At 39.3% G+C, this 144179-nt stretch overlaps 1 protein-coding gene across 1 annotated transcript; it reads right to left on the bottom strand.

Moving 5' to 3' along the window:
• Positions 1 to 33949: 33949 nt before the first annotated feature.
• On the bottom strand, positions 33950 to 141281 carry HNF4G (hepatocyte nuclear factor 4 gamma). The gene is made up of 10 exons (XM_075211387.1): positions 141012 to 141281; positions 69550 to 69721; positions 66707 to 66801; positions 63638 to 63744; positions 49040 to 49195; positions 42203 to 42290; positions 41883 to 42035; positions 40768 to 41004; positions 36014 to 36136; positions 33950 to 34474 (listed from the first exon to the last, which is right to left on the bottom strand). Exons 2-10 carry the CDS (start codon positions 69693 to 69695, stop codon positions 34356 to 34358), a joined length of 1224 nt encoding a protein of 407 aa, XP_075067488.1. The 5' UTR covers positions 69696 to 69721; positions 141012 to 141281; the 3' UTR covers positions 33950 to 34355.
• Positions 141282 to 144179: the final 2898 nt, after the last annotated feature.

Raw genomic sequence — 144179 nt, 5'->3', positions numbered from 1 at the left:
TCTGAAGGGTGCAGCGTGCAGAAAAAGGGACAGACTGTGTATTTTGAAGGGGGATAGAGTGTATGTGTGCAGAAAGGGGTACAGAGTGTGTTCTGATGGGGCAGAGTGTGTTCTGATGGGGCAGAGTGTGTTCTGGGGGGGCAGTGTGCAGGGGAGTTATGAATTGGCCGCTGCAGTGTGATGAAATGGCTGGGGGGTCATGAATTGGCCGCTTGTGGGGGGTTTGATCTCTGTATTGTGTGGTGTTCATGAGGATGCTCTCTAAAGAGTCTAATAATTGAGGGGTTGTAATGTTTGCACATTTTCAAAACAGGACCACAACTTTCCAGAAGATAGCTAAACGACATAAAAACTGCAAGAACAAGCAAGAAAGAACACGCAAGTACAGGTAAGAGAATCTGTCTAAATTTGTTAGCTGGAAAATACTCCTGAATTTTCCTTTAATGATTTGGAGGGGGTGGGGAGGCGCTACCAGTGTATTAGCCTAGGGCGGCCAGAACACTTAATCAGGCCCTAAATGCACAACATCTGAAAGTCCTTCTTTTCCCATAGTATCTCCATAATTTGGCAACTTAAATGTATGTCACCTATTTTCCCACAATTCATTTCCACACATTAGCTGGGACTTGGCCATTAACTCTTTACAAACACACAAAGTCACTATGTCACTGCTCAGCATCATACTCAGTAGTATTAATTACACAAATCTTACTAGCACGTTTATGGCCACTAAAATGCTTGTTACCAGGTATGCCATGATAAACCATTGTTTATCACCATACCCACCACTACTGTTACTAGCAGGTGTATTAGCATTGTGTTTATGTTCTGGCTTTTGCATCTTATTTTATCCACATGCTTTAACCACAGATAAACGCATTGTGGAAGCCTACAGTGCAGGCCCGTTGCTCCCATTAGGCAAGGTTAGTTTATAGTTTAAAACTGTGCGGCGGCCGCTGAGTTTACCTTAAACGGCCGCCGCACAGCTTGAGAACGATCCACGGGAAGGGGGAGGGGCTATGGATCACCACTGCCGCCCTCCCCTCCAACAGCTAATGGGGCGCCATGTCTCCTCCCCTCCACTCACTGACTGTCGGGCGTGACATCATCATCACGGCCCAACAGTGTCAGTGAGGGACGGGACCCGGCAGAGAGGAGCAGCGCCAAGGTAAGGAAAGACAGGGGGCGGCAATTTTTTTTACATTGTTCCGGGAGGGGCAGATTTTGTAACATTGTGCCGGGGGGGGGGGGGGGGGCAGATTGTAACATTGTGCCGGGGGGGGGGGGGGAGAGGCGGATTTTTACTTTGTGCCTAAGGTACCGAGGACCCTAGCACCGGCCCTGCTACAGTGAGTTCCAAGTGATAGCCCAATACTAGTAATAACTCTAGCTTAAGAAAACGCTATCGCAATGCCAGCGGGTACCTGGCCCTACCTGGTAAGAAAGCATCCTAATGCATTTTTATGGGGTCAATGGTTCTAGTCCAAAAGCAGCCTTTATCTGTTTAATTAGAAAAACCATAGTGTGTACTGCTACTATTACTACTACACACAAGTGCATATGTGTGTCTAGTAATATACATATATATACCTAAATAACACATATGTAATATATATATATATATATATATATATATACATCTACATATATATATATATATATATATATATATATATATATATATATATATACATCTATATATATATAGATAGATAGATAGATAGATAGATACATACATACATATATATATATATATATATATATATATGCACACACACACATATATATATATATATATATATATATATATATATATATATACATTTTAGCAGTTAGCAATGCTTTTTCCTGCAATCTCTGTGGAGACATGACCAGACTATGTTTTCTAATTCATTTATAGTGAAATAAGGAATGATAGAGTTTATTCCTTCTTCCAGTCTAAAAAAAGAATAAAGTATTCATACCTGCACAATCACATGTACAGATCACTTCTACTTTATTTCAAGTGAATTATTGTAAACAAAAAGGAGCAATGTTGCACTTGACCAGGTTCCTCCAATTATGTACTTAATTTCGATGCAGGTTATACCTATCGAGTTTAGGATTTTCTATACCAAGGAAATTTATTTTAAAGAAAATGGTTTATACAGTTCACTTCCTGCTATAATCAAGGTCTTTCTAACCTGATATCTGAAGGTTATGCTTCAGTGAATAATTCAGTAGGTTAGTGAAACTGTAGCAGCAAAGAAAGTGCTAATCTTAGTGGAAGCTGTGAGGGATATTAAGAAACAATTGCAAAAAGTGACATATTTAATAGAGAAAGATTACTCTGTGCTACATCTATTTAATTTGAACTGAATAAATTTTGCTCATATTTTATGAGATGCCGTCTGCAAATTATGTGAAAATTCACAGTGTCACTGCATACTATGGCCGAGAAGAAAGGGGTTTATTAACCATTTTACTGTGATTTTTAATGGCTTTCACTCTTTCAAGAGATATTTTAAAGAAACTGAAAATTCATTCTCTGCTGGGCTCTTTTAATTTGAATCAGGGAAGACGACAGGTATTTTACAGGCTGACAAATAACAAAAAGCAATAGGAGAATCTCACGTAATGAGACTTCCTGATATAACTGAATTCCTCCTGGATTGTGACTGAGTTAAGACTGATATGTTCTCAATCTTCCTGGGGGAAATGTAGTTGATCCAGCTGAGACAAGTCCAAAATTATGGGTAAATGTAAGTGTGAAAAAAAAAAGAAAATGAAGTTTTGGGACTGAAGCAAATAAGTGTATATAAAATTGAAGTGTTCAAACCGAGATGGCAATTTTTTTTCCCTCCACATCTTGTGTTTGGCTATAATGTGAATTTTGTACATGGGTATTAGAGAAAATACCAAAGTGTGCTTCATGTGTAGAATGACTTATGTTTGGAACTGAGCAGTAATTTTGTTTACCCAAAAGGTTTACTTGCTTAGGTGTGTTTAGATGAAGACATACGCCAAGGTCATTGTCTGAATACAGTAGGCTGGTGTACTTGCACTACGCAAGTGTCAAGGGCCACATTTGTCATTTGCCTGTAGGTTCTTTATGACTGGCTTGCTTAGTGCTTACCTATACTGAAGCTTGTTGAATCTTTTTACCGGTTGACCTTAAATGGAATTACCATCCCAATCCTGGCATAGTTTATATAGCTGAGTTGCCAAAATGTATAGATATGCCAAGTACATGTGCTTATGTTGATCCACCCCTCATTAATTATCTTGACATTTTCACTAATGCTTAATCTGTATTTAATATTGACCAGTCCCTTACTTATAATGTGCTTTAGGGCGCAACAAGAATCCAGGCAATAGTATGATTCAGGGGTGGGGAGTGGAGAGTACTATAAAGACTGGCCAATGGCGGAGCTACTACTGGTGTAGCAGGTGCGATGCATGGAGATAATGGGGCCCACTGCACAGGGAAGGGATTCAAGACATGCAACAAGCTTTGGAGACACAATTGGGACCCGTACCAGATCTCCATAGTGATTGGCATCACAGGGCCATTGACGGACGACACACAGTTTCAAATTAGAAGAATTTTGCACAAATCAAATTGCAGGGAGGATCATTTGCTGTATCCATCTGCCCTGTAATTATAGCTTCCACATTCCACAGTTTACATAATTTATAGTCTATAAATAAAGAAGAGATTACAACTGTGTCAATTTATTCTGCTCTGTGCTGTAGTTGGGGTATAAATGTCTGGGTATAACAAATATAATAGGGGAATCGTGGGTGGAACAAAAATTATAGCCAGGAATTCTGGGAGAAACCCCTAAGCAGAACCAGAATGAGACCCCAGGAGACCGTGGGCAAAATACTGGTTTGTGCTTCCCTTCTCCCTCCATTTGTAAAAAACCCCAAAAAACACATGTACTAATGTGTTAGAGTGATCCGGCCCCTACAGTGATCATTGGGCCCTAGGTAGGAGCCTACGTTGCCTAATGTATAACCCATCTCTGCCCCATAAGCTTAATTCTGCTGGAGAGACATGCAAAATTCCATACCAAAATATGGATGACATTCCATCTCTACTTGAGCATTAAATTGTGGATTCAATAGATTTTCTTGCCGTCTTGCTCAGTTCAGCCTTCAAATGTTGGATGCTTTATAGAAGCACCTTAGCAAGACCTTGGTTGTCGCCATTATGATATAACTTAGTTCTGCTGTTTATGTTAATTTGCGCTTCAAACATCCTGGAATAGAACATGAGGAAAAAGCTATTCAGTAAGCTCCTATATAGTTAGCACAAGGCTCCATAAAATCTTCACTGACTCCTTTCCCCTTTGCTAGAGAGTTTGCCAGGACCCTGGCTCGTTTTTCCATATTTGTCGAAACACTCTAATAAACTCGCCAGACACGTCTTTGGTGCAGCGACTTGCTTGATAGCTAGCTTCTAGAAAGACCATCACCCTCCTACTATGCAAGCCCTTAAGGCAAATATTTGGTTTCCCTACCGAAGTGAAACGTATGACTAACATCCTGAGGAAATCGTCTGCTTCCTTCCTCAAAACTTGGTCTCTTTGGACAAACTTTATTAATATGTCCTCCCTCTATCCCTAGTGTTTTTCTATTTATTGGTTGTTCTACTGCATGTCTTTTTCTCTTTGCTACTCCCCTCTCGCCTCAGGGATACCCCCCATCTTCTTTCTTCTTTCCTTCTTTTTCTTCTTTCACCTTCCCCTTTTACTCTGGTATGAATAAAAATGACTTCATGCTCATCTGTTTTTCTTTTTCCTTTCTTGCTTTTGTTCTTTTTTTTTTACCTCTTACTAGGGTTGTTTTCTTTTTCTGTTAATTCTCATGCTCTTGCCCTATATTGTTATTTATTGTTTTTAGTAACGCTGCTAATTCTGTTGCTCCCTAATTTAACATCATTTTGTAATTATGCTTGAAGCTCTTAATAAAGTGTTTAAATAAATAAAAAAGCAAAAGCTCTTCAAGTTACATAACGTCATACCAAAAATATAATATTTTACAATATTAAAAAAAAAGTCATATCTGACGCTATTATCTAGCTGTTGTATGGCTACTGAACTTTTATTTACACCAATAAAGCTTTTTATTATTTTTGCTTTACAATTAGTTGTTTGACACAATCATAATAAAGGTTAAAATACACAAGATGATGTTTTAATCCACCTTGCTGCTTCCCTGTAATTACAAAATGCTTTGCAGTAGATGACAGCTATGTATATGTGGTTGATTAAGTTGCTTCAATTCTTTTATCATTCACAGTAGAAAAATAAAATAAATAAAAATGAGCATAGCCAGGATTTTAAAAGTTCAGAAAGCTAAAATGAAAGCTATTTTCTTGTAAAATGAGTATGCATGTGGATATATCTATGACAGTGGGGGTCATATACGACATTAATAAATAGTGTGGTGCAGCCCATTTTTTATGCCCAATTACACATTACCATGCATAAATAGATTCACAACCTAAAGAGCAATCTCATGGTTCATCTGCTCAGACACTTTGCACCATCATTATACATATTTTACTACGACTGAAACATTAATGGTTGCAGAGGTAAAAAAAATCAACGCAACGCACTACATGCTACAATATTTGGATCTCACAAATTAATTTGATAATTAGATTGTTTCTTTTTTTTTTTCTTAGTAAACTGATTGTTTTAATGTGTTAAATACATTTGTTTACATGGGCAAAAATGCTTTATATTATACACATAGAGAAAAAGAAAATAGTTGACATAGTGAATTACACAATCTGGAGTTGTTTAGAGATAATTGGTTCAACAGCTGAACCACCTGACCTAATTGAGAATACCTTTCGATATGTAATAATATGTTGGTATGTTGGTCCACCCATTGTACTTTTTCTTAATATCTCTTTCTTAGAACAACATAATGGTAATTCTGACAGTTAAACTGGGGCATAATTGCATATATATCACAAAGGAAAGACACAAACTGTCCAGAAGAACCTCGTCGTAAGTAAAAAATGATTTATTCCACAAAACAGGACATCTTGCCGTGAAATCTATTCAAAGCAACAGAAGCGGGCACAACATGAGTAATTGTAGTTATGTAATATTGCAATGACTTTAGCAGGGATTTTGCCCTTTGTCGTCTGCTCTTAAAGTGATCCCAGTGTAATAAAGCTTTTACAAAAACAAATAATTGCATCCTGTTCGATTCCAGGTTCATTAGATTTCGACAAATGTTTATTGTGCACCGTATGTACAGTATTAAATTGTACCATAAACTTTCATAAAAGGTTCAAAAGAAGACATATATTATGGAAAGGGGAAATATGGGCTTTAAAATATTTGCTTTGCAAGACTAAATTAAAAGGTATCAAAATTCCAATAACTATTTAAATAAATGTTCGGTTTTATATCTATGCAGTTAGCGTACCAAACCTATTATATAATTCTGCAGTCACTAAACTTATGAGATATAAATTACTAAACTGATTTTTACATACTGATGCCCTGCAGGTAGATTTGGAGTGTACAGATAAGTTCGAAAACTATTTAACTCCAGTAATATTCTTTTGAAAGCCCCGTAGATTAATCTACTATAAAACAGGCCTTGATACCCAAGAGACATATTGCTTTTAGTCACATCCTACTTGCTTGCTAGACAACTTTAAGGTTTTTAAGAACTGCCCCCCTACTCCCACGTGCACCTTGTCCCAGTTTTAACCATTGTAGAAAATGCATATAGTTAGTGTATTTTATATGACTTAGATCGGTGAACATACACCACTTTAAATTGGCTTCAATTGTGGAACTTTAATTATTATTTTTGTTATTTCCAAATCCAAGAACAAATGTATTCAACCTAATGAAGTCTCATCAAAACTATTTTACAATATATAAGATTAAGGGGTAAATGTATCAAATACCAATATCTGCAAGTCGCCGTAAATCACCGACTTTGGGAGAAAATTTAAAGCGGTGATAGCTTGTAAAGGCAAGTTTGCCTTTACAAGCCAACACCTCTTTAACTCCAACAGTATGTCTCTGTCCACACACCAAAAATGCCAGTATTTGATGTTTTGGTGACTAGATGTGGCGATCTATGACTATCCTTTGAGGCATATTGGTTTTGAATATGGCCATCGCACATAAATGACCCATCCTACATCCATGAAGGTGCACAGCAACCCTTTGTTCTCAGGAGACGACTCTGCAAACGAGAAGGGAGACTGAGTGCGCAGAGTAGCAGAAAAATCTGTAGTGGTGCCATTGTGCAAAGTGTTATAATTACAACAAAAGACCAACCTCCTACCACTTTATAACCACCTCTTTCACTATGTTAATTTTTTTCAGTTTTCCTTATAAAATGTTACTCAGTTTAGCCTCATTTATGGCCTTTACTACATATGATACTTTGCGTGTTTGAGCTTTGTTTTGCATTGGGCAAAATGGACCAAGAAAAGTAGTTTTCCGCAAAAGTGCAACTGAAAGGCACAAGATGTGTTCCATTAAAAGTATAGGACAAGACCCTATCTCTGCCAGCTCGAGACCTTTTGCGCAGTGGAAATGACCCCTCCACAGCACCAGGAACACCCTAAAAATGCATCAGTTCCTCTTCTTTGCCCAACTCCTTCCCTTGGCCAAAGAAAACATCTGCTCCTCTCTAAATGTCACCATCTTGCTCTATAAATCTTTGTGATTTAGTGGAAAGCTAATCTCATTTAGACAAATCGAGACATTATGCACCTTCTAAGTGCATTATGTGCTTTGTAAATGAGGTATTCTATGGCTACAACAACAGGGCATTTTGACTGATCTGAATTTGTCAGCAAACCTAACTTCTACAAATGCTGTTTTAAACAATGATTTAGAGTTACAAGCATAATGTACATACTGACAGTGCAAACATTCAATTTATGGTTTAATAAAGATACATGAAAAAAACACATCTCCTTTTAATTCCTGTTAGACTGTGCAATTATTGTTGCTGTAGGATAAATTTTGTCTTTATGACCACAATTTATAATGTATTTGTGTTATACTATAGTATGATTTTTGACACATTTTTTCAGGGAGGTCTTACGTGGATAGAATTATTATTTTTTTCTTTTATTATCAAAATTGAGAATTATTAAAGGGCATTTCAAATTTATATAACCGAAAAGCAATACCTATTAACTTTACATCTCTCACTATTGACAGTTGAAAAACTATACAGTAAGAACTAGATGATAATATTAAAATTATTATAATGCTATTAGATTGAGTATCAAAATTGTGTGATTAGTTTTTATATTGTGTAAGGATATCTGTCTTTAATTTTTTTTATTATTACAAATCTATTGAATGTTAATTATGACTTGTTTATTTGTTTGACTATGTATATGCTAATTATTTATTGTGATCTATCAGTAAGCAACTGTTAGCTGTGAGTGTAATGAGTTCAGCATTGCTGGCAGATCAGTTGCTTAGTCCAATGACCCCCTAGTCTTTACCGGAGACACCCATAAGGAAGTTTGGATTTAGCTGCGCAGATCTTGGCTCTCCAGAACAGCCACTAGCTAAGCAGATGAAGAATGGTCAGTCAATCCGGATCAGAACTGAGCAAGCAGAAACAGTACTGAATCAGAATCCAAGGAGAGCTTCAAGGCAAGCCAAAGGTCAAGTTCCACGAGAGTAATTCAAAGAATAGTCAGAAGAATAGTCGAAGTCAGGAACCAAAGACAGTGAGAGTTAGCACACTGGAACCCTGGAGCACTGGTGGGGACCAAATATTCTGGCACCCAAAAGGTGCCAGAGAGCTCCTTAAATAGAGGGGGCAGTGGCTAGTTACCGGCGGGGATGACGAAATCAGCCGTCACTGGGTTCTGAATTGAGTCCTGTTGCCTAGCAATGGTACACGCATGTGCTCTGAAGCTGTCTGGAAGAATCATGCCTGGTTGCTCAGCAACCAGACACAATGGGACACGCAGCAGACAACCTTTACAAAGCGTTTGTTTGAGTGGTATATAGCACCCATTATCTGTGTATTATAAATCTGGGGGTATAGGAGCTAGTCCCTGTCACTCACCGGACCTCTGGACCTAGAACCAGGCCACTCGCCTCTCTGCCGGCGCCCGTGTTGCGCCGCGGCCGTCCACCATCTTGAGTGTGCTTCTGCGAACGTGCAGACCAGAAGGAACTTTATAACCTTTCTTCACTTGGTATTGGCTATTCATTAGCCTTTCCCTATTTAAAGCACCTTTGACCTCTCCCTAATTGTCTGTTCTTGATCCTCACTTCTCTGTTGTAGCCATGATCTACTCTCCTGTGGTTCCTGTTGCTCCCAGCGTTTCAGCATCTCCAGACTGCCTGCTGATCATCACAGCACCTGCTACACTCACCTGCTGACCGGATACTTCACAGCCACATCCGTGGTAAACCTGCCTCTCGCTGAGTATCGTAGTACCTGCTATCTCTCACCTGCTGGACAGATACTTCTCAGCCACATCCGTGGTAAACCCGCCTCTCGCTGAGCATAGTAGTACCTGCTATTTCTCCTCTGTTGGTCGGATTCTTCATCGCCACCTCAGTGGTAAATCCCAACCATCCGCTGAATATAACTACACCTGTTATTATCTCATCTACTGGCCGGATAATCATCGCCACTTCTGTGGTGAATCCCAGCCATCTGCAGAATATAATTACTTCTTTTGTTATCTCTGCTACTGGTCAAATCATCATTGCCACCAATGTGGTAAATACCAGTTCTCTTTCCACATCTCCTATTAGCCAGATCCAATCTCTACATTTGTGGTGTCTACCACCTGCCTGCCATCCGCATCACTCCTCTGCCCTTAGGTTTTATACCTGGAGCACCACATCACCTTCTATTGCTCGGATTGCCAAGCTTCCTACACCTCAGCTGTATTCCGTTGCTCTGCCGCAGTCTCTTGAGGACCGCGACCTGCGCAGTGGTGCCGCTAAAACCCTGGAGACCAGCTGCTGCGTTAGACTCCGCTCCTCGAGTGTAGTGATAACTACTGGCAGAACTCTGGGTTGAGAACCTTAGTGACCGTGAAAGTCCCACAGCGTTACATATTTTTTTACTTTTGTTTAAAAAAAAAAAGAAAAAAAAAAAGGTGTGCTCCATGGCTGTAAGGCATCGGGGCCTCCCCTGGTCCAAAGGGGGTGGGCACGACTGTCACTATGCAGGTAGGCAGCCTAACAGCAAATACCATGCTGATAGCTGCCTGTCACTGCAGCCATGGAGCTCCTAGTCAAGTCTTGCAAGATTTCCACATCTCACCAGACTTCACTAAGCATTCAATGCCCCCAGACATCCTGCAGGCTGCCTGTCATAGAAGAGGACAGAAGACTGCTGTGATGAGGTAAGTGAGTGAGTGGGTGGGGGGGATGGGTGAGGAAAATTGCTGCAGGAGGGAGGAGAGAAAAATAGCTGCAGGGTGGCAGGTAAGGAAAACTACTACGGTGCTGGGGGGCAATGGCTGCAAGGAAAATGGCTGAATGGGGAGGGAGGTGAATAAAATAAATTTTTGGACATTATTTTAGATCTATAGGTTGATCTAACTATATTTCTAGTAGAGACTCCATTTTGTTTAATTGTAATACATTTATATTATATATTTTTAATAAATTCATTTTTATATCTATTAATACTTGGTGATATATTTTACTGAGGGAAAGATTAGTTGTGTTTCCATTTATTAGCTTATATATATTGTACTACTTAAATAGGTAAGAAATATAGCTGCAAGAGGGGAGGTAAGGAACGTGGCTGCAGGGGAGGCAATTGGATGCAGAGTGGGAGGTAAGGAAAATGGCTGCAGGGGGACAATGGCTGTGGCGGAGTCAGGAAAATGGCTGCAGGGGGACAATGGCTGTGGCGGAGTCAGGAAAATGGCTGCAGAGGGGCAATCGCTGCAGGGGTAAGGAAAATGGCTGCAGGTGGGTAAGGAAAATGTCTGTAGAGGGGGAATGGCTGTAGTGTGGGAGGTAATTAAAATGAAGCAGGAGTGGTTATAGTAATGAAAGTGGCTGCATGGCGGGTTGGGGCTATGAAAATGGCCGAAGGGGTAATGAAATTGCTGAGGGTACTTAAAAAGTAGAGCAGCTTTGGCGGGACATGATATCTTTATTGTGTGGTGGTTACATGGATGCTATCTGTGGTCTCAGCGATCACTAGAATACTAAATACTAGTAGGATAAGGCTGGTAGAGGCTTGTATTTGAGTAACAACAAATGTTCAGATGTTGCTTATATATGCCAGTACAATGGGGTAGTTTTATCTGGCCATAATGGAGTGTTTTATTTTAACTTAGCCGCATAATCATTCAGGGTTTGTTAACATTTTGCATTATAATACAATTTTTGCATTTTCAAAATAGGATCCCAACTTTCCAGAAGCCAGCTAGAAGACAACAAAGCTGCAAGAACAGGCAAGAAACAACAGTATAATCTGTCTAAATATGAATGCTAGAGAGTACTCAGGAATATCCATATTCAGGAGTATTCCTATGCACACTGAGGGAGTGGGGCAGGGAAGGGGTGTAGGGGGGCGCTATGGGTCTATTAGCCTAGGGCGGCCAGAGCCCTTAATAAGGCCCTACTAATGGCAAGCAATAAACATTTCCCCCCTCTAGTTATTTTCTGATTTTTTGTAAAAAAAATAATAACATTGCCCACTCTGGAGTGAAGGGAACAAAATTTTGCTAACTCCTCTTCTGTATATCTTTTCAACAAGAGACAAAAGGGTGTGACTATTGGGCAACCCCAGAAACAGCGAACTTTCCTTTTTGCCTAATTTACCCACTGGTCAAGAAAAGCTTTGTTTAAAAAAAAAACTACAATATAATTATTATAATACCCAGTAGTTCCCCTACAAATTATAAATTCAGCCCTTACATTTTGTTATCTCTCCGCCATGTCCTCCTGGATGTCCTTACGCTTTCTCAAACTTAACATGGCCAAAACTGGACTCATCGTCTTTCCTCCATCAAGCGTTTCCTCCCCTCCCGACCTCTCTATCACTGTTGACAAAACCACTATTTCCTCTGTTCCCCAACTCTGCTGACTGGGTGCCATTCTTGTATCCTCCCTATCCTTCGCCCTTCACATTCAATCTCTTGACTAATCCTGTCGATTTCAGCTCTGTAAAATCGCACGTATCAGACCCTTCCAACATATCTCTTATCCACGCACTGATCAATTCTCATCTCCACTACTGCAACCTTCTCCTTACTGGCATCCCCTGCTTTCATCTCACTCATCTTTGAGCTATAGTTAATGCTGCAGTTAGACTTATCTTTAACTTTCACTGCCCCACATCTGCCTCTTCTCTCTGCCAAACCTTACACTGGCTCCCCTTTCCATACAGAATCCTCTTCAAACTCCTCACCCTCACATACATGGCCCTCTCCAACTCCACTGCTTCCTACATCTCAAACCTCATCTTCATATATTCTCCCTCCCGCCCACTCTGGACGGCCAATTGCCATCACCTTTCCTCCGCTCTGGTAACCACATCTCCTTTAGCCAAGATTTCTCCCGTGCTGACCCCCACCACTGGAACAATCTCCATAGCTTTATCAAACTCCTTGTATAGCTTCGAACGATCATTGAAAACCCACTTGTTAAGAAAAACCTTCCAGTTCTCCACCTAACCATTTCTCCATGTGGTATAGCTCATCCTCATTCATCCTCCATCTCTGCCACTCTTGCTTCTTACCCTTAGATCCCCTTACTTTGGCTCATCCCATGTCTCAACCATTTGTCTGCCCCTTACCCTTTAGATTGTAAGCTCTAGACAGCAGGGCCCTCTTCCCACCTGTTTTCATTACCTATAACTTTTTCTTACCAGCTACACAGAGGACCTCCTCCTTAGGCTTTTTGCCCATTGACTCCACTTCTCCATTGTCCTTGAACCTCAGTGACTCCAAACCTGTTAGTTGTGCCAAATCTAATAGGCACAGCTTTCAGTCTGCACTGTATATACCCCTTGTTCCCCAGCAGCTGCGCTGTAGTGTTATTTGTTTATTGTATTGCACTGTTATACCATTTACAGTCTTGTTTGCCTTCTGTATGGTGCTGCGAACCTCATATGGTGTCCTATAAATACACATTAATAATAATAATTGCACTAGCCAGTCTGAGCTGATTATCACTACAGCAAGGAAAGTAGCTGCAATGTACTAATGATATCAAGGTTCCAGACTGGTCAGCACAGGAGCTTTGTGCCACTTTAGAGGAAGGGGGAAAATAACATGCAATTCCATGTGGATGTTACCGGGTTCACACTGGCCCACAACACATACATATATTATTATTGGACAGAACACACACAGAAGTAAAAGGCTGATCACAGGGGAAAAAATGCTGACCACTGGCATCTCACAACCAATTAAATTCTGCAAATTGTGGCACTGAACACTCCCCACTCTTAAAAACTCTCCCAGCCAATCAGTAGCAAGCTAGCATCCAGTATGTCTAGCATCTTTAATCAAAAAATGTCTTAACAGCTTAGAATTCATTGGAAGTTTGTCATTTTAGGGAGCAAAATAAGACAAAAAATATACTGCAGAAAGTTTGTTCAGAGGAATTATTCAAAATATGTATTGCTAAAATTAATTTAAAATATCATTTTTGCATTACAATTTCTTAATAACATACAAAAGTAACAAAGGAAACATATTTATATTAGATTTTTTAACATTTTTTTTGTCACATTTCATTGAAGAAATGAACTGATATCACAAATATTTGTAGAAACCACAAGAAAATTTCTCATCATTATACAGTTGTGAGCTACAACTGCATTTCAAGCTAAATGTAAGTATTAACCTTGTGTATAACAACATAGCTAAATAGAATCCATAGTTTATATGCTTTATGGTTTACTATCTTATTATCCCACTTACATTATGATATATGTTTAATGAAGCTATCAGATAAAACTGTTTGCCAGCTTTTGAGTTAATTTCTTTTCTGAAATTACTAAATGTAAGAAAATAAAATCTTAAAATGTAATCACATTTTAAATATGTTTAAAATGAAACAGGCACCATAAAAAAACATTTCCTCACTCTCTTTATGTCACTAATAGCAGGAAGAAGTGTATTATGATGTTGCCACCTAGTGGACAAAATACAAAATTGTAACTACTAGATACTCTGCAAACTGTTTTTTTGTTGCTTTCAATGTGACATTTTGATAAAATCAGTAGACAGTAGTTTATGCTTCCTAAGAATAATGTAAAATTAAATACAATGATTTATCTCCCAAATTTATGATTAAGAAGAAATAGATATGTAAAAATCTACTATTACACAATTTGGGATTTCATATCATAAAAACAGAACCAATGACCATTAATGACCAACCTAAATATTGTATATGACTTGGTGTGCAGAATAATGGACTATATAATAATTTATGCTGTATGATGCCATTTTAAATGTAGCTTGTGTAATCATATTACCTTATTTCAAGTTAACAATAACTACTTCTTTTTACATGTTGTAACCTAGCTTTTTGTATTTTAAATCAATATTTTTTGTTTTCATTTTTTAATTTTTACAGGTAGAAAAAAATAGACACAAAATTTATTTACGAAGATTTACATCATGAGGAAATGTCTATTTCCGCATGGTTTAGGCAAAATTAAGGTATGAAGCTATCTAACAATAGCCTAATGTAGGAGATATTAGAGCTATGTCCTGCATTAGGTATGTTACCGCACAATACTGCAGTCCCCATTATTATCAATGGGGACTGCAGTCTGGACCAATTTTTCAAGCTCCGAAAAGCTTAGCTTTTGGAACTCATACCTGATGGATTACATCATCTGAAGATGTATGCTAAACAATCGGAAGCTGCTAATCTATTGTGACACTTAGGATTTTACACTACAGCCCCATGTTTTGAGATTAAATAGCTTAATTAGAGATAAGAGAAATATGCACATCAACTTTATACTGGCCCCTTTGTTGTCTAAGATCTTTTCATAGGCTGAAAATTCTATACTGCATTCTACAAATTTACACAGCAAAACTATAACTTGGTAGTGAAAGATTGTATCACTAGAGCTGCACACCTCTGCTAAACAGTCAGTTCTGACGCAAAACTAAATCTGCATGAAAATTGGCTGCAAGTTTGCTCATACAATCAGGGGAGGGCTGTCAAATTTTACCCCGGGGAGCAAGACTCGACTCTGCAGGCTATTAGGAACATTTTAAAGAAGAAGAAAAATGTAGGTGGCCCAGTGACCCAAGTTAGCCCATTATGGGATCGGCCCCACAGCCTTGTTCCTGTCCACAATTAATGTAATGAATTAGTTCAAAGAAATTCACAAGCCAGTAGAGCAAGAACTAAAGATGTAGTGCTCTGCACAAAATAAAATTAATCTGTAAAAGTAGTGCAAAGTGTGGGACTTGTGCCAACATTTTAAATTAGTATACTATTGCATCTAAAAATAAATATAAAATGCATGTCGTAGATAATTCGAAAAACATACACCTGATCAGAGGCAGATCAAGACTCTATGGATCCTAGTATGAGTTTACACATTTAATATGCACAGTGTAGCAATTGAAACACTGGGTACACCAGGCCCAACTGACTCAATATAGGCTTGGGTCATGTGACACTATATTTTTTTTTATTATTATTATTATTATTATTATTATTATTATGCTATAATATATAGTCTAGACATCCTTGATGCAGGGCGGTTTCAGGGGGGGAGGGGTCCCTATGGTCCGCTACAACAGTGTAACGCTCTTCTATTTTTTGCTGTCCTCTATTCCCATCATCATCATATATTTATTTATATAGCGCCACTAATTCCGCAGCGCTGTACAGCGAACTCACTCACATCAGTCCCTGCCACATTGGAGCTTACAGTCTAAATTCCCTAACATGCACACACAGACAGACTAGGGTCAATTTTTATAGCAGTCAATTTACCTACTAGTATGTTGTTGAAGTTGTGAGGAAACCAGAGCACCCGGAGGAAACCCACGCAAACACGGGGAGAACATACAAACTCCTCGCAGATAAGGCCATGGTCGGGAATCAAACTCATGACCCCAGTGTTGTGAGGCAGAAGTGCTAACCATTAAGCCACTGTGTCAAACGACACTGGATAAAATAACTCTCACCTTTGACTATTATAATGCAGAGGTCATGGGAAACATAGAGAGGCAGCAGGCAGGATGGCTGCATAGTAGGAGGTTCAGCTTAGCAACAGGCCTATCAGACTTATTGTATGATTATAATGTGTCCATGTGACTTGACAGGTATGGTATGTACATGTTGCATGGTTTCATAGCAATTATTTCACTTGCATTCTGCATGCCTGCAGAGTAAAAACTGCAAGCACTCCAGCATTCATGTTACCATGTTATAATAATGGCATGTAGCATGTATATTTCATATGTATGAGGATTTACATGTTTGAGCTGGTCCTATTGGAGCCAATGAAAGGATGAATTGGAAGATCCATTAGGGCTGATAAATGTACATACAATAATAAATGCAAAAACATAACAATGAGTAATCCTAATAGCATCCAACTTAAACTGGTATAAATGCAACCGTAATGGTAAATAACTAGTATGTGCACAATTATTGTATTATATAATATTAATACATTATCAGAAAATTGATGATATGTCAATCGTACCATTCATTCTCTCTGGTGACTATAAATATACATACTTATTATCTACAATTCTGTTTTATTTGTATTAACAAATAAAATAATGGTAAGAGTTGATGTTCGTTATAAATTGTCAATGAAATTGAATGCTGCATTCACTTATAATGAGGACTGCTGTCTGTGCAGTCTATAAATCATAGCATGTCCAGATTACTCTGCCTGAACTAGCAAAATTGTGTCCTAGTTAATCAGTATCACCTGGGAGTTGATTATCTCATCAAGATATTTGGAACACTGTAGTTTCTGCTTTCCCTTCTCCACAATGGAAAACATAGAGAACCGTGTGACTGTCTAATATACTTTTATTTAATTTGTTGATTTCTTATTTTGCAGTATGCTTCAAGTGTCATACCCAAACTTTACATTAATCACGGTTCATTAACTTCTATATCAAGCAGAGATTATCAGGACAATTGTAGAGTGTTTCTTTAGGGAGAAAGGGTATTAAAATTTGACCAGGTTTTTACTTGACATTTGATTTGTATGTCAAATAATGGTGTGAAAGAAACAGGGTTTGTTCAGTTGGTACCTGTTAATTTTATGGGCGCAATGTATACTCCACCAACCTGTCGTTTGGATAGCAAGTGCCGAAACCTATTGACCTAACTGACCGTCACTATCCGCAAGCCTCTCCAGCAGCATGCTGTGACTTGTAATTCTCCACAAGAGCTCGGTAAGGTTATATTAAGCAACATTCTGTAAAAGTCTAAGGGGTATATTTACTAAACTGTGGGTTTGAAAAAGTGGAGATGTTGCCTATAGCCACCAATTAGATTCTAGCTGTCATCTTGTAGAATGTACTAAATAAATGATAGCTAGAATCTGATTGGTTGCTCTAGGCAACATCTCCACTTTTTCAAACCTGCAGTTTAGTAAATCTAACCCTAAGTTTTCAGAGCAAAGCTGGTTACAGTGGGCTGGGCAGGAATGTATCGTTAATGGAAGCCCTCCCATGTAATATAGTCAGTTACACAGGGCCAGTGCATGTCTCCTGGGCACCTTAGGTGTTCCCTCTTCCCACTGGGTTGTGTCCCTTCATAATAAAATGCCCCAACCCCACTTCTTACCATCTGTGGAGTAAGGATAGGGGTAGGGGAGGTGGCATCAGGTTGTGCCATCATAGCCCAGTCTGTGACATCATAGCCCAGTGCCGCACTCTCAATCATTACCAACATGGAGTTCAGAAGCTGCTGGCTGCTGCCCCTCCTTGTCTGCAGCAGGATCATAGTGAGGGAGCGCTGTGTTGAAAATAAAAACACTGAATGATTAAGTCACTCAGTGTTTAAGTGCCCCACAGACCTTGGGCCCTAAGCAACCACCTATGTTTGCCTAATGGTAGGACCAATCCTGTTGTTGTTGTTCCACTCTCCTGTCATTACTGTTATCTTGAGCTCCCACTCACGCTGAAGAACACATAATCCTCTCTGTCAAGTTGTACCTGTATAATTAAAATGCACAAATCATTTTTAACACAAAGTGGTTGCAGGTCATTTCAGATATAACTTTTTGGATTATTAAATTTGACAATTTATTCAGAATACACAGTACATTTAGGCATATTCAATAAAATAAGAACATCGGATGTTTATTCCTGTAAAATCTGTTTTATGGTTTCCAAATTTGCATTATAATGTCAAAGAAATAATATGCTTTTTTTCACCCACCTATAAATAATTAATATATACAAATAATCTCAAAAATCCAAGCACTCCTAAACCATACCAATTGTAAAGCGCTATGGAATTTGTTGGTGCTATATAAATAAATTATGATGATGATGATAAATGCACCTTCTATATATTTGCAAGAGAGAGAGAAAAAAAAAAGATCTTATGTCAACTAAAGAGTTCTACGATGCTGTTCTTGGTTTATTATAGTGCTACTACTTAACCTTATAGAGCAGAGATACAGAGCACTCTTTGACTGAGATTTACCAAGCCTTCTAAAATGGAAAAGTGGAGGCGTTGCCCATAGCAACCAATCAAGTTCTAGCTATCATTTAGTACAGTCTAGAAAATGATTTCTAGAATCTGGTTGCTGGTTTCACAGGTTGGATAAATCTACCCCTTTATATCCCAAAAAGTTATAAACATTCTTCAATATACAATTTCATCAAAAAAGGTTATTTTATTAGAAATCAATATACCAAAATTTCTGAGAATTTTAATTCCAGGGAAAGGTATCAAAACTCCACTGTAATTAAGAAATATGTTGATAGTCACTATCTAGATGCCAATCATTTTATCTGCAATTGGGTATTGCACAACATACTGCATTACACATGTCTAGCCATTAATTATCAACCACCGGTGGTATATTTTCAGTGAACACTGGAATTTTGCTTTCTGCTTAGTGCGGCTTTCAAACCTTCAAAAACAATGCACATTACTCTTAAACTCAGTAATAAGTTGAAACATACTTTTATGAATAATAATTTTAATGAAATAAAGATACACCTATCTGTAATAACATATCAGCAGGCGTCTTAAACAAGTGTTTCCAGCTATAACATACAAAGCGACAATAAAGCATTTATTTTGCCTCTGATGAAACAGCTTCTTGACAGCTGAGAAACGCGTCAGGGATTGGCGGCAGATTTGGTGAAGTTTGGAGTTTGGTGCGTTCTAAACCTCGGTGTTATCTTTTTCATTCGCTACCAGGAGAATTTTGTTACACACCACTGGATCTATTTTGGGACTGATTTCTACATTTTCTCCCTGCATTGCTGGCTGAAGAAACAGATGAGTATTATCTCTATTACTTGCAATATATATTCTATGCACACTGTGCTTCAGGATTTGGGATATGCAACATTTTGGACTGTGGTATATATAGTATCTGAGATATTTATAATTTATATTGCTGAAACCTAAAGTTTACATTGATCTAACTTCAGGAGGAATGCCATATATGTTTTATGTATTTTATCAATTATATATTGTACTCATTTTTTATATGTTGTCTAAGCTTAGTGCTCTCCTGCTTTTTTCACTATTGTTTGGTTGCTACAGGTTGCAGAGTCTGTTTAGGAGAGCTGCTGCTGAGACAGGCACTGTTTATTATTGTATAGGTTGTGTAACACCCAGGATATTGTCTTTCTGATTTATTTTGTCTGCCTTGTATGCCCTTGTTTTATGTATGTCCTTTTTTTCCCTACTGTACAGCGTAGTAGAACACTGTGGTGCCTTACATATCTACATTAATAATAATAATAAAGCAGAAAGGAACTGGGTACCATAGGTGAAGGTTCAGCACGTCCATTGTTGCCCTAGGGCAGCCTGTGGCCCATAACCGATGTAGATCGTTGCAGCACAGAGTAAAATAATTAGGCATTTATTTACTAAACATCGAGTTGAGTATACTCATTTCTCAAATTGACCTCATACTACAGTAGAATAGTATATGTAAAGAAAAAAACATTCCTTTTACAGTATATTAAAATGAACCTACTTCATGAACCTACATTGTGGTTGAAACCCTTAAACTTTGATCTGCCATATGCTAGGAATAAAAAAAGTTAAAATGTAAAGAAAATTCCTAATATTCCACTTGAATCAGGTACACTAAGTGGTAGATTTATCAAACCTTTCTAGTAAAAAATGATAGCTAGAATCTGACTGGGTGATATGGATATATGTATATGTAAATAAAGCAAAATTGTTGCTTGACAGTTTTATATTATGTTCTATGTGTGATGGTATAAGGGGAAATTCTTAACTAAACTAATAGTTTGGTGTGATTATGGTCTCTGCCATGTGTACACATGCCTAAACCTATGCGTGTATATGTGAAAACGCTGGCCTTTCCTTTTAGTAATGTTCTTTCAGGTAACACCAGTGGTGGAACAATAGTTGTTGCAGTAGGAGCAGTGGCTATGCGGTGAGTGGGCAATGCAATGCCAGTTAATTTGCTACAGAGGCCCCTACTCTGTTATTTTGAACATGGGCATTGCTATAGAAAGCTCACATGGGGGACATAGGTAGTGGTGGCCATATTGTAACCAGGACCCGGGAAGAAGGGGTGAGGGTTCCCGGCAGAAGAAGGATGTGTGGTTGATGCACTGAGGTGCAATTTGGTGACCTGATTAAGGGTGCAGAGGTCAAAAGTATATAGAAGCCCCTGAGAGGGGGTAGTAACAGGAGGGGGATCCACAAGAAGAGGCACCAATGAGAATAATTGTCTGAAGACTGCCATGTAGGTATAGTGTGAACAAAAGGGGGAGAGTTTCCACAAGCTAAGGCCCCATTAGAGAGGTGAGTCTTTGGAGGCTGGAAAATTGTCTGCAAGAGATTGCCTGGATAGAAGGCATGGACTTGCTGTCAGAGACATTAGGAGGGATGAGTGTATGTGGGATTGGAGGCCACAGGGAATGAGGGAGAACCCTATATAGAGCCTCCTTGGAAAGTGCCCCCATACCATGTGGGAGGTTTTCTGCAAAGGCAGCATGACTAACAGCAGGAGCTGACTAAGGAGAGGAGCCCCCTTGGAAAGTGTCCTAATACCATCCGGGGGGTAACTGCAACTAGGAAGTATGGCTATTCAAGAGGGAAGCAGTCCCCACAGTGAGAAAGAGCCCTGGGGTAGCAAGACCTTGTCAACAGGAGAGGCAGAGTCCATGGTTAATTGGACTTCCCTTAATATGGGGATGACTTGGGGGCATGGTTAGTATGCCATTTGTGCTGGTCCCATTGTTAGTGTGCTCCACACCTGTCTCCCCCAATCTGCACTAAACGCAGGAATCCTACTCTCCTTTTGCCATCCGCCTGTAGCTGAGTCCAGGACCCACCAGACCCTAAGCAGACCAAGTCCGCCTGTCATCTTTGAGAGGCCTGCCTTCCCTCCACCCACCCATGGTTCTCGCAGCCTCCCAGACCCACAATGAACTCTACCCTGGCCGCAGCCTGCACCTGGCGAATCTCTCTGCAGCCGGACAACAACAGCAACTCTAGCCCACTGACACCTGAGTGTCCACAGTCACTCCCCAGCTGGTACCTTATTTTGCAACTGTCTCAAGACAGCAACAACTTCCCAGCTTCTCCTCCACACTAGGCAATGGATCATGCCTACCCTGCTGGGTGGTACGGCAAGCCCTCATCCCACTTTGCCGCTGAAGACTCTACCTGTTGCTTCCCTGTGTGTGCTCTTGCTGTCATCCCAGGTGCACTGGGAACTTGCTGAAGTGCCATGGAGAGCCGAAGCTGGGTACACCGACAACTGGACTCCTTGGGTGTAGGTATGACGTCCGCTGTCCAGTTGGAGCTACAGACGCTCTCCCTATGACACTGGGCAGAACTCCAGAAAATGTGAATAATACTGGGATGTCTTATGTGGAAAGTAACAGGGTGGCCAGCAGCACTGAGACTGTGAGTGAAAGGGCCCCTGCAATGGGATGGTGTGCACAGAGACAAGGAGAATGCCTGGATAGTAGGATGTTGAAGAGGAGTAGTAGTAATCCAGGCTATGGGGGTATGGGGGTGAGTGAAAGAACCTCTGAATTGTATCCATTGTTTGCTTGTACATCCATTGTTATGATCCGTCTCTTAGTTCATTCTACCTATTTGGGATACTTCTTCCCTAAATTGAACTGCCGATTCGATTCTTGAGGAAAGGATGTTTTCATGCTACACCTTGTGGAGCTTCTCACATGTTGATTGATATATTAGGTGCTATATTAGGTGATATATTAGTATAATACTATAGCACCGACTATTCACTCTGATATACATTCACACAATTTTTGTTTCTTATTAAAAATTTTATTTCTTATTTATATATTTGTTTCTGTCTTTTTATGTATCTATTATATGAGAACTAGTATCCTAATGTGACACTAACAATTTCACAGCGCCTTTATGCTTTTGTTCTGTTTTTTATATACATATTTGGGTGGATGGATCCACAAAGAGCTGCAGTGTAATTGTTATTATGATATTTTACTCCCATATACATATATATATATATATATATATATATATATACATATATAAACTATTTTTTATGTATTTCTCTTATTAATTTAATTAAATTTTTCTGACTACTAGCGCCGAAGGTTTTATTCCCGGAAGGGAATTATTTGTGGTTACCAATAGGGTTTCACACTAATGTTAAGACCCCACCAATGTAGAATTATTGAGAATGGAAGAAATTTAGCAAAATCAATAACGACAGTTAAAAACCTTTTTTATGGTTTTAAAGTTGCAAAGAGACTTTGAAAATAGTACACACATTGCTTTTATTTTCGCTCCACAGGAAACATGAATAAAGGCTTCTTTAAAGACATCATTACAGCTCCTACAGTTGTGTCCTAAATTTGAAAGTAATTCTCAACTGGCCATCCTCACTTTCAAGATAATGATGCCTAACATAGTCTATCTGCAACGTCCATAAAAAGCCCATAGAATTAATTGCATGAGAACACCTACTGAGTAAATGTGGAACTTTACATCTACATGCTTGTTGGTGTCTTAGTTTGACAATGTTAAATGCAATAGTTATACTATTCTGATAATGAAGATGGCACAAATTATGGTTATTAGGTTAGATAGTCCACGATGGAAACACAACAAAAATATTTTCCGCCTGTGATTCAAGCCTTCTTTGCTATTACTAACAGCCTTTCAAGCACTTCCTACAGTGTAAAAGTTTAACACTAATAACTTGAAACAAAAGTTTAAACTGGAATTTATTAGAGAGTATTACACTATAACTAATGTAAGGTTCTCAGCATGGTCTTCATGGAACCCCCACGAAGCCTAAACCTTCAAAATATCTATGGGCTAATTCAAAGACTAACAAACTAAACTGCAAGTTGCTAAAGATCATTTCTGAAATAAAAAAAAAGTGTAACAGCACATGCATAACCAGAGAAAAATAAGCCCGCGCTCGGTATATCCCACATTATATATGGTACCAGCTGCTTGGCAATAAGCCCGCGCTCGGTATATCCCATATTGTATGTGGTACCAGCTGCGTGGCAATATAAATGCCCATATATGTATACAAAACAAAAAGAAAGTTGTCAGCGCTTATCCTTTAAACTGCATATCTGTGTATGTCTAGCAAAATGAAAACATGAGGTATTAGTTCATATTTTGATCAAAAGATTTAAGCCTGCATCCCAACGTCAAGGGTACCTCATTATATGCAGGTCCTACACTGACCTATATGCTTTAAACAGATGCACTCACCTCCCAGGTATAGGGGGTTTACATCTAGCAAAGGCTGGCTTGTGAGCCACACCCAAATGTGCCTTAAATAGGCTTGATGGACAGCTGCTATGACAAAAAGGCAATTTTTTAAAACAAAACCAGGGAAAAATAAGCCCACGCTCTGTATATCCCACATTATATATGGTATCAGCTGCTTGGCAATAAGCCCGCGCTCGGTATATCCCATATTGTATGTGGTACCAGCTGCGTGGCAATATAAATGCCCATATATGTATACAAAATAAAAAGACAGTTGTCAGCGCTTATCCTTTAAACTGCATATCTGTGTGTGTCTAGCAAAATGAAAATATGAGGTATTAGTTCATATTTTGATCAAATATTTTGGTGTTTAAAGCATATAGGTCAGTTTAGGACCTGCATATAATGAGGTACCTTTGACGTTGGAATGCAGGCTTAAGTCTTTTGATCAACACATGCATACCTTTTTTTGTGCAAATTCACTTGTTTTATGGTGAAGCACACAGATTTTTTGGTCCAAGATGTGGGCTACATTTATTGGGTGCAAAACTTTGCTTCTTCTCAAGAAATGAGCTGGCCAGATGGGGACGCTGGTTGCTGAGTGCAGGCTAGGCACAGGAGTTTGCCTACTTTGTACACACATGAATAGAGCAATAGCAATATGTATTTAAAGGAGATCAAATTAGGAGTAGAGAATGCACATTTAAGGGTTATTCCCTGTGTTGCAAGAGGCTGTTTAGCATTTTACATCCACACTAAGGTGCTTGAATTTAACTGGTTCTCAGGGGGTCTTAGTAGTTAGGAGTCGCTCTATGCTTTTGAAAAGGATGTACTTTGTATCTTACAGTTTCACTTTTACAGGAAAGCCCATTGCTAGGTGCATTTTGATCAATGTAATAAACGTGAAACAAACAAAATTGAAACTTGTAATAAAGACAGTCCCGATAGCCCTTTAAAACATAAATGAAACATAAATAACGCTAAATGGAACAGTATTTTAGGAGAAAAAAAGGGAAAGAGTAAATTATTTAAGGAAGTGGTTCTAAAGTGTTAGTAGGACAGGATTTGAAGGTACCTATTTCTGTTTTATTTCCAAAATGTTCAATTCTAGTGGGACTCGCAATCTTGCAAAGTGACCGTAGATTAACTTTTTAGGAGCCAAACACATGTGGGTTCTGTGCTTTTGTACTTTTCTAAATGACCTTTGTGTTTATGAAATAGTTACTAGTGAGATTTACAATATGTATAAGTATATACCAATCTTTTAGCGTAATAAACATTTTTTTTTCACTATGCATATCAGACGTGTCTTGCTTGCCTTAAATTGCATTGGTGGAGGCAATAAATTTGTGGGATGTACCAATGTTCATGAAATTCATTTGTAACTGGTGCCTCATTAATATATGGTTAATGAAGCATTGATATCACTGGTTTCTAATTGATAGGCTGCAATTTTATGGATATGTGATCAACCCACAAAATTGTGGCATCCACTGTGTGTAAGTGACAAGGTCATATAGAGTCAACCAGCAGGAAACCATTTAATACCGTAAATGGGTGTTACCATATTTTGTCTGATACATGCTTTTTTGGCAAGGTTCTTCATTGCATGTTTCCCCTATTTTTATGAAGTACATAATACTATTAGCAGTACGGATGAGTTTCAATGAAAAATCAGTCTTAAATGTTAATTTCCGGATACTGGAAGAATATTGATGGAGTGGAGTCCAGAAACAGTGAAGGAAAAACAGAACTCAGATATGATATAACCAGAACTTTGCACCTCCGTGGAACAGGTTGTTCCAACGTGAAACTTAACTTGCATAATATTTGCCACAATTTTATTCATGTCTGCTCTATATAGAACAAGTGGAAGTATTTTAGGGTAGTAAACAAACATGCATATAGTATATTAATATCAGGAAATGAATCCAGCAATATGTTTGAACAATTTGTGGGTGTATTAAACACAAACACAATTAACTTGAAATTTGTATTAACCTATAAATTTTATTTTCTGGATACTATAATATTGGTTCTAGTATATGGAAAATGCTAAATTCTGTGTATGTTTTCCAGAAACCAGAAGCCTGAAATAATGTATTAAGTGCATATAGCCACCACCAAAGGACATTTACCTCTGGAGCAGTGTTTAACAATAAGGCAGTTTAAGAAAATCGACAGAGAAGCAAAATATTTTGAAAATATTGGTAAGAGGATCTAAAAAATATCTGTACTAAAGGCTCACAAAAGAGCTCCAGAGAGCCAACTTAATGATTTTTGTTTTCCCAAACAACATAAGAAGGAAGTTAATGAAAAAGTACAATGAGGTTTATCACTGTCTACAATACTTAACACCAGGTGGTATATCACATTTGGATCTAACTGTCTGAGATCACAATATAAGAAAATAAATTTTTCTTATTTCATTAATTACTTTTGCAAGTGTAAAATCTATTAGATCTTGTCCGCCTCTCATCAATGAAGTGAGCATTGCAGCAGTGAGATTGTGTTACACATGCTAAACAGGAATGCCGGATGCTGTGTTTCCGCTAAAGTCATATTTGAAGAGGTCAAGTACCAAGAGCAGGGAAAGAAGTGATACACTAAATTGCATCATTTTTGGACCTGCAGTGATGCAAACGTGGCATTTTGGATGGTGTACTCAATGACGCTATTTACCTCGTGTTGTGTTATTGAGTTCATCATCCCACCAACTTTACTAGGAAGTGGGTTGAATCCGGGACAAAGACCTGCTACCCAAAATCCAGGAGAGTAGGCAAGTATGGGCAATGTGGATATTACCATATGCTAACATTTGAAAAGGGAAGATATTCTGTCATCAAGAACAATGATTCTCATTATCATATTCCTTTTTAGTGTACTGTGTATACAGTCAGCACAGTCAGACTTCTCTGCACGCACACAGCACTTAAAACAATATATGTATAAAAAATATAAAAAAAAGTCTAAAGGATCTAATTGATAATTGAATATTGACACTAAGCGCATAACTAGAAATTTGGGGGCACCTAGTAATTTTGTAGGGCCCCCAAGGTATCTAGGGACAGACATGCATCCCTCCCTTTCTCTTCTCTCCTCTCAACTAATGATGCCCTGTGGACCACGATGCACTTCCTGCTAAGAGAGAAATGGGAACATCAGAGTTCTCTTCCCTTCTGAGCAGAATTTAATTTCAGAGCACTAGAATATTGGCTTGTGCCTGGAGCTTGAAATGTCCTGCGTTATCAGCGGTTAAACATCAAGGAGCACATTAAACTCTCTGCTGACTGTGTACCATGTACAATTCTCCCCTGCTGCTCTGTGCTGTAGCTTCTAGTTTCTAAAATTGAATAAGGCATTGTTTAAGGGAACCCCTACAAGACTCTGTGTCCCCACTGTACCAAAGAGAAAAATATATAAGAAGAGGGGTTACCACTGAAGTGAGAAAAGTAACAGCAGTCGCAGGATTAGTGGAAGCTGCCATAAGTGCTCAAGATGTTTTACACAGAATCTACAACAGCTGAGAGGTGGAGAAGATGGATAAACTGAACCTGTTCACCTTATTTTTATCAACTTTTTTTAAAGTGATCTTGTAGAGACAGAGGGCCTGATTCATTAAGGCAAAAAAGGAGTAAATGTTCTCTGGGACAAAGGGGTGCAAATTACTTTATTATTTTGCACATAAGTTAATCGCTATTTTTTTATCTAGCGCACTAATACTTGCTAGCTTTATTATTACACTGAAATTTAAAGTTGATCTAGGACATGCCCTGCCCCAACTATAAATCTGTTCCCACATTTTAAATTTACTTCCCCCTCCAACGCAACATGGTTTGGCCCAGGTGCAAATTTTACTCCTTTTTTTATGCTTTGCTCTCCTTAATGACTCAGGCCCAGAGTTGATAGACGTGACAGCGGGAACTATGGCATGTGCCAATTGTGACGACCATGTTAGAAGAGTAGATTGTTTGGTTCAGGCTTTTCTGAAGCTTGGAGTCTAACATGAGCGAGGGTGCAAAATACAGAAAATCAGGAAACCAGCTGAGCAGGAGATAGTCACAAATGAAGAACAACCTGAGCAGGCGATAACCACAAAAGAAGTCAGAATGAGAAGCAAAAGTGATGGTTCAAAAAACAGAAAATGTTTTTGCATTTTTCCATAGCAAAGAAACCTGTTACACATGAAGAAGTAAATGGAAATGTAAAGGTTATTTAGGAAACCAATGACCCGGATTGCTCACAATAGGGATACCATGCTCAAACTTCAACAAGAAAGTTGCATGAGACTACTAATGACATGTTTTTGCATCATACTATAACTCGTCCAACAAGTGGAGATACATAGCACATCTTCTGGGTGGACTACTTACCAGTTTACCATGCCAGACAAAGTATACTAGCTCTAGATGACTTAGGGCACAATATATTTTTTGTTTTAGCACATCACTCAACATCACTCAACATCATGTTATTTCATTTAAGTTGGACCAAAAAAAAGGCAAATGGACGATACATCTGCATGATGAACAATGAGAACACATTTAAATCACTAAGAAATATATAGAAACAAGGGGCCTGATTCTTTAGTGATCTTATCTTGTGCAAAAGTTATTTTTAAGAAGAAACGGGCAGATAAGAGGGAAGTTAAGATGGATTTTCATCTTAACTTAAGAAATTCTTAAGTTAAGATGAAACGGCAAAAAACGGCAGATAAGATCACTAATGAATCAGGCCCAAGGATACCAAACACATGGTAAAAACATTATTTTCTTTCTTTATATTTAATACTGTACATTTTGTGGACCACTGATAACAATGAGGAAGAATGGAAGTTCATTCAGTAGCCTTATAGACAGTTCCTCTATACAAGGTTGCAGAGCTTTTTCTATGCAGATTAAGGGGTCTATATATAAAAACTCAATATATTTAAGTTTCAATGTTTTTACATTATTGTCACTTTTGCTTATTTATAGACCTACCCTGGAGTTTTTTGGACAGCACCAGATATCTTCACTGCCCGTCATTATCATGTAAAATAGACAGCAAAATCAATTAGACTCACAGATTTCTGTCGCCGCAGTAAAAATTGCATTTTTTTTTAAAGAATGCGAACTATACTAGACTGTTATTAAGTGTCTTGTACAGTCTTCCTGAAACAATAGTTGTGTCAGATCCTTCAGTTCTGCATAAGGACATGCATAACTTTAGCTTTAACATTGTATGACAGACGCTTTATTTTTATACATGAATTGTAACAGTGGTGACAATGGCTGAACCAGCACATTATGTAACGAACATAAAGTGACAATCTAAATGTAATGCTTTGATCATTTACTGTGCACATTATAATTATGTCATTTTGTAATTAAGGTTATTTAAAAAGAAAATACTGCACATAAGTTCAGTGATACATTATAGAAAGATTGCCAAAGCAATTACGCGGTAGATCTAACATTTTTATGAAGTGCGTCAGACTAGTAGTAGGAAAAACATTAGTTGAGCTTTCATTCAAACTTTTTCCTAGCTGCTAATGCCTGTGTAATAACTGTACAAAGGGTAGATATGATAAATCCAGACCTTACATAGAATGCACACCATTGTTACCCTTACCTAGCACTAGACTATATAACTACACAATATTCAGAAACTGTCAGCTAAAAGCATATACAATCTTTAGTATAACACTTTTTGTTTGTGTGTTTATTTTTAATTTAATTTATTGTTGTTTCCTTTCTACTTCCTAAACGGATTTCAGGATTTATTATTCTGTGAGTATTAGTTGGTATTGCAGAAAAAATGTTTCTAAAAAAATTGCTTGAAACAATCATATTATCATTGGTACATATAAAAAAAATACAAAATGATTTGGTTTGACGAAAAAAGATTTCGGGGGACTTCTTTTTTTTAGGATTCCAAGAAACAAGTATGAATACAAACACTTTCAATACAGAGTCAGTCTTTTTTACATTCCAGGTAATGTGAATCTCCTAGCTATACGTTTCATTAGCTGGGGAAGTGAAGGACAATTGATTTTACCAAGCAGTATCCCTCTGGTATACTTATCTTTGTTGTTGTTTTACAGTTATCTCAGTGTGTCTGATTCTTACCCTTTGTATTATATGACATCATAGCTGGTGCATTATTCCAGTTTATTACATTACATTCATGATACTTTATATATTGCTAGTAAATTGATGTTGGCTTATCTGATATTCTAATTGTAAGAAAACTAAAACTCTATGAAAAAATTACACAGTTTGTTACATAAATTGTCGACATAAATCACTAGATTTAAAACGGCAATACATACAAGAACAAAAAGGCAAATGTTAAAAAATTAGCATTTTGCTAGTACCAGCCTAGGCTGACAGCACTAGGGTTGTTTAAGCTGTTTGGGTGGGGGGGGCACTGTTTTTTTTATTACATTTCTTGACACTTTTTTTCCCTGTATTGGCATTTTAAATCTTACTGTCAACCTTTTAGCTACATCCCATCTAAAATGTCTTGTGGGTTTTCCCGGTAGGTAGCACCTACCAGAAGTGATTCAAGGAAGTGCAACTGGTGAACTGGCGACAGCATCATGGGCGACCTAGGTTCATTGATGCACGTAAGGATGGTTGGCTGGCCCGTCTGATCTAATTGCACACAAGAGCTACTGTAGTACAAATTGCTGTAAAAGTTAATGCTGGCTACGATAGAAAGGTGTCAGAACACACAGTGTATCACAGGTTGTATGGGGCTGCATAGCTGCAGACCGGTCAGAGTGCCCATGCTGACTCCTGTCCACTGCCAAAAGTACCTACAATGGGCACATGAGGACCAGAATTGAACCAATGGAAAATGGTGGCTTGGACTAATGAATCACATTTTCTTTTACATCATGTGTGTAATTTGCGTGGGGAAGAGATGGCACCAGGATGTACTGTGAAAAAGAAAAGCCAGTAGATGTAGTGTTATGCTCTGGATAATGTTATGCTGGGAAATCTTTGGCCCTGGCGTTCATGTGGATGTCACTTTGACTAATACCACCTACCTAAACATTGTTGCAGACCAAGTACACCCCTTCATGGAAATGGTATTCCCCGATGGTAGTGGCCTCTTTCAGCAGGATAAGGCAATGCTGCCACACTGCAAAAATTGTTCAAAAATAGTTTGAGGAACATGACAAATAAATGTTGACTTGGCCTCCAAATTCCAAGCTCCTGTGGGATATGCTGGAAAAATAAGTCCGAGCAATGGAGGCCCCACCTCTCAACTGACAGGATTTAAAGGATCTACTGCTACTGTCTTGTTGCCGGATACCACCTTCTTGTGGAGTCCATGCCTCAATGGGTCAGGGGACCTACACAATATTAGGCACGTGGTTTTAATTTTATGGCTGTGTTGGTGTATAAGCGGCAATGACAGGACCCGATGGTTGACCCTAATGTTAGCCCTAACCCTAACCCTGTAACCCTTAGATTAGATTATTCTGCAGCGGGACCTGGCATTGCGGCTTTAAAAACGGAAATGTCAGTGTCGCCTTTTGAAGTGATATAAATTTCAACTGGCGGCCTTTTCTGTAGTCACAATTTATTCCAGCCATGTCGAAAATGTTTTGTGTTTGTGTGTGATGGTAAGTCTGTATTTCTGAGTTGTTGACCTGTTAGTCTTCGGAATATTCACGTCGCACTAATTAGTGTCAGCAATATCAGACTAGTGACTACCACCGCTATAAACGTATACCATCCAGAATGGTAGCACATTGGTTAGCATTGCTACCTCACAGCATTGTTGTCATGAGTTAGATTCCAGTCAGAGCCCTGTCTTTGTGGAGTTTGCATGTTCTCCCTGTGTTTGTGTGGGTTTTCTCACACAGTCCAAAAACATGCAGTTGGTTAATTGGCTTCTTCCAAAATGGACCTAGTCCATTGTCTGGTAGGTAATTTTAGAATTTAGAATGGGGCAGGGATTGTGAATAAATACATAGGCACTGTGCTGTATAATACAAATATCACTATATAAATACTTGATAGCAATAATAATCACACAATTCTTGTTTCGTAGAAAGCCCTTTACTTTTTATTTTGAAATATTGCAGATTAAGTTATTATCAATCTCTTTTTGCAGAGCATTGCCCTGTTACAATTACTATTATGATTTATTACTGGTACATCTGCAGTTATTAAGTGAGCTCCGTTCCCACAAATAACTTTTTACATTTTAGATTATCCATATATGATAACAATTAACATTTTTGTATTATCTATAAAATATGTACATGATACAAACAGCTTCACAGTAAAGATAAAATGCAATAAAACATTTTAAAAGTTGAATTTATTAAATACAAAAATAATTATTTGAGCATTTTCATCACCACTTACAGTGTATCATTTAAGGATATGTCCAGAGAAAAGAAACCATCTGGCTTTTTCTAAATTTCTTTGTCCTGTGTATGCATTTTAACATTAAAATTCCCAGGATCTTTGAAACAGAATTAAATTTGTGGGATAGTATACCCCACTGTAGATTACAAGGATATGATGATGGGCCTGATTTATGCTTGGACGTCCGTCTGTTTGTGTACCGCATCTTGCTTGAAATAGTTCCTCACATGCTCACAAGCAGACCTTACTTTAATGAATGCAATTGCATTACGACAGCGTATAACTTGAGGAGCGGAACGAGGGAAGGAGAGGGCGAACCTACGTCGGCCATGTACAGTAAGGGCGTGCCAATTGAAGTCCTTGGTTTCTTGTAAATTTGTTGGGTTTCAATTGCATCATATGCACTAGTCACAGAGCAGATGTAAGTGCCCACTGATAGTGATGACTGTCACTGCATAGTTTTTCTTTTACAAACTACATGTATGTGTGCCACTATATAGCACACAACATGTGTATGCAACTAAGATAGACTATAAAAAGGCATTGTATGTACAGCATGAATTAAAATCATCTATATTTTTATATTTAATGTTACAAAATTAAATTGAATCCTCATTTATATAAATTATTATACTGTTAATAGTTGTTCATTTATATGAATATTTTTTGTATGCGTTCCGGTGTGACCTTAAATTTCACATATGCTGGTGCGCATACTGCAGTCTGTTCGGTCTGCCTGCGTAAGACAATTACTATTTAGACAGAGCATACTTACACCCAGATTCAAATCCAAATCCTTCTTGAGATCCGCTTCAATTTGAATACAGTTAGAACTACGCTAAAGTTCCGAGGTCGTTTATAAATTTCAACTGTGTGCAAGTAGCTTCCGAACATAAATCAGGCCCTATATGTAATTGCAGAGTTGCATAACTATATAAAAATACACACAGCTGAGTTTTATGCAAGCATGAATCTTTGATGAGACTATGAATATTCATAGTAAAGTACAACAGGGGTTATATTATTCTATATTAAACACAGGTTTTCCTAATAAGCACTGAAGTGATGACATCAGAACTCACCGATTATAAGTGACGCCATCAGATCTCACCATTTATACAAATACTATTTACAGGAGTTTTTACATATATTACCATTACTTGTGTCTTATACACTTACGAAGGTGTGAATAAATGAAAAATTAAATAATATCACAGCGGCTTATGTACTCATGTACTGTAAACATTATTTATCTTGTACAGCAAAATTTGCAGATCTAACTGTATTCTAAAATAATAACAAACATAATAATAAAATGTTTTATATTAGCATAAAGGTGTTGCCAGAGCAAATTTTTGTCCATAAACAAAAAACATAATTTGTAAAGCACATTTAGCAAACTGAGGTCAACATTTATGCTGGTAAAAGCTACCCTCTATCATTAATTGGAATTTTTTTCAGAAAGTTATTATTATTTTGTTTTACTGTGACATGATTGACTAGTATATCGCATGTAAAGTTAAGCCATACTTGCCAACTCTCCCGGAAGGAGGGCGGGAGGGTGCGGGGCAACGCCAATTGCGTCATTTTGGCCCGTCCCCGCGATGTACGTTACGTGTTTCTCGGGGGCGGGGCCAAAATGACGCGATTGGCCTAGCCCCACCGCCTCCCGCCCTCCAGTCACGCCCCCTCTCCCGGAAACAAGTTTCTGGGAGTAGGCAAGTATGGGTTAAGCTAGATATCGTTTTTGTAGCAAAACACAGTAACACACATGTTCCAATAAAAGTACATACATTAATATATATCTTACACAGAGTACCTTTAAATGAAAGACTAGCATAAGAGCAATATTGAAATATGTTGCCAAATCTGGTCATTTCAGAATTGCAACATAATTTAAGCGCAATTATATATTTAGAAATGTTACAAAATTACAAACAGAACTTGTATAAAGTATCTAATTTAGGACGTTACAAGTAATGAGTTTATTGAACTTTATTTCATGTGCCACTTCAGGTCAAAGATGACGATAACATTAAAAATTGGCAGTGTCCATTATTTTCTGTGCATCCACAGTATATCAAGGCTTTTGTTTCAAGATAGACTGATGTGTAATAACTGTTGCATGGTTTGTGGATATTTTATATTGCTCCTGTCCTGATCCTTGTTGAGGAGAAGGCAATGGTGTTTCTGGAGTTGCTAAAATACACATAAAATACGAAGTAGTTATTAATAAGTTCATAGTAAACAGAATTACATCAACATTGTTAAATGTAATTCCCACTTTATTTGTTGTAATCATCTCTGTGCAGTGATATGTTAATAAGCCTGCAATTAGTGAAGCCCTGTTATTAACCACTGTTTCACTCCATTAATGATCCATTAATTCATAATTCATAATTCATAAATCTGTGCAATTTATGGATAATAAAGTAAGTTATCTGATGGAAGATAAAGGCTCTTACTAAGTCTCATTTTTATAAAAAAATACACGTCTATAATTAAACAAATAATTAAAAAAACAATTAAATTAACTTTAAACTACTATCTGATGAAAACCTAAATGTAAACTAACAAATGAATCGATACAAAACAATGAATACACGTCTCTAAATTAAAAAAAATGTATCAGTAAGTTAAATAAACACTAATAAAGAAAGAATAAAACACTAAATAAAAACTTTGGAACACCCTCCCTAGCTATAACACACCAGCGTATACGAGTGATTCTCCGATTCACTGGTTGAAATAAAAAAAACACAAATTTTGGCGGGAGTCATGGATTATATGGCCAGGTTTAGGTGACATAGATAAGAGCAAATTCTTGGGGATTCGTAAGTCTTTAATAATAACATCGTAAGGGTTTGAGCTTAGTGATGCGACTGGTGAGACATTTACAGTATATAAAGGTGAGGTTCACTTGCATCACAAAAAGTAGCACTACTTAGTTACTCCACAATGACAGGTCAAACATTCACTTTCAGTGCAGAGTACAATACAATTTTCAAAACTGCCACAATAGTATTTTTATTGCTACATTTTGACACTTTTATCACTGCAACAGTTTTATAAATATCTTCCATGCAGCATATAACAATGAAATTAGCTAAATGAATAAATACTGAATCAACTTACTAAATATAAGATACATGTAGATATAGCTAAAAGAGACATCAGTAAACATAGCAATATCTATAGTTTACAACAAAAAATTGATGATTCTAGAAAAACAAACATTTGCCATAGAGTTTGCAGCAGGTTTGAGTAAGATCATTTACAGAATGATTTTTTGGAGGCAGCTTCAAGGACCATGAAGTGTTTGTTCACCTTGAAATGGACTAGACAGCCAAGTAGACCCACTGGAGCAAATAAAGAAGTAGCAGGTCCACATTTTTGAATTTTAAAAATGAGCTTTATTATGTAGGCTTCAATGCATCTTTGTTCTACTTTTTATTTTAGGTATCCTCTTGTGTTGTTCAATCAGTAATATTTCAGGTGGGTGCTGTATTTCTGAGAGCATGCAGCATGCATCTATAGAAAATGCAGTGAAGCTCTGTAGCATCTGGATTTAATATGTGCGGAAAATAACATATAGGTTATACACTGTGTAGGACAATAGGTATGAATTGCACAGGCAGATTTTAAATCAGTTCAGCTGAATTTAATATTTATTTAATAGTTTAGTGGCTGTTACATTTTATCAAATTGGACATATTTTAATACACTTAAGATACTCACCAATCTGTTCTGAGTGTAGCGAAGCAGACATGGAACTAACAAGTAGGGTCTGTCCCACTAGTGGTTCTTGAGATATATGGGCATGTGCAGGATGTTGTATATGATTAGACTCATTTGAAGATCCTGTTAAAAACATGAATAATTATTGGAAACATTCAGAATTGTAAATTGGTATATATGGCATAACATTACAGGGGCACCTACTTTGGTGTACCTACTTTGGATAACCCCTTCAGAGGCAAACCGAGGGGGGGTTCCTAGTGCCTGGAAACTCCCCTCCCAGCCTGGGGTACTGTAAGCTTGAGGTGGCTGCACCCTGCCATGGGACCAACCACTTTGCAGATTGTGTGCAGATTGTTTCTGTCTGCATTGTTAACAGCCATCTCTCCCCAACAAGTGTTGAAAGCAGCTAGAACAGGCAGGGCTGGATTAAGCCAAGGTCTAACTGGGCTATAGCCCAGGGGCCTCGGGCATCCAGGGGGGCCTTCAAAGTCCACAGCAGCATTATCGATCGGTCCGGGGGCGGGGGCGCCCCCAGCACGATCAATGCTGCTGAGCACTGTCAGTCCAGTCCTCCGTCCCCAGCGCTCAGTACTCTGCTTACTGAGGAGATCTCGCGAGTGAACTCTCGCGAGATCTCCTCAGTAAGGAGCATACAGCGCGCCGGGGACGGAGGACTGGACTGACAGGTAAGCGCTTTGGGGGAGGCCCTCACGGGGATGGGGACGGCGGGCGGCTCACAATGGGGGCCTCACGGGGGAATGGAGGTGCCCTTAGCCCAGTGGCCTCCATTCCCTTAATCCAGCCCTGAGAACAGGCAGGAGAGAGCAGGACATTCTGTCAACTGTTCTGACACACTCAGTCAGGACTGATTGTAGGGACAGTTGGGAGGTATGTCTCACTTCACACGGCTCTGCTTGAAAAGGGAGAGCTGTGTGCCCCTAACAGTAGTGTATGCAGCATTGCCTGTGTATATGATGGGGATAGGAAGAATTGGAGACCAGCCAGGCACTATCTAAAATTATAGCCACGCCCCAGAAGCATGCTGGCCATGCCCACTGGCGGTGCGGCATGAAAACCCCTCTCTACAAATCCTGCGTTTGCCCCTGGCCTTCTTAATCAAACTCCCACACAGGCAGCAAATAGGGTGATTGCCTTCCTTCAACCCACAGGTTACCTGATTCATGGAGCCGACATTTGACAATGGAGAGCTTAATTAATAAACTTCAGTAGAACTACTGTATTTTGCAGAGCTATAGAGAGCTTACAGTAAAATAGGCACAAAAAGTAAAGAGCCAACAATACATGGGGGCAGGATTGACCAATAAGGGTTTAACAAAAACTTATTTTTACATTTGACAACACAGAAGATAAAACATAATTTAATAGAAAATATCTCACGGAAAGTTCAGGATAAATATGACAGCTAAAGTACAAATCTGTCTCTAAACTATCAAATTCACCAATATTATTTGAATAGTTGGGTGATTTACCAGTGATTCAATATTAACTGTTAATAATAGAATATCACTGGTAATATTAGCTGGATGCAGCCTCGGACTGGCCTGCCGGCCAGCCGGGCTATACACCGGTAGGCCAGGGCGCGATTAAGCCCCGCCCCCTCCGCTGTTGGGGCGGAGCTTACCGGAGGTCAGCTATCATCGTGGGGGGCATAGGGGGCATGTGCTTTGGGCCCCCCTCTCTCCGAGGCTCCCCCCGCTGCCCGCATCAGATGATCTCCTCAGTAGTACAGCAGCTGCGGTGCTGCTGTACTACTGTCAAAAATGTCTGAATTGGAGCTTCTGCGCATGTGCAGCAGAAGCAGATTCAGGAAGCAACAACAAGTGAGCAGGTGAGTGTCAGTTTCACTGGACACATATTTATACAGTTAAAAACAAATCAATCACATATAAATAAATATCAAGAAGGCCCTTCACAGCATAGCATGTTTATTGCTTGATTAAATATGTTACCTATAGCAGTGAGAATATATATATTTTCTTGCTGCTATAGGTGGCTACATTTGACATATTTAATCAAGCAGTCAAGTAATAATCATGATATGAAGGGTCTTCTTAAATATGTATATACATGTTTATTTTTGTTATCAGCTATATCTCAATAAATATACACTGAACATTGATATTAATGTTTCATTAGTAAAGTAATGACATAAGCCAGCCACTTATATTAAAGCTTGAATGAGAATTTAGTGTATGTATATATATATATATATATATATATATATATATATATAAAGTGTGTGTGTAATCTAATTAAAAGATTTAATATAAGTGGCAGGCTTCAACAATTGCTTTACTATTGATTAATAAAATAGAGGATCCTCTAACATAGTCGCTGCATTATATAAGGGTATACAAACATAGCTACACACATACAGACATATATAGTCAAAATTGGTGTTATGTTATCAATGTTTATTTTTTTTATGTTAGTTTTAATGTGCGGTATCATTGCTAGTTTTAGTGTGCAGTATCATTGCTAGTTTTAGTGTGCGGTATCAGTTGTATTTTTAATGTGCGGTATCATTGCTGGTTTTAATGTGTGGTGTCAATGCCCATTTTAATGTGGGGTTTTGATGATTGTTTTAATGTAAAGTATTTTAGTTTGTGGAAGTAATGACTTTTCTTGTGCAGACAAGCTAGGTGAGCCCTCTGGGAGAGCTGTAAATGTCGTACTAGCGGGCTACAGGTGTCGTAATGCAGGATGTGTCAATGTTTACAGCATTATACCCAATGAAGACGCTCTTAATTTTAGATTATCAGGGGCCCCCTCCCAAAGCCTTAATCCAGCTCTGGGCGGCGGGGCCATTTCCGTCACAAACTCACTACCGCGCAGGTGTAGAGAGCCATGTCTGAGCTCTCTGCATCTGTGCAGTAGTGTGTTTTTCACTTCAGCAGGGGAGGAGTGTGCCATCTTCCTGGTATCACGGCCGCCCAGAGGAGCAGGATGCTGGAGTTTTCCACACAGGTAGGTGAGTGCCATCCCAAGCCAGCCAGCCTGTCATTTTTTTTTTCACCAGAAAGGAGCAGAGAAGCCCTGAGGGAAATGGGGGAATGGAATCAATACACATACTGCAGACCCCATCTAAATGGCACCTTATTATGAATATATATATATATATTTACCAGGTGTCCTTGTTCTTTACGTTGTGAGTTGCCCTCCATGGGCTGACCACACCCCCTTGACTGGCCACACCCACTCTTACAGTTGACCACACCCCAATGTAGTGGGCCCCTATCACTACATTCCCCGGTGGGCCCTTCATGCCCCAGTCCGACACTGGCTGGATGCGACCCAAGTCAGGTGCAGATTACGTCAGATTAAGAAAAAAAAAACAGGTCGAACCTATCGCAGGCAGTAATATAATATCATGCCTGATCTTAAATAGGCACACTGATTCCAGCACATAGTTCTCTATTTGACTGAGAATGGGGACTCTCGGCAAGACTTGGAACACTTATGTACAAATAAGCAACTGAATATACCATTACCTTTAGTACCACTACTCAAATTCGGTGTGTGTGTGTGTGTATATATATATATATATATATATATATATATATATATATATATACATATATATATATATATATATATAAATAATCAAACATCTAGAGCATTCACTTTGCTTTAGCACATACTAGTAACCTGTAGTATGTAGATATGTTGGAGGAGTTTTTGGTAACTAGGGAAAATGTCATTGGGAGTTTTATAATTACAAAATCAGGGTTCTGTTAACTGATTTAACATGAGCCACTAAACCAATGGTCCTACTTTCTTTAAATCGTTTACTTTGGTTCCAACGATCAAAACAATGAATTTTAGTTTTGAACTTTAAATTTGCTATACTTCCTCTTTCACAATAAGTACAGGTGTCTCTGGAAGAGATGAGTACACTTCCCCAATGTCCACCAAAAGAGGAGCTGCAGTAATAGCAATTCTGAAAGTTACAAACTCTAGAATGTATTAGGGTGAACATATTCAGTTTACTAAAGTTAATTATAAGAGGCTTTTTTGCATCCTGTTCCCCTACTTATTCCATAATTCTTGAAATCACACAAAATTAGAAGAATTAAAAAAAATTAAATATAATTTTACTAATTTCAAATTATTATATTTTATTATTGTCTGTTTTAACTGCAACTACAACAGCCATACAGAAACATATTTTCTGAATACATAGTAAATTCTGAGTTTCAAGTATTATTTACTTTATATACTGACTCTTCTGATTAGGTTGGAAACACTAGGAGAGAACTTATATATCCTGCATCCTTTATATATTTATGTAATGCTTTGTAGAGACCTCTGTATGTACAGCTCCCCTCAAGTATTTTAATCTCATATGAAAGGGCAATCCATTGTTTTTATTTAATTTTCATTATCTTTCTTTCAAATGCATCATAAAAATAATCAGTCTGGATTCAGTGTACAATATTATTATATATCCATACTGTGCATGACTTAGAATTTTGCCATTTTCATGTCTAGAACTTTTTACAATAATTTGTGTTTTGTGTGTTGTTAATTTTCAACAAGATAGATTTTGAGTTTTATGTGTATCTATTCATATACATTAATGATAAACAAATGTCCAGTTTTTGCTATTTGTCACTTCATGATTAATTAGTACATTTTGGAGATATTTATTGTGACAGTTCAAATTGTCTTGAACTTATTAAGTTTCTTTGCAAAAACTACACACAAATGCCATCAGTAAGATAACTCACCTCCTAATAACATCTCCTGGAGCAGATTGTCAATCTTAACTATTCCAAACAACTTTACAAATTGAATTTGTTCAATCATTTGCCAGGTAATACTCTGAAGAGTGGGCAGTAGTAAGAGAAGTTCTCCAAACCGTCCTCTAGAATCATATTGTCTGTCGTTAATGTAGTCCTCCAAACTAATCTGTACTTGATAGCGCATGTTTTTAATCTTCATTGGGTTACTGAGGCCTTTTGCGTCTGTGGAGAACACACACATATCCAGTATATAATACAGTGATTTGATTTAAAAACGTTTCTCATTTTGTATAAAGTAAGATAGATTATATTTAACGGTTCTACTATGATTTCCTTAGGTAATGATATAAACATTGTAGATTTCAAAACTGTTAATTAAAATGGGTTACTGAGCCAAGTCCTAAGGATCAAACAAAACCAGTGGTTGTCATTAAAACGATGACCATCTCACCGATACCAGATACGCCGACAGGAATACACCGAAGGTGTATTCCCCAGCGCACTGGTAATATTGACAGCTTTAAACAGTGACCGGATACCATGGCTACATATATAGAAGACAGCAGGTAAGGATGATGTCACTTTCATGCCGCAATTATGTTTGCTGTTCTTAAGCTGGTAATTTAAGGAGCCGCTGCCTGTATAATGTCATTTAGAAAGCCTAATACATTGTACAGGTGGTGCCTCCTTAAAATACCACCTTAAGAACAGCAAACATAATGTGCGGCATGAAAGTGATGCCATCCTTACCTGCCGTCTTCTTCATACGTCGCCATGGTTTCCGGTCACTGTTTAAAGCTGTCAGTATTACCACTGCGCCGGGGAATACACCTTCAGAGTATTCCTGTCGGCGCATCTGGTATCGGCGAGATGGTCATCGTAAAAAAGTACCCCACCCAACAAAACAGGTTGGAAGATGTTAGTGTTATATAACTTCAAATGTGAGAGTGGCTAACATTCTACTGTGGAGGCATCTGGACTTTCTTTTGCAGTTAGTAGAAGTACATCTTTTGGTCATCCAAACAGCCAGGGTACACCCACTTTATTCTCTGCAACACAGATTTCTATTTGCATACATTTATTTAGGAGCAATAATTTACCTGGATCAAAAAATACAATTGCTTTTAAGCATGCATATTCATTGTCATCGATCTGGATCTCCTGAAATGGCTGAACAAGTTCCTCAAAAATTCTGTTAGCTACACGACTTATCTCTATCTCATTGCAATTTCGATGGACCACATAGCTGTTCCCTAGAAAACAAAACACCAATATTAACATGTATGTAGTTTACAGCCACAAATCAACATCCAGTAAACAATAAGGTATAATTGTTGCAGATATTTGTAAAGAACATTGTATTGTGTAGAATATGTTATTACTAAAATATATTACACAGTAAATAGTTACAGTACATTACCTAAGAGTAAAATATCATTGAAAACCATGGAACGTTTTGTTACTCCAAGCAGAAGATGTTCTCCAGCATGTGCCCTCAGTAAAGCAACCTTGAAAATAAGAATAATGAAACATATGATATGTGAAATAAACTCAAACACTACTGTAGTACTGTGTTAGTCGGTAAAAGGGGAACTGAGTTACAAAATGATCTGCTAGTGAAGAGATTTGTTTAGTTAGCACCAGATTCTATGTATCATCATCATCATCATCATTTATTTATATAGCGCCAACATATTCCGTAGCGCTTTACAATTGGGGACAAACGTAATAAACTAATAAACAAACTGGGTAAAACAGACAAAGAGGTGAGAAGGCCCTGCTCGCAAGCTTACAATCTATGGGACAATGGGAGATTGACACATGAGGTTAAGTATACATTTTGCATCTTGGCCAGCCAGACTGCAAAGGTAGGGTGACTCATAAGCTAAATGATCCTGTCACACAACAATGTTATTCCGGGGGTAGTTGTCTTGTGTGAAATTGTGTAACAGGCTAAAGGTAGTGAGGTTAAGATGGTGGTTGAGGAATATTATAAGCTTGTCTGAATAGGTAGGTTTTCAGAGAACGCTTGAAAGTTTGTAGAACAGAGGAGAGTCTTATTGTGCGAGGGAGAGAGTTCCATAGAGTGGGTGCAGCCCGAAAAAAGTCCTGTAACCGGGAATGGGAGGATGTAATGAGGGTGGATGAGAGACGCAGATCTTTTGCAGAACGGAGTTGCCGAGTTGGGAGATATTTTGAGACAAGAGAGGAGATGTATGTTGGTGCAGCTTTGTTGATGGCCTTGTAGGTTAGTAAAAGTATTTTATATTGGATTCGGTAGAAGACAGGCAGCCAGTGTAGAGACATACAGAGTGATTCAACAGAGGAATAGCTATTTGCAAGGAAAATCAGTCTTGCCGAAGCATGCAAAATAGATTTTAGGGGTTTGAGTCTGTTTTTGGGAAGACCAGTAAGGAGGGAATTGCAATAGTCAATGCGGGAGATGATTAGTGCATGAATTAAGGTTTTAGCAGTGTCTTGTGTGAGATATGTGCGGATTCTGGAAATGTTCTTTAGATGTATGTAACATGATTTAGATATAGAGTCAATGTGGGGAACAAAGGATAGGCGTGAATCAAAGATTACACCTAGGCAGCGAGCTTGTGGGGTGGGATTTATGGTCATGTTATCAACAGAGATAGAAATGTCAGGTATGCTCTTGTTGGCGGGTGGGAATATTATTAACTCTGTTTTAGAAAGATTAAGTTTGAGTTGACGAGAGGCCATCCAAGATGAAATGGCAGAAAGACAGTCAGTTACACGGGACAACACAGATGTCGAGATATCAGGAGAGGATAGATAGATTTGGGTATCATCCGCATAGAGATGATACTGAAAGCCAAAGGAACTTATTAGATTTCCAAGAGAAGCGGTATAGATAGAGAACAGCAGAGGACCTAGCACCGAGCCTTGTGGTACTCCAACTGATAGGGGAAGCGGAGCAGAGGTGGCTCCAGAGAAATTAACAGTGAAAGAGCGATTAGAGAGGTAAGATGAGAACCAGGATAGAACTGTGTCTTGAAGACCTAGGGATTGCAGCGTTTGTATGAGAAGAGAGTGGTCAACGGTGTCAAATGCAGCCGAGAGATCAAGGAGAATTAGGAGAGAGTAATGGCGTTCAGTCTTAGCAGTGATCAGATCATTAACAACCTTGGTCAGCGCAGTCTCTGTGGAGTGTTGAGAACGAAAGCCAGACTGAAGAGGATCCAACAGGTTGTTTGCGGAAAGAAAGCGTGTGAGGCGAGTGTAGGCAAGTCTCTCTAGAAGCTTGGAGGGGCAAGGGAGCTGAGAGATGGGACGGTAATTTGAGAGAGAGTTTGGGTCGGAGTTTTGTTTTTTTAGAATAGGAGTAATCACTGCATGCTTGTATAGTGATGGAAAGATGCCAGTAGAGAGTGAGAGATTACAGATTTGAGTTAGAGGTGAAATGAGCACAGAAGACATGGATCTACCAATTTGCGAGGGAATAGGATCAAGAGGACAGGAGGTAGAGTAGGAAGATAAGAAGAGCGTAGAAATTTCCTCTTCATTTGTGGGGTCAAATGAAGAAAGGGTGTCAGAGGGTATTGGGAAGGAAATGAGCTGATGGCTTGTTGAGGAAGAGGATACCATTTCTAGTCTGATCTTGTCAATCTTGTCCTTGAAGTAGGAAGCAAGATCCTGAGCACTGATAGTAGATGGAGGGTTCGGGGTGGGAGGATTGAGAAGATGATTAAATGTATTGAAAAGGCGTTTGGGGTTAGAAGCCTGAGCATAGATAAGAGATTGAAAGTATGTTTGTTTTGCAGTGTCCAGAGCATTTCGATAGGAGTGGTAGACAGAAGTATATGTGAAGAAGTCATTAGAGCTTCGAGATTTACGCCAGTGACGTTCTGCTTTACGGGACAGTTTTTGAAGATTTCGTGTTGCTTTGGTGTGCCACGGTTGACATCGAAGTCGACGTGTAGTATGAAGTGTCGCTGGAGCCACTTGATCAAGGGCCGTTGCTAAGGTTAGGTGAAAATGAGGTACTGCCATCTCAGGGGATGAGAATGTAGAGATAGGGGAGAGAAGGTGTTGGAGAGAGGTGGAAAATTGTTGAAGATTAATAGAATTAAGATTTCTACGAGTATGAGGAGGCTTGGTTGAGTCAGACAGTAGAGAGGTTAGAGCAGTGGGGGTGAGAGTGTAGCTGATAAGGTGATGATCCGAGAGGGGGAAGGGTGTATTAATAAAATTAGAAACTGAGCATAGTCTAGAGAAAACAAGATCAAGGCAGTGGCCATCCTTATGAGTAGATGATTCAATCCACTGGGAGAGGTCAAGTGAGGATGTTAGAGAGAGTAGTTTGGAAGCAGCTTTGGAAGGTGGGTTATCAATGGGGATGTTGAAGTCACCCATGATGATGGTGGGGATGTCTGAAGATAAGAAGTGAGGAAGCCATGCAGAGAAATCCTCAATAAATTGTTGGTGTGCTCCAGGGGGACGATAGATCACCGCAACACGTAGGGAGAATGGATTAAAAATGCGAATAGCATGTACTTCAAAAGATGTGAACGTGAGTGATGGGACATTTGGTAGAACTGTGTATGTGCACTGTGGGGAGAGAAGTAGTCCAACCCCACCTCCTTGTCTGCCTTCAGGTCTGGAGGTGTGGGTGAGATGGAGGCCACCATGTGAAAGTGCTGCAGGTGAGGCAGTGTCTGATTGCATGAGCCATGTTTCTGTTATTGCCAGAAGGTTGAGGTTTTTTGAGAGGAAGAGATCATGAACGGAGGTAAGTTTGTTACAAACAGAGCGTGCATTCCAAAGGGCACATTTAAAGGACTTGGGAAGAGAGGGGAGACAGGTGATGTGTTTGAGGTTTGCTATAGAACGGTAGTGTTCTGATGTATGTGTGTGTGAGGAGTGTGGGGGACCTGGATTAGGTGATATATCACCAGCTATATATATATATATATATATATATATATATCTACATACACATGCAGGGGTGGAGGTGGAAATTTAGGAATGGCGGTTTTATTTTTATCTCTATTTTTTTTTTTTTTCTGCTTTTTTTTCTTTTTTAAAAAATTATATTAAGGTGTTATAATATTATAATATTTGTCAGTTCTCTCATTTCTTCATTTACTCGTATTGTACAATATTCTGAATCCTACATGTTCATTGTCTGCTTCTAGAACTTCACTCCCCCACTAATCTGCATACACTTATCCTTCCTGTTTAGCACATTTCAATCCCAGCCTATCTATCTACCCTAACTTATCCACAAGCCACTTATTATCTACCACATACACCATCTTACTCTAACAATCTCCTTTCACTCCCATTAGTACCTCTGTTCCATTTTACCATCTGCTCACACTATATATATCCTACCCACATCCACATCCTGACCCACAGCCATCCATTATACTTTTATTACTACTTCTCTCACAATTATTACTCTTTACCCTTATTTCTTATAATGAATCAGGTCACCACACACAGCATTCCACAGTGAAAAACAGATAAGTATCCATCATTTTCTAGTTTAAGTAAATGGAGGGCACTGTGTTTCTGATGCAGAGACAAACTAACTTTAACTGTATCTAAGTGCATTAGTAATTATCAAACCATGACAGCTCTTGGCAGCTGGGGAGTTCAGCATAAATCTCCAATGATAGGCTTAGGTAGCCTACCAGGGGATTAACAGCATAGCTTAGTTTAGGTAGGAAGCCTATCAAGGGAGTAACAGTATAGTTTAGTTTAGTTAGCCTATCAGAGGAGTAACAGCATAGTTTAAGTTAGGAAGCCTATCTGTGGATTAACAGCATAGCTTAGTTTAGGTAGCCTATCAAGGTAGTAACATCATAGTTTATCTTTGGCAGCCCTTTTAGGAGAGTAACAGCATAGCTTAAGTTAGGTAGCCTATCTGTGGATTAACAGCATACTTAGTTTAGGTAGTCTATCAAGGGAGTAACAACATAGCTTAGCTTAGGCAGCCTATCGGGAGAGTAACAGCATAGCTTAGCTTAGGCAGCCTATCTGTGGATTAACAGCATACTTAGTTTAGGTAGTCTATCAAGGGAGTAACAACATAGCTTAGCTTAGGCAGCCTATCGGGAGAGTAACAGCATAGCTTAGCTTAGGCAGCCTATCTGTGGATTAACAGCATACTTAGTTTAGGTAGCCTATCAAGGGAGTAACAGCATAGCTTAGCTTAGGCAGCCTATCGGGAGAGTAACAGCATAGCTTAGTTTAGGTAGCCTATCAGATGAGTAACAGCATAGCTTAGCTTAGGCAGCCTATCAGGAGAGTAACAGCATAGCTTAGCTTAGGTAGCCTATCAGGAGTAACAGCATAGCTTAGTTTAGGCAGCCTATCAGGAGAGTAACAGCATAGCTTAGTTTAGGTAGCCTATCAGATGAGTAACAGCATAGCTTAGTTTAGGTAGCCTATCAGGAGTAACAGCATAGCTTAGCTTAGGTAGCCTATCAGGAGTAACAGCATAGCTTAGCTTAGGTAGCCTATCAGGAGTAACAGCATAGCTTAGCTTAGGCAGCCTATCAGGAGAGTAACAGCATAGCTTAGCTTAGGCAGCCTATCAGGAGAGTAACAGCATAGCTTAGCTTAGGCAGCCTATCAGGAGAGTAACAGCATAGCTTAGTTTAGGTAGCCTATCAGGAGTAACAGCATAGCTTAGCTTAGGCAGCCTATCAGGAGAGTAACAGCATAGCTTAGCTTAGGCAGCCTATCAGGAGAGTAACAGCATAGCTTAGTTTAGGCAGCCTATCAGGAGAGTAACAGCATAGCTTAGTTTAGGTAGCCTATCAGGAGTAACAGCATAGCTTAGCTTAGGCAGCCTATCAGGAGAGTAACAGCATAGCTTAGCTTAGGCAGCCTATCAGGAGAGTAACAGCATAGCTTAGTTTAGGTAGCCTATCAGGAGAGTAACAGCATAGCTAAGCTTAGGTAGCGTATCAGGAGAGTAACAGCATAGCTTAGTTTAGGTAGACTATCAGGAGAGTAACAGCATAACTTAGCTTAGGTAGCCTTTTTCCATCTCTGTCACAAATACCATATTCCCCAGTAAGCCTGTGTTGAATGGGCTTACTTCATAATGTACTATATGTTTAATAATAAATAAGTGACTATACTTTAAACATAATTTCTTATTTGGGCATTCTGGTTTAATGTATCTACCATGGATCATGACCCACAGAATCCCCTTCTGCTGCCAAAATTGTAATACGGGCAACTGGAGAATGCAACATTTCATACATGGACTTATTCTATAAACTGTGCTTGTAAGGAACCTACTTGATTTCAATATACTTTGTGGGTCTCACATACTGAACGCAACATGCGTTTGATTTAAAAGACATGGAATTCGAACCATCGCACGTCTGAATTCAACAAGGATCTGAAGAAACATGTGCTGAGTAATTTTAGGTGTATGTATGCTCAGCTCTACTACATAAAACACTGCAAGATACGTCCAATACAGGAAAAACAAATCTGAAAAAACCCCTGTGACCTGTTGATAATAGGCATTAATGATAAAACAGTTTTTCCCCATGAAATACATTTATTAGAATGTTCTTAATGTCTACTGTAGATAAAATAAATTTTTACAGTTGCTCCTGATTGCAAACACATGTTATAGCATGCATTTGTGACTGTCATCACTAGCAATCAGGACTTAGACTAGCCCTGTATTTGGAGTAAGAGATATGGTTACAAAACAAGTACCTGGGAGATACCCAAGACTTGAACCAGACTTGGCTGCGTGCGCTTGAGTTTGGCGCACCTTTATTATACATTCACTGCAGGCAAATGCCCCTTTCCTGCTCTGTTCACTCCCAGAAATCATAAGCTGTATTAAGTGTCCTTTGTGTACAAAGATGATTTGAACATTGTTGTGTTTGTTGCATATGGTCCGATTCTGAGCATGCGCATAGTAAATTGGCTGATTATACACACAAAATGGTCATATATGGTCCTTGATGAATCAGGCCCTGTGACCTTGAGTTGCCCATGAAGGAGAAAGTCTACCAAAAGCAATAATATATGTCTGTTTTTTATAAAATAACTCAAGGTAATTCCAATCATTGCTCAATGAATCATTACTCCATGACCTATTTTTTTTTATTTCACATGCTGTCCATAACAAAATGGTAAGGCATTACACTATATAATATGAGAATTATTTTTACTGAAATTGGATTGTTAATGTTGTGTGTCTTGTTGATTCAAAGTGCCACCTAATTTAATCTATTTTCTTGTTTCTTACCTGATCGTCCAGAGGAAGCTCACAGAAAGCTGGGATGTATTTTGCCCACTCCACCAAGACCAGCAGTTGCTGCTTCATGGATTCACATATATCACTAATACTAGCAATTTTCTTTGTATTTATGTCAGTACTTGTACCAGAACTTGAGGTTGTGATCTAGCCATGTTGAAAAAAAAGGAAAGAAAATGAATAGACTATATTAAAATACAATTCACATGAAAAATTACCTTCGGCTTACACTGTTTTTAAACAAAAACCACAGAAGCAATCATCCAAATAATTGAAAAACTCTGCTGGCATCATGGATTCCTTCTCAACATGCATGAGACTGGACAAATCCTGTTCCTTTTTCATAGTATTGCTACTGAGCATATTAAACATAACTGTGTTGCTTCCTCACACTGTGTTACTATTCCAATGCAAAAGCTACACGAAAAAGCATTTTACTTAAAAGTATATATCACACTAAGTAACTTATTTTGAAAATAATAATGATGATATTATTATTATTATTATTATTATTATTATTATTATTATTTTGTTTTTATTATTATTAATAATAATAATAATAATAATAAAAATTACAATAACAATAACTAGTAAAAAAAATACCAAAAATAAAAGAGGAATGATTTGATTATAGTAGTAATTATTTGTATAATTTTGAAGCATCATTATTTATGCAATTTTCTAAATTTAAAAGGTATGCAAAATAATAATAATACTAGAAAAAGCTATGAATGCTTTCAATCTTTTGTATTTATTATGGCTTATGCTCAAAATAAAATTTCCCCCTTACCGAAGGCACATTATAAGAGCAAAAGTTGTTTCATTCTTTACTGATGTGATGAACAATAGAATAAGAATATAGGAATATAGAGTTTACTGTATGTTGTTGTCAGTTCCATTACTGACATTTCATGAAGCAGTGATTTTTTTTCATATAAAGAAAATAACTGCATCACTTTAATTTGAACTTGGTTTGAAATGATAAATTGAATTTTTATATACACAATGTAGAGCAATATAGATGAAATTTGGAGCAAGTAAAGACATAATGTGAAATTATTTATACCAAGCTATAGACCATTGTACCATAAATATAAAATATTGGAACGTATACCTCTATATTGTTTGTTAGTATGCATATGTGTTTTTACTAGATTGGACTCATGGAGAGAATAAATTATAAAACTTGTTATGAAAAAATTCACAAAAGAGTATGCTATAAAGTAAAAAAAAAGAAAGATATAAAGCAATATAAAAAAAAGTATGCATCGTTTTGATACAACACTACAATAAACAATTGTAGAACATTAGGTCTAATCAGGATGTTATTAAAATACGTTAAAAAAACACTAGTCACGAAGGTAAATGACTGAAAAATTAATTGTAAACGTATATTTTAAAATTAATCATAATTAAGCCAGCCAGTCAAAATCTTATGATAATAGAGCAACAATACATTCACAAGCAAAGTCAACATCTTTGCGCAAATGCCATTCATATATATGTCAGTTGGATATTTCTATATTTGTAATTAAAATTTTAGCTGAAACAATGTAATCATTATTCATCATTTAAATGTATGGATCTTTTGATCATTTCTAGTTAATATTAAATATATCTTCTTTATAAATAAATGCATTCTATATTTTATTGCAATATTGTACAAGTTGGGTGTAGACTGCAATTTACCTTCAAGATGGCTTAAACCATGTTATATCTCAAAATTGAAACAAAACACATAGTAGCATATTCAATTGTTGGCGTTACTGCCTAAAGTAACGCGGCGCGTGCACTATTACCGTCATTGTGCGTAAATACCGTTATTACGGTACTTTTCACACTGGAATTCAGCTCGCGGCTTAGGGAGCTGCGAACTGAACTGCGGCTTAGTATTACCGTAATAACAGTAATACTTTTAACGCCGCGGGGAAACTAAACAATTGAATGTGCCCCATAATAATTCTTCACTATATCTTGCAGAGGCTTGAACAGAGGCTCCTCGGGATGTTCAGTACCCCAAATATTGCTGATTTTTCCTTGTGTCGACAGAACCTCGCACTGAATTGAATTAACCCCTGGGGGTAAATATATCAAGCTGCGGGTTTGAAAAAGTGTAGATGTTGCCTATAGCAACCAATCAGATTCTAATTATCATTTATTTAGTACATTCTACAAAATGAAAGCTAGAACCTGATTGGTTGCTACTTGCTATAGGCAACATCTCCACTTTTTCACATCCGCAGATTAATAAATTTACCCCCCTGGTGTACAAAGATAAAAAAAAATAATGCCTCCCTCATTAAGAAATCATAATCCTAATTATTTTGAATTTTAATAAATACCTGAAATGTATACATATTGTTATGTCAATTGTAGTTCTATTATATAAAATAATTGTATTTAAATCTTAATGGTGATGGTGCTCTTTGCAATCACACAGGTTTATTCATAGCAAAAATCAGCTGTTATTACTTTGTAACTTTTATGCCCTTTTGATGCCAATGTAGTCAAATACATTAAGCACATCTACTGTATGCTCTAAAATGCTTTTAGAAAATGCATCAAATGTCATGCTGAGACAAACAGTAAAAACTCAAAATGTAACCTTTTTATATCTTGGTGTTTCCAAGTAAAGCAGGACTAAAACGCCTTAGACACTTTAGCAAATAAGTCCTATAAATCTGTATGAACACAAACATCATGTGATGTGAGTTTACAATATATGCATAACTAGATGCTTAATGAGGAGTGGAAATGAATGTCACATTATTTATAGTATGCCATGACAGGAAAGTCAATACCTTTTAATAAGGTTGCCACCATCCCTTAGACTTTATCATATATCTTATTAGTAATGAATTTTTGTTGAGTTCTTTATTTTATTTTCCCAACCACAATATGTTACTTGATTTACTTATTGCAGTGTTTTATCTGTTTGTTCTATTTTACAAATTATCCTGCAACATATTCACTGTAAATTGTCCTTCATTTGTACAACCCATTCCAAAGTGACTTTGAACAAGGGCAAAGGAATAGCAAACGGACCTGTCACACCCACAACAAATTGCACTGGTATTTTTAAAATGTCAAAGGAAGATGAACTTTCTTGACTATGGATGTGATTTATGAAGCAAAAAATAAGTGCAGTACAAAAGAGCTTGTTCTAGATATTAGTGTTGCATGACTGCTCTTGTACGTTGCGTACTGCTTTGCACAGCAAGAAGCCGTCTTTTGTGATATAGGATATATTTCCGTTGTATCATGAGTGGTTCAAGGATGATCTGAGTGTTCCTGTAGTCTTTATGTAACGGACCTGTTGACATGCTCCAGTACTGCTTGCCCAGCTTCTGCCCACTTCTAGTCACATGCACTTTTATCCATTCTCTCATCATCTCCCATACTGACTACTGAAACCTCCTGCTATCTGGCATTCCCCTCACTCATCTATCTCCACTTCAACTCCATCTTTAATGCTACAGCAAGCAGGGCTGTCTTTTCCATTGGGCATGCTGGGCAACTGCCCGGGGGCCCCTTGGGCACTGGGGCCCCATAGGCAGGGCTCTGAAGTAATAAAGAGAAAAAAAGAAAAAATCTTACTTTTTTCCAGTCATGTGGTGGCAACCCGGCTCCCCCCCTGTCCCCCTCCTCCGCGCTGCGCTCGCACTGAATTACAGGCGTGCCGTCATCACTCCAGACATTTTCAGTGAGGAGCGCAGCATGGAGGAGCCACAACGCGACAAAGAAGCAAGCGAGGAAGAGAGAAAAATGAAAAGAAGAAAAAAGAAAAGAAGGCGATAGAAAGGTAAGTAAAGGGGGACAAATAGGAGAATAATAAAGGGCACAGTATCTGATACAGGGGCATGGGAAGACCAGAAGAATGACAAAGGGGGCAAATAGGAGAATAATGGAGGGCACAGTGTGTGAAATAGGGTAGACATGAAGGGATACAAATCAGCAGATGTGGATGTAAGGGGCATATGGAGAGATCTAATGGACATATGGAGTGGTGTTATGGGTATGTTGGCCATTTATGACTTTTTGCAGGTAACAATAAAAAGAAACTTAATTTTATCGATAATTTACATTTTTATTCCTGTGAGTGGTTGTGTAGGTAGGGGCCCGAGTGCACTGCTTTGCCCGGAGGCCCATAATGTTGTTAAGATAGCCCTGACAGCAAGACTGATCTTCCTCTCTCACCACTCCACATCTGCTGCACCACTTTGCAAATCCCTTCACTGGCTCAATGTGTTTTCAATAATCCAAGTCAAATTACTCCCCCTTACCAACAAATCCCTCAAGAACACCACCCCTTAATACATCTAAAATCTCATATCAAAATACTCACTCTCCCACCTCTTATATCTACCTGCGCCTTATCTAGTCTAACTCCCGCCTACAAGACTTCTCCCGCGCTGCTCCCCTCTTATGGAATTCCCTACCATGCCCAATCAGGCTTTCCGACAGCCTTCAAATCTTTAGATGCTCTTTGAAAACTCATCTCTTTTTTAGAGCTTACCATATCCCCAATGATACTACTCACAATGCAACCTCACAACTGTCCCAATCTCCACTCTGAGCTCCACTCGCTCCTCTTGTTTCAGCTGTACCATCTTCCACTTAGAATATAAGCTCTCTCATGAGCAGGGTCCTTCATACCCTTTGTTTTCATGTCTGAATTTATTTTGTCTATCTGGTATGTCCCGGTTTTCCCTATTGTATGTAGTTGCAGAGCACCATGGTGCCTTACAAATCTATAACAATAATAATAATAATAATAATAATAATAATAATAATAATAATAATAATAATAGTAATAAAACACAGTGCATTTTTTATTGCCGCAACCAAATAGATGCAGTGCATGTCACAGATGTGCATGTTCCAGCTCATGCCCAGGTTGTTTTTGGACCACTGTTTAAGTGATTCTGTTCTTTTTATCAGTGATAAAGCAATAGATTCTAGGGGGTATGTTTACTAAACTGCGGGTTTCAAAAAGTGGAGATGTTGCCTATAGCAACCAATCAGATTCTAGCTATCATTTATTTACTACATTCTACAGAATCACAGCTAGAAACTGATTGGTTGCTATAGGCAACATCTCCATATTTTCAAACCCGCAGTTTAGTAAATATACCCCTAAACCTTAGTTGTCTGCTTTTTGTATTACTCTTAGCAGACCTGGCTTGTTTGTCTATGTTTATTTGCTTGGGACCTTGACCCTCTGTCTTATTATTACATTTTATACCTGACCCTGACCTTGGAATTAATTCTGATTGTTGCATCTGAGCTGCCTCCCTGACATAATCCTTTATTCACCAAGGATTCCCAGCAGCACAGTCCATCACTCTGCTGTGGGGATTCCTGCCCCAGGTTTAGCCAGTACCAACTGCTTAGTAGCATAGTAGGTCCACATCTGAGCTTGTCGTAATAAAATGACCTAGTTTTATAGACACCTCAGATATGGTAGAATTCAGTCCATTCAATTAGGTGCCGTTTGCTCATTCTTAAAACATGAGATACAAGAAGCTGGTTATGCATAGAAATGTATAGAAAAAATGTTACCTGCAGTAAATTTCTCCTTACTGTTTAGCTCTTAATCTGGGTCGAACAAGAACTTGATTAGTGGAAAGTTTGAATTAATTAGACAGGAGGTCCAAATATTTAGGTAAGCAGTGTTATGATGTGGTGTTTTTATCTTTGTAAGTTTGCTAACAATTAGTGCATAACCAAGAAAATTAAACAAATCTGGACACTGTGTCATTTTTATTATTTACTTCATAACAGACCCTTTATATGTTAACAGAAAATAATCTTTGTAATTAACTTGAAATTCTTTCCCCTAATTCTGCAGTGGTAGGAACTTGATTTATTTTCATAATAGTACAATGGTTAATGACTGTATTGTATCTCTAACATCTCTAAATGAACGTCACTGGTATTAGAAACAGTAGCAAGAAAAGCAGTAAGTAGGATAAATAAATATAAAACGTTACTGGCATACGTCACATTAAATGTGAGTAGTTTATGGTATAAAATAAAAACATTTTCATTCATAGGGAGTATGGGTCCAGGCAATGCATATGAAATATATTTAAGGAGCCACCGAAATTTTACACTAAATGAAAATAAATGAGAATAAAAACGCTATCCTGACAATATCACAAAAACGTTTGATAGCGATTGTTTTTAATATTTGTATATGTTTTATTCAAGGACAGTGGATGACCTAGATGTTTAATAGAAATGCATAACATAATAGCAACTTGACTCACTTATTTTTCTACTTTACAAATAATCTAACACATGTAATATAGTGAAGAGGTTTAATTTTGGCTTCACAGTTCACTCCTGTGAAACAACCTAGTTCATGAGCTTTGACAATAATGAAATCATTAAATGAAGTTGGATCCCTTCAATATACTACTGTCACACTGCATTACAGAAGCTGCCAGCAGAGGTCTCCAATAACAGTACTAACGCCCACTTGTACTGAGTAAATTATAAGAGCCACAGGCGACGGATCCCCATCAATTTACTAGTATAAGTTAAATGGACAATGTGTAGTCCTCTCCATAAGAAAAAAAGGTGACCAAGGGCTAGATTTATTAAACTGCGGGTTTAAAAAAGTGGAGATGTTGCCTATAGCAACCAATCAGATTCTAGCTGTCATTTATTTAGTACATTCTACTAAATGACAGCTAGAATCTGATTGGTTGCTATAGGCAACATTTCCACTTTTTTAAACCTGGAGTTTAATAAATATACCCCTTAGTCTTTTAACTCAATGTCTCAAAGAAGTTAATTTTAGTCATTGTGAGTTGTGTAGCTTCCACCAATAGTGTATCTAAAATTTCTTGTACATGTTTTATTGATATTGATATACATAGATTTTGCCATAATTTATGTAGATAACCATATGGAGACTATAGGTGTAAGTTGGTCTTATCGGATGCTAGTTTGAAAACTATTTCTTATTTATCTCTAGCTCATTGCCAACAATAAAAAAACATGAATTTCAGAAAGTCACATAAAGCATTTATGGAGGTTCCAAAGTGCTTTTACTTTCGCTGACCTTGAATGTCTACAAAGGAAAGCATATTAAACTTTAACAAACTAGTCTTTAAGCAAGCAAACAGATATAAAGAGTACAGGGGAAGGTGATATTTTTTTGTGGCCAAAAATATGCACCATTCGTTTTTTTTCAAATAAAGAATTACAAATATTCTAACAATTCAAATATAACTGACATGTAGTTCAAATAAATTACTTTGCATGTAAATTTTATCCCTATTAGTAAGAAACATTTGCTCATGCTTAGTTCCATACTAGGGATGTCTTCTTTGAATACAAGTTTTACTGCTGCATGCTTAATTATAGTACAATAAACATGCACTTAGTTCTAAATAAAAAATACCTACCATTCTAAAATTATTATAATGAATCTGCTCCACCGCTCCTGTTATTTACATGCATTGCTCCAGAATTCAGGTAGACTAATTTTCTGCGTACTAAAACCAGAGTACTCTGGGGAATTTATTTTCTATAGTGAATGCTGCCAAGAGATTCTGCACCCACCAGAGACAGATTTTAAAGAGCACCTGTCACTTTAACATAGTGTACGAGAGTCTCTAGATAAGTATTCTACCTACGCCAGTTGTTATTGTTTGTGTGAGATGACATGTTGTGAAAATGTTGTCATGTGTCAGAAACCAGCACTCTTCTGTTCAATCACAGCTTTGAGGCGAGCCATTTAAAAATAGCCAGAAATCAACAGTAAGATTGGTTGGAAGTTGCTTTCTGCATATGTTTTGTCTGAACATGTACGTTTAGTTAAGTAATACTTATATTAATATAATACAAAATGGATTTATGCTATTGAAATTGACCTCCCACAATGTTTATGCATTTGTCTTGGTCAAAGTGACAGCAAAAATTGTCATTACGTACTTAGGCATATACGCAGTTATCAATCATTTGTATTGTTAAACACACATACAATACATGCAAAGTTATGCCTACTAACTATTGTTTTAAAACTTCTCATTACATATTTTATTTGCATAGAAAAACAAGCATGAAATTAATAGGGCAACTAAGAATCCCTTTGATTATGTCTATCTGCATTGTAACTCAACAATGAAAAACAATTAAACTGCACAATCCATCTGTAGACAAGAGTCTTCAACAGCATTGCAAACATTCATTCAACAATAGGATACCATGGGCCTCATGTAGAGTTGGATGCAAATGCATTTTTTTGTGTAAAATGTGCATTGCGTACTGCAGATGCACATGAAAAATGCGTATGTGTGAGCTCCTATGCAGACTCAGGTGCATCTTGCACTATTCTGTATGCGTACAGATGCCGAAACGAAAAAGGGAAGGGATGTTTCAGCATAGGCAAGGTACAGCAAAGGCGTGTTAATGAGCTTGCTACCTATATAGAGGTTTAGACAGCTGCAGATACATTTGTGTGGAGGCGTATTTTATGCAGGTGTTCAACCCCTGGTGCAAATCATCATCATCATGGACATTGCAAATGTTTAAAAACATACTTTTTTTTTTCTTAAGCGCCCACATCCCCAAAAATGATACCAGTACTATTGAAGTTGCAAAAATTTTGGGATGGGGCAAACAGCATGGGGTCCTCCCGAAAAATCAGATACCAGTACTAGGCTAGCTCTAGTGCTGAACAGGCTAGGGCTGGTTCACATTATGGCACGGGGGTCCACGCTCCTGATTTCCCAGTTATAGTGTCAACAGCCCGGCCTGTCATAGTCTAGTATTGGCAGTGGCTTTTTCAGGGGGACCCCATGCTGTTCCTTGCCTGGATCTGCCGTTACCAGCCTACGCTATGAGTGCTAGTAGGATTTTTTTGGGGTGCACGTTTAAAAAAAAATATATTTCTTTTATCAACATTAAATCACCAGTCGTTTAATTATTGATGATGATGACTGGCATCTCTACTGCTTGATGATGCGCATATCATACAAGATTATGACCTGCTGTAGCAGTATTGCGTGTTACATGGTACAGTAGATGTGCCTTACACAGAGCCATCAGCTGCTTAATAAACTATCTCAGTTATGATGTATGACATAGGATACAATGCTTACAGATGTGAGACAGTGGTGTTAACCTCTTATTAGTAGAAAACAAAACAAAAAAACACCTCTATGTTTATTGGCTAGTTTTACTTATTAGAACAGAATATAAATCATACATGTCTGGAATGATCAGGAAGTTTCTGTAATAGTGGGTGATTATCAGGACTCCTAAAATAATATGACAATCTCCTGGAAAGAGAAGCCATAGGTGGAACTCAGAGTGATAACCCGATTTGCATCATTGTGATGTGGTGGTCGAGTCAGACCTGCCCCCCCGCATCTCCTGGATGAGAGGTCTGGAAAGTTGGCAACTGTCATATAAAGCTGTGTCATTCCAGTTGTTCTCAGTACAACTGCAGCTGTCAATGTAAGTTTTATAACTACTTGTTGTTTTGGTCTTGTTCTCTGATTGAGCTATAACTTCAAGCATACACTTAATGTGGTAAATTGTGGCTGATGCATAATCCACTCCCTACTGTGAAATATAAGGATATTAGTAGTCACCTCAGAGTCCTGTTACCATAGACGTTTGTACTTTCATACAGGTCATGGAACTCCAAGTTGGGGGGGGGGGCATTTTTCTTTATAACACAATGAGTAGTAGTTTTTAAACAAAGAAAGAAAAACATATTAATATTTTAATGAGTGTTAAGTTAAGTTATTTTTTGGTTTACATAAGGGTAAACTTACTATAGTGCAGTTTTATATGCAGTTTGCAAACATCACATGTGGTTTACAGATCCCTACAGCTTGAAGGCTGAACACTAGAATTGCATCCAATGTGTGGCAGCTTGCAAAAAACTAAATTGCATATGGTTCAGCCCAAACCGTATGGTAAAACTGGATTTAATTTTGTGGTTTGTCTATGTTGAGTCCCTGCAGGGCCGGAATAAGGGGGGGGGGGCACAGGGGGCACGTGCCCCGGGTCCCCATCTCTCAGGGGGCCCCCCGGACCAGCTGTGGCTCTTTTTGCTGCCCCCAAATGTCAGTCTACAGGGGGCAGCACAGGATTCAGTTTTTAAGTGCTCTGTCGGCACTATAAGCACAAGCATGCTTTTGCTTTTTTTTTTTGAGTCTTCTGGGCTTCTTTAGCTGGCGTGTAGATGACAGTGTGAGGAGGAGCAGAGAAGAGCTGCCCTGCCTGTCAGGCATAAGGTAAGTTAATATCTGCTGTGTGTGTGACTTTCTGTCTGTGTGTGTGACTGTGTGACTGTGTGTGTCACTGTGTGTGTGTGTGACTTTCTGTCTGTGTGTGACTGTGTGTGTGTGTGTGTGTCACTGTGTCTGTGTGTGTGTGTGTGTGTGTGTGTGTGTGTGTCTGTGTCTGTCTGTGTTTCAGCCAGAGGAGGAGGTGATTATGAAAATGAAGTGGATAATTGTGGACAAGAAGGGGGTGATTTATGGACAAGGAGGGGGTGATTTATGGACAAGGAGGGGGTGATTTATGAACATGGAGGGGGTGATTTATGAACAAGGAGGGGGTGATTTATGAACAAGGAAGGGGTGATTTATGGACAAGGAGGGGGTGATTTATGAACAAGGAGGGGGTGATTATGAACAAGGAAGGGGTGATTATGGACAAGGAGGGGGTGATTATACACATAGAGGGGGTTGCAGAGTGACACCCAGGAAGGGAAACCAATGCTGATGAGAAGGGGGTTGAAGATGCTAAGTAGGTGGGGAATGAGGAGTGAGAGGGAAGATAGAGGATTAAGATGAAGAAGAGGATTGAGGAGTGGGATGTTGGGATATAAATGGAGAACAGAGAAGTAAAATGTGTTCAGACCTAGATTTTCTACTTATTGTGGACCCTCTCTCCATGCCCCAGGGAAGTAGCATTTCTAAAAGTGGGCATTATTGGAAAAATGACAAAATTAAGGCCACTCATTCTGTTAGCTCTCCTCAGCTGGACATACACTTACTTTATATGGAAACGTATAATGTACAAAATGTAATATGCCTCCATGCTAGCTCTGTTGCCTTACCACAAATTCAGGCCTGCTAGTGCTTAGCTGGACTAGGCTGTTAGGGATAGCCAATATATACTTACATATAGTAAGGTTATTTTGTTAATTATTTGTGGAGTGATTGTGAGGAATTTAATGTGTGCTTGAGTTTGGGGAGAAGGAGTGCTATTGTTCCCAGCTTGACATGCTGTGCATTAGCCTTACTGCCAGGCTCCCTTGTGTTACATTTAAATAAATAAATCAGTAAAACTTGTCCATTCCTTACGTTTCTGAGCCCAGCCTACTTAGCATTGTGCCCAGCACTCTAGAGGGAGCCAGAAATAATGATTGGGCCCCTGCACCTAGTGAGTACTGTGGCCCTCCTGATAGCCCTGGCCTTTGGCAACCAGGATAATTAATACATAATTTCTGAATGGCCACAATATGAAAGTAATACATCATGAATGTTCCCAATATGAAATAAATATATAATGGGAGGAGAGGGAAAATGTTCTGAAAGAGCATGCAATATGAGCAATCTTGCCTATCAGAACATGTCTTTTTTGCCTACTATTAAGCTGGCAAACCACAGGATAGTACATTGCACAGTTTCTATGCTTTCATGTGTAAAAATCATGATTGCTATTTCAGATCTGGAGCTTTTTATCAATGTGGTTTGGACTTCAATAAAGCTCACGCTTTACAAACCGTACATTAAACCTCTTAGGCGTAGATTTATGAAACCTTCTAAACAAGAATAGTGGTGACACTGTCCATAGTAATCAATGAATTCTAGCTATGATTTATCTAATTCATTCTAGACAAAGATAGAATCTGATTGGTTGCTATGTGCAACACCCCCACTTTACCTTTTTAGAAGGTTTGATACATCCAGCCCGTAATCTTTTGTTAAATTATGTATTTGTTTTATGAGAGCAAAACAAATCTTGTAATTTGATTCTGTCAAGTGTTTGTTGTTATCAGTGTGCTTTTTTGTTTCATAAATTGAAATGTCTAAAATTAGTTACCCCAATAAAGTGTATGTGATTAACATACAGTATGTTTTTAAAGTAAGTTACATGCATGTGAATAGATGTGAATATAAAAAGTATTCCAACAAATAAGACCGTATATATATGCATTACACTGCGGTACGTTTTTTAAAAAAATGCATTTGATACATGAGTAGTCTAAATACATACATTCAAGTCTAAACACATATTTAAACACATGTTAAAATGTAAGTAAAAATGCATAACAAACACATATACAGTCTATGTGCCTTTTTAATTGTGTTTTAACAGGTGTTGAAAAATGCATTTAAAATGCCAATGGGTAGGTAGAGTTATTGAGGTAAATTTGAAGGAGAAAGGCAGGACTGAAAGAGAGAAGATGTAAGCATTATTCAAAGTCAATACATGTACAAATCGGAAGTATACTGTGTTTGTCATCCTCAAAAGCAATGTCCTAACACAACTACTGTACTGAAAAAAATATATATTGTCTTCATGACTAGTGATGTCAGAGGTTGTCAAAAATAAAGAAACCTTCTTAACATCTGTTTATACAGGTATTCACACCCTCATGTGTTATAATTAATCATGATTTTAAGATTTTTTTTTTTTATGCAACAACTTTTTATTGAGAAAAAATACTCTCTCTCTCTTTCTCTCTCTCTCTCTCTCTCTCTCTCTCTCTGGAACAATCCACCAGATCATCACGAACTATGAATGTAAGGAGAGTTTAGCAAAATCAATTCTCAAGAAAATCCAGTAGAGAGCAAGTTTTAGATTCCAAACTTAGGTCAGCTGATCTTACTAAGTATGACAATCGTGGGATCAAATGCCCTGGTTAGCTAAACATTGAGGACCTAATTTAGAGTCGGATCGCAATGTGCGTCTAAGACGTGGAGGAGTGGGAGTGTGCCTCAGCTTGGTAGGGTATTACGAGTGGCATGCAACCCCAGTTGCAACCCACTCGTAATACCCTACCGAGCTGCGAGCAGTTCGTGGAGGTAGCTAACTACTTGCGCCACCTAATTGCTGCCGCACAGTTTTATCCCTTTTTTGACGTGTGTTGCGTCTGCGTCCAGGATTTACCTACGGGGTCATACCCCCTGTGTCTATATTATACAAGTCCACGCCTTTACAATTCCACGTTTCGCCCTTTCCCTCGTAGTAAGCCGCAAGCTGCCGCAAGTGTAAATTGTGTCCAAGATGCAGGCGGATATGGTGCTTGCTGCACATGCGTGATTGTGGTTTTGTGGTTGATGTGCCTAAAACTGACTTTGCGTCCGTCTCTAAATGAGGCCCTGGGTATTTAAAAGGAATAAACCAAATAAAATTAAACATACACAGGAAGGCAAGGGTAGGAAAAGAGGCGAAGGAAGGGGGGATAAGGGTGCATATGAACAAAGTCCAATCCCGGTCTTCAATTATTACTAGATAAGGGGTAAATGAAGAAGACAGAAAAGAAAGCTAATTCCCGCCAAGAAGCTCCACAGAAGGAGACTATTTGGATAAGGCAGAACATTTTTCGGTGCTTTGGAATTCCAGCCAGTAGAACCATGTGGCACAATAGTCAATAAACCTATCAGAATCAGATCATCCATAAATCTACAGAACTCAATGCAGGTGAGACATTCTTTTAGATTTAGAGAAGAGGAGGATTACCAATGTACAGGAATCACTGCCTTTGCAGCACTATTTAGATGTTTTAACAGGGATCTGTTTTATACAAAGAAATTGGAAGCTTTGATTCAATAACCAAAAATCTGGGATCTCTGGCACCTACATCTTCATAATTTCTTTCGAAGTAGCAATGACTCCATCCCAAAATGGCCTTAAAGATAGACACTCCCAGCAAATGTAAAATGGTGTCCCAATCGCCAGATTACATCTCCAACAAGTGCCAGAGGTCCCAGGGTACATTTTAGCAAGGACATTAGGGCAACGATACCATCTGGATTTTAAGTTTGGTCAAAAGATAGTGAAGCAAAGTTTGCACTTACAAAACTAATTTAGCATGCTTAGTAATGACATTTATATTTATCTTGTATACAATATGAATGAGTTTACAGGTTAATGAAAATAGGTTGTGATTTACTCTGCAAAACTAAAATACTTTCAGGTAGTTTAACAATCTTCCAGAAGTTTTATTTTATTTTATTTTTACACCATGAGTTAATAATTCTCTGAACATTATTGTAGGCATAACTGTAGAAATTAAAAATTAAACTTAAATGTTAATGATTCAAATATGGGACTAAATAGTGCTTCAATGACCTCATAACAACATTTGCAGGAGGGCTAGGCGATGCGGAACCAGTCTCAGAAGAGCAGTGTGGGGGTATCTTGTGAGCATGTGCTGGCATAGAGCCAGAAAATCCCCAAATGAAGCTGCAGGGCGCTTGTGCCAAAGTGGTGCATGCTCAGAAGAGGCCCCCAAAATTATATTAGCGAAAAATATGCATTAAAGGAAACAATATTAACCAGATTATAGGGTCACACTTCATTTAGCATGAATATTTTCTGTACCTGACGAGACAGAGCCTCAGCTTGTGACAATGTGTTAATCGAAGGGATACTGCTCCCTTCAAACACACTTTTTCTTGTGCTTATCCGGTCTCTTTCATTTTGAACAGCTAAGAAAAGAAATGGAATATATATATTAGTTATTTGTTAAGTGATACTTTTATTTGTTTCATTTCTGCATGTCATGCCTGAATTACATTATATTGTAGAATGCTCATGTTATGACAAATGTACAAAATGTATTTGTATAAGAATTTGTATTTTACCCTGGCCACAAGATTGAGCAATGCTACAGTAGAGCAGACTCAATTTTACTCTTGTTTGCAGAAAATAATTGCTTGGGTGTAAGGATTTTGCTTCATTTAATGGTGTGAATTGCAAACTATGTTAAGCCAAGACAATTATAGACTATAGGTAATGTGATGTTAGTATCTATATGTATGTAGTGCATTTATTAGGACTGTGATGATGGTGGTGTTCTATTAAGAAATTATAGAAGCAGAATTTTCCCCAGACAACCTCCTAAGAAAATCCTGTACTTTCAAAACAGGTGGATGGATGCGGTGACGGTCATAATTGTGGCACTGTCAATGGTGGCACTTAACCTGCTAAATGCACAATGTTGCCAATGCCGGCCATACCACGGACCCGACAGCACTTTTCTTTTAAAGCCGGCATTGTGATTTGCAAGACTGTGCATGTCGCCAATCACAATGTACACATTGTCAACCTGTCAGCATAATGTAAGTATCAGCATTTAGCCTGCTGACATAGTTATTTCGGCAGGTCAAAGAGCCGACATTTACAGTGTCGCAAATACATACCCTTCCCAATGGGTGGATATGGATTTATCAGAATTACAGCTCTGCCTGTCTGTCGGTTATTGACGTACTCAGTATATTACAGGGACATGCCATGTGTTTTTGTGACACATTATCTGTTAAAGAAATGACACACTGTTACCTGGGTACAAGGCAAAATACTACACCCCTATTACTCACCTGCACCAACAAAAGCACTCTCTGCCCATTAATATCCTTCCCATACAATCTAAAATCCCATTACTGACCTACACATAGAATGTAAGCACTTCCCTCAACTCTTCTCAACCCAAATAGTGACTAACTCCCAATAACCTCCAATAACAAATAGCTATCTGCTAAATGTAAGATCTGTACTTGGCAGGGATTTCAGGACTTACAATATGATGTATGGTGGGGGGATAGGAGAACATAAGTGAGTAAATTGTGCAGGTAATGCCACCTGTGTGTTTTTAGAGAACATACAGGTTATGGAAAGCCTGCACTAGATGGAAATGATGGGTGAAGTCGTACTAGCTCCCTTGTACTGTTGTTCTAAGTTCCACTTGCTCTATACATCCCATATTCTTAGTCACTTAGTCCATGCCCATGAGCTTCAGCTACCGTCACTCCACAGCATCCTTCTAACAATGTGTGTGATCTGTTAGATGTATTCGGGAGTCCTGTACATTCTGCAGGCTTTTACCACTTCTAGCTGTGCTGGTCACATCACTATCTGTGCTGCCAGCAGGTGAATGGTGGGAAATTCCTATTTGTACTTGAACTCTGGAAGGCAGGCCGCAGGGCATGTGGTTAAAGTATCTGTGCTTGGTTGGACCCCAGTCCCAGCTCCTCTCTATACTTACAGGTGGACCACTCTGACAGACAGAGGATAAAGAAGAACATGGGGTTGTCTACAACTGTCTTGTTGGCAAATTCATTGCAGAGAAGAGAGAAATTCCAAGCACAGAATTCTGATTACATTGAGTCACTGAGTTGTTGAGCAGAGATAATTATGTTAGATTGTTGGGTTAGGCAGTGCCCTCTAGTAACCGTGTGCTCTTGTAACATATTAGTAAGTATTTATGAAAGTGTAATAAAGATAAACTGGTGTAAAAATGGGAGTTTTAAAAATAGACCATATTATTATGTCATTTTCAGATAACAGTTTTTTCAAATTTAACTTCAATCTTACACTATTTTTATTTACACTATTACAATGTTTAATTGTCATGGTCATTGTATCTTTGTTTCTTTTTAAAATGACTAGTTAACAGGGAGATACTGCTTCTAAAACACATATTGGTCATAGTTTGCATCATGTTTAACAAAACAATTAGACATGCATCGTACTCAGTAGGGACTTTTCATCATGTCAAAGCTTTTTGGTAAGTTTGTTATAAATGCCAAACCTAATTTACCATATGAGATCTTTTGCAATTAAAACCTTAGTGCCTGTGCAGAAACCTGTTAATAAATAACTCATCATCCTAAAGTTACTAACATGGAAAAATAGGGTATTATTTATATTTGTTGTGTTCAAGTAAAACATTACAGTTGATTTAACTAATTCACTCTTTAAATTTTTTTTCTGTAAATCTTTAGACTTTGAATCCAGTTAGGGGGGGTGGCAAATACATCTTCTTAGAAAGAAAAGAAATGAGGATGTTATATTTTTTATAAATATTTATGTATGTAATTATTATTATTATTATTATTATTATTATTATTATTATTATTATTAGCTATGTTCTGTTCATTATTACCTGTTAATGTCTCCACTTGATGGAGCTAAAGAGGACAAGTTAATGTTGAATGCACATTTGTGGAAGCGTATTAAGTAATTTCATATCTCATTTTTTTTCCACAGAAATTGAGATAGTGATAATATTATATTTGTGGCACCCACTCATAGCAGGTTGACATTTATAGGTTGAATAAAACCACCATATATAATTTAATTTGAAGGGATTTTTCAACTTTAGAAGTCTTTAATCTATTTGTAGTACAAGCTCTCCTGCAAATTTTACTTTAAATTGCTTTTATCTTTCTGACTTCCTTCTGTGCTTTACACTACATCTTTTATATCATTTGGAAAGAATTGTTTATTTTTAATACCTCTGGCTACAACACAGAACTTCTCTGTGGATACATTTGTTCCTAATGTGCATAGCTCTTAAGCACTGTACACGGAAATAACTGACAAACAATGTCAGTTTTTATTGATAAGTTGAAAATAAATAGATTAAAAAGAGAGAACAGCTAAAATTACCTTCTTTCTTCATGCCAGCTCTGAAGCACTTTTTTAGACGACAATATCTGCATTGGTTCCGTTTATCTTTGTCGACAACACACTGTCTGCTAAACCTACAGAATGGAAGGAATAACGCAGCATTATTATAATGGGAGTAGGCTAGGTCCCTGTCCTATCTCTCAAACCCTGGATTAGCTATCCTTCCCTTGCTTAAGTATTGGTTTAGTATGTGTTATGTAAGCTGTAAATAAAGTTACAAATATAAGCCACTTCAGCAATGGGAGCTTCAGAGTGTGGATCTTGAAGATAAATCTAAAAGACTGAAAAGAATTTATGTAAAAAGAAAAAGGAGTGAGGCTCAAGTTTAAAGAAGGGAGGGTCTGATTCATTGAGGATATTAACTTGAAAAACTTCTTATTTCAGCCTCCTGGACAAAACCATGTTACAATGCAAGGGGCGAAAATTAGTATTCTGTTTTGCACATAAGTTACATACTGGCTGTTTTTTCATGTAGCACACAAATATCAATTTTAAATGTCAGTGTACAAATAAGCTATCAAGTATTTGTCTGCTACATGAAAAAACAGTCAGTATTTAACTTATATGCAAAACAGAATAATAATTTGCTTCTAACTTTCGTTCCAAAGGCTCTATGTTGTCAATATGCAACATTCAATTACATTCTAAAACAACTAAAACTGCATAAGATCTGCTGCAAAAATTTTGGTGAATAACCGTAAAAAAAAAAAAACCTGGAAGAAATGTTTGTAGGCTAGGAATATTGACTAAACACAATGGGCCTGATTCATTAAGGAAAGTTAAGCAAAAGTAAGTAAGTAAAGCAAAACCAAGTTGCATTGGGGGGGGAGGTAAATTTAAAATGTGATGGCAGATTTATATTTGGGTTAGGGCATTTTCTAGATCAACTTTAAATTTCAGTGTACAAATAAGCTATCACGTATTTGTGTGCTACATGAAAAAACACACAGTATTTATGTTATGTGTAAAATAATAAAATAATTTACACCCCTTGCATTGCAACATGGTTTTTGTCCAGAAATCTTGAGCAAGAAAACTTACTCAATTTTTTGCTTAACTTTCCTTAATGAATTAAGCCCAAGGTGACTGATTGCATGCAATTAGTCTTGCATTTATCAGTTATGTTTCTGTGATGTACCTTAGTTCAATTTATTGTGCCTGAATGTGACTTAATGTGAGTTCCATGTAAGTGAATGGATTTGATTAATCACATGTGACTGGTTGGGTTTAGATTAAAATGCCATACAGTACAACTGTGTTAGGCAATCACAAAAGAATACAGTGACTTAGACTTAGGGGAAGATTTACCAAAACCTTCAAAAATGGAAAAGTGGAGATGTTGCCCATAGTATCCAATCAGATTCTAGCTATCATTTTTAGAATGTACTAGATAAATAATAGCTGGAATATAATATGATGCTGTGAGCAACACCTCTATTTTTCCTTTTTAGAAACTTTAGTAAATATACCCCTTAAACTCCTATTTATGAAACATAATTTTGTCTTCAATCCGGCTGTTTATGCAGGGTTAAGGAAAATTTTAGTATAGGGTTATTTAAAAACAATGTAATGCTAGACATATCATAGATATAGCCTTTACTAAATTACGAATCAGTAGTCCTCATATCCTCTATGGGAACTGCGGTCGTGTCCAATATATCAAGCTCTGACCAGCTAGCTTTCAGAGTTTGTTTCTGCTAGATTACACCATCTTCAGATGATGTTAGTAGCTCTCCCCAGTATAAAGATGGTAGCTAACAGGTAAAATTTGCAAAGGGTCTTAAATATACACTATAGGCTGAAATAAAAAATAAGTAGTTCCATTTGTTGTTATCTATATAATGTGATTCATCTCAGACAATTGTACAGCTAAAAAAAATAATTTACCCTGGAAAGAGGCACATTAGCATTGACCTAATTCCAATTTATAAATATATCCATGGTCAATACAAAGATATACAATACACCATTTCAAAACATTTTGTTGTCTTTCCTACAATAAACAATTTCTTACAATAAATGGTATCTGTATTTATAATTGGTGGAAGACACCAACATCTTGGGGGTGACTGAGCCATGGAATTTATATGATTGTCATATTTGTAGTGATGCTAAATTGTCAATTGCTGATTCAGAGATGTGTTTTAACTTTTTCTGTTCAACACAGTTAGAATATATAAAAGGTTGAGTCTAATGGAACTGTATTTTTTTTTCAAACTTACTACCAACGTAACTAATTATAACTGGTTGTACTCATTTCAACCTATGTTAGTCAGCTTATAAATCTTACATTATTTAAAATGTATCTTTAGAATGTATCTTTTTACATACAATGCACCTGATTCATTAAGGAAAGTAAAGCAAAAAAAAAAGTAAATTTGAATCTTGGCAAAACCATGTTGCATTGGAGGGGGAGGTCAATTTAAAATGTGATGGTAGATTTATAGTTGGGGTAGGGCATGTCCTAGATCAACTTTTAATGTCAGTGTAAGCATAAAACTATCAAGTATTTGTGTGCTACATGAAAAAACAGTCAGTATTTAACTTATGTGCAAAATAATAAACTAATTTGCACCTTTTGCATTGTAAAATGGTTCTACCAAGGTTCAGATCTACTAAGTTTTTTGCTTAACTTTCCTTAATGATTCAGGCCCAATATATCTAGGTGGTGGAGTATGTGGGTGGGTCCAACCCCCATTTATTTCTGGGTAGTTTCTATTAAGGGGCTTAGGTTTCAAATATGGAATCCTAAAGATTTTATCCTAGATTGTTGTAAATTAGGTATTTCCTTGAAATATGTTTACATTGAATGCGCAAAATACCTGCAAGAATAAACGTGGCTTTTCCTGATGCTGCGTCTGAAGAATCCTTTGCACCCATCACAGCTGGAGGCCCCGTAATGTTTCCCTGTAGCTCTGTCTCCACAAATCGCACATATGCTGATGATCCCATTCTCAATACCGCTCATGTTGACTGATTCTCCAGGAGAACTATCTAAAAGAGCAGATAGATTAACGAAAACATAATGTCTGCAACTATATATATTTGATTATTTACTAGTTACATACATACACTTATATAAATGGAGATGTTTTTGATGGAGTCCACTTAGTTATCTAAGAATACTTATACCTTAATACCAAAACTAATTTCCTTTTTATGATGCTTTTGTAAATCTTTGAATATCAGGTTTCTTAGTGTACCCAATCAGTTAGAGAAGACCTTGCTTTACTAGCATATTAAAACAAATCTGATTTTGTTTAGTTGAGTTACATACTGTAGAATAAAGGGGAAACATATATAAAAATTACACATTACCATGTTTCTGTCCAGGGTTTGATTTCTGTGATTATTGTGGGCATATATGTGTACTTAAAGGTAAGATTCATCAACAAAGCAATACATTTCAATTTTCAAAGGGGGTTACTTGTGTCAAGGTAAGTAGTGCAAATTTAAAGCACTGTGTACCTCTCTGCCTGCTCCCTATTGGAAGTAGAGTCATCCCGAGCAGAAGGTTAAAACCAAGGCCTTTTACATGGCTCTAAAACCTTCTGCCACAGTTGTACAAAATAGGAGACATGGCTTCAAGTTTTCTTAAATATCTTGCTCCTCATTGTGAGTTACCAATAAATCTATGTGGAAGGTGCGGTTTTGCACCTTGGCAAAACCACGTTGTCCTCCATGGAGGTCATATTTAAAATGTAGTGACAGATTTAACATTTGGAGGTGGCTGCATCCTAACAGTGTGAAAACAAAGCTTCACAGTATTTGTATGCTATATGCAACAGCGGGCAGTTTTTGCCATGCATGCAAGAAAAAAATAATTGATTTTGTACCCTTGTATCACAACATGGATTGTCCTGGAGCAAATTCTCCCCCTGATTTGTTTGTAAGTCAAATATGATCCCTGAATCTCAAACTAAATATTTTTTTCTTTGATTCCTTTGAACACTATAATCTTTTAAATTAGAGTTATGCAAGTCAAATTTTCGTAGAGGCTAAAAAGAATAGCAGCCATTTCTCAAGTATGTTTTTTAAACCTAAGGTGAAAGGTTGGTGGATACTATTTTTCCTCATATGCCCGATTGGTAGATTCTATAAGACTTTGATGAAAGAGCAACTGACATTTAATTCTCATGAATATGACATGTGAGTTTGAGATTATTTGGATTAGGTATATCATGCATCTCCCTGGTCGTAGGGTATAGAATTGAAATGCCCTATTATTATCATCAATTGAATAGCATCAGTGTTGAATAATCATTTCATACAATTCATTAGATAGGACCCCATTTACAATATCTGATTATACCTATAGACATCACTAGGACTAAAAGCTCTGAATGAAAGGCCAGTGCAAGCAATATCTGTTATCTTCATTGATTCAGCCTATTAAGCTGGGTACAGACCTATGCAATTATCGTGCAGTTCACACGATAAATGACCAATCTTGCAAGAGTGTGTATGCTCCCACGATCATGGTTTATCGTGACAAAACACATCACATTGTTTGATTTGTTTTTATAAACTTCGTAAAATTCACGCTCAATGATGGAACAATGTCTGGCAATTTTGTAAGTGTGTACACAATCATGACCGGCTGTCCAACACTTCTGCCGATAGATCCTTCAACAGCGCCACCTTTGTGGACGTGCATATTTAAATCTATATTGCTATCTCCTACGTGCTTTGTTTTCTAAGGGGCGTATTCAATTGTTAGCGTTAACGCTAACAAACGAGCGCTCGAGCGTTAATACGGTAATTACTCGCGGAATTTCAGCTCGCTGCTCCCTGAGCTGCGAGCTGAAATTCCACGAGTAAACTACCGTATTAACGCTTTTCGCGCGCAATATTACCGTATAAACGGTAATATTTTTCGAGCGCTCGTTTTTCAGCGTTAACGCTTACAATTGAATACGCCCATAAATGTACAACATAAGTACATGGAAATACAGCGAATCAATAGTAAACGTTCTTCACATGCTCTATATGTCATCTATTTGTTCCTGTATAGGAACATTAAACATAAACACATGTACAAATATATATTAAACATTAAACGTAAACACATGTACAAATATATATTCTCAATAAAGTCTAATTTATTTACTAATGTGCTATGTGTAAATTTCTTACATTTTGTTTTATCTATCCGTATATATTATTATTTGCCTGTGCTGTATACACCGATCAGCCACAACATACAACTACACACAACTAACAAGTGAAGTGAATAACATTGATTATTTCATTACAATTGCACCTTTCAAGAGGTGGGATATACTAGGCAGCAAGTGAATCGTCAGTTCTTGAAGTTGATGAGTTAGAAGCAGGAAGAATGGACAAACATAAGGATCTGAGCAGGACCTGACCTATCAATAGGCTGATCATACTGCAGCCTGGGGCGCGGAGTCCTGGGGGGGGGTCGCAGCGTCTGCACACTTAAACAATTTTTTTTATATTTTTTTTAATGCGTTATACGTATATATACTTTTTTAAAAAATGCCAGCGATCAGCTTTTTCAGTTATTGGGGTTGCCCCTGGTCTCAAGGGGGCGGCCAGGAGTCAGACACTCTCTGTATCCATTCAGGCAGCTAACATCAAATCCAATGCAGTAAGCTGCTTAGTGTGGTCTCGTGAGATTATAACATTTCAAAAGACCACACTAAGCTCACAGACCACGCCTGCACTGACAGGCCAGGAAAAAGAAGCACAGGAGCGTGGTACAGGAGAGAAGAGGACCAGTCCAGGAGATAGCAAGGTAAGTGCTGTTTTTAAATATCAGGGGAAAGGAGGAGGTGATAAATTGGTGCTGTGGAGTAGAGGAGATCATGACTAGGGGGGGAGATTTGCTGCAGAGGGATGAAGATCATTAATTGGCTGGGGGGTTAATTAACTAGCTGCAGGGGTAAGATGAATTGGCTAGGCGAGGTTAATTAACTGGCTGCAGGGGTGTGAAGATTATGAATTGGCTATGGGGGGTTAATTAACTGGCTGCAGGGGTAAGATGAATTGGCAAGGGAGGAATAGTTAACTGGCTGCAGAGGGGAGATGAATTGGCTAGGGGGGTTAAATTACTGGCTGCAGGGGGGATATGGATTTGCTAGGGAGGTTAATTAATGGAATGCATTGTGAAGATGAATTGGCTAGGGGGCTTAATTAACTGGCTGCAGGGGTAAGATGAAGTGACTGGGGGGGTAATTTAGTCTCTGCATATGGAATAGCTGCAGGGGAAAGATGGATTGGCAGGGGCGTTAATTAATTGGTTTGGGGTGGCTGATGAATTGGCTGCAAGGGGAAAATGGATTGGCGGAGGGGGTACTTAATTGGCTGCAGGGTGATGATGAATAGGCTGGGGGTGATGAATTTAATAGTGAGAGTGATGAAATGGCTAAGGGGAGGTTATTTGTCTGGTAGGTGAATGGTAGCAAATGAGATGCTGGCTTGGTGATGAAATGGATAGGAGGGTCATAAATTGTCTAGTGATGGTTGAAAAAAATGGTTGAGGGGACGATTTGGCTGGCAGGAGAGGTGATGAAATAGCTTGTGGCGCGTATTATCTCTGTATTGTGTGGCGGTGACATGGATGCTCTCTGTGGTCTCTGCGGTCACTCGAAAGCTAAATACTAGATAGATATGGCTGGTAGATGTTAGTATATGATTATAAATAATTTTCATATATTTTATTGTCTATACATATCCTGTACTAGGGGGTTATTTTATTTGGTCATAATGGAGTGTTGTGTTTGTGTTTGAATCATTAAGGTGTTGTTAACATTTTGAACTACAATACAATTTCTGCACATTTTCAATACAGGACTCCAAGTTTCCAGAAACCAGCCAACTGACAACAACACAAGCAAGAGAGAATATCAGGTAGTCTACGCTTCAAGATCAGGTAACAGAGATCGGCACAATATGTCTAACTTTGAATGTAGAATTTTACTGTAATGACATTTTAACATGTTTGCAGAATGAAGAGTGTAAATATTAATGCTCATAACTGTGGTCTCATGAACAGTATTTGTGAATTTTGCCGCACTAAGCATTTTGCAGCTGAGCAGACATCTGACAAACTATTCAATCAATCCTGCCACAAGGGTAAAGTCAAATTGGGTGCAATAAGGTCTGCCCCTGTTATTGAGCACTTGATGGAAGGACAGCATGGGCGTTTAAAAAAAACACACTTTTTTTTATTTTGACAGGCATTTAACTAGTTGTAATAGAAAGTAGGCAGCTCTTTCCGGTGATGTTTGGTCCCCATCAGGTCATGCACCAGTTTATATGCCTGGTAGGGACATCACAATCAATTACAGGAGCTCCTTTGCAAAATGTAGGCGGGGAGCCTAGTAATATACTCTAGAAGACTGTGCTTTGCTCTTGTGAGCATGAGTGGGGACGAGCAGTGCTGACACATGTGCAGTGATGTCCTATTTGGACCTCCAGCTCCGGAGTAGCAGGGTCCTGTATAAGCCACGTGAGGTGATCCTATGGTGGCTGTCACCAGTAAGGGCTTTTGTACACCATATAGTGTGCTGTGCCTCATAATTTTTCCTTGTTTGTTTTTTTCTGTTGCTATAATCTATGAAATTCCGTACTCTAAGACACCAACACAATTCACATTTTTTACAAGACATGATTTAAAATAAGTGATTATTTAACCACACAAGTCATTATCTAACCAAGTTGAAATAAGTGAATGAATATTATGTCTCTGAGTACAGCATACGTAATATTATGCATTTGTCTGTGTTATTATCGTTATGTGGTTAAATATTTTAAAGCTAAACACAGGAAAAAGATATCTGGCTTCCAAGAATACCACATAATACAAATGAATTGGAACAAATATAAACATAGACTTTAAAGTCAATAACAGAACAATGCAAAACAGCAAAACACCTAAACATGGAGCTGGTAATAAAATTCTGATGAAAGTAATGAAATTAAAATAAATAATGTAGCAAAATAAGGAGCTAATATAAGACACAAGGACAGGTGTAAAAGATAAAAAGTTGTGATCCACCAATTAAAATAGTACTGCTACACCTGTCTGTATAACAGTGTATTGTTTCCCTAAATGCATGATAAAGGGGATTTCCACCACTGGGGAATTTTGATGTAAATCCCTCTGTTCAATGATCAGTAGAACAGCCAGGGTCGCTCCCCTGCGACTATCATTATAATATAGGCCAGGGTTTCCCAAACCCAGTCCTCAGGGCTCCCTAACAGTGCAGGTTTTCCATATCTCCTTGCTGGAGCACAGGTGTATTCATTACTGACTGACACATTGTAACAGATCCACAGGTGGTCCTAATTATGTCACATGTGATCCAGAAAACCTGCACTGTTGGGGAGCCCTGAGGACTGGGTTTAGGAAACCCTGATATAGGCTACTAAATATTATTTTTCAACATTGATATCTGAATATTTGCCAAAGGCATTGTTAAAGGCATCAGAATTGTATCCATGGGGTGCCAACACCTTCAACATTCTTGAACTTCTCTGTGGTCATCTCACGCTTGGTACAGTTTGATCTAAATTTTGCAAATTCATTTAAAAAGGCAACCAGAAATTGAATGCATCTTTTAAATGTCCTAGACATACGCTTTTATGGTAATCATTAGAACCAGATGAAAGGGCCACACCATTGAAAAGTTTTATTTGTAACCCAGTCACTTTGGAATATTCCTCTCATTAGGGAGATTTGCTCACCGGACTCTGCGTCTTTTGGGATTTTTCTATTTGCATTAAATTTGAGACATGTAGAGGTGATCCATACCCTAATCCTGTATCAGCTGAAAATATGAGTAAGATAGGGGTAAGTGCATATGAATATAAGTGCATCTTAAATATATATCATATAACTACTTACTGAACAGCTACAAGCATATACATACTACTGCTGGTCTACAACTACTATTACTGGTGTATTCCTAAAATATTGTTGCTGAATACAGAGATGCTTTTCCCCCAAACTAATTGCTTGATTATTTTCTTAGTGCTACATGTCTACCCATTAGATTTCTTCTGTTATACCATATTCTAACAACTTTATACTATACATTGGTAATGAACTAAGGTTACCATTATCTACATATACATTTACTAAAAACATATATGTAAGACAAATATATACAACAACCTACACATTACAACACCCTGACACATACATATAGATTTTTTTGCAATTTATACATTGCACATGCACGCATGCATAGAGTTTGCAAGGATGCACTTTGACATAGTAAAAAGGCTTATTATTACCATTCCAGATAGTAAAGATAATTTATCTATTAGCTTTGCATTTTGAATTCTTCATGTACAAATTCACACCACTCAATGAACTTGGCACTTTTGCTAGCCTAAATAAAATTAATAAATTATGTCTGGATCACAGCGTGCCTTGCTAAGATTTTATATTGCCATGGTAAAGTTGCTTTCTAGATCTGTGATACGTTTATAGAGACATTTTAGCGCTCCAGTTTCCTTTTTTGGAGAAGCAAGTCCTCATTTGCATACAAATCGCAAATCACCAAGTTTCTCACAAATTGTCCCTATTAGATCTACTTCTTATGTATAGGCCAAAAAAATATGCATAGAGGTTACCCCTACTGTCTTGGGGGACGCCTCCATAATCTACAAGTTCACCAAGGTGTATAAAGAGGTGGAAAAATCTGAGAAGGTGCATTATGCAAAAGTATCATCAAAAGTCCATTTGCATCATTCAAAAGTATCATCAACCTCTTCCAACCCCTTTCATTAAAAAAAAAAACATTTACATTTTTTTGCAAAATTCAGAGCTAGGGAAGAATTAAAGCTTTTCGCACGTCAAGGGATTATGCTAAAAATGTACTGTTTCTCCTTTATCTTAATTTAATAAACTCCCTTTGCAAATTAAAATCTCACTACTCAACAAGACCTTGTACACTGCTCCACAACACTAGGAGCCCCATTGTGCCTCCTCACTACTTTTTAAGGAACACCCTCCCCATTGCCTTCCATCAGTAAGTGTGTTGCTTCTTTAAACACCTCCATTTTGCTCCAGAGTCGTACATACTTACCAATTTCTAGTTATGTGCCTGGTGCTGCACCTTGGCTGTTTTGAGCTTTGCAAATAAGGCCTTTTTTCCACCTTGTACTAGATAGATGGGAGCTAATTACGGATTGGTTGATATTGTTTTAGTGCAGATTTACACCTTTATGCAATTCTATTTGATAACTGCCTATCTATTCATATGATTTTCAGTGTTTTGTGGTGTTTAACTAACAGTTGTTTATAATACTGTTAGATACCCTTATTGGGTATTTCACATATTGGTAGGAATTATCCTTTCCCATCTACTAGCTACATATTTTTTGCTGAAGAGCCATAAGAAAGCAACAGAAAACAAAGCAGTGCAGGAATAGGTTAACATTTCTATTGTACAGCCATTATCTAGATGTCTGAGCACAATGCTCAGGTCCATTGTGAGATCAGAATATCAAGGAAGGGGGGGTAGATGGGGTTTAAAGGAAGAAAAGCATGTGGCAATTTTGTTCTAATGTAATGACTTAAATCCTAAATTACCTTAGTGCACCTGAAGGCATTTAAATTAATTCAGCTCATCTGATCTTCTTTGAAGTGGCAATGATAGCTTGCAGGAACTGAGTTAAATGGAATTTTTCACTCAAATAGAATATCAGGCAGCAGAGACACCAGTTAAATATAGATAGATATATATTAAAATATGATATATGGCATCAGCATTATATACAAAACCAGTGGTAGTTTCAAAATCAACTCTATTCACTGGTATCTCTCACATAAGCATGGAAGATGTAGGGTATACAATATTCACTAACGATTGTATATAATGCATGCATCTATCTAGAGAATAGGCTTGGCAATATATTATATTGATTGTATTGTTATAAATACTTATTGTGTTACACTTTATTCGTATAGCGTATGATATTAAGACTCAGGTCAAGCTGCTCAGTGGTGTTTTCATTATTGTGACTATGCTTATATACCTTTATTCTCAGGTGTAAAATAAAGTTGTGTAATTACCAAGTCCTGTTTTGTTTAAAATTTATATGATTAGATGTTCTGAACTGTATGGCCACTGCCATCATCATCAACAGCAGCTATTTTATATAGAGCCACTAATTCCACAGCGCTGTACAGAGAATTCACTTACATCAAAACAGCAAACACGGGGAGAACATACAAACTCCACACAGATAAGGCCATGGTGGGGAATAAAACTCAGGACCCCAGTGCTGTGAGACAGAAGTGCTAACCACAGTGCTGTGAGACAGAAGGGCTAACCACAGTCACCGTTTTGACCACTGTATGAGCTTTATTATCCTAATAACAAGTTTCATCCCCATTTGCCTCAAAAACATCATTAATCTAATGGGTCATGGAGTCAAAAAAGTGTTGAATCAGCAGCACAAGGATGCTAGTCTATAGCTTCTCCAATGTGTCCCATAGTTGTAACAAGCTAGCTAGTGACGAATCTCTGCACCAGGAAAGCACACCCTACTGATTGATACAGTAGTCAACTGCATAAGCAGAGCAGGTGTATATTCCCACTTAGGGACTGATGCTGTATTGGGTGCACAGCAAAAAGTAACAAATTTGCACCTTAACAAAACCATGTTACACTACAGGGGCCATCAATGTTACCAGGGTACATTCTATTAAGCCATTAGTATGAATTGGTAGCTTTTAAAAATGTTTAATCTAAGCTATTCCCCAAACACTTTGTAATTGAATATTAGTATGTATATTGATTATATAAGTGAAGTCTGTTCAACCCATGGGTCCAGCAAGGCTCGCCGGGCATCCGTCTGCAGCCTGTGGCAGTATGCAGGCAGCAGTCTACAGCTTCAATATTGGAACCAAAATCGTTGGCTAGAAGCCGAGCACTCTCAGCTAACACTCAAGTTTCATAGTTTAACAGATACAGTAATAAGCGGTTTCAAAATTAAAACCAATATTGCTATGTACCCCAGTAACAGATAAATCATTGTGCAGCTTACCTTTGTGGAATCACAGTGATCTCATTGGCTAAAACCAAGGTTATTACATTGGAGGAAGTCTTGTGATTTCATTGGATGAAATAATCAAGAACTCATTTCATTGGATTTTCATAACTGCAGGGTGTATTTAAAAAACATGCAGACAATGTGGTCTACATGTTAAGACTGAAATAATTTTCTATATTCCAACTACCATAGAGAGGATATCTGATCACCAGGGAACTGAACAAAATAGCAGCAACTCAATAACAAGGGTGCAAAATGCGGGGTTATAGGTAAATAGCATAGTAACAAATGGAGGAAGGGAATATCTTGGGTATTAAGGATGTGTGGGCACAGGTAAAGAAGAGAGGAAACATAGGTACAAAGGGATTTTTTTTCTTTTTAATTAATGCTGACTGACATTTAAGAATAGTATGACATATTTCTTGGAACAAGTTAACATTTAGGCAGAGCATCTAACTAGATTATGTTGGGAAAGCTTGGCTAAATAATGTCACATATACAGAATCAAACTGGGCCACAGGGTACTGGGGAAATTCCCACTAGGCCCTGCTGCCTGAGGACCTTGCCATTTAACTGTTATAACCGGGGCAGCTATTCTTCTTTCCTGCTTGTGGCTGGCCACACATCTCTGACCGCTTATCACGGCTCTCTGACAGCACCCCCCCCCCCCCCCTCTGGTGGCTGGCTACGCCCTTCAACTATTTCATGGGCCTCTACCAGTCAGACACTGCTAGTATAATAGTGCAGGCAAAACAAAGAAATACCTCAACATAATTTGGAACTAGGAATTCCTAACTAATCAGCCAATTAGTCAATCCATGCAGAAAAACAATTAGTGCAAAACTAAAAATAATAGGGGAAGAGTCATCAAAGACTCTTATTATTATTTGACCATTTTCATGATTGCTTCTCAAACTAAAATGAAAACTAGGACAATGGAGATTAAAATTGCATTAGAGACATATCTTATTTAATAAGGAAATATTGCTGTAGCCAATATTCTTACAGAATTGATTTGTTCATGGGGCATTTTACAAGTTGGTTGTGTATTATATATACTGCACATTAACACTAGTATGGTTGCAGTTTTCAAAGCTTTCGCTGTCTGAAAACCCATTTATTTATTAGACCTTATCCTTTTCCCACCTATACTAACCACACTAATGCACCCTCCCAATCTCCACTCTGAACCCCACTCGCTCCTCTTGCTTTAGCTGTGCCCTCTTCCAATTAGTATGTAAGCCGTTTCATGAGCAGGGCCATCCCTATCCTTTGTTTTCATGTCTCCATTGTTTTATCTCCCTGTTTTATGTATGTCCTGCCAATCATTGTGGCGTCTTACAAATCTACGATAATAATGATAATAATAATATTAATACACAGTTATAAGTGTGAATGTATTATGCCAGAAAGATATAGACTGAATTCAAACTAGCTACCAGGATATCAGGAACTTTCCAATTATATACTTTTTTCTGCATCATTTAATATACAATAGCAATTGTTAGCTAATTAAAAAAATAAAATAAAAAATTGAAATTTTAAGATAAGATAATTTAAACAGGCTTGTAATTAAGTGATATGCACTAAAATATTAAGAAAGTAATGCAAAATTACTTTTAGGATGTGCATTGCAGAGAAACTTCGCCACAAACTTTGATGAATAGAACACAATGCTCTCATATGTGTCTGGGAACTCTTCATGGTCTGACTCTGAAACTGGAATTGCGAACATATCGGGGAGTTGTAGTTTATGGCAAAAGTGTCATTGTTTCATTCTGAGCTATGTATACAATAGTAGCAATTCTGTTGGTAATTTTCAAGCTTCAAAACCCAAAAAGCAAACTTGCTTAACTCACTAGTTATGCTTTTCATACGTTCAATTCAAGCACAAACTTAATTCTGATTTTAAGACCATGGGGTATATTTGATAAACTGTGGGTTTGAAAAGTGGTGATGTTGCCTATAGCAACCACATTCTAGCAGTCATTTTGTAGAATGTACTAAATAAATGATAACTAGAATCTGATCAGTTGCTATAGGCAACATCTCCACTTTTGCAGAGCTGCAGTTTAGTAAAAATACCCCCATATGCCCCCATATATCTGAGAAAATTCTCTTAAGCCAAATATGGTATTGTTATTTAATGATTCATATTATAAATAATCTCAAATCCATATTATGTGTTTCATATTTAATGACATATATAGCTAAAACAAGATATAGTAAATAATAATTCAAGAATTCTGAAAAATGAAAGAATGGACCTTAAGATCAATTTGAGCAAACTACATTTCTTACTTGAAGAGGAGTATTTTTTACTAGATACATATTTTAAATCTACATTCATATATATATATATATATATATATATATATATATGTGTTTTATTGCAAACCATATTATTGTACAGAGCTATATAGCCCATTTTTTTATGTAGCATGTAACTAAAATATACTGAAATCTAGTGATACAACTGCAAAAATACAAATCTATCCCACAATCCACTTACCACTTCCATTGTAAAGAAGTTGCATGTTTTCAAATTCCAGAGATGTGTAGGTTGAGTCTAAAACATCACTGTAGTTGGCCATTTCCATGTCCATTGCTGAATTAGAAAGCTTCATCGCTGAATATGGAAATAAGGGACTCAAACATTCCAAGTAATGATAAACTCTATTCTCTCTCCCAGTAAACGGTGATAGGTAAATTTGTGAAACGAATTCTAAGAAGAAGGAGGTGCTCTGGAGAGGCTCCTGCGTGCTACATTCTACCTTTACCTCATTTATTTTATGGCACTTTAAGCTAATTCTTGTGATAGTCTTGGAATGCTCAGCGGAATATTCTTATCAGAACTCTGTTTGTCAGTGTTGTTTTCTCTCTCTCTTTTTTTTTTAAATTGGCAAACTTAAAGATACCCTGCAAGTGACATATCTTAAGATAAGTCTAATAAGCCTAGACTTATCTTAATGTTGTACTTCTGATTGTAAAGATCAACATGACAACTTTGAAGTTCTAGAAAACATTGCAGAACATTTAACTTAAGCATCATGTGAACCTCAGTAATGCAAAATTGCCATTTGTATCTCCGGATTTGAAAAAAAGTATAATGTAATGTTAAACTTAAAATTAATCATGGTACAGAATGGTTTCTGAATATGTTAATAACTATGAATTCTGTTTAATGAAAGGCTCGATTCAGTGAGATGCTGGAACTCTCATAGGTTTTGACATCCCATAATTGCATGTCGAGGGCAGCATTCACAAAGCACAAAGCTGTGCTTGATATCCAAGCTTTGTTATGTGTTTTTTTGTTATATATTATATGTATATGTTTAAACCTCTCATGTCAGCCCTCTGAATGAAATCTTTTGAATTACATATTTCTTAAATTCATGTTATATTTATGGCAAATTAGGTTATAGTGGATTTTTTACACTTATGCTAGATGTGTCACAAGTAGAGTTGGTCTTTTAAGTAGTTATTTTAACCAGTGTTCTTAATATTGATTATTAAGTTATTATTTATTTTTTATAAATATATCTATATATATATATATATATATATATATATATATATATATATATATATATATTTGTATATATATATATATATATATATATATATATAAAATTGTATATATAGATATATATATATATATATATACACATACACACACGTGTATATATATTGTGGATGAGTCTAAAGAGGCTCTAGTGGTTCATTAGCAAAACTATTAGATTCAGCCTCAGCTTCTATTAATGTCATATTCTCTTGGGTAAAATAGTGCTAGTCTACAAGGAAGACTCAATTGCACCACTACTGTTATATGATATATACCCCTGTAAAGCTGCAGATATCACATATTATATCAATGTGTTTTAATGTATTTTTGGAGACTATGTTGCATTTTTGATATGAAGTAATGAAACCAGTTAGCAAAGTGAGTTGCAAATTACAATTAAAACACCAATCTAAAGAAAACCATTTGATAAAAAATATAAATACATTTTTCTAACCTTGTAATATATGTGTACTATATACACAACATATTACACATATACAATAAAGATGTGTCTCTGTTCAAACATGTCTGCATACAAATCACTATGCAATGCTGTATAGTTAATCAAATGAACACTGTTATCATCCTATAGAGATAACAAGTTGGGTTTCTGTATCTTATCTATAGGGCTATTAAACTTGTACTACTCTTTATTAGACCTAATCATATCCAGAAATCACGGTTTAAAGCAAAAAACAAGCCAATCCCATAATAATAAAATCAAGGTTACCTCTGTTAAACAGTTTTCACAGAAATAACATTCTATTTCTATTTCAAGGGATTTGTCCATACTTTTTAGGCCACCATTGGAAATAGTCTTAGATATGAAGCATTAAAAATATATTAAAACTTTTGTCAATTTGAATAGAACTTACTTTGCGCTGCTGGGACAACAGTATGTGCAGCAAAATTGCATTCAATTAATAATACATTACTTCTCATTGATTAATAGGTTTTCCTTTTTATTTTTTTTACAAAATATGCTCAAAAATAAGTAATCATTTTTAAATTTCTCTTGTACTCTAGTACATATATTTTTTGGTCAAGCTAAAAATGTTTTAAATGAAATGAAAAATGTTTTATGAAATCATAAGAACATAACATACAATGGGGTAATTTGTGATAAGCAAATGGTGTTCGGTTAAATTCAAAAGCTTCTCTCCAGCCTGTTTATTGGTTGGAGGGACAAGTAGACAGGAGTGATAGATAAACATATAAGCTCGGTAAACACCAAGGGCTAGATTTACTAAACTGTGGGTTTGAAAAAGTGGAGATGTTGCCTATAGCAACCAATCAGATTCTAGCTGTCATTGATTTAGTACATTCTTCAATGTAGAAGGCAACATCTCCACTTTTTCAAACCCGCAGTTTAGCAAATATACCCCCAATGGTTTTTCACCCGCTTATTGTGCCAATCACACAATAAACGACCGTTAGGTCCGATATTGCATTAGTGTGTACGCTGCCAGGATCATGTTTTATCATACCAAGCACATGGTATCGTTTCATTTGATTTTATAAAAAGTGAAGTGTCTATGCACTCACGACCAGCAGTGTAGGCAGATCTCCATTTAGTTTACAGAGTCATGATATTTTTCAGCAGATGGTTATGAAAGATGAAGATCTGGCGCCTGATTCATTAAGGATCTTAACTTCAGAAACTTCTTATTTCAGTCTCCTGGGCAAAACCATGGTACAATGCAAGGGGTGCAAATTAGTATTCTGTTTTGCACATAAGTTAAATACTGTCAGTTTTTTCATGTAGCACACAAATACTTGATAGCTTATTTGTACACTGAAATTTAAAGTTGATATGTGTGTGCTACATGAAAAAACAGTCAGTATTTAACTTATGTGCAAAACAGAAAACTAGTTTGCACCCCTTGCATTGTAACATGGTTTTGTCCAGGAGACTGAAATAAGAAGTTTCTGAAGTTAAGATCCTGAAGGTAAATCGTGTAAAATCGTGTAAGGGTGTAGGCATGAATCAGCATTCTGATCAGAACTTTCAGTCATAGGTAAAATCGCTAAAGATATCGCATCAGGAGAAATTTTCTGTAGTGTGCACCCAGCTTTAGTCTCTCACATTTTCTTATTACGTCAACCAGTAAGCACACAGGAATCACACCAACAGTTTAGCATACCCAGCTGGAAATTGCTGAATTGTGTTCTGCTGGAACTGGACCCCACACCAACCCATCACTAAATCACAATGGCGGGCGGGCAGAGAGAGAATGCTGTGTAGCAAAGATGGAGGGACTGAGATCCAACACTGAAAAATGTCTATGTAATTTGCACTGAGGTGAACCTGCTCATTATTAGCAATAGTTAGTGCTTGTGAAATGAACATTCACTATGAATGTCTGAAAATGTTGGGAAAGAGCGGGGAAAAATATGTGATTTGTAGCGCCACCTAGCGCCTGTGATCGCCATTTTTTAAAATTGGCAAGTATGATTATCAGTTATAATTTAATTTTATTATTCATGGCTACCATGTTAAATAGCTATGGCATTTAGTCATGGTGGAGGTTTTATTTTATTGATTCTCTTTAAACCAATTACTGTACAGTACTGTATACCATTACCTCCAAGGGCACACTTTAACAAAAGCAGTGCTTTGTGCCTATTCAAATTTGAAATAACTTTTTGTGCATTGAGTATATTTTTGCATTTGTGCTTTACTAAGGCTGCTCAGCAGTGTTCCATGTCTGGCTAGAGCGGCTCATATTAAGAAACAAAAATTTACTCCCCTCACAGGCAGGGCCGCCTTCAGCAATCATAGGGCCCAGTACGGGCCCCCCGTGTCCCCCGGGCCCACCCCCATGAGCCCCCCCCTCCCAATGAGCGCCCCCCATGAGCAACAGCAACACATACATACCTGGGGCCCCGCTGGTCTCCGCTACTCTGTCTTCAGCCTGGCTGTCACCGCGACAGCCAGGCACCAGGATGCGATCGCAGGGGTGGAGGAATCATTCCCCCTGCGATCATGTGATCTGACGCTGAAGACAGAATAGCGGAGACCAGCGGGGCCCCAGGTAAGTCTGTGCTGCGCTGTTGTACCGGGCCCCCTGGTGAGCCCGGGCCCGGTACAACAGTACCCCCGTACCTCCCTAATGGCGGCCCTGCTCACAGGTAACACCATTTTGCCACATTGTCCCATAAGTGTGCCCATACAGATAGGCTTCTTTGTGTCTGTGTGTGAGTGTGCGTCTATATTAGGGAATTTAGACTGTAAGCTCCAATGGGGCAGGGACTGATGTGAATGAGTTCTCTGTACAGCGCTGCGGAATTAGTGGCGCTACATAAATAAATGATGATGATGATAGGCTTACTTGCGCAAAATATGAGCATGTGTACGTTTATCTTCCTCCTATTTTAGTTCGTCAGTGATTCTCTAAATCTTCCTTATAAGGTTGACCCTAGTGTGCAGCAAGCTAAAGGTGTATGACAATCTAAGACATTCTCCAATAAATAGGACAGTCTGTAATAAAGCATAATCAGTCTCACCTGACACAGAAATACTAAACTAATCAGTCATTTGATTTAGGATGAACAAACTGTAGTCTAGATATCTACCATAGAAATAATTACATGTCAGAAACATTTGCAAAAACCTAAAATTTTAATATAGTTTTCCAGGGTGGGTTCTCAAGTGTGATTGTGTGAATTAGCATCAAACACATCGTCATACTTTTAAATCAATCAATAATATATTATCAAGCCAACCACAAAATGCGCTTAATAAAAAAAGGGAGAGGGGAGAGAATGGAAGGAGAGATAAAAGCAAAGAGTAGTTTATATACTGCACCCTATATTCACTATGTACATTCAGAAGTATTCACATAATTCATGTTCATTCCATATAAACTGTTTTCTCATGTAGTATTCATCTGGGGTTACCAATTCATCCTCTTAATTACTGACATATGTAAATTACACATGTTCGGTAGCTGAATAAAACAGGCTAATCTACAGACAGAAATAAATCCGACAGAGAACCTGAACAGTTTACACGTGACAGTAATTAAGTTGGCAACCTTGGTACTTATGAGCTGCTGATTCGTTTCTTTAGTCAGGACACGTACTACAAAAAGTGCAAGCAGTTGTACTACAGTAACAATAGAAGTTTACAAGATAACCAAGTGTGCAAAGTGTTGCAGGATCTGAAACCTTCACTAGAAACATTATCAAACAATAATGAATCATTAGTGGCATGCGTTAGGTATATTAAACAAAATGTTGCTAAGCTTAGCTAAACAGTCAAAAGAAAAAAGTAGATGAAAAGTTAAAAAAAACAGGGTATTTATTTTATATAGCTTTTCCATGTCTAGACTGCAGTTATTAAAACAATCTGTGAATATACCTCTTGCTTTAAATTCTAATAGTTATTGTTCACTTTCTATATATGATGGTCTGTAACAAACTCCCACCAAAAAAGAAATATATTGAGAAAAGGAATATCTGGGATAGGATACGCCATAAAGAGTATAGGTTCACTAGATAACACATAACAGAGGGCCAACTCACCATTTTGTGGTGTCAAAAAGGCCTTAAAAACTACTATCTTGCAATCCAATAAAGAAATAAACTACAACAGCTTGTGATTTTTCATTTTTAAAACTTAATACACAATTCTTCATAACTTTTTAAAATCACTTTTTTTGTAGCTTAATTTCTCAAGTTAAAAAAAAGATATTAAAGATTCAAAAACATTACAACTATTCAGCCGCATTCAAAGCTTTTGATTAAGTCACTCTATTACCTGTATGAGGTCACATTATTTTGTTCACTTTCCCTAGTGTTTAGATTTGAGTTGCTAATGATGACTAACGGTTTGGTCAATGTCAAGCATTTACCATGGCAACCACAGTCACACAACATTATGCTGTAATGTTATGTGACTGTGGCAAAGAGACTTTAGAAAGTGCCTCTTAGCAGGCAAGCTTTCCTTTTCCCTCCTTCCTCTGACACCATGTAATCACCTAGGAGGTCTATGACTGACTGGCTAAGACTCAGTGATCAAGAAGAGAAGCAGATACAACAATTTAATGTGTGAGATAGATTTTTGCAGTGCAGCCATATTCGCCATATAAAAAATTCCCTTACAAATATATTATTAAAATGGAACATGGAGTTATAGGAGGACCTATAAGTTTCAGCTTCATATCAAAGAGGTGCAAAACAAGCTGTGTATAAAATAGTCTATGTAGTATTATAAAAGCCTAGCACTGCCGGTGGAGGAAGTGCTATGTGCATGCATGAGGGGTGGTATAGGTGATACCTATCAAAAGTGCCATTGAAGACCTTGACAGGATTGACTATCTGGGTCTGAGTGAGCAGAGTTACCCCTAGCTAGGGTACATCACGTTGACTTTGAAGTTTCCTCACAAAATTGCAGGAGTTGATTGCCAGTTGTAGGTGATGGCTTTGGTGTGCCCTGAAGTTGGAGGAGATGTCAGAAAGGTGCCGATTATCATAGGCAGGGATGCAAACATCTTCAGGCAACTAGCTCAGTGGAGTCGCAAGGGAAGAGTGCAGTTGCTGTTGCAACAAAAGCATTGGTCTATGGCACTAAAGGCTCTGCACTATAAATGTGGTAATCTATCCATGGAGAAGACTGTCGGGCTCATTGAAGACAGGTTCTACTGGCCGAGAATGGAGGCAGACATAAATAGATTTTGTAAGACCAGTGGCATATGTACATTGAGAAATATTCCGCCTATTAGGTCTGCTCCCCTTGTAAATATTGCTAGCAGCGGGCAACTAGAGCTAGTTTGCAATGATATCCTCGCCATTGAGCCGGATAAAATGAACATTAGCAACCTGTTGGTGGTGATTGACCATTACATTTGTGATGCTCAAGCCAATACCAAGAGGGCTTGTACAGTCACCTAGGCATTGTGGGAGAAGTTCTTTGTGCACTACAGACTACCAACATGCATCCAGTCTGAATAAGGTTGAGACTTCGAATGCAGCTTGATCAAGGAGTTGCGTATTATCTGTGGAATCAAGAAGTCAAGGACAACACTTTTCCATCGACAGAGGGATCCACAGTCAGAGAGGTTTAACCAAACCCTCCTCAATATGTTCCTCTTGAATCCTAGTAAAAAACACAATGGAGCAGGCCCATATCCCAATTTGTGCATGCATATAATTGTACAAAGATTGAAACCACCATATGCTCTAATGTTCAGGAAAGAGGCAAGATTACAAATAGATATCTGCTTTAAGGACTCACCAAAACATACTCCTGGACCCTTAAGGTTACATCACATAACTAAGCTGAAGGAGAAGTTAAATAAGGCATATATACTGGCTGAGCAGTCAGAAAGGAAGTTGGGGAAAGGAACAAGGCCAAATATCAAAAGAAATGAGGTAGCACATACTCCAGCCAGGTGAGAAAGTGCTCGTCTGCCATCTAGACATACCTGGGAAACATAAATTGTCAAACAGGTGGATCGATGTTGCCCATGTGGTAGTGAAGATGTTGGATGTATTTCCTTTTCATTAATTGAGGCTAGAAGGGGCATCAGGGCCAGTAAAAACCTTATCAGCATTTATTGCTAAGTCTGAGAGAAGTAGGAGAACATAGAGGGACAGTGGAAGGTTGTGAGGTCAACACCTCAATGCACAGTATGAGAGGCCTTCGAGAAGTCTGGAACCATCATTCTCTGAGTCTAATGAAGAGTTTGAGACTGATGTGGAGGTTCATGCCTCAGAGAAGTCAAGACAATTTTATAGAAGAGCTCCTAGAAGCACTAGGAGAAAAAATCCAGCAGTTGAAGTGGAACAATCCATTTCTGAATTTGTGGCGGAGGAGTATCAGCCTGTAGAAGATCCAGGGTGTCTGGAAGCTCAGGTCATGTCAGAAAGGATTCAGCCAGAATCGCCTGTACTCATTCCAGACGGGAACTTAGACCACCCATGATACTTAGCTATGCGTCCCTAGGTAAGAGTGGTGAGGCACCAAGAGTAATCTACCCTAATTTAGTATATCCTTGGTCATAAAACAATGTGTACAATCCTTGTGTGAGTGTGGTTGGTTCAATCAATAGACAGGATGTATTAACTCACCCTTGCTTTTCAGGTGGTACACCAGAACTGAGTTGCTATCATCCTGTGCTAAAGCACCAGAGGGAGAGTGTTACCATGCTGTCTTATGCTGAACAGCCAGGAGCTCATGGAGAGAAGAAGAGAGGAGAAGAGAGTCAGTAAGAGAAAGTTGACAGAAAGAGGTGCTGGCAGCCTGAGGTGTGTGTGACAGTAGCAGGGGAAGGAGAGATGTCGGATAGCAGAGTCTGGGAAAGACAGAATGTGTAAACAAAGAGAGAGAAATCAGAGCTATCAAGGGGTGGGAGTGAAGGGTGGTTACCCAAGACGAGGAGAGGAGTAGATCAAATCACAGAGGGCAAGAGGGAGCCGCATCTTGTGACAAAGTCAGAAATATAAAAAGGGTAACATTTGGTGAGGGCTTTGAAGGCAGCTGGGATTGAATTCTGGAGTGATTGGGAACCTGTGTGGTGATTTACAGAGAGATGTAGTGGTTTTGGCCATGTATAGCTCTCGGAATTCCCACCGGTCATGTCAAATTGAATCTTTAGCCAATCTTTGATTTGATGAACAAACTAGTATTAGTCACACAATTTCTATGAATTTCCAAACTTTTTTAAATTTACACGCATATATAATATGAACTTTAATATGAGTATTCTTCAATTCAGTTTTCAGTTGTGACATTTAAACTCCTTTATCATCATTGGATGACACCATATCTGACTAGAAAACTGTGAAGGAAACTTAGTAAAGGGCAGATTTGTTTATGGTTTGCAAACCACCATACATGAAGTTTTCAGACCCAAACCACCGGATATAGTGATAACACAAACTGCATTCGAAATATGGCACTTTGCAAACTCATATTCCACATGCAATTTAGCCCAAACCTTATAGTAAACCCCCATGTCAAACATACGATTTTACGTTGCAGTTTGCCTATGTGAAAACGAGGTGTACTGTACATGTAACCGGCAAAACAAGCCAGGAATTGTGTATACATTTTTCGCTTGTAAAATAGAATGTAGCTTGGAGGTAGGTGTCACCGGTACAGGGTGCTATGGTTTGAGAAGATAAAAACCTGTACTTTAAAAAAATAAAAATAAAACGTTTTAGCATAGTTTCCCTCCTTTGTTTTTAGGGAGGGGAACAGCATCAGCAGCCTGACAGACCAGGGGGTAAATGTATCAAGCAGAGAGTTTTCCGGCGGGTTTGAAAAGTGGAGATGTTGCCTATAGCAACCAATCAGATTCTAGCTATTATTTTGTAGAATGTACTAAGTAAATGATAGCTAGAATCTTATTGGCTTTTCAAACCCGCCGGAAAACTCTCAGCTTGATACATTTACCCCCCGGTGTGAGCCACTCCACCAGGATGAAGTAAAACAATAGAGAAAGGATGAGGGAGACCGTCCTTAACATTTTAGAGGTATATGTATATATCTATATATGAGTCCCACTCGTCCTTAGTCCTGAAGGGTTAAAGAACCATAGCAATAAAGTTTTACTCATCCCACGCACTTAACTTCTAAATCCGTTCCTCCTCTTTACCAACTGAAATAAAATGATAAGGTTATCAAAAAATTAAAACATTAAATTATAACAATTGTAGTAATCTTTAGTTACATTTGTATCAAGTTTAAACAACAATGTACAGAATATGCTGACAAACTCTTTTATTTGTAATTTTTTTTATATTCTCAACACTCTGACATAGCTAATCCTACCCATTAATAGGGCAATAAAGGAACCTAAATTGAACACAAAGCAATAAAGTGATCACATTGCAGAATGTTTATTTAGTCTGCTCCTTAATGACAGAGACCTTTGTACCTGGTATTGCCTGGAACCATCAAGCTTTACCTCTCCATATTCTTTGTTGCAGTAAAACAAAACCATGGGGTAAATGTATCAATGTCCGGATTCTTCAACTCCGGCGAGATCAGCGTCTTCAGCGCTTAAATTTAAAGCAGCGCTGCATTGTAAAGGGAAGTTTCCCTTTACAAGGCAGCGCCGCTTTAAATTTAAGCGCTGAAGACGCTGATCTCGCCGGAGTTGAAGAATCCGGACATTGATACATTTACCCCCATGTGTCTAATTGAATCTAATTCATAGAATTTACATGTAACCCCCTGTCACTGTGTGTAGTGTGGGGTGCAAAGGGTACACAGTGCACCTCCTTCTCAAGCCCTGGCTAGCTGATGGGCATGGGTGTAAATGATCAGGGGGTCCCTGCACATGCAGGTGTTTCTTTGTAGTTAGTGGGACACAGGTAAAGTCACTTTGGTGCAGTGTAATAGAAGTCACAATAATTTGGGCGCCAGACCATCTCTATAACAAACTCAACTCTTTATTTACACTCTTCCTCCAGCACGATAATCATAATGGTTGCAGCAATAAAGAAATATATGTACAGCTCCTTACTCTCTCCAGCACAGTTCTTAATGGGCAATACGAATATGGTTGCAAATATATCTCATTACTCCTCCTGCACAGTTCTTAATGTTATCCAGATGTTATGTAACATAAATCATTGGTCTCTCTTACACTCCATACTCACTGCAGATACCCTTTCTGCAGGGGCACATGCATGGATGCTAATAGGCAGGCAGCCTCTCCTCCATGCAGCTCTGACACACTCTGTGTACCTCTCAACTGCAGCTCACCCCTCCTCTGCGGGGATGATGTCTCCTGTGCTCTGACACGTCACTCTGTGTACTCTCAGCCTCAGGATCTGACACTACAGCTACCTTGCCTCTTGTAGCAACCCTCACTCCAGGGCCTCTTCCATGCGAAGTGTCCCCCTCTCTCTTGGGTTCTCTATAGTGGCATGGAGTTCTCCCCCTCATCCAGGGCACACATTCCTTGCCCTGGCTCAGTCACCATGCTCAGACTTCCAGGCAATGCTGGGGGAGCCTGGGAGCTTCCACCCCAGGTCCCCAGCTACAACTCTCCTCTTGTGTCTCCCTTCTCAGTTCCTATCCCCCCTTAATGACAGCCCCTCCTTCCTCTCACTTAGTCTCACAGGCTGGGCTGGGTTATCACCATGGTAACCAGTTTATGTAACTTTTCAGAAACTTCTATCTTACCCTCTAGGTGACCCCTCCTCTATTCACTGAGGTAAAGGTTTAACTAAAACACCACTAGGGGGGTGTTACATACATTATCATCTTCACTTTGGCAAAGTGATGCGTCTGGCCCTATACAGCTCAAATTAAAATGTGATATGATCACATAAATAAAGACGATTGTGTGATGTTTGTGTACATTTATTGTGGTTGCACTATTGTAGAAAGCATTTCAGTACATTTCACCTTTTTTGAATTGTCATGACTAATCCCACCTTGCTTTTTTAAACAAAAACAACAACATTATACATGTAAAGGGCATATATAATGTATACCACAAACAATTTAATGTTAAGCACTTATATAGGCTGGCGTCAAGTTGAACGAACACCTTTTTTTGTATAAAACACACATTTCCTTACTGCGCATGCACACCCAGATTGCATACGCATCTGTCTATATACAGATTTTGTCGCATCTGCACCTTACGGTAGGAGAGACGGAACGAGGGAGGGAAAGAGTGGGCAAACATAGCCTGAATACAGTAAGGGCGTGTGTATATAAGAATGACTGAGGTAGACCTGAACTAGACACAGATACACCTGCCAAGAGCCATATCTCTTGCGGGTGCTGGAGGACTGTTCAAACGAGATGGAATAACGATCAGCAGCATTAGTTAGCCACTTCTGATTGGCTGTTTGCAAACTTACCCCTCTATCTAACAGAACTTAATTTATTTGTTTGGAGGAAATGGTGGTCATCTGTTTACATTACTTAAATGATAATTCCATTTAGAAGAGGATTGCCATTTCATTTTTAATTTGATTTAATTGAATTACATTTGCATTTTGTATTCGTGCTTTTATTTAATTGTATTTTATATGTAACTGCAACTTTCACATTCATAAATTAAAGTGTCAATACATTATTTCCTCTTATGCATATGACACTTTATTATATTATTACATTGTATACAAATAGAGTTATGTGACTTTTGCATTTGCTACTAACACTGTCAAGCCACATGTGTATGCTATACCGACACTTATTTATGCTATCATCATCATCAGCAGCAGTTATTTATATAGCACTACAAATTCCACAGCGATGTACAGAGAATTCACTCACATCAGTCCCTGCCCCATTGGAGCTTACAGTCTAAATTCCCTAACATACACACACACACACACACACACACACACAGTCTAGGGTCAATTTGATAGTAGCCAATTAACCTACTAGTATGTTTTTTTGGGGAATGTGGGAGGAAACCGGAGCACCCGGAGGAAACCCACGCAAGCATGGGGAGAACATACAAACTCCACACAGATAAGGCCATGGTCGGGAATAATCATGGGGTACATGTATATATATTTCTTATGCCAGATGTAAACCTGGTGCATAAGCTAGTGACGAAAAACTGGATGCACCTTAAAAAGCCTCCTACTGAACATATGCGCAGTGAGACCCCAATGGGGGCAGGGAATGATGTGAATGATCAAAATATTATCTGTGCAGTGCAGCAGAATATGGTGGGTCTACATAAATAATTGATAACAATATATTATTAGCCAATGTTAGCATTGAATCACTTGACATAGAATGACCATTAGTTTTATGTTTTTATTTAATTACATTTTATATTGAAAATGTGAATTTAACATTTATTAATAAAAAATATATTATTTATTAATAAAAATGTATTGAAGACAACATTCTCTCTTGTGAATATTACACTTCATTATATAATTATATTGTGTATAAATACGGTAATTATATTGTGTATAAATATGGTCATGTTAGTATTTACTAACACTGTCAAGACACAACTCTATACTATCTGTATACTTTTTCTATGCCATCTCTAGGCCATATCTATAGTGGGTGTAAGTATCTATACTTTTACTCCTGATGTACTCCTGGCCCTAAATACAAAGATTGTTAGCTTGTCCTACTCAACATATGCACATAAATATGCTTTTGTATTCTGTAATGTTTAGAATATATATGGTATAATTTACTTCTTACTGTACATTATATGGATATTAGAAGTAACTGGAAAGCTTTGTAACTTTTACAGGTCATAGATCTCACTGGTGACTTCTACTATCCATAATAATTTACAGTAGGTGATTGTAATTCACTATAACAACAACTTTTCTAATGAATACTGAAGTGATGACATTATAACTCACCATTTACAAAGATATTATTTACAGGAGCATCTATATATATATTAATATCAATTGTGAATTGCAAGGATATTACAAGTTACCAAGAGTTCCATGGCCATTATTCCAGTTAAAGTGTTCTAATATCCTTATAATCTAAACAGCTAAATACACATTATCACTTTTAATTGTATTTATTATTTATGTTTATTTAATATATACATTTTTTACATAAATCAATTTAAGCTTGATTCTTATGGATACATTCCTTTTTACACACTAAGGGCTAAACTACACAAAATGAAATTGGATTAATTGCGGACAATTACTGTTTACGCTTATTTATACAGGTGAGTTAATCACTGTGTTGAGCATCCATTGATGATCATGCTATGATGCAATTTAATCAAGGTGAATTGCCATAGATTCAATGTAATGAAACGAGCAATTAATTGTTTTAGGCAAATCTGGGTGGGAATATTTCTTTGACCTCTGTAATGAATTTTTAGAGAACTTCGATTCAGGCGCAATAGATTATGCAAAATTAATTAGCACCATGTTTTCTAAGCAACTAACCTCAGTTTACATTATTGCAGGGTCTAAAATTGCTTGTGTAGCTCGGGTGTATAAATACATATATATACATATAGCGTGTGCAGCCAGCCACTATGTGTGTGTGTATATATATATATATATATATATATATATATATATTGTGGCAAGAGCCCACTACTGGTGAAGCACACGCGAACAACTTCCTTTTTATGGTTCTTTATTGTCAAGATGGTAATAATATTTTGATACCGTATACTTGCACAGCAATTATGGAGACCCTATACGCTTACTATACATAGTCCAGCTCTCTGTCCAGATCAGCCAGCTAGCCCAGCGTTGATCTCCCTGAACAATGAAACAAGCAGGGTTTTATACCTGACACTCCTCCCACAGGCCTAGCTTGATGGGCAGGTGACACACCCACCTTCCCTTTAAAAGGAAACGCCCATCCCTGGCTCTGTTTAGACTAAGACACACCCTGTCTGTTTGCTGAGAGGAAGCAGCTTTTAAATCATGTAAATTAACACACTCCAAACTACACATATGTTTTTACCTGGTGTAATCTCCACCTAGGTGCATAACTGTGCCAATGTTTTATTCTGTTTGTATACTTTATCTGCCTCTTGTCAGAAAAATGCCTCCCTTTGTTACAATATATATATACACACATACATATGTAATATCAAGATATGACCTGTCCATTGCTATCATATCATTACATTCACGTCTTATCTTATGTTATGATGAGTAGATTCTAAAAATAATGCATTCCGGTGAGTTAAAAAATAAATATGTAAAGTTAGATGCTAAAATTCATATTATATTGTTGACATTTTATGTTTAAAAAAATTGACTTTTGAAAGAAATCTACAAAACACAGAGTTTGCAATTAAATATCTCCAAGGAAACTTATGTACTAAATGAACAAAATGTACAACCACAGATTAAACTGGATGCATAGATACCATATACATGTAGAAGTACGTACTGTAACCGGCAAAACAAAACAGGAATTGTGTATACATTTTTTTGCTTGTAAAATAGAATGGTAGCTTGGAGGCAGGTGTCACTGGTACAGGGTGCTATGGATTGCATGGATTGAAGTGTGGACGTTGGTGCTTGGGGATGGTATTGATCACTTGGCTTAGATATTGTGGTTGGGAAAACAGGATTGGTGGTTTGAGACAATCCTGATTTTCTGTGGTGCCTAAAATCTGTAGAAGATAAAAACCTGTACTTTAAAAAAAAGCAAAATAACGTTTTAGCATAGTTTCCCTTCCTTGTTTTTAGGGAGGGGAACTGCATCAGTAGACATAGTGGGGGAAGGGTCTTTATTTATTGAAATATATTTTACCTTTTATAACTTTAGATTAGAGGTTACTTTAGGTGGATCTAGAGCGCCCCCCTGCTTTTCAGTAAAATGAGCCCCTGCAATTAACCTTGTCACTCAGATCCTCCGTTTCCCTCCTTCTTCCTCTTTATTAATGGAGGCGGCTGTACTGTACATGTTGGACAGCCGTTTCCATCTTAGGGTTATTACCACTGTTTGCAGTGCTCAGTATGGTTGGGGGTATCCCCAGGTCTTCCCCAAGTGCTTCACTATCTCCCCCTAAATGCTAAATGATACACATGGGTTGGATACCTGCAGAAGCATAGAATGCAACTGTTACATCTGCAGTAACCTAGGCAACAATTGTCCTGGAGGAACTCTTAGGTCTGTATCAATGAAAAGGGTTAAATAATATGTGGCTGAAAACTAAGAGGACTTAAAGGGTGGTACAATAGAGGGAAAAATTTCCATTCACCTTAAATGACACCTGTCAGCAGCCATCGGATAAAAAGTTCACAAGAACTACTCTTTGTTATTTTAATACTCTTGGATGAACTATTTAAAATTATTAAACTGCAGTATGCGGCTCCTAGCTCAGTGCAGGGTGTACACACAGACCAGAAGGGTTGGTGAGCACCAGAGTTTGAACAGACAGCAGCTCAAGGTGAGTGCTATGATTTTAATAAGTAATTCCCAAGAGTATTACATAGTTCATTATTAACATTTTGTGGAGAAATTCTAAACGAGGATGTTTACGTTTGAATAATCTCCCATAATTTTTCATGTGTTCCCCAATTAGCAAACAAATGGGATAAACCTCCATGTAGTAAACATGGGGAATTACTACTCTGGAACCGTATACCCCCCCAATGGTCCCGATTTTGGAGAGATATCCTGAGTCGCGGACCATAGAGGTGCGGGACACTAAAGCGGGGGGAGTTTTACAGATATTTCCCTGTTCGTGCTTGGAGTTTGCATGAAAAACAGGGTGGGGCTTATTTGGTCCCACTTTTGGGATTATAAATGTTGGTAGGTATGGTGCCTTCTTATTTTGTTTTTGTCACGGTTACAAACAGGAGTACAGCTAGGAGTCACGAATACGGTGAAAACACTCTGTTTATTTGCAGAAAAGTATAAATAGCAGGTAATCGAGAGCAGTAGTTAATACTAGGTGCAAGCTGATGCAGGAAATAATACGAATGTTCAGAAACCAGCAGGTAAACAGCTAATGCAGGGAAGCAGGAAGTATGAACAGGTTCCAAGCAGGCATGAACCAGAGGAGCAAGGCAGGAGGAAGAATCCACAGGTTGCAACAAGGATATGACATCACAGGATGGGACAACAATAACCAGCCATGTGTGCTGGGAGTGACAGGTATATAAAGGGAAAACCACACCCAGGTGCAAGGAATAATGAGTGAGGAGTGTTAACTCCTAAAGCACAAGACATGCACAATAGCAGCACCTCTGGACATCAGAGGTACTGCTACAAACACATAAAAAGAACAAATACAAATAATAAAGTCCAACAGGTAGGAGCTGCGTGACAGTACCCCCTCCCTTAAGGGCGGATTCCAGACGCCCATATCACCAAAAGTGTTTGAAAGTGTCCGAGTCATAGTCCACTATCGGGCATGTGGTGGAGAAATCTTCATCCATGGACAGAGAAGGTACGGGAACCATGTCCAAGGAATGCGGGAATCCCGAAGTCTCACCTCTCTTCTTTTTACCTTTCTTTTTAGGGACACAGGATTGCTCAAACTGAATAGAACATGCAGGTAGCCTCAAGGGTTGGGCAACTGGAGACAATGAAGTTGGCACAACAGACATGCAGGGAGTAAAACTGACAAGTGCTGGAACAAATTCTTTGAACACTGCCTCACAAAAAAGTTGTAAATCGGAAAGGATGGGATCTCTGGTCTCAACAAAGGGGCTGGCCCATTCCAGAGCTTTTCCTGTAAAGTTGGATAACAGGTAATATACTTGCTTCCGTTGGTTATCTAGGAGGTCAGGTACTGATGGTAAATAGGATATAAAAAATGTAATCAGAGCATTAAATTGCTGTATGTCCCCATTGAAGGTAGGTGGTCGGAAATCTGGAACAGAGGATGAATTAGCACGAGACTTGGCTAGCTCGGGTTTATCATACGTTCCTGGGGACTCGGACAGGACACCTTTGGCAGAAGACAACCTGGACTGGGTGGATGACTTGGCAGGGAGCCCAGATTGGGCAGCAGGCTTGGCAGGAGGCCCAGATTGGGCAGAAGGCTTGGCAGCAGACCCGGACTGGGCGACAGGCTTAGCAGCAGGCCCGGACTGGGCAGCAGGCTTGGCAGCAGGCCCGGACTGGGCGGCAGGCTTGGCAGGGACAGCACTGTGAGAAGCTTCGGGGCAGACATCTCTGTGAGAAGCCTGGGGGCAGACAGCACTGTGAGAAGCCTCGGGGCAGACAGCACTGTGAGAAGCCTCGGGACAGACAACACTGTGAGAAGCCTCGGGGCAGACAGCACCATGAGAAGCCTCAGAGCAGACAGCGCTGTGGGAAGCCTCAGAGCAGACAGCACCAAGTGGTAACTTGGGCTGAACTGCATAGAGTGGCAACTCGGGCTGAACCGCATGGACAGGCAACTCGGGCTGAACCGCATGGACAGGCAACTCGGGCTGAACCGCATGGACAGGCAACTCTGGAGCGGACTGTAAGGGCAGCGCCCCCTCTTGAGCGGACTGTAAGGGCAGCGCCCCCTCTTGAGCGGACTGTAAGGGCAGCACCCCCTCTTGAGCGGACTGTAAGGGCAGCGCCCCCTCTGGAGAGGACTGTAAGGGCAGCGCCCCCTCTGGAGAAGAATGTAAGGGCAGCGTCTCCTCTGGAGAAGAAGGTAAGAGCAGCGCCCCCTTTGGAGCAGACTTTAAGGGCAGCGCCCCCTCTGGAGTAGGCTGTAGCTCAGGAACAGAGACAGCGGCTGAAGACTCGGAACTGGAGACAGCGGCTGAAGACTCGGAACTGGAGACAGCGGCTGAAGACTCGGAACTGGAGACAGCGGCTGAAGACTCAGAACTGGACACAGTGGCAGGAGACTCAGGACCGGACACAGTAGCGGGAGCCTCAGGACCAGACACAGTGGCGGGAGACTCGGGACCGGACACAGTGGCAGGAGACTCAGGACCGGACACAGTGGCAGGAGACTCGGGACCGGACACAGTGGCAGGAGACTCGGGGCCGGACACAGTGGCAGGAGACTCAGGAACGGACACAGTGGCAGGAGACTCTGGACCGGACACAGTGGCAGGAGACTCGGGACCGGACACAGTGGCAGGAGACTCGGGACCGGACACAGTGGCAGCAGGCTCAGGACCGGACACAGTGGCAGCAGGCTCAGGACCGGACACAGTGGCAGCAGGCTCCAAGCTGGAGGCAGATGATGTGACCTCAGAGCTGGAGGCAGATGATGTGACCTCAGAGCTGGAGGCAGATGATGTGACCTCAGAGCTGGAGGCAGATGATGTGACCTCAGAGCTGGAGGCAGATGATGTGACCTCAGAGCTGGAGGCAGATGATGTGACCTCAGAGCAGGAGGCAGATGATGTGACCTCAGAGCTGGAGGCAGAGCTTTCTTTTGAAGCTGCACAAAACCATGAAATTGTATGCAGCCTGATTCTCAAGCTGAATCAGCACACTTTCCTGCTGCTGTTTCATTGGGGCAGATTCAATTAGGAGAGAGATCCCTTCACAGGATGTTCATGGTTAATATCATCATCATCATTTATTTATATAGCGCCACTAATTCTGCAGTGCTGTACACTTACATCAGTTCCTGCCCCATTAGAGCTTACAGTCTAAATTTCCTAACATAGACAGACTAGGGTCAATTTTGATAGCAGCTAACTCAACTAATATTATGTGTGGGGGGAAAACGGAGCAAATAAGAGAGGTTCCAACAAGACACAAGCCAGGTGAGCCTTAACCCAGTTGTGACCTCACACCTCATTCTGATTGAATTGGGAACTAGGAACCTTAAAGCAATCAGGTGGGCTAATAACTTATAATTGTGGCAGTAGTAAATATGAACTCAGCCCACGGCACAGCGCTTCTCAAATTGACTGGCTGTATTTATACCATAGCTGTCTACTCTCCCGGAATGTCCGGGAACCTCCCGAATTTCTGGGAGCCCTCCCGGTCTCCAATAAGAGCAGAGCAACCTCCCGCACACGGTCCACTTAGTTAAGTGGGTGGGGGCGGGGCTTAGTGACACAATTGTCATGTCATCCTGTTGCCTGTTTAGGGGGCAGGGCCAAAATGGACGCAATTCATCAAACCCCGTCCCAACATGCCCACCTGCCCCCAGGTTCTCCTGCAGACCACCAACCAAGTATGGCTAGTATGATTTAAACTGAAAGTGGTTAGAGAAGAAATTAGATTTTTGCTCTCTAAGACCAGATAATCTATGTACGTAAAAGCTGGTGGATGAAATAGATTTTAGGACTGCTAGACAATCAAAGCAGTCAATCAAAAAAAAAATTGTGTTCCAAAAACATATGAACATACAGTAAAATACAACTCTGTAATAAGGCTCAAGGAAAATGCTTCTCACCGAAGGGCAAAATGAATATAAATAAGAGTGGTAGCATTTAGATGCCTCATATATTATGCCAGATGCCTCTTGCACTCATTTATGCTGCACAAATAGTGACACTATCTTTTCAACACATTTTAGTTATAAATGTATAATATGTTCATGTAGTATTAACATATCTTGCATGACACGGACACATCAGTAAGCCCCTGCTACCGCTTCTGTTCTTCTATCCTAGGCCCACAAATCCAGTTCTAAAAATTGCACCAGTACCTTGGGAGAGGTAAAGAGAGAGGGAAAAAGGGTGAGGTAGGTAGATGGAAGGCTAGGGAGGGAAAAGGGGAGAGGAGAGAGTGTGTATGTGTGTGTGTGTGTGTGTGTGTGTGTGTGTGTGTGTGTGTGTGTGCGTGTGTGTGCATATATGTCTGTGTGTGAATTATACTATACTCACACACAGGAAGATTGAACTAACTAATGACAAGCTTTCTTCAGTTTGACTGAAAATTGTATACTTAACTTTCACCACCAGGGGGAAACCATCACTAATCAAACTACAGCAATAAACCAGCAGCTTTTATCGGCATTGTGTAAGTTATACTATGTAAGCAAATTGTCTGATCGCTTGCTATCTTTTAGTGCAAATCTTGTATCTAATTGCAATGTTAGTATACAAACTAGTGAAGGCAAAACCTACATGTTAGTAAGCGAGTTAGTGAAGGAAGAATCTACAAAACCTACAGGTTCAACTAATACTAGCTTTTCTTTCTGGCTGACACTGAGTGTGTCATTTGGTACTAAAATGTATACTGATTCATTTTGCCTCCTTAATTGTATCGCAATAACCAGTTGGATACCTGGGGCTGACCAGAAATAACTTTTTTCCTTTATATTGTTTTATTTGTAAAATATTACCCAAATAAAGCAATCAGAAATACAAACAGTAATACAGCATATGCTATAAATGTAATAGAAAGGGACGATGCACAGTCAATATCCAGTTGGAGGTTACTCTTATTCAGTTAGTGCAACTAATAGTTTCCCCTATATTTTAATTAGCTACTCAAGAGGTTTACATGGTTTAAACTGTACAAAAGCCCCGCATTTCCCATTAATAGTACCCAACCATTCACTTTATTTAGCAGGGGCAAAGAATTAACAAATAGCCTGGATCAGAGTGAAATTCTACAAACTTTTGCATGAAACAAGTTTCACAGCAGAACAGGCTGTTTCACAGAGGTGCAAAGTTCTAGCAATATAATCTTTAAGTTCTGCTTTCGCTTTGCTTTCCACGGGATGCCCTTCTGCATTGTATTTGTAAATGTGCATTTTTCCAAATTCTGCTGGTGAAACCTGCAAAATTTTGCGTCCAAATGCAAAATGAGGCCAATATTTTGTGGTTATCTAATCTCTAGTTGGGACTTCTGCTGATCACTGGCTACGGTGAGAGCCAGGCAGTGCTAAAGTAGATCGGCAGAGGCCATGGCTATATGTATATGCCAGGTCCCACCTAGCACAGTTCATAAACTGTAAAATCCTTGAGTATAGGGATACCAAAAAACGTGAACTTTATCAAAGGGAAGGTTTTTTTGTACTTTTTGGAAAGTTTTGACATTTTTAGCACTTTTCTTTTTAATCTCTTTGCTTTTAACTTTTACACATAATTTTAAAGTCACCATAGTTTATCATATTATTTCCACTTATGACTTTCCATTCAACTTTATTAAAGCACATTTAGGGGTAAATTTATCAAGCTGCAGGTTTGAAAAAGTGGAGCTGTTCCTATAGCAACCAATCAGATTCTAGCTGTCATTTTGTACAATGTACTAAATAAATGATAACTAGAATGGGATTGGTTGCTATAGGCAACATCTCCACTTTTTCAAACCTGCAACTTGATACATTTATCACTTGGACTTTTGACTAACTGCAGGGCCTGACATCATCGGGTTGCTGTTGATACATTGGACCTCACATGTATTTGCATGACAATATAGTCTCCTTATCTGTTATGAGTAGATCTGGCACCTGTTTACAGGGAAGTAGTATATCTAATCACTACTAGTACCTGTAGGGCCAAGATATATCATAAGATATAAGAAAAAGAAGACATTATCTAGTGGCATACAGTTATACAGTATATTTAATAAATATATGCTACATAGCTGATTTTATACAATTATTAAAGAGCCGTGTGTGCTTAAAACATGAACCTTTTACCTTTTTTCATTATTAAATAGAATACATTTGTATATTTTTATTATTCTGTGATGAGAAGAAAATTTCTGCTAGCGAGTAGAGTGATATATTAGTACAGACTCTCCATTTTCATTAGTTGTGCCCCAGGAACTGTTCACTGAAACACTATTTCCCAAGGCTGATCCCAAAGCACCGTGGAGTGGCGGGTGGCTTAACATGCATTTGCAAGTGTGTGCAACTGAGACTTTTGCATTTTTATTTACAGTAGAAATGGCAGCTCCTTTTTCTCTGTGTTGTTCCTTTCAGAGTAGCATAAAGAAAACAGTAAACTTGTTCTTAAAGTGTGCCCATTTTTTTACACTCAGTAGATACCTCTATTTTGCAGGCTGAACCCATATAAGAATCCAGCTCATCAATTTGCCACCAACTAAGGACATCACTGAGATATGAGGTGCTTTATCCTATTCCCTAATGAATTCATAGACTGTTTCTAATAAATATTGATTTAGGCCACAACATAGCTACTTCCAGTGTAGCAAGGGTCATAGCAAGGAGGTATGGTGCCCGGAGCTTGCATCCCGCCACCCGATTCAACTCTTTACTCCGCCTCGGTTCTCTCTTCCCTCCCGGTTTACCAACTCCCCCCACTCCCTCGCTCTCTGCATCTGCAGTACTTTACATGGCAGCATCACTCTGTACACAACATACTCCAGAGGCGCTTTATTTATGTTTTTTTCTTTCTTCTGCTTTCGGCTCCCTTAAGCATCACAGACATAATGTAACGACACAACAATGCTTAGTAGAACTAAGGGAGGGATTAAGCCTGAGAGAGATTAAAAACTGAGGTTTGTGTACATAACTATCCGGCCTCACTAAGGGTTAACTAAGCAAGGAGCTGGTGATGCCTATGTACAGGTCATGGAGAGGGCAGGTTCAAGGGGACAGACTATATAGGGACAAGGAGGAGTCAATTAGATCTCTTGGAAACCGGACAAGCAGCACTCCCTCCCCTTCTCGACTGCTGGACCTGGTATTCTTATTGCCCGGGTTATGGTACTGGCCCAAGGCTGTGTGATTGGAGGTGCCCAAGTTCGGCTAACTGCTACGGGTATGCTGGTCTTGCCCTGGAGGTATGATTGGCCACTTGGTGCGGAGGCCGAGGTATTGTATGAGTGTGCTGGCCTAGCCCCAGAGGTAATGGGCCACTATGATGTGCAGGCCGTGGTATGGTACCAATGTTTTGTTCTAATCCCAAAGGTAGGATGGGCCACACAGTATGCAGGCCAGGTATGATACATGTGTGCTGGTCTAGCCCTGCAGATAATGGGCCACTAGGTGCACAGGTTGAGGTATGGTATGGGTGTGCTGCTATAGCCCCGGAGGTATGTGGAACCACCTGGTGTGTAGGACCGATGCTGGGAATGGTGTCCCGAGGCTGGAGCAGCTATAGGAGTGGCAGGAAAACACTGTACAGGCAATAAGAAAGGTTAGTAAAGCACACATGGATGGTAGTGTGAGTTTGGATTACGTTCACCTCAATCAGTCGGCTTAGGTTCGGTGCAAGTACAACCCCTTTTGGCTGGCTTGCGGGGCATGATGATTAGCCCAGAAGGTTTTGGGCTCCATAATGCCTGGGGATTATTTTCCCACTTTAACGATACACTACATTAGTGCGCTAAGGTAAAATGACGGATAAATGCGGTTGTCCTGAGTATGAGACTCGTGATGGCACATCCTGATTAGTATTGATCAGTAGCCAAGTCTGAGTACAGTGTTCCCCCTACACCATATCAGTGCAAAAATAAGTCAATAAACAGAGTTAATTGCTACAAGTTGGTGTGGTGTCTTTTACTACATAGCATAAGTAAGGTTAAGGAAAAGGTTTATAGTTATGGTATCAATCGCTGAGCATTTTAATGGTCTGGAAGGAAGTGAAAGAAGAAGGAAAAAAGCACCTCTGGAGTAATTCTTCAGGAGGTGCTTTTCCCCTGACTGTAGTATATTAAAACATATGCAAATAGACTATCCAAACTCCTTTGAATATCACTGACTGTTGTTACTTTGTCTCTAGGAGCAGCCAATGAAGAGTTTCTGTGGTCCCAGATGACTAATGAAAAAATGAATGTGGCATGTGTGGTGACTGATTCAGGCCACAATTTTCAGAGTATAGAGTACAGTGATATATTAGTACAGACTCTAAAAGCAGCATTTCCTGTAAATTGGAAAATTATCAAACCCTGATGATTTTCATTAGTGGTGCCCCAGGAACTGTACACTGAAACACTATTTCCCAAGGCTGATCCCAAAGCGCCGTGGAGTGGCGGGTGGCTTAACACACATTTGCAAGTGTGTACAACTGAGACTTTTGCATTTTTATTTACAGTAGACATGGCAGCTCCTTTGCTGGCTATAACAGTGTGTTGGAGGATTTTTCTATGTGTTGTTCCTTTCAGGATAACCCTACCCTGTCAAGCACCTGCAAAGAGCCTATAAATTGATTGAGCAACCTCCACTTCTGTACCATTTTTGTACTATAGCTGTTTATAGTTCACCACTTTAAAATGTCTGTTGGGTAATTCGTTCTGAAAGCCCAAATGTATAAACCATAAAGAAATGATGATAAAATTAATTAATAGATTGTATCTGACTCCAACTAGACTTCATAAAATGTGACCCTTCCAGTCAAAACTTTGCTGGCGGCAATGTAATAAACCGGGCGATTTGATACATATATTCTGGAACTGCCCCCATTAGACAGCCGTTTTAGGTACAAATCTTTCAGTTAGCCAATAAGGTTACTGCACAAAATCTCTCTCCTACCCCGGAGGTCATGTTACTGCAGCACTACACCCCTCAGTTTCCACCACATGCTAAATATGTGTTTAGTCATATTTTGATTGCTGCGAGAACCTCCATTGCTCAGGGATGGAATTCTCCACAGCTTCCCTGATACCAAAAGTAGTGGCCAAGGTGCAATACAGCTTTGAAATGGAGACAGTGGGGATGCCCTATTCCACCGCCCCCCTCGTCCCCGATAATGAAATAGTTCAGCTGGCATGTGTATGTTACCGAAGGAGAGGGAGCGCCCCCAGCTCGAGTGGATTCTTATCTGCCTCTTATATCACCCTCACTTAGCGAACTTCCCCAACAGTCCCACCTGACTAGGGTAACTCTTACGAATTGTGAGGGAGCCAACTTGTTCTTCTTTCCTCATATTTTCAATGTGGTATAGAAGCAGAATTGTTCAATGTGTTCCCTCCCACTATGTACCCTCTTACCCTCTCTTTTATTTTGTCCTTCCCTCACCTCCTTCCCCTTCTTTTTACTTTCTGTACCCCATAATCTTTGAAAAATTAATTAAATACTATTGAAGTAAAAATGTCTGTTGGGATGGGTGTAAGTGAAAAGACCAATAGCGCAATTTCTATGCTTGTGGCTTTGTATTGGTCCATGCGGTCACACTCACTCGCCAGCATCACACAACCCATGGTTTTCAGACAGGGCTGTGAGATGAACTATGGAGCCCCGAAAAAAAACATCTGCATGGAGCAGCCTGTGAGGCGCGGTGGGCAGGGTGATTTTTGAACCTTAACCGGAAATACAGCTTTAATACACACAGTAATGTAGTGTGAAACGCTACAACTGGCTATTGGTACATGGTGGCCAATAGTACACAGGAATGTACTAACCTGCACTAACCCAAAAATCATAGCAATGTAACCATCGTGAATGTATGTATAATTGCCTATAAACACTGAAATGATGCGTTACTATTAAAAATACATGTTTTCTGCCTTTATATACCAGCAGACTGAGGTAATTGAACAGCTTTCATATTTAACAATAATTTATATTCCTTGAAGCCTATACTTTGTACTCTGATGACAGTCTTGTTAATCACATGAAAGTAAGAACTGGCAAATAATCTAACACATCCAAATAAGACTCTGAATGTTAATATTATGATCTCCTAGTGTAAGCAGGTATTTTGTAAAATGCAATTGGTGTGAGTACAAGTGGTGATGGCTCAGCATGAAATGAGCTTCAATTAATGTCTCTAGACTACTGGGGAGGACAATGTTCTTTTCCTACATCATAAAATACTAATGCACATATACTGGCATATATTATTTTATCATCACATTTTTGCAATTCATTGTAAGCATACTTACTAAATGAAATTATATATTTTTTAATCTTATATTTTAATTATTTCTAAAACTCATGTCTTATACTAATGACTTGCACTGAAATCTCAATAAGTACATTATTTTCACCTTATATGATCATGATTTTATGTTACTATTCCATAGTAGTCAACAGCAACTATTAAGGGTCAGTCCTAAGTTTTAAAGATGTTTCTACTGGAATTTTATGTCCCTGGACACATTGATATATTTTTTGAGTCCAATTTCTCATATTCTGTATATTGAATGAAATTCTCATTATCTTTTCCTGTTTTAACTATAGTAAACATGCCATGTTTGGAGTTGCAGCTGCCCAGATGCAAAGGGTCCATGGAAAGGTTACACCAGCTGCCTGCCTGCAGCATCAGTGCATGGCCGTGAATGATGGCCGAGACAAGCTGCCAGACAGCATCCTCTGCCTGCTTCAAAGAAGCCAGGGGCAGCCAAGCAGTGTGAGAGTGCACCAGGAGAGGGCTGGCAAATTCTAACCCGGGGGCAAGACTCAATAAAAATAATGGTGGCCCAGTGACCCAGCCCAAGATAGCCCACTATGCGACCGGCGCAGGGGCAGATGCCCCCCTCCATCCAGCCCAACCTGCCCCTGGACTGCACAGTTACTGAGTATAACAGTGTCATAGCCAGTAGACAGCTGCTAGCACTGTAATTGATGAATGGCAGTGGCCACTCATCAATCAGAGTAGTGGGAGGTCTCCACACACTGATTTCTGGATGGCTGGATCTATCCACCATTCAAAGCGCAGGGAGTTGTAAGCACCACAAGGAGAGATAAGCAATTTATCACAATTCGGACAGATGGGAGGTATAAACTAATAAAGATGTTTTATTTAATGATAGCTGTTGATGTTAATCATTTGTCTGATGTCCTCCAGCAATATCCATTTGAAGTGCATAAGAACGTCTAGGTTAGGAGCAATTATATTACATTTTATGCATGATTAATATTTATTTTGCTATGGACAATTGCATTAAACAGCTAAGTCAAATTATCATCATCCGTACTATCGTACGGCACTTTGGATTTCTAGGTGTTTTAAATTCTAAATGAAGCGCGTCAGATTATAGGAGTACTATTGTTTTATGCAAAGACCTAGGGCTAGATTTACTAAACTGCAGGTTTGAAAAAGTGGAGATGTTGACTTAAGCAACCAATCAGATTCTAGTTAGCATTTAATGCATTATACAAAATGACAGCTAGAATCTGATTGGTTGCTATAGGCAACATCTCCACTTTTTCAAACCCGCAGTTTAGTAAATATACCTCCAAGAGTGAACATTGAGAAGGATTTATGTTTTTAATGTTTAGTTTTTCTAACATTAGCAGTAAATTAACCATTAAAATGTCACCAGATATCTCGATCTATATAGGAAAACCACATAATCATGTGTATGCAGAATGCGTACGCTATGTATCTAATAAACAAGCCAAACATCAAGCCGATAACGGTATCAGCATGAGATGTGCCAGAATGTATGTCTTCCATCAGGCAAATTTTATGAGTAGGAAAAAAAATTTGAGGTGCTCTTGCTCGGTTTTCTGAAAACCGAGCCCATCCGAACTTAGGGAATCCGAGTAGGTTCGCGAGCCAGCTCGGTACTTTTGCGCATCGTCGGAAAACGTCATTGTTGCGTTGTGGAATCTCGCGGGTTTTGGATTCCATAAGTACCTCCCTCCCCAGGAGATCCAGCGCCATTGCTCAAAAAGAAACAGGGGTAGCAGTGTTCTTGTCAATCACCAGTCTCCAGTGACATTGTTCAGTGCCATTGCTCAGACAGAAACAGGGGTAGTAGTGTTCTTGTCACTCTCCAGTCTCCAGTGCCATTGCTCAGTGCCATTGCTCATGCAGAAACAGGAGGGGTAGCAGTGTTCTTGTCACTTGACAAAAATTAACTGGAAATTACTGGAAATTAATGTTATTGAGGTTAATAATTCTGTAGGAACAAAAAAAGAGCCAAATTATGTGATTTTAGAAAAAAAATAGGGATCCAAAACCAAAACACACAAGGGCGGTTTTCCCAAAACCAAAACATGAGGTTAATCCAGATTCAAAATCAAAACCAAAACACGGGGGTCAGTGAACATCTCTAATAAAAATACAGGCCATTTGGTCTAGATGTTACTTAAATTATTGAGTATTTTAATAAAAATGTCTCCCTAAGGGATCATATGATAATTGCAATATAGGATATCACTCTAGAATGCTCTCTGTATTGTAAATTGAGCAATAGAATACTCTGTGTAGTATAAATCAGTCACTAGAAACCCTTCATTTTTTTTACAGATATTAGAATAGTATATTGCTATAGCTCAGGATGCTAAAGTCGACGTACAGTAGGGGCATGCCAAACTCAAGTGCATGCAGTCAACTCTGAATCCAACTCTGAGCGTCTCAAAGTTACTTTCTTTTCTGCTGTATCTCTTGCTCCAGCTAAAGGGCTGGTCTAAGTTCGAAGCAATAGTGTTGACAGTCTCATATGCATGCTATAACATGTGTTTACAATCACAAGCGATTGTAAAATGTATTTTGTGTTCAGTAAGCAACATTCTAATAAATGTATTTCCTTATTAATTTTTTATTTTTTTTTAAACACATTTTTTGTAACTATTTTGTCATTAATGCCTTTATTACTAACAGGTGACATTAATTGAACATTTTTTTTCACTGCATACTTTGGCAAATTTATAATCCAAATAGGTCTTTGATGTATCCTGCACGGTCTTTTGTAATAGAGCACAGCAGACCTGTCCCCGATTTCAAAAGCACACGTATCTAGAGATCCGTGCCTTGATGAACTCGGAAGTACATAAAGCCTAAATACGTGTGTATAATACTGAATGTGGGTTGTTCTCAGAAAACGTGATAAATCAGGTCCAGAGTGAATGTAGCGTGTTTAGTTCCAATTGTGAATATAATTGCATATAGGTGACGTTTCCACACTTCCCCAACATGAAGTTATGTTTGTCACTGTTACTGTCCATAAAATAGTTGATGATGTTTGTCTCTACCTAAAATAGGGAAGTTCCTATAAGTCAGAATAAGGGAAAGCATTTGTTACTTTTATTTTATGTATTTTAAGTTTCATTGTAGACAATCACGCATTGGTTTCTCCACCAAACCCAGCTTTCACTCTAGTTTTTGTGAAATGTCAAGCTACTTCTTCTAATTATTTACAGTTTTCTAGTTAGTAGACAACATCAAAACCAATGTATCTTAAATAAACATCAAACCGCTTACTTGTAGGGACACGAGCAGAAGTTGTAAGCTACATTTTCTTGCTGGTATCAACAATAAGCGTTAGCTGGATAAGCAGAAACTTGCTATTCCCTGAAAGAGTTAGTGGGGTAAATTTATCATGCTGCGGGTTTGAAAAGTGGAGATGTTGCCTATAGCAGCCAATCAGATTCTAGCTATCATTTTGTAGAATGTACTAAAGAAATTATAACTACTAGAATCTGATTGGTTACTATAAGACACAACGCCACTTTTCAAACCTACCAGAAACTCGCAGCTTGAAACTTACCCCAATGAGTTTCAAGCTGAAAAGTGGTGATATCAAACCATCTAGTAGCAAGTGATCTAGGAGTTGAAGCAAGCAATACCAGAGATAAAAAAAAAATGGAACCTGTAAATATTAAAACAGTTATAAGTGAGTGAGTGAGTCACCATGGAAACATTAGTCTTTGTCTTAGTGTCTGTTTTGGTCTACTGTAGGGAACCAATGATGTCATTGCTGAGACTCCAAACATTCACCAATAATAGAATAATTATAATAAGTTATTACACTACAACAGAGAGGGTTAGCTGTAAAGAACCATCAGGTTGTAATTTTTCATGTTCTTATTCTACTTATGTTTCCTTTAATGTCTAGATCCACCTCTGTATATATGACCTCTATTCCATATGTAATTATTTGTCTCTAAAAGAGTATATCTAATATTTATCTCTCATACAGGGTTTCTATCTCTCAGGGGCCGGGCACTTTCAGTCCTTGCAGGTATATATTACAGCCCACTGACTGATATACTTGGGACTAGCACAAATAACTCTCATATAAAGTGTATTCAATAAATGATTAGATATCATGTTGAGGGTTTTTTTGTGCAAAATATGGTTTGATTGTGTTTATTTGGTACATGTCACAACATAGCCTTTACAAGTCATAGGAAAACAAAGAAGACGTTTTAGAGCATTCCATGGTGCCAATACTTTCTCATAACCATGGGTAACAGTCCTTCTACTTGTCCTATAATGTTCCATTTCTTTAACATATGTTATTGTTTGTATTGAGTGGCCATTTGAAAGTGGCTATAAATTATTCCAGTGTTCAATTAGACACCAGGCTGCTGTCATGGTATGAATGGCTAATTTTTGCATTGGATGCCCTTAATTTATCACTCAATCTTACCAACAAATGGGTCTAGGTGCACGAGAATCACCAAAATCCTAAATATGAGTCCTGCCACATATCTCCAAAGTAGTTTAAGTTTCAGGCAATCAGCACTGTTGTGACCTGATACAATCTCTCCATCATATAGGCAATGTACTAGGTATCCAAAAACATACTGGTAGGTTAATTGGCTGCTATCTAAATTGACCCTAGTCTCTCTCTCTCTGTGCGTCTGTGTATGCGTGTGTGTATGTTAGGGGATTTAGACTGTAAGCTCCAATGGGGCAGGGACTGCTGTGAGTGAGTTCACTGTACAGCGCTGTGGAATTAGTGGCGCTATATAAATAACTGATGATGATGACGATGATGATGATATCTGACAAGGAAAAGAGTATAAAACCAACAAGATATTGATAATTTGTGCAGGACTTTTCTCATATAGAGCCCCATTGATCCAATGTCCGTTGCTTTTGAATGACATATTCACAGTATACCACATAGAATAGCTTTGAGAAATTGTTCACAGGCTTGGAAATTAATAAAAGATATAGTTGTAACATAATCTAATCTACGTCCCTAAGCCATCTAAACACAGTAATTTAAATGCTGACTCCATATCCAGCTTGTGAGAAGCAACATATGGGCTTAGGAAATGCTTTATTTGTAGATATTGATATTAGGCAGTAATGGGCAACCCAAGTTTGTTCCTGTAACTCAACAAAGGGCCATAACATTTTAGTGAAATGTATAGTAGATCATTAAATCTAAGCCAGACCACTTGACATTCACTGAGCATCAAATGATTTTTCTTGACCTGGAGAAAACTTAGAACTTAACATAATGGGCACCAAAGTACAAGGCTTAGAGTGCAATGAAAACTAAACACATTTTTCAGGTGTCAATGGGAAAATAAGACAGATTAGAGAGGCTTTTGTACTATACTGTGAACAATATAGTAATCTTAGAGAGATCATATGTTAAATGACCAGAAGAGTCCCAAAGTGAGTATTCTGTATGTGAAGATTCTCTGAGCTCTTTAGATAGGTATGAGCTTTATTTCCTCTTTCTTAAACAAAAAAGTTGCCGCATCCATAAAAGTAACCTTGAACTGCTTGCAGTCGGAATACCTTGAGCTTAATTGCAGGATGCTTTGGAGACAAAAAGCCCTCTCCAAGAGCTTCTTGGCTGCTCATACAGTAGCTACATTATCCATTAAATCTGTATTTTAATTACAATTTATGTGTTGAATCCAGAAATTATTTGGGACCAGAATCAGAGATTAAGGATTGAGCCTTTAATAAAATGGTTTATCATGGGTGTGGCCTAACTGCCATTTTGGAAGGACGTGCAGGCTTGGAGCTCTGTGTCCCGGGACCCTGAATATCACCTTTTGGGGCCTGTTATCTACCCATTTCTGTTCAGAGGGCTGCCTAAGTGCCTTGGGCACGGCTGAAACTTACAAGTGCTGCATTTGAGGCAGATCCGGTGGCTCCTTGCACAGGGAAGTGCTGCAGCCCGGCTGGTGTGTATGGTGTCACCCATCCTACCTTTCTGAGGATAGCTGCATGGTTCTTTGGCCTCCTGCCCTGCTCTTGGTGCCTCCCCGCCGGATGTGGGTCTGTGCTGGAGCTTGAACCGAGTGAGAAGACCGAAAATTAGCCACTTCCGGTCCGCGGCTGGGCACTTCCGGTCCACGGAAAACGGAGGCCAGATCCCCGGCCTAAAGTTGGAGACTCCTCGGGCACCACCAGTGTGGGAGAGGACCTCCTCAAACACCCATTGCAGGCGAAAACCGGAGGTCTTGGACACCCGTACATCCGGTTCGCCACAGGGACGCTGTCTGTGGGCTCACATCATTGAAGTCTCGGTGTCTTCCTCATTAAGGCCCTCGGCACCTCTCCACACCTTGCCTCACTCGCAGTGCCTAAAGTAAGTGAGATCAAAGTATATAACTCCATTGCCCCAACCTGGAGTGGCAATCTGATTGGCCCGATTAGATTGTAGTATTGTGGAATAATACTGCCCTCTTGTGGTGGCTAAAAAAAAAATCAAATAAAAAACACTACATCTACTGTTTATTGCTGTTGCAACTATTTTCATCTAGCTAATGTCTATTTGAAGGAGCAGCGTCAAATCACGGTCTCTTTACACGCTGACACCCATCTGCTGGCCCTTATCCGGTCGCTGAATATGTGATCTCCTCCAATCAGGCTGGATCGGGACTGACCCCTATAATACTGACCAATGTAAAAGTGTGTCCCTTTTTCGCCTCCTTTCCTCATCCCAGCCTTCCTCTGCCTCCTTCATCCTTCTCAACTGGCCGACGGCTCCCAGCTTTTCCGTCATGTCCAACAAACCAAAGAAAGTGACCTCCGGGTCCTCTGCTAACTTTTTTGGTTCAAAGAATAAACCGTCTTCCCCGCCTTCGACTCGTACAGAAGCGCCTGGCTCCCAGCCGCCTGCTGAAGTTGAGCTGGACCCACAGATCCTAGCCATAATGACCAGTCTACTAGAAGGAGTCAAGCAAACATTCCACCAAGAACTCTCCAAAGTTGTTAATGACTTTAAAACCGAACTAACCTCACTGGGCAACAGATCTGACGCGCTGGAATCAAAAACAGACGACCTCTGCCGCTCACAAACTACGATGGACAACGAACTTACCCGTCTTCGTGACGAAGTTGAGACTCTGAAGGAACAGCAGGAGGACTCTGAGAACCGATCTCGTCGTAACAATATCCGTATCCGAAATGTCGCTGAAGAAATCTCTCCGGCGGATCTTCAAGCTTTTCTTAAAGACCTTTTTCAACATATCCTTCCGGAGCTTTCTGACACTGACTGTTTGATGGATCGTGCTCATAGGGCTCTTCGGGCCCGTCCTGCCAATGGCCTGCCTCCTCGAGACATTATTGTGCGCCTGCACTATTTCCGCACAAGGGACCGAATTCTCTTTGCGACTAGAGATCAATCTGCTCTCTCTTTCCAGAACATGGACATCCAGCTGTTTCAAGATCTTGCTCCCTCCACAATTCAGAAACGGAGAAACTTGCAGCCTGTTACTAGGATTCTGCGACAACATAATTTCCGGTATCGCTGGTGCTTCCCGTTTCAACTTCAGGTGTTTGCAGCCAACTCATCTTATTATATTAAAACGGTGGATGAAGGACAGGAACTATTGGCGAAATTGGACATCCTTCCCGTAACGACTGCTTCGCAGACCGGCTCTCCGAAGGCCCAATGATCAGAGCCTCCACAACCAGATTGGACCCGTTCCTCCCGCCGCAAAGTCCGAGATGCTACGCCGCCATGACGTGTCTTTTATTGTTACTGATCATTTCCTTTGCTAACGTTTCATCCCCACAGGTGGGCTTCCTATACGGGTTGGAGCTCTGAGCTCCCTGTCTTCATCTATAGATATATAAGCTTTTCTATGTTGCCAGTTTGTTAGTATATTTATAGTGGTATTTGTTTGACATGGCGTTAAATTTGAAGTATCCTGTTGCTGCTATAATCTCTTGTGTTTTACTTTTGGTAAGGTGATCCCTGCTCCCTTTACTCCCCCTCCCTCCCTTATACTCTCCCCCCTCCCCCCCTCCCCTAAAGTTGAAGAATCTTAAAGTTCTAATACTAATATGTTGTTAATACACACTTTTTTTGCGGTTAGTTAATACTATTGCAGGGGAAAAGGAGAGAGGGAAGGAAGTTTTCTTTTTTCCCTTTTTTCTTCTTCTCTTCTTTTTGTTTGTCTTTTCTTAAGATTTTTTCATGGGTCTACGGTCCTGGTCTCATTCCACTTTATACACAGGACCACCCCCCCACGCACCCTTTGATATTGTTATTTGTATTTAATCTCACTATGTTTTTGAACCCCTTCTGGGTTCCTTTCACACAGGGTTTACGCCCAATTGGGCTCCTTCTTCCTCTTCTCTATTCTTTCTTTTCTCTCTACTCTCCTTTTTCACCTTTTCCTTTGCCTTCTCTCTGTTCTCAAGGACGGTTTAATAACTTATTCCATTCTTCCCCATCACTAGTCAAGCTGCCGGGATTTATCACTTCTTCATTGCCATGGCCTTAAAAGTTTTTTCGATCAACGTCAACGGCCTCAACTCCCCTCGTAAACGTACGATGCTACTGGGAGCCTGTAGGAGAGAAAAAGCGGATATTGTCTTTCTACAGGAGACACACTTCACTGGAGTCCACTCTCAGCTGCAGGGTAAGCAGTTTTCTCAGACTTTCTTTGCCTCGGCGGACTGCAAGAAGCGGGGAGTGGCTATTTTGATCCACAGTAAGATTCCCTTCCTGCACTCCAACACTTATGCAGACCCGGAGGGTCGCTTCATACTAGTGGGGGGTACTCTTCGATCTATCCCTGTTACCCTGGTTTCGGTCTATGCCCCTAACCAGAAACAGAAGCCTTTTTTTACCAGACTCTTTAAATGCATTGAGCGGCTGGCGCGGGGTCATGTGATAGTGGGTGGCGATTTTAATGTGACTCTTGATCCTGTCCTAGACAGGTCTTCCCCTTCTTCTTCCCGGCGGGGCTCTTTCATTTCAGCAGAATCTACTTCACTTGCCACACTGCTCTCTCATCATCGCATGTATGACTCCTGGCGACTCTGTAATTCAGACGCTAGGGATTACACCCATTACTCTGCCCCCCACCAATTGTACTCCCGCATAGACATGATACATGTATCCCATGCACTCACTCCCTACGTGACTCAGGCGGGCATCACCCCACTCTCATGGACTGACCACTCAGGGGTGTTCATTATTCTAGACCTCCTCAAAACATCACCACCCCAGGGAAAGTGGCGCCTAGATGACACTCTCCTGCTCAATCAGACGACCCTCTTAGACCTCAATAACTCAATCGCCAATTATTTCCAAGATAACTCTACTATAGATGTCCCCCCAGGCATTATTTGGGAAGCACACAAAGCCACTATACGTGGTCATTTGATTAGCCTGTCTGCGGCTTCTAGGAAAAAAGCTGCAGAAGAGATATCTTGTTTAGAGCGCAGATTGGCCTCTCTTCTTTCCCAACACCAGTCTCTTCATGACCCTGCTCTGCTCACCCAGATCACCTCGTTGAAAGGTCAACTTAACACTCTTCTCTCCCGTAGGGCTGCTATTACTATGCAGAAATTACAGCAACGGTACTACGATAAATCTGACAAAGCAGATTCTGTGTTAGCCAGAAAGCTTCGTAAGAAGATGGCTCTAGGTCACATCGATAAAATTTACAACTCACAAGCGAGCAGAGTTACATATAACCCTAAGGAGATAGTCCAGACGTTTCAGGAATTTTATTCCTCCCTTTATAACTTAGCCCCACCACCCCCCCTTCTAAGAGCTCATACGGTGCCGTCTCTAGACGAATATCTAGCCGCCACCCCCCTCCCTAGGCTCACTCCACCTCACATAGAGTCCCTGAATGAAGACATTACCCTGACCGAGGTTTTGGTGGCTATTAAATCCCTGAAACCCTCTTCAGCTCCAGGCCCCGACGGTTTCACCCCACAATATTATAAGAATTTCGCTGTAGTTCTAGGCCCCCATCTGACATCTTTTTTTAACGAGATCTTGGATGGTGCCACGTTTGATGCAGCCACAACCAGAGCTAACATCATTGTCATTCCAAAGCCAGGGAAGGACCCAACTCTCTGCTCTAGCTATAGACCAATATCCCTCCTCAATGTGGACCTTAAAATTTATGAAAAAATTTTGGCCTCTAGATTGAATCCCCTCCTCCCTTCCCTCATCCATCCCGACCAGGTGGGATTTATCCCAGGGCGTCAAGCCCCGGACAACACTAGGAGAATAATCGACCTGATCCATACAATTCACAGGGGTAAGCTCCCCTCCCTCCTTATGTCATTAGATGCTGAGAAGGCGTTCGACCGCATCTCCTGGTCGTTTATGGTTGGGGTGCTGGGAGCGATGGGTTTCTCTAGCAAATTTATGACTGCCATCTCAGCCTTGTACCGCTCCCCATCGGCCACAGTCTCTGCAAATGGTCTGACCTCGGTCCCCTTCACTATTTCCAATGGCACACGGCAGGGCTGCCCCCTCTCCCCGCTCATTTTTGCCCTTATCATAGAGCCATTAGCAGCTAGAATCCGGGCTAACCAGCAGATACTAGGCATCCCGGTGGGTAGCTCTTTTCATAAGATAGCATTATATGCGGATGACGTCCTGTTAACTATTGCTCACCCAAATCTTTCCGTTCCTCCTCTTGTAGACGAATTAAATCTCTACGGCCACTTCTCAGGATATAAAGTTAACACTGACAAGACAGAAGTCTTAGACTTTTATGTTTCCTCAGCAGACAAGGTGTCTTTAGAAAGTTCCTTCCCATTTAATTGGCGACTTCAAAAACTCAAGTACCTTGGGGTATACTTGACTAAGCAACTTCACCAGCTTTTTCAGGCCAACTTCCCTCGCATCCTTGCTCAAATTAAGTCGGATCTTGTTTCGTGGTCGCAATTATACATCTCCTGGATAGGTCGTATTAATGCGGTCAAGATGAACATACTCCCTAGACTCCTCTACCTTTTTCAAACCCTCCCCATTCGGGTCCCCCCCTACGTTTTCAAGTTTCTCCATTTCCATGTATCTAAATTCATCTGGGCAGGTAAGCGCCCCCGAGTCCGTTTCAAGCTTTTACAGAGAGCCCCGTGGGGAGGGGGACTGGGAATCCCTGATTTTCGACGCTATTACCTCTCCGCTCAGCTTGCTCAATGCGTTCTGTGGTGTAGTTTAACTCCCTCCAGGGTCTGGGTCGAGATCGAGGCTGAGAGTCTGGGTATGCTTTCCCTATCTACTCTCCTATGGCTCCCACGGGCTCGTCGACCAAAACGTGTCTCCCTTTATCCGGTCATTACTCATTCCCTGGCGGTCTGGGACTCATGCTCTCAGAAATCTGGCCTCTCCCCCCATCCCTCTCCCCTAATTCCTTTGTTTAACTCCTCAGACTTCGCTCCAGGCCTTACTCCTAAAGCATTCTCCTCGTGGACCTCACAAGGGGTCCGTTTCTTAAACGATCTCACCTCTACGGCTGTGTTCCCCTCATTTTCTGACATCCAACCGCAATTAAATATTCCCACTAAATTATTCTACCAATTCCTCCAGCTCCGCCATTTTCACCATACTGCCAAAACTCGCCTCTCCTCCCGTCCCCTTACCCCATTTGAATGTCTCTGTCTCCGTCAGTCCTCCACGAAAGGCCTTATTTCAACATTATATTATGAACTCGCCCCACCTTCCTCAGACCTTAGAGTTTCGCATGAACTGGCCTGGGAACGTGACCTTGGTGAAGTTCTTTTGAGCGAGGAATGGTCGGAGATATATGAGAATGCTGCCTCCAGCTCAATCTGCGTTAAAATAAAAGAGAATGTCTATAAGGTATTGTACCGCTGGTACTACGTTCCCTCCCGGATACATAAATTCCTCCCAGACTCTTCTGATCGCTGTTGGCGCGGGTGCTCCCATGAGGGTAACTTTATCCATATATGGTGGACTTGTCCCAAATTATCAAACTTTTGGGCCGAGATTAAACACCTGATCCAATCGATTCTCCAGATAGCAATACCATTAGAGCCTAAATTTTTTCTTTTGCCCTTGGGAGCACCAGCGGCGACTCGACACCAAAACAAGTTAGCTAGGCACATCCTGACGGCAGCTACCTGCCAAATTGCAGCAGACTGGAGGCAGCAATCTCCACCTTCGCTTCAGGCCGTTATTAACAGAGTTTGGCAGGTTCAGCGCCTGGAATACATGACCGGCATCATCAATAGGACATCAAGATCGTTCACTAAGGTATGGAGCCCATGGCTCTCGTTTTTTCAGGCTTACTCCCCTTTCACTTGACTTTACACCTACATATATCCGTCCTCTTTTTGAGAACCCCTTTCTTCCTTTCCTTTTCTGCTCTGTTCTAGTCTCTCTTCTCCTCTCTCCCTGCGTTATGCCCTCCTCTTTCGCGGCATTTCGCTCTCTCCCTTACATGTTTTAAAAAAAAAAAATTTTGGTCATTCTTTATAAATGTAATTTGACCTCTTTGCACTGATTTTTTTATATTCTGTTGATTTTATATCATGTTTTATGTGATGTGCTTTTTTTTTCTTGCTGACACTGCATATTGGTTTTGTTTGTTATTTGACCTTCCAAAAATAAAAATTTTAAAAAAAATAAAAATGGTTTATCATGATACCAATCTATATCATAAGCATTTAGAGCATGGTCATTGACCATGAAATGGTCAAATTGATGAGGATATTTAAATATAATCCAGGTGAGTATATGTCCCATGAATAGATAAATAATTATTGTCCGATCATAAATAAATAAATATTACCCCAATCGTAAATAAATAACTATTGCCCTGATCAAAAATAAATATATACTATCCCTACCATAAATGGAATTATTATGTCCCAATCATAAATAAATAGATATTCAATGCACTAGTCATAAATGTATCATCCTGTTTATTGGAGAGTGAAAATTCAAACTGCATCGGATGTAAATAAGAGACTGCTTGCAGTTTACGGGTATTTATTTATGATTGGGACAATAGTTACCGTATTTGCCGGCGTATAAGACGACTTTTTTGACGTGAAAAACATGCCTCCAAGTGGGGGGTCGTCTTATAAGCCGGGTGCCAAACTCAGGGGTCTCAGGGGTGCCGCGGGCCAGCCATAAAAAAAACCAAACAGAAACACTTACCAATCCGCGCGGCGCCGGGACCCAGCATCCTCCTCTCTCACGCAGCCTGTCATATATCAGTGACAGGCTGCGTGAGAGAGGAGGATGCTGGGTCCCGGCGCCACGCGGATTGGTAAGTGTTTCTGTTTTTTTTTTTATGGCTGGGGCGCGGCAGAGGGGGCAAAGTGAGAGAGGAAGAGAGGGACAGATGAGAGTGACAGGAGGGGGACAGAGGAGAGTGACAGCAGAAGAAGGTAAGTGTTATTAGTATGTGTTATGTTATGTTTGTTTTATGTTATGTCATGTCAATGCAGAGTGTGTGATCAGCATATATGAGTGTGTGTGATCAGCATATATGAGTGTGTGTGTGTGTGTGGGGGGGCCAGTGACTTCATGCAGTGTGTGTGTGGGGGCCAGTGACTTAATGCAGTGTGTGTGGGGGCCAGTGACTTCATGCAGTGTGTGTGGGGGCCAGTGACTTAATGCAGTGTGTGTGGGGGCCAGTGACTTCATGCAGTGTGTGTGTGGGGGCCAGTGACTTAATGCAGTGTGTGTGGGGGCCAGTGATTTAATACAGCGTGTGTGGGGGCCAGTGATGTAATACAGTGTGTGTGGGGGCCAGTGATTTAATACAGTGTGTGTGTGGAAGGTGTGCGGAAGAGGGGGTAGTCTTATACGGCGAGTATATAACAAACTCTATAATTTTGAGTGGAAATGTTGGGGGTCGTCTTATACGCCCAGTCGTCTTATATGCCGGCAAATACGGTATTTACAGAGATGGGCTGGGCCAGGGGCCAGGGGGGCATATGCCCCCCCCCCCCACAACGCGGACAGAAAAAATTGTATTTTGGGGCTGTGCAGGGACTGGCCCAAGTCTTTATTACTTGGTGGCTGACCCCTCCTCTAGGATCAGCCACCTTCCATCATTGACCGTGGATCCTTATAATCCGTCTCCCCTCCCACTATGTGCAGCCTCCAATCTGCGAGAGCCTTGGTGTCACTTGGGACGCACACCACATTACAAGTGCCGTCCCATGTGTGCAGTGAAGGAAGACCGAACACGGTGCGGATGGACCAAAGTAAGTGTGAGGGTAGAGGGGGGAGTATGTTAATATATTTTGTGATGGGGGTGTATGCTAATATAATATGTGTGTGAGGGAGAGAGTATGTTAATATAATGTATGTGAGGGGGAAGGGGGCATATGTTAATATAATGTGTGTGTGATGGGGAGGGTGGAGTATGTTAATATATTGTGTGAGGGAAGGGAGGTCTTAATATAATGTGGGAGGTAGGCTATTAATTTAATGGTGGAATGCAGGTGGGGGCTAATTATTTAATGGGCGCTATTTTATTTGTGGGGTGATGGTGGGGAAATTTAATTTATTGATGAGGTTATTTAATTTAATAGTGGGGCATATCAATTTAAGATAGGGTGCTTGGATCTGTAATTTAATGGTGGGATTTTGGGAGTTATTAATTGAATGTGGTGCTGTTTGGGGAAAATGAGGCCTATTTATGAAATGGGAATATGATGCAATTGCTGGTTGGAATTTTCTAAATTTCATGTACTTATTTTTTTTTCAAATAGGGCCTCCAACATTCCAGGATCCAGACAAGCAGCAACTAAAGACACCAGCAGCCACAAGGTATGAAACTGACAAGAACTGATAGTAGAGAGCAGGACAGTCTGCCAACTGCCCTGGATCTGGTGGGGCAGTCCCGAATTTGGGTGAATTTGGGTGACTGTTGTGCTTATTCCGGATTTGGTCTGACTGCAAGGACAGTTGGAAGGTGTGTCCCGCTTCACACTGTACTGCTTGTGAAGGCAGAGCTGCGTGCACCTAACAGTAGTGCACACAGTATTGCCTGTGTATTTGTCTAAAATTTGTCTAACATGATAACCATGTTAGATCATAGGGCCCCCCTGTTTAAAGTCCTTGTGCCACCCAGAGCCATAATTCAGCTCTGGGCCGGGTTGTCAGATGGACACCCAGTGCTCTGCTTCTTCTCCCAGTTCCACCCCTTATATTATTTGTTTTAGGTTAACCCTAAAACAAACAATAACCCTATTAGTAATCAAGGTGAAGCAAAAACAAGCCCTTTTGCTCGCAAGAACATCAAGTTTTTGAAAGCAAACAGGATTTTTGCATCTTGATAAATCAATCCCTGTGTTCAGTACTCTAATAGAACATTATTATATAATCTATTGCTATAATATGATATATACCCTATTATAATCAGCCAGGTAAGTAAAAGGGAAGAGGAGGAACATACAAAAGAAAATTCAATATAAAGTGAGATTTGTTTGTCGATTTATTTGTTTTCATTATTCAAGATTTATAATTTGTGATAATAAAGTATCGCTGGGTTAAACAACACTAAAATAGCCTCTGTTTATATTGATAAATTTTTATTGTACCAAAATCCACCCTTTAAGGATGGGCCGCTACTCATGCGCCAGGGCTTTGTGCTTGCCCCCTGGGCTAATGTCTGCCAGCTAGCCCCTGGTTATTTATAATGGGAATGATATTAATTTATTACAGGGTTAAAACTTGTAGAGCACACTTGTGGCTATACAGGTGCAAGTATGCATTTGCAGTCATGTGCATGCTGGTGCTTGTAGTTCTTCAAGCACCAGTATGCAAAACACTCATGGGCTCTCAGTGCTTGCTGACACTTTGCTAAAAGTTGCACTATATTTGGACAGAATTATCCTGGTACCCAATGGTTAAGTGTCCCGGAGTGGCACAGTGCGAGTCAGCACAGAATCTTATGGAGGGGCCTTTGCTTCTTTCTTCTTTTCTCAATTCTTTATTTTTTCCCTTTGTTACAGGCTAAATAGCTCAAACAGCATGCAATTTAAACTATCTCTCCTGTCAGAACGACGTCTTCTATTAAGCCGTGGTTTGTTTTGCGTTTCCGGGTGATCGGCAAGGTCTCCAAATTACAAGTGAAGCATGATTTATGCATTTTGATGTGCAGTTTGGCCTCTAGTAAATCGCAGAGTTTATAAACCGCGCATCAAAGCTCATAACTTTCGTGCTAGATTCCTCTCGGGTCACTTTCCTCTGTTTTGTCACTTCATCTTCTATGTAGATTACATTCTTAGTCAACTCCTAATGAGAACTAACTACATCCCAAAAACTGAGTAACAACCCAGCACATTATAGGAACATAAGGGGGTAAATGTATGAACGTGCGGGTTCTTCAACACCCGCGTGTTCGGCTATTAAATTTCAAGCGGCGCTGCATTGTAAAGGGAAGTTTCCCTTTACAATGCAGCGCCACTTGAAATTAAATCGCCGAACACGCTGAACACGCGGGTGTTGAAGAACCCGCACGTTCATACATTTACCCCAAGGTATTGCACACCAGTGAAAAATAATATATTATTCTAAAAATAATTCTTGTGATAGGGAGAGTTCATTGAATAAAAATAGAAAGTATATAAAGCCATCACATCTGCTATAAATTCAGTCATCATATATCCATCCCACCAAGGCCTAAATGTCACATCAGTATCACAACAATTTGGTTTTGCGCCATCTTCTTCTTACTCACATGCATAGTTGGCAATATAGCTTAAAAAACCTAGAAAGTAGAAGCATTTTAGTTTGCAGATGGTCAATATTGACATATTGGAATATTTCCAGGGACAAAATTTCAGGGTGGAAATCTGTGTTTAAATTAGCACCAGTTTTCAGTTATGCGTGTTTACTCTGGGTCTAGGTCAGAATTTTTAATCTGTTTTCTGATAGTTCTGCCAAAGACTTGGATTGTGTCCTCTTGATTTGGACCAGTAGTGTATATTTTGCCAGTTACTACGAACTTTGAATGCTATTTTGAAATACCAGTCATTATCTAATGAGTTGTTCTGGTTTGGGTTAACTCTATAAATAACAACATCATACATTATACATCATTCTTGAACATACATTGTTTTCTTCATTACTTAATATCCCCCTTAAAAACAAAATAGATGTGTCACAATTGATAGAGCAATAAAAACTGAAAGGAATTTTAAAAGGATTGTAGTACTCTCCCCAACCCTCAACCAAGGGCTGTATGTATCAATAAGTAATGTAGGCACATTCTATAGGCACTGATTAGGGAGGAACAAAGAAATTTTTTATGCTACTTTTCTTTCTTTTTCTCTTTCTTTCTTGCTAATTGTTTTTATCAACTGTTTATACCAGTACAAACATTGGGTGAAGGTATGTTAGACATGAGCTTGTGCCATTTACCATTACTAGTTTAGGATACAATCATTCACAATGCATAGGGCAGCATTATCTCAACATAACGCCCTATCAATGACAAGTGTTGGTTTTGACAGAATAGTGCATGCTTGTATGATTTTTGCCCTATACCAAGTATGACTAAATATATGTGTGTGGATGGATATAAATATATATATGCACACACATATAGTGGCTGAAGTGGTAATTTAGAAGTGGTAGCATAAAAATGTAAGTGAATAAAATTTGATAGTTTTACAATGAAGGCAGTAGGAAAAGTGGCAGTATGGTATATACCACCGTATACCAGCCCACTCTGGCCTATTTTCCACACCTCTCCTGCATAGGGACAGGTGAGGTCCCGGGAAGTCTGCTGTTTTACCTGTGTGGAAGGCTAAAGCACCTGTTTGCTATGCTAATTGCCTGTGGAAAGTGCTAGATATGTGTAAAGACCAAGTTTGATGTTTAAAGCTTTAATAGAATAAAGAGAAATTCTTACCAGTACAGATTTTCTTTATTTCAGCCAAAATGGGCAAGAAAAAGAATACAATGTCAAAAAGAAAGTTTACAAACAGGTTTGTCTAAAATTGAGTCCCAGCAGAAAATCTTGGAAAATCTGCAGGGGAGTTTGCAGAGTGGAGATAAGGTTGGAAAATATCATGCTCTCTGCAAAAACCTGGTATTACCTGGCTTATATTATGTGGCCAAGGAAAAGTATGATAGCTTGGAGAAATATTTTAAAAAAATAACTCTCCTGGGTTGAAAAATAGTTGAGGAATTCAAATCAATAGTTGTATGAGTTAAAAAAAAATATTATATGAGGAATGAGAAAAAACAGTAGAGACTCTTAAAGAAACTGCAGAGAGATTGCAGCAGAGAGAACAAGAAAATGTTGTTTTTAAAGATGAGCTGCAGAAATCATATGAAGAAAGAGAAGAAGCAGAGGAAGCTTTTAAAGAGATAGCAGCGGAGACAGACCTACAGGTTGCTGTGCTGAAACAAAAGCTTGTCATCGTTCAGCAAGAGATGCACATATTTAGAGAGTCTGTAAAGGAACTTGTGGAATGCAATTTAGAGAGACTTCATCTGGCTGCAGAGTGTGAAAAGATGGAGCTATTGCTCCATTAAGGAAAAGACTCTTTCTGATCCCAGGAGGTGTACTCTCAGCACTGTTCAGCCCAGGGCCTTGCAGTCAGCAGTGTCTCATAGCACTGTTCAATCAGCGATGCCTCATATCACTGTTCAGTCAGTGGTGCCTCATAGCACTGTTTGGTCAAAGATGTCTGACAGGAGGTGTTTCAAGTGCGGAGAGTTTGGACACCTTAAAGCCAAGTGCACTAGTTCCCATAGACACAATTGGAAAGATGTCCACTGTGAGAAGGTCCGGCTGGACATGCCGGCAACTGAGTCATTGGTCGGAATCCCAGTCTTAAAGGATCTGACAGGAAACTCACAGTATATGGATCTCAAATGTAGGGAGCTGTAGGGCTTGTGCGGTGTGCCAGGGAACTTACCACAATGTCAAGGTGCAGCCACAAATGGAAAGGACTCAAAGGCATCCTTTTGTAAGGATGGAAGGCCATGGGAGAGAGGACAGGTTGTTTTAGAACAGGGTTCTCAGGTGGAGTGAAGATAAGGTTCCTGTTAGTTCTGCGCTAAAATGTGTAATTGAGAGGACATTTGCGATGGTAAAGGAGACTCTCTTTCACAGAGATGTGATGTCCGCATCACAAAGGACGACGACGCAAAGGGGAAGGGTATGTGGCAAAGAGGCCTATTTGGTTGCCGAAGGTTGTGAAAGTTGCCGACAGGGTTAAATATTTGCTTAGTAAGACTCCTAGGCTGAACTCATGGTCTAATGAGGTAATTAGATTGAAGGGAGGAGCTTGTGTATTTAAACATGTCTTTTTAGTTATAAGGTGTGACTGATGTTAAACAAGTTGTCCAGTCATTAGAGAGCTGGACTGTGTTAGACTAACATTAGTGTCACCTTGAGTTGTAGGCAAAATGTTATTGATTACTGGTGTCAGTCAGACAAGAGTTTGCTGTTTACTGTGATGTGAACAATAAAGCACCATTGATTACAAGCAAGAAGCTGTTTGTGACTGATATCTGTGGGGTGGCAGTGTGACAAGGTGTCAGAAGTTCTACAAAATATATATATAGTATATGGACAAAAGCATTTGGCCGCACCTGTTAGTTGTTGAATTGAGATGTTTCAATCAGACCCATTGCCAGAGCTTTAGAAAATCAAGCATATAGCCATGCAATTTCCATTTGCAAATATTTGTAATACAAAATGGGTTGTTCTGAAGAGCTCAGTGGCTTCAAGCGTGGTACTGTGATAGGATGCCACTTTTGCATTAAGGTGGTTCATGAAATTTCATCCGTGCTGGATATTCAACTAAGTGATATTACTAGAAAGTAGAAGCGTTTAGGAACAACAGCAACTGAGCCATGAAACGGAGGACCACGTAAAATCCCAGAGCGGGGTCAACGAATACTAAGAAGCATTCTAAGCACACTCTGCTGATTCCATAGCTGATGAGTTCCGAACATCCACTGGCATTAATGTAAGCACAAAAACTGTGCAGTGGGAGCTTAATGGAATGGGTTTCATGGCCGAGCAGCTGCATGCAAGCTGCACATCACCAATGCCAAGTGACTGTGGAGCAGTGGAAACATGTTCTGTGGAGTGACGAATCACACTTCTCTGTTTGGCAGTCAGATGGGTGAGTCTGGGTTTGGCAGATGCCGGGAGAACATTACGTGTCTGACTGCATTATGCCAACTGTGAAGTTTGGTGGAGGAGGGATAATGATATGGGGCTGTTTTTCAGGGTTTGGGCTAGGCCATTTATCTCCAATTAATGGCAAACTTAATGCTTCAGCATACCAATTCAATTTGAAAAATGCTATGCTTCCAACGTAGTGGCAACAGTGTGAGCAAGGTCCTTTTCTATTCCAACATGACTGTGCCCCAGTGCACAAAGCAAGGACTGCAAAGACACGGTTTGATGAGTTCAGTATGGAAGAACTTGACTGACCCACACAGAGCCCTGACCTCAACCCATCGAACACCTTTGGGATGAACTGGAATGGAGATTGCGAGTCAGGCCTTCTCGTTCAACATCAGTGCCTGACCTCATTAATGCTCTACAGAATGAATGGGCACAATTTCCCACAAAAACACTCCAACAACTTGTGGAAAGCCTTCCAAGAAGAGTGGAAGCTGTTTTCACAGTAAAAGGGGGACCAACTCCATAGTAAGGTATATGTATGTGAATACAATGTCATTACAGTCCCTGCTGGTGTAATGGTCAAGTGTCTGAATAAATAAATAAATATATATATATATATATATATATATATATATATATATATATATATATATATATATATATATATATATAAATAAATGTATATAAAGAAGAGGAGGATCGAATTGGAGCTGATAAAAGGTTTTTTAAATAACAATTTTTATAGCGACAAACACTGACTTTTTTTTGTCGATCAGAACATGTAAAATCAATTTAGAAGGATCATTTAACAAATTGTGCTCATTGTATTCTATTTTTGTTTTGTTATATGAATATTTATAACTAGTGTTATATACACTGTTATATATTATGTTTAATATACAATTCAAAAACCTCAGGATAAAACAGCAAAATGTAAGTGGCAATGTAGTATTGTACTCCAAACTATGAAATATTTCTCTTAAAAGTCCCAAATAAGACACATAAAATTTTTTCTAATAGTTCCTATTTTTTATTGAATTATTCTCTTAGGAAAAACAGGGCACAGGTGATTTGAATGTTATTCTAAAATATGTAACTAAATAGTAAACGAAAACCAATAAGTGCTTGTTTAAGCACCTCAGAGATCAATGAACTTGAGAGCATAATAAACTAGAGCCTGCAAAGAATCAATTCACAATTGTGGCATGGAATATATTACTTGAATAAAACATATCTAGTTTCGCTACCACAGGAATCTTCACTGATTGCTATTTCCACAAAACAAACCTTGATATATTATCAGTTACAAATATGCATCTAATTATTTCTTATTTCAATACAGGCACAAATGAAATTCAACCTATTATTATTTTTTTCACTACATAACAAACAATCATTCTGGATCAAGTGATAGCTAGCCACAAATACTAACATGCATAACGCAAAGTACTTATTTCATGCAGGTCAAGCAGACGAGACAAATATTTATGTTACTACACTATTAACTGTATTCTGTAATAGGAGCGGAATAGAATATTATCTGCACACGATCTACATGAGCAGCTGTCCTGTGTATAAATAAGTGCTAAAGTGCAGTTTTACAATTCTTGTAGCAAGGCATATAGGTAAAGAACAACCAATCAAAAAACACACCCTGCTTTTAATTTAAGGTTAAAGATAAAACAGGTATAATATGGACCAAGTGTTTGGTAGAAGCTGACAAACAGGAACATTATTTAAGGAACACTGTCAAAGGTTTTATTTTAGCCTTCGAGGGTGTATTTCATGTTTACCTTGTTTTGTTTCCATGACTACTCTTGCCATTATCTGTGTTTTTAATAATTGTTCATTTCCACTAATTCCGGAGACTATAAAGCATACTTGCCAACTTTGAGATATGGAGCACAGGGAGATGCCGGATTTGGGACATGGTGGGAGGGTGGAAGGGGGAGGGGAACGGTAAATCGTGTCATTTTGGGCCGCCTATGCGACGGCATTGACATTTTGCCCTGGGAACGGGGCCAAAGTGACCCGATTCACCACAAATTATGCAATTGAGGCTCCCATCCTGCCCATTTCCCTAGAAAGCGGGCAGAATCCGGGAGATTTGCTTGCTCTCCTGGGAGTCCGAAAGACCTACCAGGACTTCGAGAGTCTCCCGGACATTCCGGGAAAGTTGGCAAGTATGCTACAAAGGCCTCATTTACATTTAGTTAGGAGTAAATCCAGCTATAAGGTGCAGTTTTTCACCTTGGTAAAATCATGTTGACCTACAGGTGGTGGGTGGACAAATAAAACATCTTTGCACTTGGTAGGGGCTGCATCTTAGTTCAACTTTAAATCATTATATAAAGCAAATGCTGCCCATAATTTGTGGAAAAGTGGACAGTATTGTCCCTACATGCAAAACAAATAGCATTTGCACCCCTTACATAGAAGGTGGGTAAAAATTTGTACCCTTCAGTTGGATTTGTTTCTAATACTAAATAAGGTCCTTAGTGTTAACAATGTGGTGCTCAGTTTAAATGTTTGAGTTCCACTTTTGCTTTGCCGTTCCACAAAATGACGTTCTGCACTGTATCAATAAATGACTCTGTTGCAGGATTAATGGTTTATAAATACAATTTGGACTATGGTCAATTCATTTTACTGTATGGTGTGATTAGGGTACTTTAAGGGAGGAGTCCAAGCAGATAAAAAATGATAGTGGAAACTCTATACTGTACACTTAAGGAAAAATGACTGCAGAATTCTGAAGCCAATTGCAGGTTAAGACGCATGTTTATAAAATAGTTTTGAAAATGTAGCTCATCTCTGCTGTATGTGATAACATACAGTATGCTAGTGTATATTGTTCTTTTATATTATTGTTTTCCCTCTTTTGTTTAAGCAACACAAACTACCATGCTAAGACCTAAAGGTGTTTTGTTTTTTTTGTTTTGTTTTTAAAGAGGATAGAAGTGGCTTTAAAGAAAGCAATGTATATTTATTAAAATATTACAATTAACTCAAGCTACTTCATGTGTGTTTTGTATTAATTGTACTGATTTTCCTGTACACATAAAGTACTAGCAAGCAAAGAACAAGTTAGACATACGGATTCTGTTTTCTATAAGACAGCACAATAGTCCTGCATCACGAGCAGTTCAAAAGGTGACCGCACTATGTTTCCACATCACAAGCCTCTTATTACTACTGTCATTTCAATACCTATAGACTATATAACATTGACTAGACTTAGACTATATAATATTGCCCCTGTCACATGTTTAGGCTTCCATCAATTGTAAATGAAAATCCAGGATAACCATGTGACCTTAACATTGATCAGGATAAAAAAAACACAACCCCAATGTTCCTTTCAGGTAACTAAATAAGGTGAAGAAAAGTGAATTCCAAATTTGTACATTCATTTTGGTATATCAAGTGTAGTAGGGGAAAATAAATATTCTGAATTAAAGATTTAGTTTGAAAAATAGGCACAGCCTGGGAAAAATAGAGTACATGGAGCCCAAAACATGCAGCCCTGTCCTCACTCACATAGGTCACCATTTACTATAATTTGTTAATAAGTAAGATTTTCTATCGACAGTTATTGCAGCGATAGAGAATCTTGCATTGCATTGCTGTAAGTCCTGCATGCATCTGGGAATGTGTGAACCAGCTTTTTCTGTTCACACATGTGCGGTGGCGCTGGGAGCCCTGACATGGGTTTACAGTTCCATTTTCAATAAAATAATACAGATGCTGCCATTCAGCACTGAAAACAATGCTTTATTTCAATAAATCAATAATTTTTTCATGTAATATCTTCAGCCATTGTCATACGGAAATGGCAATAGCGATATGTGGATTGTGGTAGTGCATGTACTTAGATAGGATTGCATTGGCAACTGGCAGAAACCCCTTCCTAGATTGGGAGAAGCCCTTTCTTTTGCGAAATCACCAGAGATAAAGGTTATTCCCCATTCCTAACTATACCACATGATCACACAAGTGACTGCCTCCCACTGCAACAGCACAATCATCTAATGCCATAGCCACCATTCTGGAGATCTGATTGGTTTCAAGCTGTTCCATACACTTCAAAACAAAGGAGATAAAGACTACATTAAGGTGCTCAGACACAATTTAAGTGCACCTTGATATTAGTGACTACATACATAGTACCAACTCTTTTTTTTCTCATTTGGGTTCAACTAGCAGTCAAGCAGGTGCAAGGTTGCAACTACCATAGGTGCAGCTGTTGATAGCTCAAACCCAGTTTGCTCTATGAAAGTAGGTTCATTTTGTCTATGAATTAAAATAAAAAATAATGCAGATTCCCATGTTCAGCTCAGACCAATCATTTGTCTGAGTCTCAGTTCAGAGAGCAGACATAAACACAAGATACCAGCAATATTTGCACAAATGTTTTAGCTTTGATAAGACCATTACCAAGCAATGTAACTGTACAGGGGCGCACGCAGGATTGTCAGGGGGGAGTTTCCCCCCCCCCCGATCCAAAAAAACCCAAACACACGAGACAGAGCTGCTGTCGGCAGCGCTGTCCTATACAGCAGCCGCGGTGCTGTCAAAGAAGCGTCCGCGGCGGTGCTGTATACAGTACAGCACCGCCGCGGACACTTCTTTGACAGCGCCGTGGCTGCTGTATAGGACAGTGCCGCTATGGTGGCCACTTAGTTAACGCAGGGGGGGTTTCTGGAGACTCAGAAACCCCCCCTGCGTGCGCCACTGCTGTAGTCATATTTTGGCCAGTTATGCTGTGACATCAGGTCTATAACCTGTCACAGAGCATGTGGCCAGCTTAAGTCTAATGGCTCAACTGAAATCAGTTTATATGAATACATAAATATCTGCATAAACTCATGAGAGCTGATACTTACAGCCGATAATGCCTGATAGTACTTCATTCATTAGCATTGTGGCTACATTGTATTGAGTTGCAACTGTCTATTTAAATTTCTTATTTGTCATTTCCATTTGGACTATTGCAGGAAAGAAAATTCACATACTAATTTTAAACCAGTAATCTACAGATGCGGAGGTGTTTAAGAATTTATATGGAAAACCCAATTTCTGCATTTATTAATAACACTGTCAATACACTGCTCACTCTTGTGTATTAGATACTTCATTACATTATATTGTGTATGAATAGGGTAATAGAATGTTCGTATATACTACTAACACTTTCATGCTGCATCTCTACGCTATTGTGGGGTGTAAGTATACCCATTTGTACACCTGATTCAGAAACAATGTTGTCTTTGAATTGGATGTATCTTGAGATACATGCAACTCAAATTACACATGTGAGCTCATTTTTTTGTAAAAGAATTATTATGTTCAGAATGCAAAGTGTGTGCAACTCTAAATGAGCCCTGTGACCACAATTACTGCATTTACTCTTACATAGTATAGTGTACATCAGTTTATAGAACACACAACATCATTGGTGGAATTCCAAGGTTACATATCTATTATGTGTGAGCTTGTACTGCTTTGATTAGATACAGTATATAATATGCTAGGCATTTTGGCGCTATATACTTTGCCATTGTGGGCTCTCAATTATGTCCAATTTGTTGAATAATTTGGGCCACATAACATGCTGACAATCGGAGGCAACACATGGGCGGAACAGTTCATTTTGTCATGCCCCATAGCTAAGTTACGGGCCTAATGATGCTATTCTGGTCCGGGTCACCTCTCTGATCTTCTGAGCGTTAGCTGGACTATCAAAAACGGCCTTCTCTCTGCTCTTTTGAGAGCAAGGGCATCAGCATGGAGTAGGAGTGTCAGGTGTTACTGGAGACTTCAGCGGTGTTGTCAACCTGACAATGCTGAGCCTTCCTTACCTCTGGGCACCGTAGCCACTGCACCCCCTGCAGCCACGATACTTATGCCCCTGGGGCGACTTAATATAGTGGACAATTTCAGAACATCTTTGTATTCTTGACTCATGTTGTTTGAAAATTGGGGTCTATAAAATATGCTGGTCTAATGGGGCATGTCATAAGTGGGCTAGGATTTGGACCCTTTTTGCTTCTGATGACAGGAACTGGTTACTTTAGGGCGTGGAGTCAAATTGCCTCCTCTGTCTTTACCAGAGGTGTCAGCAAGGAGACTTGGACTCTACTGCGAGGAGACCACAGGTTTGCATGGGAAAGTTGGGCAGAGCGAGAGCATTTCTTGTTAGGTGTGTAAACACACTGCCTAGTTTTGCAGAGCAGTGTAGTAAGGATTTTTTTGTGTGGAGCGAGATTAGTAAGTTATAAATATATAATATAATATATATAAAGGGCCAGATAGGGTATTTTAGGGTCGTTCACTGGTTTGTGAAAGCGCACACAGCCATTTTCACTCCACAAACGTAATTGAATTTTTGAAGATCTGGTCACGCACTGTGGGAGTAGAATCTCATTTCTCAATGCACTTTGTGAATGTAAAAAGCAGAAGATAGTGCCAATGTCTACTCAGTTTCATCTATTAGTTAGTAGGGGCTTGGATTTGATGTAAAGTGTATACTTTTGCAGAGTGCACCTACTCGAAAGTTTATGCCTCCCTCACATCTCCCGCTGCACCTTCAAGTACGCTGGGGCAGTCCATCGAAGCACATCATTGCAGAAACAAGGTGTTTTGCCGTGCACGTCCAATATGCTTCATTAATGAGGTTTGTCCTCAAGGAGGAACAGACCATTAAGCAGAGGTGCGAAGTTTTGGCGATAAATTTTTCAAATTCATCTTTTACTTCTCTATTCGACAATGTGTTTTTAAATTCCACATTTTGTGAAATTTATAACCTATAAATAAAGTTAAGATGACAACAGTGTAAAGTCATCTGGCTATGTGGTGTGGTTGGATTATACGAAGGATGAAGTCTGGATGGAACAAGAATGTTAGGGTAATTCCAAGTGAAAGAAATATGATCGGGGTATTCCGGTTAAAAAAAATATATCATATGAAGAATTCTGCACAGAACAGTTCTGCATGAGAAATGTTTGCAAATTCCACAGCCAAATTTTCAGTGGAAGAGTTTTGAAAATGTCACCCCTGTCTACTGTGACTAATTGGTGTAGGGTGATGAATGCAGATAGGTATGTCTTTTCTAGGGGCTAATCCTGAGCTGTAAGGTTAGGAAGGTTTCTTCTTAGCTGGCAGGATATATTTTTGTGTAGAACTAATGTAAGAGAATGTCCTGAGGTCAGTGGCAGAGGGAATAGTAAGGGACACTATCTCCTATCAGTATACATATAAATTCAAAAAGAATTTGCTAGAGACAATGGTGGCAGGTCCACATGTTCATATAGCCAGAGTAGGACCATTACTAGGATGCCAATGGTTAGGGGACACCTAAAACAGTGAATGAGTAACATCATTTCTACATAAAGACGCTGTCAGCTGCTGCTCCTGTCATATTAGTGTAAATCTGGTTGTGCGGTGCTTGGCTGTGACTTCACACGCCCAATTTGAGCAGTAGCCCACACCCCTGGGCATTGCACCCCCACAATTTGCCGGCGAAAGTAAGAAGCAGCGGGGGTGGGGAGACAACACCCAGGGGTGGGGGCACCACTACCAAAGGATGGGAATGCGGCACTTGCAAAACGACTTCAGAATGAGAAAATGTTTTACCTGCATTTAAAATTTAGTTCTGCATGTAATACTATTATGTTTTGATGTACTTTCGTGCAGCCCTCATTCACTTCACAAAACATATATTATTATTATTAGAATTTATTTATAGGGCATCACAAAGTTCTGCAGAAACGTACATAGCAGTACAACAAACAAGATAAACATAGTTCACATAAATAGGTGACCTCCCTCTACAACCTCTCCCTTACCACTGCTCTGGATGCCCTTGCCCCTGCCTCTTCTGTCAACTGCTGCCATCGGTTACCCCAACCATGGCACTCTAAATTTACCAGCTTCCTTCAGAAGTGCACTCGTGCTGCTGCTGAGAGTCTGTGGAGGAAATCTCGCTCCCTGGCCGATTTCCTTAACTTTAAGTTTATCCTCTCCTCCTTCAGCTCCGCCCTCTCCCTTGCCAAACAATCTTTCTTTAAGTCTCATCTTTTCTCAGTCCTCCAATCCCCACCACCTCTTTGCCACTTTTAACTCCCTCCTCTCCTCCCCCCCTATCCCTCTCTCCCTCTCTGCCACTGATTTCGCCTCCTTCTTCTCCTCTAAAATTCAGGCTATCAGATTGGACATCTCCCCCTCATCGCATACTTCAGCCACTGTCATCGTACCTTCCTCCTCTAATAATCAACCCTGGTGCTCCTTTCGCCACACATCGGGTAACGAAGTCCACTCCCTCATTCTCTCTTCTCCTCCCTCCACCTGCCAGCTGGATCCCATCCCATCCCCTCTCACTTCATTCGCTCCCTTTACCCCTCTGCCTGCGCCCACCTTGCACACATCTTCAATCTGTCTCTCTCTACTGGCATCGTCCCCTCTTCCTTCAAACATGCCCTTATCTCCCCCATTCTTAAGAAACCTAACCTTGACCCCACCTCTCTAGCTAATTTCCGCCCCATTTCACTTCTCCCCTTCGCCTCCAAACTACTTGAGAGGATTGTCTGCAACCGCCTCTCCAGTCACCTCTCTGCTAAGTCCCTACTTGACCCCCTCCAATCTGGCTTCCGCCCCCTCCACTCGACTGAAACCGCCCTTGCCAAAGTTACTAATGACCTCCTCTCGGCCAAATCCAGGGGCGACTTCTCCCTGCTCATTCTCTTGGACCTCTCTGCGGCCTTTGACACCGTGGACAACCCCCTCCTTCTGCAGACCCTTCTCTCTCTCGGCCTCTCCGGCACTGTCCTCACTTGGTTCACCTCATACCTTGCCAACCGCTCCTTCTCTGTCTCCACTCCAGATTCATGCTCTCCCCCTTCCCCACTCCTCATTGGGGTCCCTCAGGTCTCTGTTCTCGGCCCTCTTCTTTTCTCAATCTACACCACTTCCCTGGGTGATCTTATCTCCTCCTTTGGTCTCCAGTATCACCTCTATGCTGATGACATTCAACTCTACATCTCCTCTCCTGACCTTTCCCCCACCCTCCTCTCTCATGTTTCTTACTGCCTCTCCACTATCTCCTCCTGGATGTCTTCACGTTTTTTTCAAAATCAACATTGCGAAAACTGAACTCATTGTTTTCCCTCCTTCTAAATCTTCTACCCACCGTGAACTTTCCATCACTGTTAACAACACTACCATCTCTGCTGTTCCCCAACTCTGCTGCCTGGGTGTCATCCTGGACTCCTCCCTCTCCTTTGCCCCCCACATTCAATCTCTTGCCCACTCCTGTCGCTTCCAACTACGGAACACTGCCCGCATTCGGCCCTTTCTCTCTCAGGAGGCTGCCAAAACCATCATCCATGCTCTCATTATTTCCCATCTCGATTACTGCAACCTTCTCCTCACCGGCCTCCCCCACTCCCATCTTGCCCCCCTACGCTCTGTACTTAACGCGGCTGCGAGAATTATTTTCCTCTCACGCCGCTCTTCCTCTGCCTCCCCTCTCCTCCTTGCCCTCCACTGGCTCCCTTTCCCCTTCAGAATCCTCTTTAAACTCCTCACTGTCACCTACAAGGCCCTCTCAAACTCCACTGCCCCTTATATCTCCAATCTCCTCTCCATCCGCACTCTTGCCCGTTCCCTGCGTTCGGCCAATGACCGTCGCCTTTCCTCTGTACTGATCACCTCATCCCATGCCAGACTCCGAGACTTCTCCCGTGCTGCCCCCCTTCACTGGAACAACCTCCCTTCCTCCATCCGCATGTCCCCTAATCTTGGCTCCTTCAAGCGGGCTCTCAAAACCCATCTGTTCCTTAAGGCCTTCCAACCTTCCACTTAACCTTATCGTTCTCATCTCCTCCCACTTTCCCGTCTACTCTTGTACTTGAACCCCTCTGACTCCCCTTGTGCCTGCTGTCCATCTCCCCTCCCCTTAGTATGTAAGCTCCTTTGAAAAGGGCCCTCTTCCCTTCTGTCTCAATACCATTTCTTCTTCTCCTACACCACTCTATTTGCTTTGCTTGGAGATATTGAAGTCTTGGTGATACTTGTTCTACTCTGTACTGTCATACCCTTGTATTCTGTCTGTACTGTATATTGTACGGCGCTGCGGACACCTTGTGGCGCCATATAAATAAAGAATAATAATAATAATAATAATAATAAATATACAAAAGTTCACAAAGGTTTACATGGCACAAGTACAACTAAAAGCACAAGTACTATTACAAAGATGGCAAGGGTAGCCGAAAGTGACAACGGTGTTGGTAGCAAGTGGGGAAGGGGGGGAGACAAGACGAAAGAGGGCTCTGCTCCCGAGAACTTCCAATCGAAAGGGTTTGGGTTGGAGTGGAAGAATGAGGGCGGTAATAAGTAGAGGGCAGAAAGGAGGGGGACAGTAGAGAGGGGTTAAACAGCATTCTTGTAAGTTTTAGTGAACAGGTGAACGTATAGAAACTAATTAAATATGGTAATGAATATGGTTATAAGAGGGCTAGTGCCCTCTTTGTACCACACCAACAGCAGCTAATAGCACACACCAGCTGCAGCTCAATCCTAGCTATTAGCTACCTGAAGGAAGCCCACATACCACTGAAACGGGGAGAAGGTCTTCACTGGACGTCTCCCTTTTACATAGAGATTGCCTTGCGTTATTTTTGTATGAAGTTCTCTTTTTTGTTATAGAGATCAGTTTCCCTTAAAATTGTGTATCCTGAGCCCGTTTAGAATGGATTTACATAAAATGCTGCACACCTTTAGGATTTGAATCTACTGTACATTATTTATACATCTTTCTTCTGCATTTGTATTTGCGACAACTAAACCCATCATCACTGCTTTTCCCATTAATATCTTCTCTTTCACATGTTCCTGTTTTCTGGTTTAAGTGTAAATCTTTCTAATTGTAAAAAAATGCTTCTGTATAGGAGCAGTTTGCCATTTGCATGCAGTTCCTCTATTCATAATTTTAATCTATTCAGTTGCACCACTGTATTTTAGCTGGGACTGTATAGGGATCATGACAAAAGTACAGTACATCACAAAATCACTAAGCAAACATTGAAATGATTGTGTACCACCACTGAACTGGATCATGGAAACCACTGTCTGCAATCATTCACCACTCTCCATCTGCATCTCTCTAGTCTACTTTATGCCTAATTCAAGTGATTTCAATGCTGACATACTGTATATAATGTGCTGGAGTAAAACACAAAATATAACCAATATGTGGAACCCTACACTGTTCCCCAAGTTTATCCTTTTTAGAGTGCCTATAACAGTTCTGAGGTCAGGACAGTGCAGTGCTCAACTCAAGACTCAACATCTTCCTGGTATTATCAGTGGATTTTATCATTAATATATTTATTAGTCTCATTGCAGTATAATATACTGTACCAGGAGTTTCTCATGTATCCCCAATGTTGTTTAAACTATATATCTTGGTACTGGGAAATATAATCCAATATTATGGCCTAAATTACCACTGCCATGTAATGACTGTCAGTGAACCAAAGCTGAATATAATCCTCCAGGTCTGTAAAGCACTTTGTAATTGGCCGAACATGGAAAATATCTATTGTATTGATAAAGTACATAAAATATGCATTAATTGCTTGCATTTGCTTTATGGTAAGCATGCAATTTATTTAGGACTAGATATGCTTGAATTATTTGAACCAGTTCAACATCTGCACTACAAGCTGCAGTTTTAATCTGGTTAAACTGACGCAGACAACTTCCCCTCAAACGATGAACCTCTAACTCACATTCATTGTTCTAAAGGGCATTAAAATAAGCTATACATTTATACCCTTCAAACTTAAATTGCTACATTTAACAGTATTTTTGAAAAACTTGAATTAAAAAAACAAACTTTCCTGTGAAAATTTACAGTTTGTATAGAAAATACTATACAATGTAGTCATTAGAATTGAGCAAGTTTGCATAGGTGCCAATTGGCTCGAACGTTGTTCAATCTGTTTGTTTTACTCAAATTCCACTTACATTTTAGTCTAATATTAAATTTGGTACTTAAGAACTTAAGGCTTGATGAATCAGTTCAAGACCCATTTTGAAACAATTTTATGTGTCTCTATTCAGGAAATAGAAGGAGAGGTCATACCTTACAATTCAAGGGAGGAAGACAAAAATTGAGCAGAGATGGGAGGGACTCACACACAAAAAAGAATCAGAGAAAAATATTGTGAGAATTTATGACAATAAAATAAAATATATAAAAATTAGATTGATTGATAGATAGATAGATAGATAGATAGATAGATAGATAGATAGATAGATAGATAGATAGATAGATATAACATTTCCAGGCCATCAAGACTCTATTTCACTTCCGCCTATTGTGTCATTCCATTCCATTGTGAGTCAAATCATTCCTGCTGGAACGCCTTTAATATTTACATGTACACAGCATTCTATCTCAATGACATTTAACCCATCAAAGATACATAATGACTACTGAAAATAGTCTGCAAAGTTGATGAGGAAAAGCAAACTTGACCTCTGAATGACTATGACAACTTTTAATAAGCTCTGATGATAAATTGTAGCATTCAACATATCATTATATATAGCTTCTAACTATTACAAAAGGTGTAAAACATTCTAGGGAAGGGTGTTGTACATGTTTCTATGTATGGAGGGAGGTGGCTTAGCCTCACAGCGAAAGTAGCAAATGTTTACCATATACATAAAGCTCTGCTGAATATAAAAAAAAATATGTAAGAAATGGAGAAAAAGTTTAGCGAAATGAGCAGATTGAATAGTTAGCTTCCTCTCTACATCTCTTTGGTTACAACATTTGGAAATTTTACAGCGCGCATAGATAAAAATCCCTCTTTCAAATACTTGTACACACAATTTCACAGCATGCATAGTCCAAATACTGAAATGTATCATAATTGGGTCATAGGTCTCCTAACGTAAGTTAAAAATCTTTGCACAAACAAAAGAAATCACGTTGGCCACATACACAAATTTAATGTTTTATAAAACTTTTTCTTTCACTTGGATTTTTTTAAATTCTGTACAGTGTATGACAAAATCAAATAACAATTCATAAAACAATATAAAGAATACAAAATAAATTGATTAAAAAAATAAACAATAAATACTTGTGTGGCAAACATTTTAAATGAAACATTAGAAAATAATAACATAACGTTAGGTATAGTAAATATCAGAGATAGCACAAAAGAACATAGTAAATGACAGCGATAGCATAAGTGTCGCACTGATCAGTGTCAGTGAAGTCACGTGACACATAAACACAACTATATGGCTGAAGAGAAGCACAGAAAGAACTTGTAATAATAAATGATGACCACAATCCTATTTCCCTAACCTTGTAGGTAACTAAAGCATGTGTTTTATTTGTCTTATGTAGTCTTTTAAGCAATGTTTATCTTGCACTAACCTTGTTAGGTTTTCTTTTGATATCCGAGATCACCAACACTTCATTTTCCTGATACAATTGCTTCACCAGATTCAAAACAACAGTATCAGCTTTCTTGGATGATATTTCGTAAACAAGCTGCTGTCTCTGAACGTGTTTCAGAATTCATATGAAGAGACGTTACCATATGCTATAGAATATTACCTTTACTCAATGGCGACAGGGCTGCCTACCATCAGATCGATTTACTAAACAAACTAAAAACGTGGGTGGGGATGTTAAACAGTAACTACTGTAGTAAACCATGGAGAAAAAAAAAAAAGAAAGCTACGAGTTTTGCACACTCTCTTTTACAGGAGACTGCTTTATAGATCACTAAAATATAGGGTGGGGGCGGAAAAATGTAACCGAGGAAAATAATTTAAATTGCATTTACAGTAATGAGTTTATTACGAGCCAGGTAAACATTATTTAAAGGTCAAGAAGAACTTTAATGTTAATCAAATTCTAGAAAAAAAAAACTTTAACATAACTGATCAGTACAAACAATGCAGAATGTAGTTTCCCTTTATCTCAACGCCTGGTGCATATATAAAGTATAAAGTATGATTCACTGATTTATCAGTGGTGTCTGAGCAAGGTAATCACATGACAGCAGTATAAAGAGGAAAAAGAAACACAATTCTGATTTCAGTGTGTGCCATGGACTATTTGCTGCTGGTGAATATAAGCACGTCATGTGTTATGGAGCACTACACAGAAGTAGATTGTAAGCTCTGTGGTGCAGGAACGTGCTGCAGTCTCATCTATTTACACATATTTTGAATAATTTCTCACAAGTATCTTTTATGCACTAAGGTCAGTAATGTATTTCATAATGTGACAAACATGGTTTATGCTTTCTTTCACTATATTTGTGCCTGTTACCGAATTAAATTACTTAGATTAGTTCTAATGGTAAACTTGTAAATGATGCAGTCATCCTTCTTTGTCAACAGTATATAGCTCATATCGTGTTATCGGGACAAGTTGTGTGGCCACAAAGGAGGCATAGTCACATCACAATGGAGGTATGACCACAAACCCAGGGACATGCCTAGAGCTTTTGAAGAGTTAGGCTACCCCTTATTGCCTGCCCCATCCCTCCAATCACCCATTTATTGCCACTTGCAGTACACATTTACCACTGATCTGCTATGCATACCAATAACTTTCTATTCCGCAGGACAAATTTGTCTTGATCACAATGGTGAGACAAAGCCTTCATATGGGTATAGTTGGGAGGTATGTATTACCGGTTCTTAGGGTTAGGTCACACTGGTTCCATCAACTTACTTCTTATCTTACTCTTTGAAATGGGGTTAAAGACATTTTGGTTCTATATAGGTGTGTTTACATAATACAGCAACAAGATGCTGTTAGGAGCCAAGGTGACCGCCGCAACTCTCTTCTGACTCCTTCTGGCGTCCCGGCCGTCTCCTTTATGACCGGACGTCACTTCCTGGATTTAGCCTGACAAGGACTCAATCCAGGAAGTGCAGGGTAACGGCCGGTCCAGGGCAACGGCCGGACGCCGAAATGACTGTGCTTGCACCTCGGCAATACAGGGCAGCCGGGCTTGCATCTCCAAGCCTGCGGGCTAATTAAGCTTCCTTTAGTTTAATCACCACTGCCTGGAGGTATTTACAGGGCAAAGTCCTGATTGGCCAGTATCAGTATTTAAGCTTAGCCTCCCTGCCGGTTATAGCGTTCTGATACTCAGTTTGCTTAACTGTCCCTGTGCTGTGTAGGTGTATACCTTTGGATTGCTTATCTCTGAACGATTATCTGAACGATATCTCTGACGAGTCTGATTGTGACTCTGAACCATCGCTTGTTGCCCTCACCATTTGTATTGTATACTGGACTCCGCTATTTGCCTGTGACCATGACCTCGCCCTGCCTCTGACTATCCACTCCAGCCTGGGCCAGCGCCCCCAATTCCACCTGCGCTGCCGCCATCTTTGATGAGCTTTATCTACTCTGAGTCTAAGACCTGGGGGCATCTGAGTACCTGTAAACATATAAAGCTCTACGAGAAAGGCGGCTGCTATAGGTGAAGATCTCTACCCTATCTGTTCTAAAAGCTCATCTAGGTGGTCGTAGGGCATAACATTATAACCGGCCAGTGAAAACTCCGGAAGTCACTTCCATGGATGAAACCATGACGAACCCATCTCCAGCTCAGGTGTTGGTTGGCCAAATCGAACTTTATCCCAAATGGTCCAAAGTCTTTCTCACCGCTTATCTGTGCAAGAGTAAGCTGCCAGAAACCCTCAGGTCCCTCCGGCAGCTACCGTGGAGCCCAAGTTGAATTTACAGGACCATTTCTCGGGGGACAGAAGCTTGTTCCGTAACTTTAAAGAGAGCTGTAAACTTTATTTTCGACTACGGCCTCGCTCCTTGCTCTGAGCAGCAGAGAGTTGGTATAGTGATATCGCTCCTTTAGGGATGACCCTCAGTCCTGGGCCTTCAGCTTGCCTTCTGACAGTCCTTCATTAAGATCAGTGGATTCATTTTTTACTGCCTTAGGACTCCTGTATGATGACCCAATTGGGTGGCTTCTGCGGAGTCTCACCTCAGATCATTAAAGCAAGTCAGCGGTCCACTGACAGCGAGTGGAACGACCCAGCATTGCGCAGCCAGTTCCATTTAGCGTTGTTGGAACAAATTAAGGATTCCCTGGTACAATGTCCTTCACCAACCTCCCTGGAGGGGCTTATGCAGTCGGCTATTAAGATTGGTAGATACTTCAAGGAAAGAAGAGCTGAGAAGGAAGCACCTACTTCCAGTGCATTTCTTTCTGTGTCTCCTCCTACTATGGAAACTGTGGAACCTATGCAGCTAGGGGCCTATCGCCTCTCCCAGGAGGAAAGAACTAGGAGATGTACCTTAGGTCTTTGTTTGTATTGTGGAACCAAAAAGTTCACTTATATTTCGTTCGGACCACAGTCCTCCGCCATCTCGGCCTTTCTTGATAATGGTACCGTGGGTAATTTCTTAGATATCGGCTTTGCCAAGTCACTTAGGATCCCTCTCACGAAGATCCACGGTCTGTGGTCTGGACGAAGGCCCTTTACCCGGAGGCAGGATTTCTTTCACGACCCCGTTATTACAGCTTACGGTGGGGTCTCTTCATTCCAAAACCCT

This window comes from Mixophyes fleayi, chromosome 5 (genome assembly GCF_038048845.1).
Source record: "Mixophyes fleayi isolate aMixFle1 chromosome 5, aMixFle1.hap1, whole genome shotgun sequence".
NCBI lineage: Eukaryota > Metazoa > Chordata > Amphibia > Anura > Limnodynastidae > Mixophyes > Mixophyes fleayi.
Note: the sequence above shows the minus strand (reverse complement) of the source record. Positions and strands in the feature narration are given on the sequence as shown.

Coding starts and splice junctions, on each gene's coding strand:
- HNF4G (XM_075211387.1), bottom strand. CDS start 69,695: ATGAGCGGTATTGAGAATGGGATCATCAGCATATGTGCGATTTGTGGA. Junction 66,802..69,549: donor AGCCACGTTTATTCTTGCAG/GTATTTTGCGCA, acceptor TCCATTCTGTAG/GTTTAGCAGACAGTGTGTTG. Junction 42,291..49,039: donor AGCTTCCTCTGGACGATCAG/GTAAGAAACAAG, acceptor CTTATTTTCAAG/GTTGCTTTACTGAGGGCACA.